This window comes from Lissotriton vulgaris, chromosome 8, assembly GCF_964263255.1.
Source record: "Lissotriton vulgaris chromosome 8, aLisVul1.2, whole genome shotgun sequence".
In the NCBI taxonomy this organism is placed as follows: Eukaryota; Metazoa; Chordata; class Amphibia; order Caudata; family Salamandridae; genus Lissotriton; species Lissotriton vulgaris.
Genome location: NC_141696.1, coordinates 1,574,650,675 through 1,574,794,853, shown reverse-complemented (window position 1 = coordinate 1,574,794,853; position 144,179 = coordinate 1,574,650,675).

The window sequence follows — 144,179 nt, the reverse complement described above, 5'->3', positions numbered from 1 at the left end:
CGATCAAGGCTGTTTCCGTCGAGTGCTGGGGGCGAAAGCCTGATTGTTGGGGGTGGAGGATATTGTTCGTTTCTAGATGGTTTTTGAGTTCCCTGTAGACTAATTGTTCCGTGATTTTTCCCAGAACTGGGAGAAGTGAGATTGGACGGAGATTGGTCAGGTCAGAAGGGGATTTGTTCGTTTTTTTCATTAAGGGCTTAACAATGCCTTGTTTCCATGCCCTGGGGACGATGCCAGTGCTGAGGGAGGTATTTACTATTTTGTTTATGATGGGATTAACAGTGTCAATCAGTTGGTGAAGGATTCTAGGAGGGCAGGAATCAGAGGGGGCTCCTGACTTGCATGCTAGAATGACTTCCCTGGTTTGGGCTAGGGTGACCTGTGAGAACGTTTTTAGGTTTCCAGTTAGTTTACCTGCTTGTTCCAGAGGGATGGGGGACTGGAGGCTTTGGTAAGGGGGAAAGTCTTTCTGAATGAGATTGATTTTCTCTTCAAAGAAGTCTGCTATTTGATCGCAGAGGTCTTGAGAGGGAGGTATTTCGGGCTGTAGGGCTTTTGGATGGGTGAAGGATTTAACTATTGCAAACAGGGTTTTTTGTTTTTGCTTGGCCTCATTAATGGCTTTGATGTAGAACTCTTTTTTGGCGCTTTTTATAATGGAATGGTAACTTTTCCTTAGTTGGACATAGGAGTTTCTGTCCGAACTATCGTATGTTTTTCTCCATTTGCGTTCGCCTTTTTTGCAGAGCATATGAGCCTTGGCTACTTCTGGCGTGAACCAGGGGGCATTGGGTTTTGCCTTTAATATCAGTTTTCCTGGTGCGTTTGGGTGGAGCACGTTCTCTAATTTCGTGTAGTATCCAATTGTGGAAGGATAGGGAGTCTTGTTCCACGTTGCCAGTCAGGCTAGGGTTCTGAGTCTCAAAGGTAGGCTTGAGTTTAAAGGTGTCTTCTACCTTTTTCCAGTTGACGTGGTTCTCTGGGGGTGAACAAGGTTTTGTTGAGTTTTTAGGCTGCGGGGTTCTAATGAGGAATAGGATCAGGTTATGGTCTGTCCAGATTTGTGGAACCGGGTATGGGTTTCTAGAGGGGGAAAGTTGGTGCAGACCCCGTCTGGAGTGTGTCCAGCTAGGTGGGTGGGTTGCTTAACCCTTTGCTGAAGGTTGAAGATTTCTAGAGTTTGGTGAAAGTTTAGTGTCTGAGCGTCCTCTGTGGAGTCGAGGTGCAGATTGAAGTCGCCCAGAAGAGTGACATGTGGGTATCTGGTTAGGAGCTGACCAAGGGTATCACTGAGAGTGTCTAGGAATTTAGTAGCGGTACCTGGGGGACGGTAGACAAGTCCTCCTGAAAAGGAGGCGGACTCATTAAGTTTAATGGAGAATCCGAGGGATTCGGCTCCTTTTAATGAGTCACGGGTGAAGGTATGGCATTTGAAGGAGTTGCGCAGCAGCAGGGCTACTCCTCCACCTCTCCCCTTCAGTCTGTCTTGCCTGAAAATGGAATAGCCTTGTGGAAGAGCAGTGGCTAAGTCAGGATTACTGTTGTCCGTGAGCCAGGTCTCTGTTATGAGAAGACAGTCAAGGTTTAATTCCTGGATGAGGTCTTTGATATCTTCGTTGTGGCAGCCCATGGAGCGTGCATTAATCAACCCTCCTTTAAAAAGTGGATTGTTGTCCCTAGAGTTTATTCGAGGGACTGTAGTATTGACAGGGGAGGAGGTCCATCTGCATAGCCTGCAGCTGAAAGGCCCCTTGATGGTATTAATGTCAACTCTGCAGGCACACTTTTTACCGCTGCGTAGGTTTGATAGACAGTTGGACTGGTAACTCATAATGGGGAGCCCGGGTCCAGAGTTTCCTGCGCCTGTCGCGGTCTTGGCGCGGACGGGCGCAGACGGGCTTGCCTTAGGCGCGCCTTCGGCGCGCAAGCAGCGCTCCCGCTGCGCTTGCGTGGGAGGCACATTTGTAGGGGGTGTGGGCGTGGCCTGTCAGGGGGCGTGGCCTCGCATCAACTGCGATGGCGGCCGTGAAGGAACGCTATCACTAAACAGCGCTAGTTTCCGCTGATTGTGATGTGCCTGCTTGGCGATTTCAGCCAGAAATGAGCTCTGGTGCAGATTAAAGTTTAAAAAAATGCAACAAACACAAAGTATACAATTTTTAAAAACGGCGAGTGCTTCCTCCGGCTTCCGCCTCAGAGGTAAATTCCAGTGGCCTGACCTGCCTGAGACTCACTGTGAGTAACCAATCCATGCCTGAGACTCACTGCAAGGCTCCATGGCTTAACCTGCAAGAGACTCACTGCGAGCATCAATCCATGCCTGAGACTCACTGCCAGGGTCCAGGGCCTGACCTGCCTGAGACTCACTGTGAGTAACCAATCCATGCCTGAGACTCACTGCAAGGCTCCATGGCCTGACCTGCCTGAGACTCACTGTGAGTAACCAATCCATGCCTGAGACTCACTGCAAGGCTCCATGGCCTGATCTGCCAGAGCCTCACTGCGAGTAACCAATCCATGCCTTATACTCACTGCGAGTAATCAATACATGGCTGAGGCTCACTGCAAGAAATCCATCTATGGCTGAGACTCACTGCCAGGATCATGGCCTGACGGCCAGAGACTCACTGCCAGGCGTCAATCTATGCCTGACATTCACTGTCAGACTCCACGGCCTCCGCCTGACCTGCCAGACTCACTGTGAGTAACCAATCCATGCCTGAGACTCACTGCAAGGCTCCATGTCCTAACCTGCAAGAGACTCACTGCGAGCATCAATCCATGCCTGAGACACACTGCCAGGGTCCATGGTCTGACCTGCCTGAGACTAACTGTGAGTAACCAATCCATGCCTTAGACTCACTGCGAGTAATAAATCCATGGTGGAGACTCACTGCCAGGCGTCAATCTATGCCTGACATTCACTGTCAGACTCCACGGCCTCCGCCTGACCTGCCAGACTCACTGTGAGTAACCAATCCATGCATGAGACTCACTGCAAGTAATAAATCCATGGCGGAGACTCACTGCCAGGCACCAATCAATGTTATTAATCTTATACAAAATGGATGATTGGGTCTTGTTTGTGGTTCTGGAATCAGGGGTGTGTGCTCAGTCGAGGTCTTTTTCAGGGACTATCGGGTGTGTGAGTCAGGAGATCGTGCAAGCTGCACAGAGCACTATGGGCTTGTTGGAACGGATGATATGACCTGGTATTGGGCGCCACCAACCTTGGTGAACCTGGCTCCAGTGTTTGCAACACTTGCTTGTGTGCTGCATTAATTGACTCTGGTATCCAGATATTTCAGAAGAAATACAGTTGTCGAATGCATCTTTTCCTGTATTCTGCAATGGAGACATGTGGGGGTAGTGATTAAGGGCTTGCGATCAGGTGACTTGGTTGGTACAATCCATGGGCTGTGGGGGGTCATAACCACAGCCACTGGCATTATGCGTCAGGGGAGAGTCAAATTATGCGGCAAGGTTGAGCAAATTATGTGGTATTATTCGACACATTTTGTAATAGTATTACTCCATTATTTTGCCATTTTTTAACTTGTTAACACTGTCTGGGCATTAGTTGTACCAGTTTAGCATACAAATAGATCAATAAGCTACAGATAGGTGACCACTCAACCTTTGCAAAGGGCCTTCCAATATGCTGCAACACTTGTTGCTGTGTTTTTACTAACTTTTGAACCGTTTGAGCTGGAAACATTTTTTTCTTTAAATCTGCAGTTTATGTGACAGATAATAGATCATGTCGCAAATCTACACATATGACAATCCCATAATTCCAGTGGCCCTGGTCATAACTGATTAATATATAAAAGGAGAGGTTGTGACCTTACAGCCAGAGCTGCCGACTTTGGAGCTGGCGAACCAGGTTCGAGCCTCGGTGTTGGCTCAGCTTCCAGTGATTCTAGGCAAATCACTTAATCTTCCCGCGCCTACCAAATGAATGTGTCCTTGTGTAACGTAACTGGTGCTCATGTAAAGCGCTCCAATACCTTCGGGTCGAGTTTGCGCTGTATAATTCTGCAACAACAACAAAAATAGGGCGAGAGTAAATTGGCCTAAGAGTGGATTGTCTTGGTGACAAGGGCCTTGTTGGTAAATGGCTGCATGTTGGGTACCAAGGTGTTCATGGTGAGTTTTATGGCAGTTAGGTCTTTGGCAGGCGGTATGACTAGGAGAGGGAGAAAGGCTTTGGTGGACGTGTTGTTGGCACTGAAGGGGGCGGAGAGGGAGGACGTCTTTGAGCCGGGCCCTGGACTAGGCCTGGGTACCTGGGAGGGTTCAGCCCCTGCAGAGAGTGATGTGGCTGCAGTTGAGCTGGCTCTCAGCCACAAGGTAAAGTTAAAAGGTGGAGAGTGCATTGGGGGGTTGTTAGAGGAGCAAAAAGGATATAGTGAGCAGGGGGCCCAGCGAGAGCTGATCGGCCCCAGAGGGATGGTAGGGTCTGATGCGGGACAGATAAGCCTGTAGGAGGCCACATGTGTCCGCTGATAGTAGTGTGGTCAGTGGAGGGCCTGTCATAAGATGGCGAGTGCCTCAGCCTCCCCACATGCTTGGTGAAGCAGGGCGAAGGCGGGCCAGGTAGCGGGGTGACGTCAGCATGCAGGTGAGCCCTGCAATGAGTAAACTTAGAGGAATGATGGCAAATGTTATGGAATGCAGCGCGTCTCGGACATGCACAGTCTTTGCTGAGGGATTTCAGTGAGGCCAGCGGGGCTGGCGGGAAAGGAAACAGTGGAGGAAAGGATAAAATGTTAAGGAGACAGGGGAAGCAGCTGGGAAAAGTCACAGAAGAGTGTGAAGGTAGTGCTGAGGGAAGAGAGTACAGAAGAGAAGTAATGAGAGTAGAAAGCAAAGCGCAATACGGCAAAAGGTAGCATGAAGGAAGTGGTACATGGGGGAATTGGAGCACAGGGGTGTGTGAGGCAGATTAGGCCATGGCAGGGAGAGGATAGATTTGGGTAGAGTGCGAGAAGAGGGGTGAGGGTTTGGAACTAAGGTGGGCAGGTGGGAGGGACTTCCTGAAAGCTGCTCAGAGCACCTGGGCTCGATGGAGCTGCTCATATGACCGGTAATCAGCTCCACCCTAATCTGGTGTATCAGCCTCCTGTGCGTGCTTAACTTGCTCACTGGTGCAATGATGACGTTGGGCGCCTGCCAGCATCTTAAAATGACAAAGAGGTAGATTTTGAAAATTGTTGGTGGTCGCTTTTGGCTCCAAGACGATCTTTTTGTGGCAAATGGCTCTAATTGTCTCAGCCCCAGCGTTTTCAAACGGATCTTAAGATGGCCGCCCTAACACTTCCCTTCTGGGCCATAGAGATTCATAGGGACTGACTGTATCCGAACTTGCAATGACTCGTACCACCTGCCTGAGTTCTAGATGGCCGACTCAGTAAGACCCTTTGCGATGCTCTTTCCTCCCCTGGTCTTTAATCATTTATCAATGTAGGGACCTCAACCAGCCTTCACCCGTCCCTGTCCCTGCCCACCCACCAGGACCTTTACCCTGCTAACTTCCCTAGACAGCTGAGACCTAGCTATTTTTGTCTGATGCCCGGTGGAGCTACCTCGCGGGCTAAAGGGGAGATGGACTTTGGACTCCCTCCTTGACCATCACCTACCCAGCCGGACTTTGGGCAAACTCTGCCGCGTCTCTCCTGACCTTATCTCCCTCTATCCCTTCCCCCATCCCTCTTACTCTTTCCAGCTTCTGTCCTCTGCCCTCACCTGCCCTTGCCCTTTGTCCCCACCCTGTTTTTCTGTGAACTTCTTCCCTCGCCACTTGAGGCCGAACTATTTCGTCTGATGCCCGATGGAGCTTCCTGGTTTAGCCAAAGGGGAAACGGGCCATGGATTCCCTCCTTGGACGTCACCTACCCAGTCGGTCTTTAGACAGACTTCCTTTCGTCTCTACTGTTGTGTCTTCCCTCATCCTCCCTTCCTCACCTCCCCTTCCCCCCTCCACTACTTTTCTCTCTCCTTTCTTAAAGTATTGCTCATTTTTTACGTAATGTGCAATTGTTGATCTTTTTCTGTTACATTGTTGAACCCTATGTAAAATGCTCTGATACCTTCGGGTCAAGCCAGCGCTATATAAAACTCTTTAAATAAATAAAATTAAATAAGTATAGTTTCCCCATTAACTTATATGGAAGCAAAGCAGTTTTAGATGGGAGGCAGCTAAAAATAAAGTAATGTTTTGCTTTAAAACTTAGCAGTCTCCTGTCTGATCTGTTGGAGTGTATGCTCTGGTCCTCAGTCCTGCAGTGGAAGTTTCTAGAGGCCTACAAGCAGACAACCGGGGGTTAAAAGCTTGGGTTTTCTGGTTCCTTCCTGTTCCCACATGCCTTCAAGCAGGGATAATAAGCATGGGTTTCCTGGTTCCTTCCTGTTCTCAGAGGCCTTCAAGCAGGGATTATAAATCTGGGTTTCCTGGTTCCTTCCTGTTCCCAGAGGTCTTCAACCAGGGGTTATAAGCCTGGGTTTCCTGTTCCCAGAGGCCTTCAAGCAGGGGTTATAAGTCTGGGTTTCCTGGTTCCTTCCTAGTCCCAGAGGCCTTCAAGCATGGGTTATAAGTCTGGGTTTCCTGTTCCCAGAGGCCTTCAAGCAGGGGTTATAAGTCTGGGTTTCCTGGTTCCTTCCTAGTCCCAGAGGCCTTCAAGCAGGGGTTATAAGGCTGGGTTTCCTGTTCCCAGAGGCCTTCAAGCAGGGGTTATAAGCCTGGGTTTCCTGTTCCCAGAGGCCTTCAAGCAGGGGTTATAAGCCTGGGTTTCCTGGTTCCTTCCTAGTCCCAGAGGCCTTCAAGCAGGGGTTATAAGGCTGGGTTTCCTGGTTCCTTCCTGGTCCTAGAGGCCTGCAAGCAGGGGTTATAAGTCTGGGTTTCCTGGTTCCTTCCTAGTCCCAGAGGCCTTCAATCAGGGGTTATAAGTCTGGGTTTCCTGGTTCCTTCCGGTTCTCAGAGGCCTTTAATCAGGAGTTATAAGTCTGGGTTTCCTGGTTCCTTCCTGTTCCCAGAGGCCTTCAATCAGGGGTTATAAGTCTGGGTTTCCTGGTTCCTTCCGGTTCTCAGAGGCGTTTAATCAGGAGTTATAAGTCTGGGTTTCCTGGTTCCTTCCCGTTCCCAGAGGCCTTCAATCAGGGGTTATAAGTCTGGGTTTCCTGGTTCCTTCCTGTTTCCAAAGGCCTTCAATCAGGGGTTATAAATCTGGGTTTCCTGGTTCCTTCCTGTTCCCAGAGGCCTTCAAGCAGGGATTATAAGTCTCGGTTTCCTGGTTCCTTCCTGTTCCCAGAGGCCTTCAATCAGGGGTTATAAGTCTGGGTTTCCTGGTTCCTTTGTTATAAGCCTGGGTTTCCTGGTTCCTTCCTGTTCCCAGAGGCCTTCAATCAGGGGTTATAAGTCTGGGTTTCCTGGTTCCTTCCTGTTCCCAGAGGCCTTCAATCAGGGGTTATAAATCTGGGTTTCCTGATTCCTTCCTGTTCCCAGAGGCCTTCAATCACGGGTTATAAGTCTGGGTTTCCTGGTTCCTTCCTGTTCCCAGAGGCCTTCAAGCAGGGATTATAAGTCTGGGTTTCCTGGTTCCTTCCTGTTCCCAGAGGCCTTCAAGCAAGGATTATCAGCCTGGGTTTCCAGGTTCCTTCCTGTTCCCAGAGGCCTTAAATCAGGGGTTATAGGTCTGGGTTTCCTGGTTCCTTCCTGTTCCCAGAGGCCTTCAAGCAGGGGTTATAAGGCTGGGTTTCCTGGTTCCTTCCTGGTCCCAGAGGCCTTCAAGCAGGGATTATAAGTCTGGGTTTCCTGGTTCCTTCCTCTTCCCAGAGGCCTTCAAGCAAGAATTATCAGCCTGGGTTTCCTGTTCCCAGAGGCCTTCAATCAGGGGTTTTAAGTCCGGGTTTCCTGGTTCCTTCCTGTTCCCAGAGGCCTTCAATCAGGGGTTATAAGTCTGGGTTTCCTGGTTCCTTCCTGTTGCCAGAGGCCTTCACGCAGGGGTTATAAACCTGGGTTTCCTGGTTCCTTCCTGTTCCCAGAGGCCTTCAATCAGGGGTTATAAGTCTGGGTTTCCTGGTTCCTTCCTGTTCCCAGAGGCCTTCAAGCAGGGATTATAAGTCTGGGTTTCCTGGTTCCTTCCTGTTCCCAGAGGCCTTCAATCAGGGGTTATAAGTCTGGGTTTCCTGGTTCCTTCCTGTTCCCAGAGGCCTTCGAGCAGGGGTTATAAGCCTGGGTTTCCTGGTTCCTTCCTGTTCCCAGAGGCCTTCAATCAGGGGTTATAAATCTGGGTTTCCTGGTTCCTTCCTGTTCCCAGAGGCCTTCAATCAGGGGTTATAAGTCTGGGTTTCCTGATTCCTTCCTGTTCCCAGAGGCCTTCAATCAGGGGTTATAAGTCTGGGTTTCCTGGTTCCTTCCTGTTCCCAGAGGCCTTCAAGCAGGGGTTATAAGGCTGGATTTCCTGGTTCCTTCCTGGTCCCAGAGGCCTTCAAGCAGGGATTATAAATCTGGGTTTCCTGGTTCCTTCCTGTTCCGAGAGGCCTTCAAGCAAGAATTATCAGCCTGGGTTTCCTGTTCCCAGAGGCCTTCAATCAGGGGTTATAAATCCGGGTTTCCTGGTTCCTTCCTGTTCCCAGAGGCTTTCAATCAGGGGTTATAAATCTGGGTTTCCTGGTTCCTTCCTGTTGCCAGAGGCTTTCACGCAGGAGTTATAAACCTGGGTTTCCTGGTTCCCTCCTGTTCCCAGAGGCCTTCAATCAGGGGTTATAAGTCTGGGTTTCCTGGTTCCTTCCTGTTCCCAGAGGCCTTCAAGCAGGGATTATAAGTCTGGGTTTCCTGGTTCCTTCCTGTTCCCAGAGGCCTTCAAGCAAGGATTATCAGCCTGGGTTTCCAGGTTCCTTCCTGTTCCCAGAGGCCTTAAATCAGGGGTTATAGGTCTGGGTTTCCTGGTTCCTTCCTGTTCCCAGAGGCCTTCAAGCAGGGGTTATAAGGCTGGGTTTCCTGGTTCCTTCCTGGTCCCAGAGGCCTTCAAGCAGGGATTATAAGTCTGGGTTTCCTGGTTCCTTCCTCTTCCCAGAGGCCTTCAAGCAAGAATTATCAGCCTGGGTTTCCTGTTCCCAGAGGCCTTCAATCAGGGGTTTTAAGTCCGGGTTTCCTGGTTCCTTCCTGTTCCCAGAGGCCTTCAATCAGGGGTTATAAGTCTGGGTTTCCTGGTTCCTTCCTGTTGCCAGAGGCCTTCACGCAGGGGTTATAAACCTGGGTTTCCTGGTTCCTTCCTGTTCCCAGAGGCCTTCAATCAGGGGTTATAAGTCTGGGTTTCCTGGTTCCTTCCTGTTCCCAGAGGCCTTCGAGCAGGGGTTATAAGGCTGGGTTTCCTGGTTCCTTCCTGGTCCCAGAGGCCTTCAAGCAGGGATTATAAGTCTGGGTTTCCTGGTTCCTTCCTGTTCCCAGAGGCCTTCAAGCAGGGGTTATAAGCCTGGGTTTCCTGTTTCCTTCCTGTCCCCAGAGGCCTTCAATCAGGGGTTATAAGTCTGGGTTTCCTGGTTCCTTCCTGTTCCCAGAGGCCTTCGAGCAGGGGTTATAAGGCTGGGTTTCCTGGTTCCTTCCTGGTCCCAGAGGCCTTCAAGCAGGGATTATAAGTCTGGGTTTCCTGGTTAATTCCTATTCCCAGAGGCCTTCAAGCAAGGATTATCAGCCTGGGTTTCCAGGTTCCTTCCTGTTCCCAGAGGCCTTCAATCAGGGGTTATAAGTCTGGGTTTCCAGGTTCCTTCCTGTTCCCAGAGGCCTTCAAGCAGGGGTTATAAGGCTGGGTTTCCTGGTTCCTTCCTGGTCCCAGAGGCCTTCAAGCAGGGATTATAAGTCTGGGTTTCCTGGTTCCTTCCTGTTCCCAGAGGCCTTCAAGCAGGGGTTATAAGGCTGGGTTTCCTGGTTCCTTCCTGTTCCCAGAGGCCTTCAATCAGGGGTTATAAGTCTGGGTTTCCTGGTTCCTTCCTGTTGCCAGAGGCCTTCAAGCAGGGGTTATAAGGCTGGCTTTCCCGGTTCCTTCATGTTCCCAGAGGCCTTCAAGCAGGGGTTATAAACCTGGGTTTCCTGGTTCCTTCCTGTTCCCAGAGGCCTTCGAGCAGGGGTTATAAGCCTGGGTTTCCCGGTTCCTTCCTGTCCCCAGAGGCCTTCAAGCAGGGGTTATAAGGCTGGCTTTCCCGGTTCCTTCATGTTCCCAGAGGCCTTCAAGCAGGGGTTATAAGCCTGGCTTTCCCGGTTCCTTCCTGTTCCCAGAGGCCTTCAAGCAGGGGTTATAAGCCTGGGTTTCCTGTTTCCTTCCTGTCCCCAGAGGCCTTCAAGCAGGGGTTATAAGCCTGGGTTTCCTGGTTCCTTCTTGTTCCCAGAGGCCTTCAAGCAGGGGTTATAAGCCTGGGTTCCCTGGTTCCTTCCTGTTCCCAGAGGCCTTCAAGTAGGGATTATAAGCCTGGGTTTCCTGTTTCCTTCTTGTTCCCAGAGGCATTCAAGTAGGGTTATAAGCCTGGGTTTCCTGGTTCCTTCCTGTACCCAGAGGCCTTCGAGCAGGGGTTATAAGCCTGGGTTTCCTGGTTCCTTCCAGTCCCCAGAGGCCTTCAATCAAGGGTTATAAGCCTGGGTTTCCTGGTTCCTTCCTGTTCCCAGAGGCCTTCGAGCAGGAGTTATAAACCTGGGTTTCCAGGTTCCTTCCTGTCCCCAGAGGCCTTCAAGCAGAGGTTATTAACTTGGGTTTCCCGGTTCCTTCATGTTCCCAGAGGCCTTCAAGCAGGGGTTATAAGCCTGGGTTTCTTGGTTCCTTCCTGTCCCCAGAGGCCTTCAAGCATAGGTTATTAACCTGGGTTTCCCGGTTCCTTCATGTTCCCAGAGGCCTTCAATCAGGGGTTATAAGCCTGGGTTTCCTGGTTCCTTCATGTTCCCAGAGGCCTTCAATCAGGGGTTATAAGCCTGGGTTTCCTGGTTCCTTCCTGTCCCCAGAGGCCTTCAAGCAGAGGTTATTAACTTCGGTTTCCCGGTTCCTTCATGTTCCCAGAGGCCTTCAAGCAGGGGTTATAAGCCTGAGTTTCTTGGTTCCTTCCTGTCCCCAGAGGCCTTCAAGCAGAGGTTATTAACCTGGGTTTCCCGGTTCCTTCATGTTCCCAGAGGCCTTCAATCAGGGGTTATAAGCCTGGGTTTCCTGGTTCCTTCATGTTCCCAGAGTCCTTCAATCAGGGGTTATAAGCCTGCATTTCCTGGTTCCTTCCTGTTCCCAGAGGCCTTCGAGCAGGGGTTATAAGCCTGGGTTTCCAGTTTCCTTCCTGTCCCCAGAGGCCTTCGAGCAGGGGTTATAAGCCTGGGTTTCCTGGTTCCATCCTGTTCCCAGAGGCCTTTAAGCAGAGGTTATTAACCTGGGTTTCCCGGTTCCTTCATGTTCCCAGAGGCCTTCAAGTAGGGGTTATAAGCCTGGGTTTCCCGGTTCCTTCCTGTTCCCAGAGGCCTTCAATCAGGAGTTATAAGCCTGGGTTTCCTGGTTCCTTCCTGTTCCTAGAGGCCTTTGAGCAGGAGTTATAAGCCTGGGTTTCCAGGTTCTTTCCTGTTCCCGGAGGCCTTCATGCAGGGGTTATAAGCCTGGGTTCCCCGGTTCCTTCCTGTTCCCAGAGGCCTTCAAGTAGGGATTATAAGCCTGGGTTTCCTGTTTCCTTCTTGTTCCCAGAGGCCTTCAAGTAGGGGTTATAAGCCTGGGTTTCCTGATCCTTCCTGTTCCCAGAGGCCTTCAAGAAGGGATTATAAGGCTGGCTTTCCCGGTTCCTTCCTGTTCCCAGAGGCCTTCAATCAAGGGTTATAAGCCTGGGTTTCCGGGTTCCTTCCTGTTCCCAGAGGCCTTCGAGCAGGAGTTATAAGCCTGGTTTTCCAGGTTCCTTCCTGTTCCCAGAGGCCTTCAAGCAGAGGTTATTAACTTGGGTTTCCCGGTTCCTTCATGTTCCCAGAGGCCTTCAAGCAGGGGTTATAAGCCTGGGTTTCCTGGTTCCTTCATGTTCCCAGAGGCCTTCAATCAGGGGTTATAAGCCTGGGTTTCCTGGTTCCTTCCTGTTCCCAGAGGCCTTCGAGCAGGGGTTATAAGCCTGGGTTTCCAGTTTCCTTCCTGTCCCCAGAGGCCTTCGAGCAGGGGTTATAAGCCTGGGTTTCCCGGTTCCTTCCTGTCCCCAGAGGCCTTCAAGCAGGGGTTATAAGCCTGGGTTTCCTGGTTCCTTCCTGTTCCCAGAGGCCTTCGAGCAGGAGTTATAAGTCTGGGTTTCCTGGTTCCTTCCTGTTCCCAGAGGCCTTCGAGCAGGAGTTATAAGCCTGGGTTTCCTGGTTCCTTCATGTTCCCAGAGGCCTTCAAGCAGGGGTTATAAGCCTGGGTTTCCTGGTTCCTTCATGTTCCCAGAGGCCTTCAATCAGGGGTTATCAGCCTGGGTTTCCTGGTTCCTTCCTGTTCCCAGAGGCCTTCAATCAGGGGTTATAAGCCTGGGTTTCCTGGTTCCTTCCTGTTCCCAGAGGCCTTCGAGCAGGGGTTATAAGCCTGGGTTTCCAGTTTCCTTCCTGTCCCCAGAGGCCTTCGAGCAGGGGTTATAAGCCTGGGTTTCCCGGTTCCTTCCTGTCCCCAGAGGCCTTCAAGCAGGGGTTATAAGCCTGGGTTTCCTGGTTCCTTGTTCCACGGCTGATCCCTCCACGGTTGATCCCCTGCCCACGCCTTGTTTACACTGCCCGGCATGTTGTACGACCCCTGCTTACCAGCACCTGTCTCCAGATTGCCTCATCCACTCTCAGGGTGCCTTTTCCCCCGTGGGAGGGGGCGCTCTGTCCCCACTCGACGGCTCTTGCGGCACTTCAAACACAAACATCTCCTTCCAGGGCAGGATCGTCCGAGTTGGAATGTCCACAACTCCCGGAAGCGCGGCGGCCTCAAGGGCACGAGGACACCGGAAGTGCACGAACCCGGAAGTAGCAGCGGCGCTGTCCAATCCGTGCGCCAGTCTATCTCCCTGGAGGCGGGACATTGGGGAGCCTTTTCCGGGTTCAAGGACGGACCCGCCCTTGTGGTTATGACGTACTTCCGGGTCTCCCAGCACCTGCTCAGCCTCACTCTGCCTGCAGGCCTTGGATGTGTAAACACTGCCTTGGAAAAGATCCTAGCCAGTGCCAATCAATCACATATATGTGTATTTGGTTCAGATTCACTTTGTACTCATTGGAAATCTGTTCTGAGAGGAAACCGCCTCTTGGCAGCCAGAGTGGATATCTCTGAGCTGCAAACACAGGCGAACGCTAGTGTGAGCGATAACATGCACAGGGGAATTATTAAAAACATATGCACATATTTGGCAAACAGTTTAGTATTTTAGATCGAGTCTGAGAGACTGTGCAAGTTTTTTGTTTCCAAAGTACTTATTGTGGGCTTACTACAAATGTACAGGGGCTTACAGCCCCCCATTTTATTACCGGCGGTTGCTGTATTGTCGCTCTCATTAGCTTACCTATTATTCAATGGGTTTCCTCGTCCATCTTGTGTTTGGCCCTCTCCTGCAGCATAGACTCTTCACCATCTCTCCGGCTGGTTTCTACCCTGCCTCTGCTGACCTTTAGGACACTCTTTTTTTCTTTTATCTTAAGCAATCCATGAGAATGCATGTGTTTTCCAGCTCTTCCTCGTGTGCTTCTCTCTCCCCAAATACCCTCCATCTTGTACTGCGTGATGCTGTCTCCCTCCAGTTGCAAGCTCTCTCTCACATTCTTTTCTCCCCACCAAACTCACTCCCTCCCCTGCACTCTGTGATGATGGCTTTCTCAGGTGCGTGTCCCCTGAGCACTATGTTGTGTCATCGTGTCATTTTTAGGTATTACCTAACAGCACGCGTGCGCTGTTGCTGCAAGCGAGATGCTATGTAGTAACGAGCTTCAGGCCCTGCCATCAATCAGCCTTTGCAGGCTTGAGTGTCAACGTAGCTGCATCCGGATTGGCCTCTGTACATCAGACGTCACTTCCTTTTACTCTTCTAGAGCAAGGACAAAGGGCTAATCAACTTCGTTTAATGTGTGTCCCTCCGCTACTGGCGCTGTACTTCTGCCTTTATTAACACTAGGGGGCTTATTACAAGCCCCCTGAACCCTCGGGCGTCACTTTTAATATGAGAACAAGTGAGGAACTGGCAGCGCAAGGAGTTTGTAAATACGCCCCTATGTTTTTATCTTTTCATTTTGCCAATTAAGACACTTTCTTTTTATCGTTTCAGATCAGCCTTTGCTCTTTTTTTTTCCACATGCATCGGCATTGCTTTTTACTTCGCCATTGTACCGCTGTACTTGTGCTTCAGAGAACTTATTTTAAGAAATAACTTTTTCAGGCAAAACCTTTTTTTCCGCATGCATCCGCATTGCTTCACTTTCTTTTTATCGGTTCGGATCGGCATTTATGTAGATTTTTTTCCACACTCATCACCATTGCTTTACCTTCTTTTTATCGTTTTAGATCTGCTTTTACTTATTTTTCCACTTGAATCGGTATTGCTTCACTTTCTTTTTATCGTTTAAGATCTACACTTTTTCCCTGCACACATTGACATAGGCAAAACACATTGCCAAAGTCAAATATGAGCCCTACTGTCTTTGGCAATGCTTGTTTTTCTTTTGGACATGCTGTACAGCATCTTCCCGATGCTGAACAGCATCCCAAAAGGCATCGGCAAAGCCCCTAAGTCCAAAGGGCTAGAACTGTTAGCATTGCAGATACTGATTTAGACTCTTGCCTAGCTCTATTCTATAACATGAGAGGACACTGGTTGCAGAGAAGTCACGAGGGAAGGGGGTGCAGTTCTGCTTCAGAAGTGTGAGAGCACCAGTCCAGTCCTGGTGGAGCAGAGGGCTAGGGAGTGCCTGTAGCTCGACTCAGGAGGACAGCATTAGGCCAGCAGGGCTGAGCTGCAAGACCGACCAAACAGTCAGAGCCCACAGCATGGGGCAAGCCACTCCTCCCCTGCCCTCCTGCAGACCCACCCACCCGACTGCCCCCAACCAAATCCTTCTGCTTTCTCGCGGTGCGAGAAAGCAGTGAGGCGCTGCTCCTCCGCCCTAGTGGAGGAGCCGCCCCTGGTCAGGCAGCTGATGCTGTACACACAGTGGGTGTCTGCAGGGGGTCTTGGGGGGTTGGAAGCAGTGGAGCATGTCCAGGTGAATGAGAGGCTGCTCTCTGGGTCTGAGAATTCTATGTCAGAACAGGAGGCTCCGATTATGCTTTCTCATTTCTTTAATGAAATGCTCAGCAGCCAATAAAACAAAAAACTACAAATCCCATGAACACTTGGGAATGACCATAGAGATTACACTATATAAGGTCCAAACACTAGTCCTTCTTCCTCTTTCTTTGCTGCTCTGCAGCCAGTTAAGTCTCTGCATTGTTTAATCTTGTGCGCGGTGCTTGTGCGTGTGTTGAGCACTCGGCTCCTCTTTCGTGCCGGTGTTGCTCAGGCGCCCGTTTGCGGCGTGTCTTCTTGGGAGCGTGTGTTCGCCTCCCTGCGCCTGGCCGCTTGTGCCCGGTTGCTTGAGTGGAGCGGGAGCAGGGGTCGTCGCTCATTCGGAGAGCGCGAGCGCTCTCGAGCCGGTGTATCAGCGGCAGCAGCGTCGCGCATGCGTGCTGCATTTATTTCCGGTTTAAGGCTGTTTTCCTCACGCCGGTTCACTGAAGGAACGCTTCCCCAGCGCTCACGCCCACAGCCCTGAACTTTCGACCCCGTTTTGACGCCGGAGCACAGGAAAGTGTTCTGGTTGTTATTTTGCGTGCATAGGCTCTGCCTAGAGTGAATTTTGGTTGGCAGGCTTGTCTCCCTCCACATTTTATTCTGTTTGCCTTGAGTTTGGTTATTCCAGCCTCGTTTAAGCCTGCTTTGGGGTGGTCACTCCCCCTTATTGGTATCTCTGATACTCCATATCTGTGTCAGTCATCTTGTGGGCTCTATATTCTGCATTTTGGTGCAATGGCTGATTATTATGATACAGATGATGACTGTTTCTATAATGATGAAGAGGATGACTCTCTTGAATACAATCTTGTGGAGGAATTAGATAAAGGTGTGCAACTTTCAGTGAATAAGGCGCTTGTTAGAGCTATTAATCCCCTGAAGCGCCATTTGAATCAATATGCGGTGCAACAGGGTTGGTTGCCTCCTTCCCAGAAGTCCACCAAATCTCCACTTAATCCCCATAAATCAGACTTTCAAAGACTGGCGAAGACTTTGTCTTCTGAAGCGCAAAAATCTTCTGCGTCTCATTGTATGGAAGAGTCTGACCATGCTCATGCCTCTTCTGGTCAGGATTCTCCCCCTCCCAAGAAGCGTCCTCGCAAGGAGCATTTTGTTGACGCCCCTGAGCGTCCTTCCCTACTAAATTTCGAGCCAGAGGACATTGTCCATCCGAACTCCTCATCGTGGTTTCCCGCTCCGGCCGTGGCCGCCTATATTGAGGCTCATGTTCGCCAACCTTTTGAGGCGTCTGTCCGGGCTAGGCTACGTTCCGAGTGCCCGAGACCAGACCTTGCGGACCACCTGGCGGAGACTCCGGAGGTGGACCCGATGATGGTTACCTACCTTAAAAAATATTTGAAGGATCCTAAGAAGGGCCTGGACCGTTCCTGGAGGTCTTGCCAGGATAAATTACTGGACATGCTCGCCCCACTTTCCAAGATCCTAGATTTAGGTTTCACAGCTAAGGAAGCTTCGGCGACTGTGAACCCAGATGAGCTCATCGAGTGGGCGGAATGGGCTGTCTGCATGTTGGGGAACGTTAATTGCGCAATTTCTGCGGAACGGCGTAGATCCATTCTCCTCAAGTTGGATCCCAAATTGGCAGAATTGGCATCCTCAGAGGCTGGTCCGGAGGCGCAGGGCCTTTTATTTGGTCAACCATTTCTAAAGGAGCTGACAAAATTTGTGTCCGCTTTCAGCGGAATTGATAAAGCACAGGCATCCTTACGCCGGGCCATGCGTCCGGTTTTTACAAAGGCCGGACGACAACAGGGACGCTTGTTCGGCCGTGGGTCGCAGCAGCAGTCCCAGAGAGGAGCCTCGCAGCAGCGTGGTGGGCAGTATGACGCTGGATACTCCACCCGTGCTAATTTCTACCCGTCCCGGAAAGGAAAAGGTCAATACGGCAAGATTCCGGCTCTACAGGTGAGCATCATTCAAGCATGCGATGTGATTTTGGGGGGCAGGGTGCAATTTTTCCTGCCCAATTGGCGTATGATCTCCGCCGATGCTTGGGTGCTAGAAACAGTTCAGGGTTTCAAGATAGAGTTCTATCACCCAATGCATCAGACCCATCTTCCCCCTCCTATGCTTTTTTCCCGTCACTCTCAGGATTGTCTATCAGAAGAAATCGAGGTTCTCCTCAAAAAAGGAGCGATTGTTCCTACCGAACGCCATCCGAAGGGCTTTGTCAGCTCAGTCTTTCTGGTCGAGAAAAAAGGAGGCGGGTCTCGCCTGGTTCTCAACCTGAAAGACTTCAACAGCGGGGTGGTCTACAGGCACTTCAAGATGGAGGGCATCCATCTGTTGCGGGATCTCCTTCGGGAGGGAGATTGGATGGTCCGTCTGGACCTGAAGGACGCATATCTGTCAATCCCGATTTACAGGCCCCATCGTCGTTTTCTCCAGTTCCAATGGCTGGGACGCTGGTACGAGTATCAGGTTCTCCCATTCGGCCTTTCGTCGGCACCATGGTGCTTCACGAAATTACTGAGACCAGTTGTAGAACATCTTCGTTCCAGGGGAGTCAGACTGATCATATATCTGGACGACATTCTTTTTATGGCGAATTGCCCTCTCCGGCTTCTGCAGCATCTGGAGTGGTCCATCACACTCTTGCAGTCTCTAGGTTTTCTGGTCAATGTTCCGAAATCGGTTTTGATTCCCACTCAATCTATCGATTTTCTGGGCTTTCAGATAGACTCGGTAACTTGCCAACTTCTCTTGCCCAATCAGAAGCTCCGTTACATCAGGAGGGAATTGACGTCTGTTATTTCCAAACAGACTGTGTTGTTGAGGTCGTTGGCACGTGTGGTAGGTCTTCTAGCGTCCTCCATTCAGGCGATCTTTCCGGGTCCTCTACATTACAGGGCGATGCAACGCCTGAAGATTCAGCATCTCCGGAAAGGCCTCCGCTATTCGGATCAAGTTCCTCTTTCGGAGGAAGTGCGGGGGGAGATGCAATGGTGGCTGGACCACATGGAGGCCTGGAACGGTCGAGCCCTGTTCGGTTCATCTCCGGAACTGGTGATCGAATCGGATGCCAGTCAGTGGGGTTGGGGAGCCCGTTGCGGGTCTGTCTCAACAGGGGGTCGTTGGTCACCCCAGGAGTTGTCTCTCCACATAAATTGTCTGGAACTCCTGGCGGGTTCCTTTGCGATACAGTGTTTTTCCCCCCTACAGACGAGTTGTTGCATTCTTCTCCGAATGGACAACGTGTCCGCAGTCCGCTATGTCAACAAGCTGGGCGGGACTCGGTCCAAGATCTTAGCAGAGATCGCCAAGGATTTTTGACATTTTTGCCTACACCGGAAGATCACGGTTATTGCAGAGTATCTTCCGGGCCGCAACAATCAGGTTGCGGATTGGCACTCCCGACATCTTCGGGATTTCAGCGACTGGAGACTTCATCCTCGATTCTTCCGTGCCATTCTTCGGCAGTGGGGCCAGTGTCACCTGGATCTGTTTGCCTCTCGCCTCAACGCGCAACTTCCCCAGTTTTACAGCTGGTGACCGGATCCCTTAGCTCTGGCCACAGACGCTTTTCTCCAACAGTGGCCATCGACTCTTTGTTACGCGTTTTCCCCGTTCATGATGCTTCCCAGAGTGCTTGCTTACACCAAGCGGTTTCGAGCGGAGCTGATTTTGATTGCTCCCTTATGGAAGGCTCAAGCGTGGTTCCCGGTTCTCCTGGAGATGTGTAGCGAACCTCCCCTCCTTCTTCCCCTGAAGCGAAATCTGTTGCAGGATCCTCTCGGAGATCCGCATCCCCTCATTCTTTCCGGCACTCTCCAGTTGCTGGCATGGCGAATCTCGGGGATCGTGGGTCGATCCCAGGCATTTCTAGCGACGCTGCCAAATTCATTAGTAACGCCTGGTCTCCCAATACCCACAAGCGGTATCGAGGAGCTTGGAAACGCTGGTGTGATTGGTGTGTTCAACGGGAATTTGATCCCGTTTCAGCGGATGTCAGTCTAATCATTAATTTTTTGACTTCCTTGGCCACTTCCGGTCTGGCTTATCGGACCGTTAATAGTTTTCGTTCTGCTATTTCTGCGGGCCATGTCCACATTGATGGTAAACCTGTTGGTGAACATCATTTGCTTTCCAAACTGCTTAAAGGGATTCGTCTTGCGAAACCCCCCACACCGAAATATGTGTCTTTGTGGGATGTTTCGGTTGTCCTGGGGTTTTTGGAGGCTTGGCCTTCTAATCTTTTGTTGTCCCGTAAACAGTTGTCTGCAAAACTGACCATGTTACTGTGTCTGGTATCTTGCAAGCGTGTTTTGGATATTCGCGCTTTAGACCTTGCGGGTCGCAGTTTCACCCCTGAGGGTGTTACTTTCACTCTCTCTAGGAGGACTAAATCCAACACTTCCTCCATAACATATCCTTCTTTTCCTGATCATCCCAATCTTTGTGTTGTCCAGTGTTTGAAGGATTATGAGGTGAGTACCGCTTCTTTGTGTACGGACATGCAAGGTCAGTTGTTGATTGCCTTGCAGAAGCCTTTCCTTCCTGTTGCACCGGCTACTCTGGCTCGCTGGGTACGCTGGCTCATGTCTGAGGCGGGCATTGATGTTTCTGTGTTTGGGGCACATTCTGCTAGAGGGGCAATGGCCTCAAAAGCTTATTCCATGGGTGTTACTCTATTTGACATTATGAAAGCTGCAGACTGGTCTTCAGACTCTGTTTTCAAACAGTTTTATTATAAACCAATTTGTTAGTGTTGCTTCTGTTGTGGTGGACGAGCTTTAAACAAGCATAATCGGAGCCTCCTATCCTGACATAGAATTCAAAATTTGCAAACATTCGTGACAAGAATTTTCAATTCTATTAAGGACTAGGAGGCGAGGATTATCCCACCCTTATTATGACTATGTTGCATTGTTATGTACTGTATAATATTTGCATATTGTTGCAGATCTATCTTTCCTTGTTCTTTTTCCCCCCCTGACTTGCTTTGATTTTTTTCTCCATTATTTGGATATTACGGCTCTGTATCTTTTTCAGGTTCAGACCAGAAATGATGTGGTTGATCTTCCTCGAGAGTCTCCTATGTCTCCTAGTTCTCGGGCCCAGGATTCCTCCATCCTCTGCTACAGGATCCTTTGGATTTCGGCAGCGTGCTTGGAACTGTTGTTGTTGCTCTACCTGGGATTGTTTTTCGATGTTGAACTGTTTCCCCAAAGAAAGAGGAAGAAGGACTAGTGTTTGGACCTTATATAGTGTAATCTCTATGGTCATTCCCAAGTGTTCATGGGATTTGTAGTTTTTTGTTTTATTGGCTGCTGAGCATTTCATTAAAGAAATGAGAAAGCATAATCCTCGCCTCCTAGTCCTTAATAGAATTGAAAATTCTTGTCACGAATGTTTGCAAATTTTGAATTCTACTGAGGCAACTCTGCTTATCGAGGGAGGGAAAGAAAAGCAGAACTTGTTGCACCGAGCGAGGAGGGCAGACAGCTTTCGTCCTGAGTAAATGCAGATTACGAGTTTATTATGGGACAAATTTTTCCATATCAATCTCTCCTCACTTAGTAATTACCTTGGCAATGTACCAGGTTGTTACCACGTGACCCCCTCTGAAGACTGTGAAATTGGCGGACAAGGTACTCCCCTAAGTCCGTAGAGGTGAACGTCCTGGAGCATCTGGACCTGCAGATGTTGGGGGCACTTGTCTCATGCTTTCATTGGCTATCAGCTCTGATCACGAGAGCCTGGTCACGTACAAAGAGCCAGGGTCATTAAATGTGTCCGGTTCAGGTTCATACACGAGGCTGCTCAAGATGCCAGGGGGCTGCTCGCTATGCCCAGGGGCAGTTTCTTATGCCAGATTTCATTTAACACTCCAGCCACAGTTAATATGTCAGATTAAGTTTACTATGCCAGTTTCCCTTGAATGTGCCAAGTGGAGCTGATTGTGCCTAGTCCAGTTTAATATGCATTCAACTAATGTCCGTTCTAGAGATGACAAGTTATGTAACCCGCTGCCATTCCTTTAAGATGCCTTCCTAGAGGTGAAAGGCTCTGTAACCCAGTGCCATTCCTCCCATATCTCTCCCCAGAGGTGACAGTTTCTTTAACCCGCTGCCATTCCTCTAAGATCCATTCGTAAAGGTGAAAGGCTCTATAACCCTCTGCCACTCCCCTGATATCCATTCCTAGAGGTGAAAGGCTCTGTAACCCTCTGAAATTCCCTGATATAATAATAATAAATTATAATAAAACCATTTGTAGAGCGCATGGTTACACTATAGCAGTGTGTCCCCGCGCTATGGAAGCAGACCGTCTTGCGAGCAAGACCTACTGTACCTGGAACCCCAAGGGGAAAAGGGGCATAGTGCGGGACTTAATTTCGAGGGAATAGGTAAGTTTTCAGTTTAAGTCGGAATCTTGCTTCCGCCGGTGCCATTCGGAGTTCAATAGGGAGCTCGTTCCATCTCTTACAGGCTAGATATCTGAACGAGCGACCTCCCATTCGTGATTTGAAAATACGGGGAACCTGAAACAGCATGCTCCCTAATGATCTCAAATTACGCCCTTGGGCAATGGATCGTTAGAAGCTTTTGAAGATAGCTTGGCCCTTTCCCCTGGGCTACACGATGTGTAATGCACATTGATTTGAACAGGATACGTTCCTGTATGGGCAACCAATGGAGGATCTTAAGGGCCTGTTTCCCTGAAGCTCTTCTGGACAAATTCAGGACCATTCTGGCAGCCGAATTTTGTACGCGTTGCAGCTGCTGTAATCCTTACTTACTTAGACCAATAAGCAAGGAGTTTCCATAATCTAGGTGGGGGGTGACTAGTGCATGTATTAAAGATTTCCTGATATCAATGGGTAAATAGTCAAGTACTTTGCGTATGGTTTTGAGGACTCCGTAACATTTACCCACCAGTCTTCCAATGTGCTGACTATAGGATAGGCTGGAGTCCAGAGAGACACCTTGGTTCTTCACTGTCTCTGAGGGGGAAGGTGCAGGCCCCAACTCCGATGGCCACCATGCTGATGACCAAATTGTGGGAGCTCTCCCGATCACCAATAGCTCAGTTTTATCGCCATTAAGGCGTAAACAGTTGTCATTCATCCACTCGGATACATCCTTGAGGTAGGATGAAAAGTTTGCTGCTGCCTCATTCTGGTCTTGAGCTAGGGTGATCATCAATTGCGTGTCATCTGCGTATGTTACGATGTCCACTCCATAAGGTGCCACAATTCTAGCCAGGGGTTCCATATATATGTTAAACAGCGTCGGGCTCAAACTGGAGCCCTGTGGGACGCCATGCCTTAACCACCTAAGGGAGGATATATCCATTCCTAGAGGTGAAAGGCTCTGTAACCCTCTGAGATTCCCTGATATCCATTCCTAGAGGTGAAAGGCTCTGTAACCCTCTGCTGGTGAAAGGCTCTGTAACCCTCTGCCATTTCCTGATATCCACTCCTAGAGGTGAAAGTCTCTAAACCCTCTGCCAGTGAAGGTCTCTGTAACCCTCTGACATTCCCTGATATCCTTTCCTAGAGGTGAAAGGCTCTGTAAAGCTCTGACATTCTCTGATATCCATTCCTAGAGGTGAAAGGCTCTGTAACCCCCTGACACTCCCGATATCCATTCCTAGAGGTGAAAGGCTCTGTAACCCTCTGCCATTCCCTGATATACATTCCTAAAGGTGAAAGGCTTTGTAACCCTCTGCCACTCCTGATATCCATTCCTAGAGGTGAAAGGCTCTGCAACCCTCTGCCATTCCCTGATATACATTCCTAGAGGTGAAAGGCTCTGTAACCCTCTGCCACTCATGATATCCATTCCTAGAGTGAAAGGTCTGTATCTCTCTGCCACTCCCCTGATATCCATTCCAAGAGGTGAAAGGCTCTGTAACCCTATGCCATCCCTGATATCAATTCCTAGAGGTGAAAGGCTCTGTAACCCTCTGCCACTCCTGATATCCATTCCTAGAGGTGAAAGGCTCTGTAACCCTCTGCCATTCCCTGAAATTCATTCCTAGTGGTGAAAGGCTCTGTAACCCTCTGCCACTTCCCTGATATCCATTCCTAGAGGTGAAAGGCTCTGTAACCCTCTGCCACTCCTAATATCCATTCCTAGAGGTGAAAGTCTCTGTAACCCTCTGCCTTTCCCTGATATCCATTCCTAAAGGTGAAAGGCTCTGTAACCCTCTGCCACTCCCCTGATATCCATTCCTAGAGGTGAAAGGCTCTGTAACCCTCTGCCACTCCCCTGATATCCATTCCTAGAGGTGAAAGGCTCTGTAACCCTCTGCCACTCCCTGATATCCATTCCTATAGGTGAAAGGCTCTGTAACCCTGTGACATTCTCTGATATCCATTCCTAGAGGTGAAAGGCTCTGTAACCATCTGACACTCCCGATATCCATTCCTAGAGGAGAAAGACTCTGTAACACTCTGACACTCCCTGATATCCATTCCTAGAGGTGAAAGGCTCTGTAACCCTCTGAGATTCTCTGATATCCATTCCTAGAGGTGAAAGGCTCTGTAACCCCCTGACACTCCCAATATCCATTCCTAGAGGTGAAAGGCTCTGTAACCCTCTGCCACTCCCTGATATTCATTCCTAGAGGTGAAAGGCTCTGTAACCCTCTGAGATACCCTGATATCCATTCCTAGAGGTGAAAGGCGCTGTAACCCTCTGCCATTCCCCTGATATACATTACTAGGGGTAACAGGCTCTGTCGCCTTCTGACATTTCTCTGATATCCATTCCTAGAGGTAATAGGCTCTGTCACCTTCTGACATGTCCCTGATATCCATTCCTAGAGGTAACGGGCTCTGTCACCTTCTGACATTTCTCTGATATCCACTCCTAGAGGTAACAGGCTCTGTCACCTTCTGACATTTCTCTGATACCCACTCCTAGAGGCAACAGGCTCTGTCACCTTCTGACATGTCTCTGATATCCATTCCTAGAGGTAACAGGCTCTGTCACCTTCTGACATTTCTCTGATATCCATTCATAGAGGCAACAGGCTCTGTCACCTTCTGACATTTCTCTGATATCCATTCCTAGAGGTAACAAGCTCTGTCACCTTCTGACATTTCTCTGATATCCATTCCTAGAGGCAACTGGCTCTGTCACCTTCTGACATTTCTCTGATATCCATTCCTAGAGGCAACAGGCTCTGTCACTAAGTTCTGGCATTTCTCTGATATCCATTCCTAGAGGTAACAGGCTCTTTCACCTTCTGACATTTCTCTGATATCCATTCCTAGAGGTAACAGGTTCTGTCACTAAGTTCTGGCATTTCTCTGATATCCATTCCTAGAGGCAACTGGCTCTGTCACCTTCTGACATTTCTCTGATATCCATTCCTAGAGGCAACAGGCTCTGTCACTAAGTTCTGGCATTTCTCTGATATCCATTCCTAGAGGTAACAGGCTCTGTCACCTTCTGACATTTCTCTGATATCCATTCCTAGAGGTAACAGGTTCTGTCACTAAGTTCTGGCATTTCTCTGATATCCATTCCTAGAGGTAACAGGCTCTGTCACCTTCTGACATTTCTCTGATACCCACTCCTAGAGGCAACAGGCTCTGTCACCTTCTGACATGTCTCTGATATCCATTCCTAGAGGTAACAGGCTCTGTCACCTTCTGACATTTCTCTGATATCCATTCCTAGAGGTAACAAGCTCTGTCACCTTCTGACATTTCTCTGATATCCATTCCTAGAGGCAACAGGCTCTGTCACTAAGTTCTGGCATTTCTCTGATATCCATTCCTAGAGGTAACAGGCTCTTTCACCTTCTGACATTTCTCTGATATCCATTCCTAGAGGTAACAGGTTCTGTCACTAAGTTCTGGCATTTCTCTGATATCCATTCCTAGAGGCAACTGGCTCTGTCACCTTCTGACATTTCTCTGATATCCATTCCTAGAGGCAACAGGCTCTGTCACTAAGTTCTGGCATTTCTCTGATATCCATTCCTAGAGGTAACAGGCTCTGTCACCTTCTGACATTTCTCTGATATCCATTCCTAGAGGTAACAGGTTCTGTCACTAAGTTCTGGCATTTCTCTGATATCCATTCCTAGAGGCAACTGGCTCTGTCACCTTCTGACATTTCTCTGATATCCATTCCTAGAGGTAACAGGTTCTGTCACTAAGTTCTGGCATTTCTCTGAATTCATTCCTAGTGGTGAAAGGCTCTGTAACCCTCTGCCACTTCCCTGATATCCATTCCTAGAGGTGAAAGGCTCTGTAACCCTCTGCCACTCCTAATATCCATTCCTAGAGGTGAAAGTCTCTGTAACCCTCTGCCTTTCCCTGATATCCATTCCTAAAGGTGAAAGGCTCTGTAACCCTCTGCCACTCCCCTGATATCCATTCCTAGAGGTGAAAGGCTCTGTAACCCTCTGCCACTCCCCTGATATCCATTCCTAGAGGTGAAAGGCTCTGTAACCCTCTGCCACTCCCTGATATCCATTCCTATAGGTGAAAGGCTCTGTAACCCTGTGACATTCTCTGATATCCATTCCTAGAGGTGAAAGGCTCTGTAACCATCTGACACTCCCGATATCCATTCCTAGAGGAGAAAGACTCTGTAACACTCTGACACTCCCTGATATCCATTCCTAGAGGTGAAAGGCTCTGTAACCCTCTGAGATTCTCTGATATCCATTCCTAGAGGTGAAAGGCTCTGTAACCCCCTGACACTCCCAATATCCATTCCTAGAGGTGAAAGGCTCTGTAACCCTCTGCCACTCCCTGATATTCATTCCTAGAGGTGAAAGGCTCTGTAACCCTCTGAGATACCCTGATATCCATTCCTAGAGGTGAAAGGCGCTGTAACCCTCTGCCATTCCCCTGATATCCATTACTAGGGGTAACAGGCTCTGTCGCCTTCTGACATTTCTCTGATATCCATTCCTAGAGGTAATAGGCTCTGTCACCTTCTGACATGTCCCTGATATCCATTCCTAGAGGTAACGGGCTCTGTCACCTTCTGACATTTCTCTGATATCCACTCCTAGAGGTAACAGGCTCTGTCACCTTCTGACATTTCTCTGATACCCACTCCTAGAGGCAACAGGCTCTGTCACCTTCTGACATGTCTCTGATATCCATTCCTAGAGGTAACAGGCTCTGTCACCTTCTGACATTTCTCTGATATCCATTCATAGAGGCAACAGGCTCTGTCACCTTCTGACATTTCTCTGATATCCATTCCTAGAGGTAACAAGCTCTGTCACCTTCTGACATTTCTCTGATATCCATTCCTAGAGGCAACTGGCTCTGTCACCTTCTGACATTTCTCTGATATCCATTCCTAGAGGCAACAGGCTCTGTCACTAAGTTCTGGCATTTCTCTGATATCCATTCCTAGAGGTAACAGGCTCTTTCACCTTCTGACATTTCTCTGATATCCATTCCTAGAGGTAACAGGTTCTGTCACTAAGTTCTGGCATTTCTCTGATATCCATTCCTAGAGGCAACTGGCTCTGTCACCTTCTGACATTTCTCTGATATCCATTCCTAGAGGCAACAGGCTCTGTCACTAAGTTCTGGCATTTCTCTGATATCCATTCCTAGAGGTAACAGGCTCTGTCACCTTCTGACATTTCTCTGATATCCATTCCTAGAGGTAACAGGTTCTGTCACTAAGTTCTGGCATTTCTCTGATATCCATTCCTAGAGGTAACAGGCTCTGTCACCTTCTGACATTTCTCTGATACCCACTCCTAGAGGCAACAGGCTCTGTCACCTTCTGACATGTCTCTGATATCCATTCCTAGAGGTAACAGGCTCTGTCACCTTCTGACATTTCTCTGATATCCATTCCTAGAGGTAACAAGCTCTGTCACCTTCTGACATTTCTCTGATATCCATTCCTAGAGGCAACAGGCTCTGTCACTAAGTTCTGGCATTTCTCTGATATCCATTCCTAGAGGTAACAGGCTCTTTCACCTTCTGACATTTCTCTGATATCCATTCCTAGAGGTAACAGGTTCTGTCACTAAGTTCTGGCATTTCTCTGATATCCATTCCTAGAGGCAACTGGCTCTGTCACCTTCTGACATTTCTCTGATATCCATTCCTAGAGGCAACAGGCTCTGTCACTAAGTTCTGGCATTTCTCTGATATCCATTCCTAGAGGTAACAGGCTCTGTCACCTTCTGACATTTCTCTGATATCCATTCCTAGAGGTAACAGGTTCTGTCACTAAGTTCTGGCATTTCTCTGATATCCATTCCTAGAGGTAACAGGCTCTGTCACCTTCTGACATTTCTCTGATACCCACTCCTAGAGGCAACAGGCTCTGTCACCTTCTGACATGTCTCTGATATCCATTCCTAGAGGTAACAGGCTCTGTCACCTTCTGACATTTCTCTGATATCCATTCCTAGAGGTAACAAGCTCTGTCACCTTCTGACATTTCTCTGATATCCATTCCTAGAGGCAACAGGCTCTGTCACTAAGTTCTGGCATTTCTCTGATATCCATTCCTAGAGGTAACAGGCTCTTTCACCTTCTGACATTTCTCTGATATCCATTCCTAGAGGTAACAGGTTCTGTCACTAAGTTCTGGCATTTCTCTGATATCCATTCCTAGAGGCAACTGGCTCTGTCACCTTCTGACATTTCTCTGATATCCATTCCTAGAGGCAACAGGCTCTGTCACTAAGTTCTGGCATTTCTCTGATATCCATTCCTAGAGGTAACAGGCTCTGTCACCTTCTGACATTTCTCTGATATCCATTCCTAGAGGTAACAGGTTCTGTCACTAAGTTCTGGCATTTCTCTGATATCCATTCCTAGAGGTAACAGGCTCTGTCACCTTCTGACATTTCTCTGATACCCACTCCTAGAGGCAACAGGCTCTGTCACCTTCTGACATGTCTCTGATATCCATTCCTAGAGGTAACAGGCTCTGTCACCTTCTGACATTTCTCTGATATCCATTCCTAGAGGCAACAGGCTCTGTCACCTTCTGACATTTCTCTGATATCCATTCCTAGAGGTAACAAGCTCTGTCACCTTCTGACATTTCTCTGATATCCATTCCTAGAGGTAACAAGCTCTGTCACCTTCTGACATTTCTCTGATATCTATTCCTAGAGGCAACAGGCTCTGTCACTAAGTTCTGGCATTTCTCTGATATCCATTCCTAGAGGTAACAGGCTCTGTCACCTTCTGACATTTCTCTGATATCCATTCCTAGAGGTAACAGGTTCTGTCACTAAGTTCTGGCATTTCTCTGATATCCATTCCTAGAGGTAACAGGCTCTGTCACCTTCTGACATTTCTCTGATACCCACTCCTAGAGGCAACAGGCTCTGTCACCTTCTGACATGTCTCTGATATCCATTCCTAGAGGTAACAGGCTCTGTCACCTTCTGACATTTCTCTGATATCCATTCCTAGAGGCAACAGGCTCTGTCACCTTCTGACATTTCTCTGATATCCATTCCTAGAGGTAACAAGCTCTGTCACCTTCTGACATTTCTCTGATATCCATTCCTAGAGGTAACAGGCTCTGTCACTAAGTTCTGGCATTTCTCTGATATCCATTCCTAGAGGTAACAGGCTCTGTCACCTTCTGACATTTCTCTGATATCCATTCCTAGAGGTAACAGGTTCTGTCACTAAGTTCTGGCATTTCTCTGATATCCATTCCTAGAGGTAACAGGCTCTGTCACCTTCTGACATTTCTCTGATACCCACTCCTAGAGGTAACAGGCTCTGTCACCTTCTGACATTTCTCTGATACCCACTCCTAGAGGCAACAGGCTCTGTCACCTTCTGACATGTCTCTGATATCCATTCCTAGAGGTAACAGGCTCTGTCACCTTCTGACATTTCTCTGATATCCATTCCTAGAGGCAACTGGCTCTGTCACCTTCTGACTCCATTCCTAGAGGTGACAGTTTCTATAACACTCTGTCGGTCTCCTGATACTGATTGCTAGAGGTGACAGGCTCTGTCACCCTCGGCCATTCCTGTGACAGCTGTATCTGAAGATAACAGGGGCTGCTCTGTACCATGTGGTCACAGATAGGCACCCCTGTGCTGCCGCCCTACAGGTGACAGGTTCAGTCTCCATGGAACATTCCCCTGGTTCTACCCCTGTGGAGGCAACAGACTCTACATTTATAAACTATCCCTCTGACACCTTCCTCCAGAGGGGTCTTTACATTCCCAAACCCTCTTTCTGAAGTGAGAGACTCCAGTGATATGTAGAGCTCGAGGTGGGTGTGAGGGTCTGTCTTGTCATTCATGCTACTGTAGTCCCTCCCCTCCCCCAGCTTCCCTCAGCTGCTCCTGAGATGATTAACCCTGCCTGGGAGGCATTGTGGGATCTGGTTTAGGCCTCTTCACGTGAGAGCAGGTTAACTCCCTGGTGGGGGAGGGGCTATGTGCTCACTTCCTGGGCTCTTACTATAGGGAACGAGATGGTTATTCTGAAATATTAACCCGGGGCTCAATGTCTGCAGGTTAATCTTTGGACTGGAGTTAAACATTCACTCCTCTCGCCAGGGGCTGACCTTCACCCCCGCGGCTCCTCGGAGTGATTGGAAGTGTGAAGAGTCCAGAGCAGTCTCCTGGGAGGGGGGTGTTTTTTTCCAGGACAAAGCTTTCAGGCCAGGCTGTTCACCTGCTGACCCTTGTGCCCCACAAATCTTAAAAAATGTTCTAAACAACTTCAGTGGCCAACCCTGTCAGAACACTGATCAACAACTCCTTAATGACAAGAGTTTTTCCAAAAGACTTAAAAAAAGCAAACATACACCTTCTACTAATGGAAACAAACCAGGACCCTCAAGACCCAACAATTACAAAGGAGTAGCAAGCAGACCGTACCAAGGCAAACTCATAGGGCCCGATTCACAGAACTTACTTTATGTTTAAAGTATTTTGTTCATGTAGTGACACACCAAAACAAGTACACAGCAGCGTAGAATCGGCAATTGGAAAAAGGCGAGAATCGGCATGACACAACATATTAATGCAAACACCCCTCCCCCCCACCCCAACATTCCACAGCCCCCCCCACCCACTGTCCAGTGCGCTGTAAACCAAGAACCAACACTTAAAAGCTCCAAGTGATTGGGGAGGAGGGCCTCACCCTACTCAGTGATCCGCCGCCAATGGGCTCGTAAGCCGCAGGAGACGTAGGTATCTCGGGCAAGTGAGCTCCTTGAACTCCGTAAGCAGCAGTGAGTGGAAAGGTTGCCATAGGTCATTAAATTGCGTTACATCCTCAGCCGCCACTAAAGACATTTTCTCCATACCCAGCACATGCCACAGTCTATGAAGCCAGCCCGTAACCGTGGGCGCCGTGTTAGTGCGCCAATATATCAAGATGTTCTGTACGGCAGAGCCAAGGGCGATGGCGATCTGCCTACCTCTTCTAGATTTAAGGGGGTACATTAGATCATTCGGAAGTCCTAGCAAGGTGTACGCCGGAAAGCGCGGGAGTTCTATGCCAAAAGTAGAATCAATGTCATCCAGTACTTCCTTCCAATAAGCAGTTAAAAGGGGACAATCCCAGAGAATGTGCGTGAGTGTACCCCGGTGTCCGCACCCTCGCCAGCATGCATCAGTCTTGCTGTGGTCAAACTCGTGGATTCGCTCAGGCGTATAGTACCAGTAAGTGGACACTTTAGTGAAGGTGTCAGTGAGGCCCATGTGATATCCAGAGTGGCGTGCCCTATACGATATGTGGTCCCACTCCTTGGGGCTCAGTGTCCTCCCAAGTTCCCGTTCCCATCTAGCCCTCCTGGGGTTATGAAAGTGTGTCGAGGGGAATTGTAAGAACTTATACAAGTCCGAGATTAATTTTGAATCTGATTTACGGGACAAAAGCCATCTTTCGCACAGCGAAAGCTTCCAATCCGCCACCTCTCGCACCTGGGGCTGGAGAGCCCAGTGTCGGGCCTGCATATAGCGATGTCGCTCTGTTTCAGGGAGAGAGAATTCCTGTCGAAATTGAGTGAACGGAATGACCCCCTCAGGGCCATACAAGTGACATAGCGCCCTGCATCCCGCCGGTCGCCAATGGGTGAAGGCCCCCCTCTCCATTCCGGGAGTGAAGGCAGGGTTATCCACCAGTGGCGAGAGTGGCGAAGGGAAAGTAGTGAGGTCATACCGGAGGCAGGTCGCCTCCCAAACCCGCAAAGGCACCCTGGTAATAAAGGAGGCATAGAGATTCTTGGGGCGGTGGATTCGGTGCAAGAACGGTATCTCCTGTAAGGGCCGCCCTGCCACTGCCTGATCCTGGAAGAGCCAGTGCTTATCCGACTCCCATCTGCACCACTCGACCAAATACCTCAATTGCGCCGCCTGAAAGTATTTACGGAAGTCCGGAATGCCCAGACCTCCGGCTTCAGGGGACAAGAGGGAGAGCGTCCTGCCTAATCTGGGTTTTTTCCCCTGCCAGATGAAGCGGGCCACATCTGACTGCAGCTGCTGAATCCAGCCCTTCGGTGGTTGAAGCGGCAGGGCCCTGAACAAGTAGAGCACCTGCGGCAGAATAGTCATCTTGACGGCAGCAATCCTACCCAGCCAGGAGAGGATACCGCGGTTCCATCGGCCTAGTTCGTGCTTGATCTTAGCACCCAGGGCCAGGTAGTTAGCCGAGACCATAGCTGGCAGCGTAGGGGCTATCTGAATCCCCAGATAAGGTATCGCTTCCGAGGACCAAAGTAATGGGAATCTAGTCTGCAAGTACGTTTTGATGTCAGGTGTCAGGGAGATGTCTAAGGCCATCGACTTTCCCATATTTACCTTGAAACCCGAGACCGCGCCGAATGATTCAAGTTCTTCCATACAGGCCGTTAGCGCTATCCGGGGGTTGGCTAGCGTAAAGATGACATCATCAGCGTAAAGACTGATTGTATGAGTAAATCCACCCATCCTAATCCCCTCCACCGCCGGTCGCGCCCGCACCCTTTGAGCGAACGGTTCCATATATAACGCGAAGAGCAAGGGCGAGAGTGGGCAACCCTGCCTGGTACCCCTCTCAATGGCGAAGGCCGCGGATGTGTGGCCGTTCACCCGTACCACCGCTGAAGGGTCCTTATAGCAATTGAGAATCATAGTGCGAAACTTTTCCCCAATACCCGCCTTCTCCAGCACCTGTTCCAGAAAGGGCCAATGCACGCGGTCAAATGCCTTCTCAGCGTCAACCGCGAGGAACATCCGTTCACCAGGGATCCGGGAGGCCTTTTCTAACAAATGGACCACCCGCTTTGTGTTGTCCACCGTCTGCCGACCCGGAACAAACCCCGCCTGATCCGGATCAATAAGCCCGGGCAGGTGAAGCGCTAGACGAGCGGCCAAAATCCCGGTTTAAAGCTTCAAATCAACATTCAAGAGGGATATCGGTCTATAGGACCCACAGTGTTTAGGATCCTTCCCCGGTTTGGGGATGACCGTGATAGAGGCCCTCAGCAGGTCCGGCGGGATGGCTCCCGGTTCCGCGAAAAAGTTGAAAAGGCGGGTGAGAATCGGTGCTAATGATCCGCAAAAGGTCTTATAAAAAAGGGCAGAGTAGCCATCCGGGCCTGGGGCCTTGCCGTGTTTGAGTCTGGCAATGGCCGACACCACCTCCTCTATGCTAATGTCCCTGTTCAAGTGGTCCGCCTGGACAGGCTCCAAGGAGGGCAGATCAACGGAGTCCAAGTAGGAGGTTATAGCCGGCACGTCTGATGGGTCACCGGCGTATAGGTTGCCATAAAACTGTCGGAAAACGGCCGAGATACAAGCGTCATCCGTTACTGCCGTGCCCGCAGGGTCGGAGAGCTCTTTCACCAACTGACTTTGACTCGAGGCTCGAAGTCTATTGGCCAAAAGTTTGCCACAGCGATCCCCCCCGGTATAATAGGCATGGCGCAGGCGGAGGGCCGCGTATTCCGCTCGGTCCATATCCAGGGCGGCAAGGAGTTTCCTTGCTTCCTTAAGCTGGCGCCAGATCCTTGGGGCCCCAGTCCTACTGTGGATCAACTCCAACTCCCGGACTCTGTCAGTGAGTTCCCCTCTCTTTATCTTGCGCTCCTTGTTTTCGGCCGCGGAAATCGATAGAAACTCTCCCCGAAGGACCGCCTTCAAGGCCGCCCACTGCGTGGCCCGGGTGGTATCCGCGTTATCATTGTGAGTCAAGTAGTCACGGAGCACCAGCTCAATACGGTCCATCACTGTTTTCCTATGCAGTAAAGTGTCTCTGAGGCGCCAAGTCCTGGCCTGGCTCGCCGTGGGCGGCATGCAGAAAGAGGCCTCAACTGGGGCGTGATCAGACAGGGAAATTACTCCCATGTCCACAGTTGACGCCAAAGCCCGCACCGGGGAGGTAACCAGAAGATGATCTAGCCTCGCGTAGGTTTTGTGCGCGTGGGAGTAGTAGGAGTAGGCCCTGTCTGCTGGATGCATATGACGCCAAAGATCTAGAAGGTCCACCTCCGCTAGCCTAGCCTTACAACTCGCAGAGAACGCCCCTACTTGCGGGGAACGCTGCGCCGATCTATCCACTGCGGAGTCAAAGACCAAATTAAAATCGCCTCCGAGGATAATATGCCTATTCGGTGAGGCGGTAATCTCTTCTATCGCAGACTGCAGGAACCGCTCCTGTTTATCGTTCGGGCTATAAAGGGAACCAACCGTGAATGTAGTGCTCCCTACCTTAAACCTGTGTGCCAACAATCTCCCTTTTATGTCCACAGTCTTGCGAATGTGTTCTCCTTTGAAGTGCCGAGCCACCAAAATCGCCACCCCTGCTGTCTTGGTAGTGCCAGAGGAAAAGAATTGCATCGGGAATTTACAGGAGCGCAGCCTATGTGTGTCTTGTGGTAACAAGTGTGTTTCCGGAAGAAGGCATATGTCTGCCCGGGTGTTTTCTAGCAAGGACAGCACTGCCCGCCGCTTAACGGGATTGTTCAGACCCCGCACGTTCAGGGTCACAACTTTAAATATGTGTGGAGGCATATCGGGTAAAGTAGATAAAGGCGGTAGCGGTCTGCATGGTGGTCACAGTGGGCAAGCAAACCCCCCACATCCCAAACAACAAAACATCCTGCCAAAAATCACAAGCAAAGCCGGTCTCCCTTGCGTCATGCAGACCAGCAGCCGCCCGGGCCCCTGATGCCACCCCTCCTCCCCCCCTGCCCCACCCATCCCCCAGCCCCACTGCCACTCTCCCCTCCCCCCCCCTACTAGGCAGGACCAGATAAAGAAAAACAAGCAAAGCAAAAAACCGTAGCACAGCGCACTGGACAACCTCCAGTCCCACTCCCAACTCCCTCGACCCCTCCCGGTTCCCCAACACCCCAACATTACCCCCTCAGTCCCAGAACTCCGTCCCCGACCCCCAGGAAATGGAGTCGAAGGGACCATTGTCCAAGCCTAGCCCAAACAGGCGAGTCTATGGAAAGTCTCAGAAGTGGACGTCCAGCCACCACACAACCCCCGCTCCCCCCCACGCCCCCCGGGCCCCCAAACCTGCAGCTCAGCAGAAAGCGATGGCGATCTCCCCCCGGAGAACTTTTAGGCTGTCAAGGCGACTTCTTCAGCCGCTGTCTCTCTGGCGACCTCTCGCACAGCGTTGTCCATTTCCGCCCGAGTCATAGGTGAGTCAGGCCGCGCCAAAGAGGTCGAGCTCCTACGGCCAGGGACCGACTGCCAGCCATCCCTAGTGATCCGTCGGCGGCGTGGCGTTGGTGCATCCTCGTCGGTCGCTGTGATGCCCAGCACAACACAGGCGTCCTGGAGGGAACGTAGCTGGTGCAATGTACCGTTCCATCGGAAGATAATACGAAAAGGGTGCCCCCGCGAGTATTGAGTATCATGTTCCCGCAAAAAGTCAGTCACAATTTTAAAGGACTTCCGCTTCTGTAGAGTGACCACAGAAATATCTTGATAGAGGGCCACTCTATCACCTCTGAATTCCAAAGAAGGCTTGGTGCGGGCCACTCGCTGAATTCTCTCTTTCAGAGGAAAGTCCGGCAAATAGGCTAGTAGATCGGGAGGGGGAGCCGGAGCCCTGCGGCGAGGGCCCACCCTGTGTGCCCTGTCGACCCTGATAGGAAAATCGGTCGGTTCATCCAAGATATACCGGAATAGGTCCTGCATGTAACCCGCTGCGTCCTCCCCTTCTTCTCCGAGAGGAACACCCCGAACCCTGACGTTGTTCCTCCGGGAACGGTTCTCGAGGTCCTCCACGTGGGACTGGAGATCAATCTGTTGGTCCCGGAGTCTGATCACTTCTTGCTGGAGCTGCGTGATCTCCTCATCGCGGGTGTGGCCCAACTCCTCGACCGAGGAGACCCTCTCTCCCAGGCCATCAACCTCTCTCCGGATCTCTCTTACTTCCCCCGCAACCTCCTGCTTGAGCGTCTGGAAGTCCTCTCGTAGGGAGCTAAAAAGCGACTCAAGGAACGACCTAGTGACCGGCGGCTCCCCTCCGCTCGCCCCTGTGAGTGGCTTGACTGACCTGGAGAGTTCGGACCGCGGTCCTGCCGTGCGGCGCCTCTGTTCAGCATTTCCGGTAGGGTACGGTCCCCCTTCCTGCTTCCTCTCTGGCCAGCCATTCCGGGCAGCGGGCGAGGGCCCAGTCACCACCAGCGCCAGCGGTGTACACTCCGTCTCCAAGCCGCTCAGTGGACGTCCGACCCCAGTGATCCGGGTCCGTCGTGTGTTCGCCCCGTCGGTTGCCAGCCGATGCCTGCAAATCCAAGCGGATGTAGAGGACCAGATGTTCGCGCCAGTCCCGGGCGTCGCAGAGCAGAAGTAGGACCAGATTCCCGCGATATAGCCCCTTGGACACAAAACTCCCAGCTGTCCCCAGCCTCCTCCAGGTCTCAGTAGGGCCGACAGCCAAACTCCTCAAGGTGCGGGCAGCTAAGGTTCAGGGGAAGACAGCGTCTGTCACGCAAACTCCGAGAGATCGTGAGCGCAACCCTAGATGTATGGGTCCATGCCGTGTCTCCCTCCGTTCCAAGGTCTTAACAATGAGGGACTGGGAGAGGTCAACCCCACCGCCGCGGCCGGGCGCCACGTAAACGGCAATCACTCAGGGCTCCCCAACCACGATCAGCATGCCCCACCGAGTCCTCGGCCTGTAGGCCCCCCGCAGTCAACGTTGCAGCTCACCGTACCATCGGGGGCCAGATCATGTGTCTCCGTTGTAGTAGTACCCCTCCAGGCAATGTACTCACAGGCCACTCGCCACACTGGTCGCCAGGGAGCGCCCTGGCCCCCGACCTCCACAGGCTCTCGACTTCCGGCCCCCAACAATACCAGTCCAGGTGTGGATATCAGCCTCGGGGCAGCACCTCCGGTTAGGAGCAGGTCGATTCACTCCCCCAGCGCAGCCAGGCTCCAGGCCCCCCCCCCCTCGACTCCAAACTGCGGGGCCTGCCGATCAACGGGGCCAGCCTCACCAGTAGCGTCTCAGGGAAATGCCAAGCCGTGTGCAACCGCCCCGCCGGGGATCAGCTACCGGCGCTGTGGCCCAAGGGGGCCGGGCGGTTCCGCTCTGCGCGGCGATCCAAGCACGCCTCCAGTCTCCGCCACACCACCGCAGTCCCACCTGAAGCCGCGGCTCAGTCCTCCTCCGTAGCGGTGTCCCGGCTCTTTCAACGCTCTGCGTGCATCGAGGTCTCCATGTAGTCCATCAACCTGCGCTGCAGCGATAACGGGTCGATCTCAGCCCCGTCTCCTCCGGCGCAGACACCACGGCCTCCACCTCGAGCCCCGGGCTAAAGTTGCGGAAGAGGGCGGGACAGGTAGCACTTCCGGCCGGGGTCGCTGCTTCCGTGGCTCCCGGAGTCGCCTTCAGGGATCGTCAGATATGCCCCCTGGCACTGCAAAAGACCTCCAAGCGGTGCCCACAGGATTCCCACCTCCTCCGCCGCCAATGACTAGCAGTGGTGGGGGGAGATCGGCGCTGGAAATGCAGGTGAAGGGCCCGGGTCGGAGGAGGTCGCCGAAGTCGCGTCCACCTACTCCGCCATCTTGGCCACGCCCCACAGAACTTACTTTAGACATAATCCTAAACTTACTATCATTTTGGTATTCACTGAAGGCATTTAGGAGTCCTAAAGTTAGGAGTCCTAACTTTACTACTCCTAAACTGAGAAAAATCCTAACTTTAAGACTTTCGGTATTCACAGAAGGCATTTAGGAGTCCTAAAGTTAGGACTCCTAACTTCTGTGAATACCGAAATGAGTAAGTGCCTTCTGTGAATACCAAAATGGTAGTAAGTTTAGGATTTTGTCTTAAGTTAGTTCTGTGAATTGGCCCCATAGAAAGAGTAGCCTTCGCCTAAGTGACAACATTTATTGATGATAACTCCACACTTTCTGACTTCCAAACCAAGGGGATTCCCTCTAGGACGATGCACCAAATCAGCCTTAATCTCCATCTAGGACAACCTTAAAAACACCGTAGACCAGAGCAGGGTCGCCGCAGTACATCTTTTGGACCTTTTGGCTTCCTTCGCCACAGTCGACCATGACACACAATCCTAAGACTCAAGGAAGCCGACATAGAGTGTACCGCTCTCACTCGTATCTCATATTACCTACACAATAGAACATCTCTCGGGCCAAATGTATTTTAAAAAGGTGTGGAGTGTGGGCCATCCCTCCCTGAGCCGATATCGGTCCCTGAAAACCCCATTTATTTATTTATTTAACGCAATTTTATATAGCGCGAACATTACCCAAAGGTGTCAGACCGCTTTACAAAAGAACCAGTCGCGTTACATAAGGACTTTGGATTACATGAGTTACATAAGAGATATAAACAGGAAAAAAATTGCAAATGTACAAGTGGAGCGAAAGGAGGTAAAAATTGCAAATGTACAACTTGTAAAGTCACTCAAGGAGGATATACAAACAGATAAACTCTAAAATTACATTGGAATGGTAGTAAGTACAAAGGTCCACTACATATACTAGTGGTTAGAGATATAAATATATACAAATTTCAAATTCACTCAGGATTACATTTTAACAGCGATTAGGCTTGGACACTTATATATTACATATTTACAGAGCAGGAAATTCTTGCCATCGTTCAGCCAGGTGTTCAGCTGGCGTTGCACTCAAGGGTGGTGGTCTTGGGTCTGGAGGGATCCCAGAGTTGGAGATGTCAATAGTGGTAGAGGGCTGGGTGGTGGTGGAGGAAGGAGCATGCTGGATCCCTGGGCTGATCTTGAGGTCATTCTGGGCTCCATCTTGAGGAGAGAGGAGGGCGCTCAAGGGCTGACAGGACTGTGCCACAAAGACAGGTCTCCCGCCTGGTAGCTCCTATCTAGCACAGCCAGATGCTGGGTGTTAACTCTGCCCCATTTTTCCTCCCAGGGCAAGACACCGCTTGTGTGGAACCCCTCACCCCAGCTGGCCAGTTCTCAGTTGCCACGTTCCCGGGGACTATCCCTGTATCCCGCTCTATGGTTCCACCTCACCCGCTGTGAGTGATGCCGAGGAGACCTCCACATGCACGGCTCCCACGTTGTTCGCAGCGCTCCTCGCCCAGCTTCCTGAAGTCAACTTGCCTCCAGCATGGTCAGAACTGGGAGTCCCCCCTCAACCCCCGGGAGGGAAGCTGGCAAGTCTGTTAGTCGGGAAGGGGGCAAGCGGTGATGAGAGCCTCATCTGCTGAAAGAATGTGGTTCAGCAACATCACAGTTTGATTCTCTCGGCCTCCGGGCGCCGTCATGCAGCTCCTCGGGTGCCATCTTAGTGCACTCGCCTACGGGGACGTCGCAATTCAGTTCTCGGTTAGGCAGGGTGGAAGAGAGGCAATGCTTAGCTTTATGTGAGCTGCTTGCATTCCGATTGCAGAAAATTGGTTTGCCAGTGGGAATTGAGCGTGGAAATGCACCGCTCTGGAAACTGGTGTGTTGGATCACAACGGAGCTACAGCTCCGAGCGGCCATCATGGTCCGCCACCCCCTCATCTCCCTGGGGCCTGAAAAGTAGCATTGTCCCAGGGAGCCTGTTGGACAGGCCTCATGAAGGGCTCGCTCCCTCCCCGCATGACAGGGCCCGGACATCTCTGTATCCTTGGCCCGGACCAGCCGCCATCTTGGACACTGCACCACGAGGCCGTGTGGCCTCAGCTCGACCCTAACCCTGGGCCTGGCCAGGCCCCGACATCCCGGCACCACCCTCCACCCAGGAGGTGAACAGCCCACTTGGCAGGTCAATGGGAGAAAGAAGTGTCGATGGCTCTCCCCCGCCAGGTGCCGATCGCCCCCAGCCTCCCCGGGCGCTGGCTCCACCCCCCTGCTGGGTGTCTGGACTCCCTCATCCCGGACCTCCCGACCTCCAAGTGCGAGAGTCCGGACATCAAAGGGCGCCAGACCTATAACTGAGGCAGCTCCAGAGCAGGAAGGCAGTTGTATCCTGGAGTCGAGAGACACCGTGAAGAACTCATCCTTGACGGACTACTGGTGCTGCCGTAGCCCTGCCTTGTGAACCGTCATCCTGCCTGCTGGCGCTGCCGCGGCCTTCTGCAACCTTCATCCTCGTGGGACCTGCCGGCGCTGCCGCGGCCCGTTGTAACCTTCATCCTCGTGGGACCTGCCGGCGCTGCCGCAGCCCGTTGTAACCTTCATCCTCGTGGGGACCTGCTGGCGCTGCCGCGGCCTCTTGCAACCACCATCTTCGTCGGGACCTGCTGGCGCTGCCGCGACCCGTTGCTATCTACGACCTTCTCGGGACCTGCTGGCGCTGCCGCGGCCCGACCTGTCGAACGCCGAGCTCGAGGATTGTGAGCTACCCAACGTCTCATCTCAACACCAGATTGGTAACAAGACTGTCCCGCTACCCCCTTTCCCTTCCAGAGACTAGATATTGAGAGGACCCTCGGGTCCTGACCGCATTGTACCGTACTACCTTAATTCAAGAAAGTGCATATAAAGAGTGGCAACCTCATCTACGTGTGGTGTCCATCTGTGGGGGGGAAGTTACTTGTCTGTACGACCGCTGGAGACGGCCCTCACCGGAGGCCTCTCCCCTTGTCCTTGGCCGACCCTCCAGGTCCCCGTCGAACATTGGTGGCCAGCGGCGCGATCCGAACCAACGCGTAACCGTATAGACAGTGACTCACCCTACGACTAAACCACAATGACGACCAAAGAGAGCGGATCTACTGAGAAATTCCAGATGGAAAAACTAGAGGAGTACAACCACCGAGAGCTAAAACATTTTTGTATAGAACTAGGCATTGCTACCACCGGTCTGAGCACAAAAGATGACTTCAAGCACGCCCTAGAATCCTGGGCAGAAACAAATGCCGCCGGTCCCCGGGACCAAAACATCGAAGCACCAGAGACAAACACCACTCCGACCGAAGAAATGAGAGCGGGTCTCTACCAGGAAGAGATCCAAGAAAGAGAAAAAAGCAGACTACACGAATTAGAGCTGGCACGGCTCAAGTTGGACAGAGAGCTGAAACTGGCGGAACAAAAGATACATTTAGAACACTTACGGCTCCGAGAAGAGCGGGAAGAAAAGCAAAGACAGAGAGAACTCGAAGAAAAAAGACTGGCATACGAACACGAACGCAAGCTAGCAGAGATCGAACTGCGGAAACAGAACAAAGAACTAGGGGTGCCCGAGCAACCGCGCACCCCAGGCGCTACCGAACCAAAGGTCCACATCCCCAAAGATGTGGTCCGTGAATACTATCGGAACGACGACATCCAGCAGTGGTTCAAGGCCTACGAGATCGCCATGACCTCCCACCGGATCGATCGAAGTGACTGGGGAGCCGGTCTACGGGGGAGGTTCGTCAATGAAGGCCGCAATGCCCTGCTACAGCTCCCGGACCACCAAATGACGACCTATGACCACATGAAGGCCGCCCTCCTCACTCGATATGGGCTCACGCCCGAGATGTACCGCCAGAGGTTCCGCGACTGCACCCGGATCCCGGGTACAACTTGGGTAGAATATGTGAACTATTTCAGCCGAGCCTTCGAGGGATGGATCAAGGGTAGCCACGTAACAACCTACGAGCAGCTCTTCAACCTCATTGTGTGGGAGCACCTCTCCAACAACTGCTTCGTCGAGCTCAGGCAGCACCTCCTGGACAGTAAATTGACTGAACCACGGCAGCTCGCCGCTGAGGCTGACCGATGGGAAAGCACCCGAGTGGCCCGGAGTGGGCCAACCGAGCAGAACAGAACCAACCCAGGCCATCATCGTCCCCGAGGAGGAGGAGGAGGCCAGGGCCGGGGCAGAGACGCCGTCCCGGCCGCTCCCGCTCACAACACCCCGCCCCCGGCCGGCCGGGGCAACCCCCCGATGCGCCCGGGGTTCCGAGCCAATGTTACTTGTCACAGATGCCAGCGAGTCGGCCACTATGCCAGTGACCCGAACTGCCCAAAGAATCAGACTCCCGGGCCCCGCCAGGTAGCTGCCGCCGCCCTAGGAGAAGAGCAAATCTCCGGAGAACATGAAGAATACGAGCAGGAACAGCCCGAGTGGGAACCCGCCGCCATGGTCCTGGCTTGCCTAGGGGGATGAGACATGGTCCCGCGGGCTCCCCTACCCGCCAACACCAGAAAATACAGCCAGTGGGTAAACATAAATGGGCGCAAGGCCGAAGCCCTGCGGGACACGGGGGCCAGTGTGACGGCCGTCCGCTGTCACCTGGTGACCCCAGAACAATTCCTGCCAAACGTTCTTTGCCCGTCCGAACGGCCGACAATTCTGAAAGCCTGTGTCGGATGGCCTGCGTCCCCTTCGAATGGGGAGGAGTGTCCGGTATGCTAAAAGTGACTGTCCGCGATGATGCCCCCGTGGACTGCCTCCTGGGAAACGATCTCGAGAGTTCCCCGTGGGTGACCGTTGAAAGAAGAGAACACCTGGGGATGTTGGGCCTCCCGGACTGGGCATGCGTGACAACCCGGTCCATGGCCGCCTGCACCATCCCCAGACCTGAAGAACCCGAATGGCCAGCCCCTCCTCCCCGATCGATCCAGAGGGAGACGCCCTCCGTACTGACCCCCCAGAACAAGCACCAGAAGGGCCCGCTCAGCCCCAAGGCCTTCCAGACCTGGCTCAGTGGCGTCAAGAAGGGGGGCCCACCCAGGAGCAATTCCGGCAAGAGCAAAAGACCTGTCCCTCCCTCGAGGGACTACGACAGCAAGCACTCGCCCAGAGCGCGGGAGACACCGCCGGGGCCCACTGGATCTATTGGGACAATGATCTGCTGTACAGCGAACAAAGAATCGCAGAGTTAGGGGCCAGTCGAGTGCTGGTGGTGCCCCGACGCTTCAGAGACTTCCTTTTGAACTTGGCTCATGATGTCCCCCTGGCTGGACACTTGGGGCAAGACAAGACATACAACCGCCTGGTAACCCACTTTTACTGGCCAAAAATGAGAAATGACGTTTCCAACCACTGCCGGTCCTGCCCCACCTGCCAGGCCAGCGGGAAGAGCGGCCGCAAGCTCAAGGCACCCCTGCAACCCTTTCCCGTGGTCACCAACCCGTTCGAACGGGTGGGAATAGACATTGTGGGGCCCCTGGACCCCCGAACAGCACAAGGGCATCGATTCATCCTGGTCTTGGTGGACCACGCCACCCGCTATCCCGAGGCCGTTCCCCTTCGAACTGTAACAGCACCAGTGGTAGGCCGAGCCTTAATGGGGATCTTCTCTCGAGTGGGCTTCCCCCGGGAGGTCGTCAGCGACAGAGGTACGAACTTTATTTCAAAGTATATGAAATCCCTCTGGCAGCAGTGCGGGGTCACCTACCGATTCACAACCCCCTATCACCCACAAGGAAACGGACTGGTCGAGCGGTTCAACTGCACTCTCAAGGGGATGATCATGGGGCTGGAAGAACCCCTACGCCGCCAGTGGGACGTGCTACTCCCGTGCCTCCTCTTCGCCTACCGAGAGGTCCCCCAGAAGTCCCTCGGCTTCAGCCCCTTCGAACTCCTGTACGGGTACCCCGTTCGAGGGCCCCTCAGCCTAGTAAAAGAAGAGTGGGAAATGGCCCCCCTGAAGACCCCTCCAGACGTCTACAAGTACCTCCTGACCCTCCGCAATCAGACCCGGCGATTCAGAGAGATCGCCAAAGCCAATCTTGAAGCCAGTCAGGAGGACATGAAGAAATGGTACGACCAACATGCCTCCTCCATCGAGTTCGAGCCCGGACAGCAGGTATGGGTGATGTCCCCCACCGAACCTTGTGCCTTGCAGGACAAATGGACGGGGCCCTTCAAGGTGGTCGAGCGCAAGAGCCCCGTCACCTATCTCATCGACATGGAATCCCCCCGGAACCCCCTCCGGGTCCTCCACGCCAACCGACTCAAACCACACTTTGTGCGCTCGGAGCTCAGCCTGCTGATGGCTACGGACAGTGGGGCGGAAGAGGACTCCGAGCCCCTCCCTGATCTACTGAGGACCCGTGAAAAAGATGGTTCGGTGGACGGGGTCCGACTCTCCGATGCCCTAACGCCGGAGCAGCACCAAGACTGTCGGGTCCTCCTACGGCAATTTGCAAACCTCTTTTCCCTCACCCCTGGGGTCACCCCCTGGTGCCTGCACGATGTAGACACTGGGGACAGTCCCCCTATCCGACACCGGGCGTACCGAGTGACAGATCGGGTGCGCGCCTGCATCCAAGAAGAAATCTCCAAGATGCTCGCACTCGGAGTCATCGAACCCTCGGACAGCCCCTGGGCCAGCCCAGTCGTACTGGTCCCCAAAGCTGCTCCCCCGGGCACCACCCCCGAGCTCCGGTTCTGCGTCGACTATCGGGGTCTGAACGCTGTCACCCGAACCGACGCTCACCCCATTCCTCGAGCAGATGAACTGGTTGACCGCATGGGGGCTGCCCGATACCTAAGCATCTTCGATCTGACAGCGGGCTACTGGCAGATCGGCCTCACTCCCAGAGCCCAAGAACGATCCGCTTTCTCCACCCCGGATGGACACTACCATTTCACGGTGATGCCATTCGGCATGAAAAACGCTCCAGCCACCTTTCAACGACTGGTGAACCAGGTATTGGCGGGCCTCGAAGAGTTTAGCGCCGCCTACCTGGACGATATCGCGGTGTACAGCCGCCACTGGACAGGCCACCTCCGAGAGGTCCTGCAGTCCCTCCAACAGGCCGGCCTCACAATCAAGGCCAGCAAGTGCCAAATTGATCAGGGGTCCGTGACCTACCTCGGACACCAAGTGGGAAGCGGTCTGGTGGCCCCCCTCCAGCTCAAGATCGCTGCCATCCAGTCCTGGCAGCCCCCCGTAACCCAAACCGAGGTCCGAGCCTTCTTGGGGCTCACCGGATACTACCGGCGGTTCGTGAAGGACTATGGCAGCCTTGTGGGGCCCCTCACGGAACTAACATCCAAGCACCACCCAAAAACAGTCAACTGGACTCCCGACTGTCAAGCGGCCTTCGAGAAGCTGAAGGCCGCCATGTGCACCGCCCCTGTGCTCCAGGCCCCCGACTACAGCCGCGAGTTCATCGTTCAGACGGATGCCTCGGACCATGGCATTGGGGCCGTCCTCTCCCAACTGAACTCCGAGGGAGTCGACCAACCAGTGGCCTTCATCAGCAGACGCCTACTGGCCCGAGAACAGCGCTGGAGCACCATCGAGCGGGAGGCCTTTGCAGTCGTATGGGCCCTTAAGAAGCTCCGGCCCTACCTCTTCGGTTTCCACTTTCGGGTGCAAACAGATCATCGCCCCCTGCAATGGTTGATGCAGATGCGGGGGGAAAATCCCAAACTATTGCGATGGTCCATCTCCCTGCAGGGGATGGACTTCACTGTGGAACATCGCCCTGGCCAAGACCACGCCAACGCGGATGGCCTGTCCCGCTTTTTCCGCCTCGACGAGGAGAGTCCCCAAGAGGATGGGTAACTCTCCCCGCCTTCAGCTGGGGGGGACGCATGTTGGACAGGCCCCATGAAGGGCTCGCTCCCTCCCCGCATGACAGGGCCCGGACATCTCTGTATCCTTGGCCCGGACCAGCCGCCATCTTGGACACTGCACCACGAGGCCGCGTGGCCTCAGCTCGACCCTAACCCTGGGCCTGGCCAGGCCCCGACATCCCGGCACCACCCTCCACCCAGGAGGTGAACAGCCCACTTGGCAGGTCAATGGGAGAAAGAAGTGTCGATGGCTCTCCCCCGCCAGGTACCGATCGCCCCCAGCCTCCCCGGGCGCTGGCTCCACCCCCCTGCTGGGTGTCTGGACTCCCTCATCCCGGACCTCCCGACCTCCAAGTGCGAGAGTCCGGACATCAAAGGGCGCCAGACCTATAACTGAGGCAGCTCCAGAGCAGGAAGGCAGTTGTATCCTGGAGTCGAGAGACACCGTGAAGAACTCATCCTTGACGGACAACTGGCGCTGCCGTAGCCCTGCCTTGTGAACCGTCATCCTGCCTGCTGGCGCTGCCGCGGCCTTCTGCAACCTTCATCCTCGTGGGACCTGCCGGCGCTGCCGCGGCCCGTTGTAACCTTCATCCTCGTGGGACCTGCCGGCGCTGCCGCGGCCCGTTGTAACCTTCATCCTCGTGGGGACCTGCTGGCGCTGCCGCGGCCTCTTGCAACCACCATCTTCGTCGGGACCTGCTGGCGCTGCCGCGGCCCGTTGCTATCTACGACCTTCTCGGGACCTGCTGGCGCTGCCGCGGCCCGACAATGCCGAACGCCGAGCTCGAGGATTGTGAGCTACCCAACGTCTCATCTCAACACCAGATTGGTAACAAGACTGTCCCGCTACCCCCTTTCCCTTCCAGAGACTAGATATTGAGAGGACCCTCGGGTCCTGACCGCATTGTACCGTACTACCTTAATTCAAGAATGTGCATATAAAGAGTGTCAACCTCATCTACGTGTGGTGTCCATCTGTGGGGGGGGGAGTTACTTGTCTGTACGACCGCTGGAGATGGCCCTCACCGGAGGCCTCTCCCCTTGTCCTCGGCCGACCCTCCAGGTCCCCGTCTAACAGAGCCCATCCCTGGGACATTGTGGTTCCCTGCCTGGGACTCGTGCCCTAAAGCAACTGAAGTTGCCTGACCCACCTCTGACAGTGGAGGCACTCGAGGCACAGTTCTAGTGTGGATGTGAGAGTGTATCTCACCCCCTTCTCTAGTGAGTTTAGGGGGACAGTCTCCTTGAGTACGGTCCCCACCGTCAGGGCCACTGCTCATCTCCTCTCGGAGCATGTCAGGATCTTCTGTTACATTAGTTGTTTCAAACTCTGCAAGGAGCTTCTGAAACTTTCTCTTGGTAGGTCTGAGCCAGTTTTAATGTTATAATCCTTACAGAGGAGTCGTAACTGCCTCGCCTTAAAATGCAGAGAAGGGTCCGGTCGAACTCTATCCCCTGAGCAAGAATTCTGAACACACTCTAAAGGCCTAACTGGCTAGTACACTTTTTAAATGTCAAATGCAAAGGGACCGAGGGACTTAAGACAAGGCCCCAACAATTCAGATTAAACATGTAGAAAAAATCGAAAACTTAGCAAAAATATTTTTGACTAAAGTTAATTCTAGATTTCTTAGTGGAATCACCTATTGACAGAGTGGTGTCATCAAATGCAAAGACTTGTATCCCACAGCGAAACCACCAATATAGGAAGCTGACCTTCTATGTACGTTTATGATTTTCTCCTAATTAAAACCGAATAAAGTAATTTTGAACGATTGATGTAGTGTACCAAAACAAGGTACAGTATGCAGAAGGTCCAGGGCACCCTTATTGGTTTATGGGGGCTCGCTTTAACAATCCCACAGCGCTCTATTAGCGGTAGTGTGGTCGAGGAGTTTGGCTTTTCGGAGGGGAGTGTTGTGCATTTGTTGAACACACAGAGTCACTAAATGAAGCACACACTCGATCGGAAATCCAACGCCAGAAAAATAACACAATATTTAATATAGTACTTAGGCAGCAGATATTCGGGATCAGGTCAGTACTTTAGTTCATTACCATTTTTACGCAGTAAAAGAGTTGAATAACAGAGCTGTCAGTTTTGAGGCATGAGCCTCGAACGCTGTAATGTTATCCTACGGAAGCATGGAAGAAACAGACATTTACTACATACAGGTATTTGCAAACATTTGTCGAGGGTACCTTTTAGGAATGAAGGTGTTTGGGGGGCCACCAGCTGTTCAGGTTTACCTGCCCTGGTACGTCCAGGTGCAGACGTGCTGGTCGCGATGGTAGCTTTGAGCGCAGTTAGCTGTCAAAGTTTAAAGGGACCTGTCAAAACAACAGAATCTTCAAAGAGGGACTTGGGGATAAGTCCGGTGGAACCCAAAGTGGAGCTCAGCTTGTGGGGACTCTAAGCCAAGGGGACACAGGCAGAACACGTGCACTAGGGCTTGGGTGCAGAGGTGTTGGCTCGAGTGACCTCTGTCCCTCCGGGCAGGTCACCCCCGAGCACACTCCCTGTGAGTGAGCCCGTCCTCTGGTGCCGCCTCTGCCCTGAGCTGTGCCCTCTGCCAGATCCGCTTTCCACGGATCTCCTGTGCCCCCTGCCACCTGCTTGCTTCGCCGCCGTTGTGCTTTTCTTTCCCCGCCATTTTTTCCCTAGCCCCCAGTGCTCCCCCCTCCTCGCCCAGCCCCGGCCGCGTTTCCCGCCACCTCCTCGCCGCTGCCCCCCTGCGGCCCGCCCCCTTCCCTCGCTCGCCATCCCCATTCGCCACCCCGCTCCCCCTCCCAGCGGCCCCTCCCTCCCACGAGACTACTTCTAGTCCTCTGTGGCCAGTGAGGTGCAGTGACCTCTGTCCGTCCGGGCAGGTCACCCCCCGAGCACACTCCACGTGCGTGAACACGTCCTCTGGTGCCGCCTCTGCCCTGAGCTGTGCCCTCTGCCAGATCCGCTTTCCACGGATCTCCTGTGCCCCCTGCCACCTGCTTGCTTCGCCGCCGTTGTGCTTTTCTTTCCCCGCCGTTTTTTCCCTAGCCCCCAGTGCTCCCCCCTCCTCGCCCAGCCCTGGCCGCGTTTCCCGCCACCTCCTCGCCGCTGCCCCCCTGCGGCCCCGCCCCCTTCCCTCGCTCGCCATCCCCATTCGCCACCCCGCTCCCCCTCCCAGCGGCCTCTCCCTCGCTCCGCCCCCCCCCTACTCTCCTCATATGGCAGAGTGGCCAACGCGCAGCGTGCACGCGCAGCGGGCGCGCCCTAAGCGCGCCGAAGGTGCGCCAAAGGTAAGCCCGTCTGCGCCCGTCCGCGCCTGGACCGCGCACATCGCTCGAACCCCTGGCCCCCGAGGACCCCAGCCCACCCGCCGGACGTACACGGCCGCCACCCTCAACGCGCTCAACACCGGCCGAGTCCCGGGATGCTACCGAGCCACCCCGAGACGCACCCACGGACCCTTCAGCTGCCACGCCTGCAAGTTCACCTGCATCCGGACCTGCCCCGCACCAGCACCCGCCAAGCCAAACACTAGCAGCAACCACCTCAAGTGCATCCTGCTCAACACCCGGTCCGTCCACAGACACGCCATCGAACTCTGGAACCTCCTCGACACCACAGCTCCTGACGTTGCCTTCCTCACGGAAACCTGGATGAACGACTCCTCAGCGCCCGACATCGCCATCGCCATCCCAGAGGGATACAAGATCATCCGGAGAGATCGCGACATCCAGACTGGAGGAGGCATCGCCATCATCCACAGGGACACCATCCACATCACTACCAACACCGACGATACCCTGACTACCGCCGAACACCTACACTTCCAGATCCGCACCGACCCGAAGACCACCCTCAGAGGCACCCTGATCTACCGACCCCCGGGAACACGCACACAATTCAGCGAGGACATCGCCGACTTCGTCAGCCCGCATGCCCTCCCCTCCGCTGACTACATCCTCCTGGGGACATCAACTTCCACCTGGAGAACAACAACGACCGCAACACCACCACCCTGCTCGACAACCTCGCCAACCTCGGACTCAAGCAGCTGGTGTCCACCCCCACCCACCTCGCCGGACACACACTCGACGCCGCCTTCTCATCCAGCAAAGACATCGCCTTCAGCCACGCCACTGGACTCCACTGGACGGACCACAGCTGCGTCCACTTCACCTTCAGAAGAACGACGATCCACCACCACCAGCAACAGGTTGCTCGAAGAAGCTGGAACAAGATCACCGCCGACCAGCTTGCCGCTTCCCTGAGCCAGCACCCTCCCGCCAGCTCAGCGAACCCCAGCCAGGCCGCCGACAACCTCACGAAGTGGATCAGCAACTGCGCGGACGAACTCGCCCCACTGAGGACCCCGCCCAGCAGACCCGGCAGCAAGAAGACCCCATGGTTCACCGACGAACTCAAGAGCTCCAAGAAGAACTGCCGAGCCCTCGAGAAAGCTTGGAGAAGGGAACCAACACCGGACAACATGACCACCCTCAAGCTTGCCACCCGGAAGCACCACCAACTGATCCGCGCCACCAAGAAAACTGCATTCAAGGACCGGCTGGACAACAACGCACACAACTGCAAGGAACTCTTCAACATCGTGAAAGAGCTCTCCAACCCCAACGCCGGAAACAACGACATCACCCCATCGCAAGACCTCTGCAACTCCCTCGCCTCCTACTTCCACAACAAGATCGTGGACATACACAACAGCTTCAGCACTCAACCGACGCACGCCACGACCGAACCACCGCCCCACACCACCACCCTCCGCGCCTGGACTCCGATCAGCACCGAAGACACCGTCCGCATGATGAACTCCATCCACTCCGGATCTCCGACCGACCCCTGCCCTCACCACGTCTTCAACAAGGCCGACGCTGTCATCGCACCCCACCTGCGGAACATCATCAACACCTCCTTCGACACCGCCACCTTCCCGGAGAGCTGGAAGCACGCCGAACTCAGCGCTCTACTAAAGAAACCAACAACGGACCCCACCGAACTCAAGAATTACCGCCCCATCTCGCTCCTCCCGTTTCCAGCCAAAGTCATCGAGAAGACCGTCAACAAACAGCTGGCCGCCTTCCTCGAGACGAATGGATCCCTCGACCCCTCACAGTCTGGCTTCCGAGCCAACCACAGCACCGAGACCGCCCTCATCGCTGCCACCGATGACATCCGAGCCCTGATGGACAACGGAGAAACAGCGGCCCTCATCCTCCTAGACCTCTCCGCGGCATTCAACACTGTCTGCCACCGCACCCTAGTGCAGCGCCTCAGCAACGTCGGAATCCAGGAGAAGGCACTGGAATGGATCATCTCCTTCCTCGACGGAAGAACACAGAGAGTCCGCCTACCACCGTACAAGTCAGAGGCCACCGAAGTCATCTGCGGCATCCCTCAAGGATCCTCGCTGAGCCCCACCCTGTTCAACGTCAACATGAGCCCCCTCGCGGCCATCGCACGCCAACACAACCTCAACATCATCTCCTACGCTGACGACACCCAGCTGATCCTCTCCCTGACCAACGACCCCGCCGCCGCCAGAGCCAACCTTCACGAAGGGATGAAAAACGTAGCCGAGTGGATGACGACCAGCCGCCTAAAACTGAACTCAGACAAGACGGAAGTCCTCATCCTGGGCTCCTCGCCCTCCGCCTGGGACGACTCCTGGTGGCCCCCCCGCCCTGGGCACCGCACCCAAACCGACAGACCACGCACGCAACCTGGGCTTCATCCTGGACTCCTCCCTCTCCATGACCAGACAAGTCAACGCCGTCTCCTCGTCGTGCTTCAACATCCTGCGCATGCTACGGAAGATCTTCCGGTGGATCCCCACCGAGACCAGGAAGACGGTCACCCTGGCCCTCGTCACCAGCCGACTGGACTACGGCAACGCCCTCTACGCCGGAACCGCCGCCAAGCTCCAGAAGAGACTCCAGCGGATCCAGAACACCTCAGCCAGACTCATCCTCGACATCCCACGACACAGCCACATCTCCGGACATCTGAGAGACCTGCATTGGCTCCCCGTCAACAAAAGAATCACCTTCCGCCTCCTCACCCACGCACACAAATCCCTACGCAACCAAGGCCCAGGATACCTCAACAACCGCCTCAACTTCTACGCTCCCAAACGCCATCTCCGATCAACCAGCCACGCCCTCGCCGCCGTCCCCCGCATCCGAAGAACGACAACAGGAGGAAGGTCCTTCTCCTACCTGGCCGCCAAGACCTGGAACTCCCTCCCTCCCGACCTGCGCCTGACCCAAGACCACCTCTCCTTCAGGAAGAAGCTCAAGACCTGGCTGTTCGAGCAGTAGCAGCACCCCCCCCCCCCCCCCCAAGCGCCTTGAGACCCTCCGGGTAAGTAGTGCGCTCTATAAATGTCTTTGATTGATTGATTGAGAACCACTTTAGCGTTGGAGGCTCTCACAGGTCTCAGTATACCTGCAGAAACTGGAAAGAAACATAGCATAGCCACTCTCTGTGTGGAGCTGGCTCTTGAAGTCCCACGATGTTCAGATAAGTCTTTGCAGTGGTGGTGTGGGGACCGGACACAAACAAGCCTTGGTAGGCGCAAGTGCCCCAGTAGACAGTGTATTAGTGCAGGGGGGCTCCTGGAGGACGCATCCCGAAACTCAGCAGAGAGATAGGGCTGACCTCCTAGAGCCTCAGGGGCCATATCCTATTATGCTGCTCTTTTGGTGGTTCCGATGGCCAACAGCACGGGTTATCAGACAGAAGCTTTTGATGCCTGTAGATGCAGGGGATGGCTCCTCTACCCCAAGGGAGATGCTGCTTCGTTGTTGGAGTTGCTGGGCAGTCCTCCACAGCTTTGGGAGGTGTTCAGCTGTTGGACAGTCGGCCAGTGCAGTTATTGAGGTTCTAGTAGCGAGGCAGAGTTTGGCACAAAGTAGATGTAAAGTCATCGGTTCCTATGGTGAATGCTCTTCTTTGTCCTACCTTCGGGTCCCGGTAGACAAGTCTGAGTTCCTGATGTCTGGTGGAACCCTAAATTCTGAATTTAGCATAGAATAGTAGCTAATGGGCTATATACCTCTCGGTGATTACACCCTCTATATGACCACTTCCTGGGGAGAGTGAGCATAAACCTGACCCAGAGTTCCTAGTTTTGCCAAACCCAAGACGATGAAGCCCTCTGTTGTTCACTTCAGTTAGACCACCTTAGGGGTGTGGCCTGCCTTTAAATGAACCTGCCTACTGACTGCCTAATTTTCCCAAGCACTCTGGTGCCGAATGAGCCCCAGGGCAGGGGGTGGCATTCCCTGGTCTAGGGGCAAGGCAGGGTTGCATATCACAGGCCACATGGGCTCTGAAGCCTCTCACCTTGAGGTGCTAAACTTGCTAGCCATCCCTTTCTAGGAGGCGTGATCACATTTCTCTGGAGCAGGTGTTGTTTCTGACCTCAGAGGTCATGGGCTCCCACCTGCAGGGAGTCAGAAACCTGTCTGCAGTGACAGACTGGAGGTACCAGTCTGCCAGCACACTAAGAAACAGTTATGATTCAAGGGGCACCTCTAAAGTGCCCTCTGGGTGCATGTCACCATAAATCTTGTACTGGAAAAAGAATGGATTTATTAACCCCTTCGCAGCGGGGGTAATTCCCCCGCTGTGCTGAGGGGCGAGGGGCGCAGCACGGAGGCGCTGTGCTCATGACGAGCTGAGCTCGTCATGACCGTGCCCGTTTAATGGAACGCTCAGCACAGCGGGGGAATTAGCCCCGCGTGTGAGCGTTCCACGGCTCATGACGAACTCAGCTCGTCATGAGCCCCCGAGAACCGTGTCTCATGACGAGCTGAGCTCGTCATGAGCACGGAAGGGGTTAAGATGAGGTGTTTGAGACCAAACACCATTATTTTCAGTGAAGCCGTTATGTATCCGTGTAACTTGTAATTACCAGCGCCCATGACATATGCTTAAAAGGGCTTTCTGATCACTTGCAATGTCGGGGTAATGGAACCAAACATCACAGGGGAATATCTGCTCATGCAGCTACATCCTTGCGTATAATAGAATACATCAGGCCTTAGAACTCTAAGGCCTGCTCTAGGGGCGACTTGTATTTATTTATTTATTTTACTTGTATATGGTGCACCAGTGCAGCCTCTAGGCTCTAGGGTCAGTGCTCATCAGTGCAGCATTAGTTCAAGGCCCCAGTGCGCCTCAGTGTCAGTGCACACCGGTGCAGCCTCAGTGCAGCATCAGTTGGAGGCCCCAGTGTGCTCCATTGTCAGTGCACACCCGTGCAGCCTCTGTGCACCATCACTTGCAGGCCCCAGTGCACTCCAGTGCCCGTGCACACCGGTGCAGCCTCTGTGCACCATCATGCTGCCTCGTCCCCCGTGCACACTGGTGCAGCCTCTGTGCACCATCACTTGCAGGCCCCAGTGCACTCCAGTGCCCGTGCACACTGGTGCAGCCTCTGTGCTCCATCATGCTGCCTCGTCCCCCGTGCACACTGGTGCAGCCTCTGTGCACCATCATGCTGCCTCGTCCCCCGTGCACACCGTTGCAGCCTCTGTGCACCATCATGCTGCCTCGTCCCCCATGCATACCCGTGCAGCCTCTGTGCACCATCACTTGCAGGCCCCAGTGCACTCCAGTGCCCGTGCACACCGGTGCAGCCTCTGTGCACCATCATGCTGCCTCGTCCCCCGTGCACACCGGTGCAGCCTCTGTGCACCATCATGCTTTCTCGTCCCCCGTGCATACCGGTGCAGCCTCAGTGCAGCATCAGTTGGAGGCCCCAGTGTGCTCCATTGTCAGTGCACACCGGTGCAGCCTCCATGCACCATCACTTGCAGGCCCCAGTGTCCATGCACATCGGTGCAGCCTCTGTGCACCATCACTTGTAGGCCCCAGTGTCCGTGCACACCGGTGCAGCCTATGTACACCATCAGTTGCAGGCTCCAGTGTCAGTGCACACCGGTGCAGCCTCTGTGCACCATCACTTGCAGGTCCCAGTGCACTCCAGGGTCAGTGCACACCTGTGCAGCCTCTGTGCACTATCACTTGCAGGCCCCAGTGCACTCCAGTGTCCGTGCACACTGATGCAGCCTCTGTGCACCATCAGTTGCAGGCTCCAGTGTCAGTGCACACCGGTGCAGCCTCTGTGCACCATCACTTGCAGGTCCCAGTGCACTCCAGTGTCAGTGCACACTGGTGCAGCCTCTGTGCACCATCACTTTCAGGCCCCAGTGTCCATGCACACCGATGCAGCCTCTGTGCAACATCACTTGCAAACCCTAGTGCACTCCAGTGTCCGTGCACACCGGTGCAGCCTCTGTGCACCATCAGTTGCAGGCTCCAGTGTCAGTGCACACCGGTGCAGCCTCTGTGCACCATCACTTGCAAACCCTAGTGCACTCCAGTGTCCATGCACACCGGTGCAGCCTCTGTGCACCATCAGTTGCAGGCTCCAGTGTCAGTGCACACCGGTGCAGCCTTTGTGCACCATCACTTGCAGGCCCCAGTGTCTGTGCACACCGGTGCAGCCTCTGTGCACCATCAGTTGCAGGCTCCAGTGTCAGTGCACACCGGTGCAGCCTCTGTGCACCATCATGCTGCCTCGTCCCCCTTGCACACCGGTGCAGCCTCTGTGCACCATCATGCTGCCTCGTCCCCCGTGCACACCGCTGCAGCCTCTGTGCACCATCAGTTGCAGGCCCCAGTGCACTCCAGTGTCCACGCACACCGGTGCAGCCTCTGTTCACCGTCACTTGCAGGCCCCAGGGCACTCCAGTGTCCGTGCACACCGGTGCAGCCTCTGTGCACCATCAGTTGCAGGCTCCAGTGTCAGTGCACACCGGTGCAGCCTCTGTGCACCATCACTTGCAGGTCCCAGTGCACTCCAGTGTCAGTGCACACCGGTGCAGCCTCTGTGCACCATCACTTGCAGGCCCCAGTGTCTGTGCACACTGGTGCAGGTTCTGTGCACCATCAGTTGCAGGCTCCAGTGTCTGTGTACACCAGTGCAGCCTCTGTGCACCATCATGCTGCCTTGTCCCCCGTGCACACCGGTGCAGCCTCTGTGCACCATCATGCTGCCTCGCCCCCCGTGCACACCGCTGCAGCCTCTGTGCACCATCAATTGCAGGCACCAGTGCACTCCAGTGTCTATGCACACCGGTGCAGCCTCTGATCACCATCACTTGCAGGCCCCAGTGCACTTCAGTGTCCGTACACACCGGTGCAGACTCTGTGCACCATCAGTTGTAGGCTCCAGTGTCAGTGCACACCGCTGCAGCCTCTGTGCACCATCAGTTGCAGGCTCCAGTGTCAGTGCACACCGGTGCAGCCTCTGTGCACCATCACTTGCAGGCCCCAGTGCACCCCATTGCCCGTGCACACCGGTGCAGCCTCTGTGCACCATCACTTGCAGGCCCCAGTGCACTTCATTGCCCGTGCACACCGGTGCAGCCTCTGTGCACCATCATGCTGCCTCGTCCCCCGTGCACACCGGTGCAGCCTCTGTGCACCATCATGCTGCCTCGTCCCCCATGCACACCGGTGCAGCCTCTGTGCACCATCATGCTGCCTCGTCCCCCGTGCATACCGGTGCAGCCTCTGTGCACCATCACTTGCAGGCCCCAGTGCACTCCATTGCCCGGGCACACCGGTGCAGCCTCTGTGCACCATAATGCTGCCTCGTCCCCCGTGCACACCAGTGCAGCCTCTGTGCACCATCACTTGCATGCCCCAGTGCACTTCATTGCCCGTGCACACCGGTGCAGCCTCTGTGCACCATCATGCTGCCTCGTCCCCCGTGCACACCGGTGCAGCCTCTGTGCACCATCACTTGCAAACCCTAGTGCACTCCAGTGTCCGTGCACGCCGGTGCAGCCTCTGTGCACCATCAGTTGCAGGCTCCAGTGTCAGTGCACACCAGTGCAGCCTTTGTGCACCATCACTTGCAGGCCCCAGTGTCTGTGCACACCGGTGCAGCCTCTGTGCACCATCAGTTGCAGGCTTCAGTGTCAGTGCACACCGGTGCAGCCTCTGTGCACCATCATGCTGCCTCGTCCCCCTTGCACACCGGTGCAGCCTCTGTGCACCATCATGCTGCCTCGTCCCCCGTGCACACCGCTGCAACCTCTGTGCACCATCAGTTGCAGGCCCCAGTGCACTCCAGTGTCCACGCACACTGGTGCAGCCTCTGTTCACCATCACTTGCAGGCCCCAGTGCACTCCAGTGTCCGTGCACACCGGTGCAGCCTCTGTGCACCATCAGTTAAAGGCTCCAGTGTCAGTGCACACCGGTGCAGCCTCTGTGCACCATCACTTGCAGGTCCCAGTGCACTCCAGTGTCAGTGCACACCGGTGCAGCCTCTGTGCACCATCACTTGCAGGCCCCAGTGCCCGGACACACCGGTGCAGCCTCTGTGCACCATAATGCTGCCTCGTCCCCCGTGCACACCAGTGCAGCCTCTGTGCACCATCACTTGCATGCCCCAGTGCACTTCATTGCCCGTGCACACCGGTGCAGCCTCTGTGCACCATCATGCTGCCTCGTCCCCCGTGCACACCGGTGCAGCCTCTGTGCACCATCACTTGCAAACCCTAGTGCACTCCAGTGTCCGTGCACGCCGGTGCAGCCTCTGTGCACCATCAGTTGCAGGCTCCAGTGTCAGTGCACACCAGTGCAGCCTTTGTGCACCATCACTTGCAGGCCCCAGTGTCTGTGCACACCGGTGCAGCCTCTGTGCACCATCAGTTGCAGGCTTCAGTGTCAGTGCACACCGGTGCAGCCTCTGTGCACCATCATGCTGCCTCGTCCCCCTTGCACACCGGTGCAGCCTCTGTGCACCATCATGCTGCCTCGTCCCCCGTGCACACCGCTGCAACCTCTGTGCACCATCAGTTGCAGGCCCCAGTGCACTCCAGTGTCCACGCACACCGGTGCAGCCTCTGTTCACCATCACTTGCAGGCCCCAGTGCACTCCAGTGTCCGTGCACACCGGTGCAGCCTCTGTGCACCATCAGTTAAAGGCTCCAGTGTCAGTGCACACCGGTGCAGCCTCTGTGCACCATCACTTGCAGGTCCCAGTGCACTCCAGTGTCAGTGCACACCGGTGCAGCCTCTGTGCACCATCACTTGCAGGCCCCAGTGTCTGTGCACACTGGTGCAGCCTCTGTGCACCATCAGTTGCAGGCTCCAGTGTCTGTGCACACCAGTGCAGCCTCTGTGCACCATCATGCTGCCTCGTCCCCCGTGCACACCGGTGCAGCCTCTGTGCACCATCATGCTGCCTCGCCCCCTGTGCACACCGCTGCAGCCTCTGTGCACCATCAATTGCAGGCACCAGTGCACTCCAGTGTCTATGCACACCGGTGCAGCCTCTGATCACCATCACTTGCAGGCCCCAGTGCACTTCAGTGTCCGTACACACCGGTGCAGACTCTGTGCACCATCAGTTGCAGGCTCCAGTGTCAGTGCACACCTGTGCAGCCTCTGTGCACCATCACTTGCAGGCCCCAGTGCACTCCATTGCCCGTGCACACCGGTGCAGCCTCTGTGCACCATCACTTGCAGGCCCCAGTGCACTCCATTGCCCGTGCACACCGGTGCAGCCTCTGTGCACCATCATGCTGCCTCGTCCCCCGTGCACACCGGTGCAGCCTCTGTGCACCATCACTTGGATGCCCCAGTGCACTCCATTGCCCGTGCACACCGGTGCAGCCTCTGTGCACCATCATGCTGCCTCGTCCCCCGTGCACACCGCTGCAGCCTCTGTGCACCATCAGTTGCAGGCCCCAGTGCACTCCAGTGTCCACGCACACAGGTGCAGCCTCTGTTCACCATCACTTGCAGGCCCCAGTGCACTCCAGTGTCCGTGCACACTGGTGCAGCCTCTGTGCACCATCAGTTGCAGGCTCCAGTGTCAGTGCACACCGGTGCAGCCTCTGTGCACCATCACTTGCAGGTCCCAGTGCACTCCAGTGTCAGTGCACACCGGTGCAGCCTCTGTGCACCATCAGTTGCAGGCTCCAGTGTCCGTGCACACCGGTGCAGCCTCTGTGCACCATCAGTTGCAGGCCCCAGCGCACTCCAGTGTCCGTGCACACCGGTGCAGCCTCTGTGCACCATCATGCTGCCTCGTACCCTGTGCACACCTGTGCAGCCTCTGTGCACCATCATTTGCAGGCCCCAGTGCACTCCATTGCCCGTGCACACGGGTGCAGCCTCTGTGCACCATCATGCTGCCTCGTCCCCCGTGCACACCGCTGCAGCCTCTGTGCACCATCAGTTGCAGGCCCCAGTGCACTCCAGTGTCCACGCACACCGGTGCAGCCTCTGTTCACCATCACTTGCAGGCCCCATTGCACTCCAGTGTCCGTGCACACTGGTGCAGCCTCTGTGCACCATCAGTTGCAGGCTCCAGTGTCAGTGCACACCGGTGCAGCCTCTGTGCACCATCACTTGCAGGTCCCAGTGCACTCCAGTGTCAGTGCACACCGGTGCAGCCTCTGTGCACCATTAGTTGCAGGCTCCAGTGTCCGTGCACACCGGTGCAGCCTCTGTGCACCATCAGTTGCAGGCCCCAGTGCACTCCAGTGTCCGTGCACACCGGTGCAGCCTCTGTGCACCATCATGCTGCCTCGTCTCCCGTGCACACTGGTGCAGCCTCTGTGCACCATCACTTGCAGGCCCCAGTGTCCATGCACACTGGTGCAGCCTCTGTGCACCATCACTTGCAAACCCTAGTGCACTCCAGTGTCCGTGCACACCGGTGCAGCCTCTGTGCACCATCACTTGCAGGCCCCAGTGTCCATGCACACTGGTGCAGCCTCTGTACACCATCACTTGCAAACCCTAGTGCACTCCAGTGTCCGTGCACACCGGTGCAGCCTCTGTGCACCATCAGTTGCAGGCTCCAGTGTCAGTGCACACCGGTTCAGCCTCTGTGCACCATCACTTGCAAACCCTAGTGCACTCCAGTGTCTGTGCAAACCGGTGCAGCCTTTGTGCACCATCAATTGCAGGCCCCAGTGTCTGTGCACACCGGTGCAGCCTCTGTGCACCATCAGTTGAAGGCTCCAGTGTCAGTGCACACCGGTGCAGCCTCTGTGAACCATCATGCTGCCTCGTCCCCCTTGCACACCGGTGCAGCCTCTGTGCACCATCATGCTGCCTCGTTCCCCGTGCACACCGCTGCAGCCTCTGTGCACCATCAGTTGCAGGCCCCAGTGCACTCCAGTGTCCACGCACACCGGTGCAGCCTCTGTTCACCATCACTTGCAGGCCCCAGTGCACTCCAGTGTCCGTGCACACCGGTGCAGCCTCTGTGCACCATCAGTTGCAGGCTCCAGTGTCAGTGCACACCGGTGCAGTCTCTGTGCACCATCACTTGCAGGCCCCAGTGCACTCAAGTGCCCGTGCACACCGGTGCAGCCTCTGTGCACCATCACTTGCAGTCCCCATTGCCCTCCAGTGCCCGTGCACACCGGTGCAGCCTCTGTGCACCATCACTTGCAGTCCCCATTGCACTCCAGTGCCCGTGCACACCGGTGCAGCCTCTGTGCACCATCAGTTGCAGGCTCCAGTGTCAGTGCACACCGGTGCAGTCTCTGTGCACCATCACTTGCAGGCCCCAGTGCACTCAAGTGCCCGTGCACACCGGTGCAGCCTCTGTGCACCATCACTTGCAGTCCCCATTGCACTCCAGTGCCCGTGCACACCGGTGCAGCCTCTGTGCACCATCACTTGCAGTCCCCATTGCACTCCAGTGCCCGTGCACACCGGTGCAGCCTCTGTGCACCATCACTTGCAGGCCCCAGTGCACTCCAGTGTCCGTGCACACCGGTGCAGCCTCTGTGCACCATAAGTTGCAGGCTCCAGTGTCAGTGCATACCGGTGCAGCCTCTGTTCACCATCACTTGCAGGCCCCAGTGCACTCCAGTGTCCGTGCACACCGGTGCAGCCTCTGTGCACCATCACTTGCAGTCCCCATTGCACTCCAGTGCCCGTGCACACCGGTGCAGCCTCTGTGCACCATCACTTGCAGGCCCCAGTGCACTCCAGTGCCCGTGCACACCGGTGCAGCCTCTGTGCACCATCACTTGCAGACCACAGTGCACTTCAGTGTCCGTGCACACCGGTGCAGCCTCTGTGCACCATCAGTTGCAGGCTCCTGTGTCAGTGCACACTGGTGCAGCCTCTGTGCACCATCAGTTGCAGGCTCCTGTGTCAGTGCACACCGGTGCAGCCTCTGTGCACCATCAGTTGCAGGCTCCTGTGTCAGTGCACACCGGTGCAGCCTCTGTGCACCATCAGTTGCAGGCCCCAGCGCACTCCAGTGTCCGTGCACACCGGTGCAGCCTCTGTGCACCATCACTTGCAGTCCCCATTGCACTCCAGTGCCCGTGCACACCGGTGCAGCCTCTGTGCACCATCACTTGCAGTCCCCATTGCACTCCAGTGCCCGTGCACACCGGTGCAGCCTCTGTGCACCATCACTTGCAGGCCCCAGTGCACTCCAGTGCCCGTGCACACCGGTGCAGCCTCTGTGCACCATCACTTGCAGGCCCCAGTGCACTCCAGTGTCCGTGCACACCGGTGCAGCCTCTGTGCACCATCAGTTGCAGGCTCCAGTGTCAGTGCATACCGGTGCAGCCTCTGATCACCATCACTTGCAGGCCCCAGTGCACTCCAGTGTCCGTGCACACCGGTGCAGCCTCTGTGCACCATCACTTGCAGTCCCCATTGCACTCCAGTGCCCGTGCACACCGGTGCAGCCTCTGTGCACCATCACTTGCAGGCCCCAGTGCACTCCAGTGCCCGTGCACACCGGTGCAGCCTCTGTGCACCATCACTTGCAGGCCCCAGTGCATTCCAGTGCCCGTGCACACCGGTGCAGCCTCTGTGCACCATCAGTTGCAGGCTCCTGTGTCAGTGCACACTGGTGCAGCCTCTGTGCACCATCAGTTGCAGGCTCCTGTGTCAGTGCACACTGGTGCAGCCTCTGTGCACCATCAGTTGCAGGCCCCAGTGCACTCCAGTGTCCACGCACACCGGTGCAGCCTCTGTTCACCATCACTTGCAGGCCCCATTGCACTCCAGTGTCCGTGCACACTGGTGCAGCCTCTGTGCACCATCAGTTGCAGGCTCCAGTGTCCATGCACACCGGTGCAGCCTCTGTTCACCATCACTTGCAGGCCCCAGTGCACTCCAGTGTCCGTGCACACCGCTGTAGCCTCTGTTCACCATCACTTGCAGGCCCCAGTGCACTCCAGTGTCAGTGCACACCGCTGCAGCCTCAGTGCACACCGGTGCAGCCTCTGTTCACCATCACTTGCAGGCCCCAGTGCACTCCAGTGTCAGTGCACACCGCTGCAGCCTCAGTGCACCATCAGTTGCAGGCTCCAGTGTCCATGCACACCGGTGCAGCCTCTGTTCACCATCACTTGCAGGCCCCAGTGCACTCCAGTGTCCGTGCACACCGCTGTAGCCTCTGTTCACCATCACTTGCAGGCCCCAGTGCACTCCAGTGTCAGTGCACACCGCTGCAGCCTCAGTGCACCATCAGTTGCAGGCTCCAGTGTCCATGCACACCGGTGCAGCCTCTGTGCACCATCACTTGCAGGCCCCATTGCACTCCAGTGTCCGTGTACACTGGTGCAGCCTCTGTGCACCATCAGTTGCAGGCTCCAGTGTCCATGCACACCGGTGCAGCCTCTGTTCACCATCACTTGCAGGCCCCAGTGCACTCCAGTGTCCGTGCACACCGCTGTAGCCTCTGTTCACCATCACTTGCAGGCCCCAGTGCACTCCAGTGTCAGTGCACACCGCTGCAGCCTCAGTGCACACCGGTGCAGCCTCTGTTCACCATCACTTGCAGGCCCCAGTGCACCCCAGTGTCCGTGCACACCGGTGCAGCCTCTGTGCACCATCACTTGCAGTCCCCAGTGCACTCCAGTGTCCGTGCACACCGCTGTAGCCTCAGTGCACCATCAGTTGCAGGCTCCAGTGTCCATGCACACCGGTGCAGCCTCTGTTCACCATCACTTGCAGGCCCCAGTGCACTCCAGTGTCCGTGCACACCGCTGTAGCCTCTGTTCACCATCACTTGCAGGCCCCAGTGCACTCCAGTGTCAGTGCACACCGCTGCAGCCTCAGTGCACACCGGTGCAGCCTCTGTTCACCATCACTTGCAGGCCCCAGTGCACTCCAGTGTCAGTGCACACCGCTGCAGCCTCAGTGCACCATCAGTTGCAGGCTCCAGTGTCCGTGCACACCGCTGTAGCCTCTGTTCACCATCACTTGCAGGCCCCAGTGCACTCCATTGTCCGTGCACACCGCTGTAGCCTCTGTTCACCATCACTTGCAGGCCCCAGTGCACTCCAGTGTCAGTGCACACCGCTGCAGCCTCAGTGCACACCGCTGTAGCCTCTGTTCACCATCACTTGCAGGCCCCAGTGCACTCCAGTGTCCGTGCACACCGCTGCAGCCTCAGTGCACACCGGTTCAGCCTCTGTGCACCATCACTTGCAGGCCCCAGTGCACTCCAGTGTCCGTGCACACCGCTGCAGCCTCAGTGCACACCGGTTCAGCCTCTGTGCACCATCACTTGCAGGCCCCAGTGCATGCCAGTGTCCGTGCACACCGCTGCAGCCTCTGTGCACCATCAGTTGCAGGCTCCAGTGTCAGTGCACACCGGTGCAGCCTCTGTGCACCATCATGCTGCCTCGTCCCCCGTGCACACTGCTGCAGCCTCTGTGCACCATCACTTGCAGGCCCCAGTGCACTCCAGTGTCCGTGCACACCGCTGCAGCCTCAGTGCACACCGGTTCAGCCTCTGTGCACCATCACTTGCAGGCCCCAGTGCACTCCAGTGTCCGTGCACACCGCTGCAGCCTCAGTGCACACCGGTTCAGCCTCTGTGCACCATCACTTGCAGGCCCCAGTGCACTCCAGTGTCCGTGCACACCGCTGCAGCCTCTGTGCACCATCAGTTGCAGGCTCCAGTGTCCGTGCACACCGGTGCAGCCTCTGTGCACCATCATGCTGCCTCGTCCCCCGTGCACACTGCTGCAGCCTCAGTGCACACCGGTTCAGCCTCTGTGCACCATCACTTGCAGGCCCCAGTGCACTCCAGTGTCCGTGCACACCGCTGCAGCCTCAGTGCACACCGGTTCAGCCTCTGTGCACCATCACTTGCAGGCCCCAGTGCACTCCAGTGCCCGTGCACACCGGTGCAGCCTCTGTGCACCATCATGCTGCCTCGTCCCCCGTGCACACCGCTGCAGCCTCTGTGCACCATCAGTTGCAGGCCCCAGTGCACTCCAGTGTCCACGCACACCGGTGCAGCCTCTGTTCACCGTCACTTGCAGGCCCCAGTGCACTCCAGTGTCCGTGCACACCGCTGCAGCCTCTGTGCACCATCAGTTGCAGGCTCCAGTGTCAGTGCACACCGGTGCAGCCTCTGTGCACCATCATGCTGCCTCGTCCCCCGTGCACACTGCTGCAGCCTCTGTGCACCATCACTTGCAGGCCCCAGTGCACTCCAGTGTCCGTGCACACCGCTGCAGCCTCAGTGCACACCGGTTCAGCCTCTGTGCACCATCACTTGCAGGCCCCAGTGCACTCCAGTGTCCGTGCACACCGCTGCAGCCTCAGTGCACACCGGTTCAGCCTCTGTGCACCATCACTTGCAGGCCCCAGTGCACTCCAGTGTCCGTGCACACCGCTGCAGCCTCTGTGCACCATCAGTTGCAGGCTCCAGTGTCCGTGCACACCGGTGCAGCCTCTGTGCACCATCATGCTGCCTCGTCCCCCGTGCACACTGCTGCAGCCTCTGTGCACCATCACTTGCAGGCCCCAGTGCACTCCAGTGTCCGTGCACACCGCTGCAGCCTCAGTGCACACCGGTTCAGCCTCTGTGCACCATCACTTGCAGGCCCCAGTGCACTCCAGTGTCCGTGCACACCGCTGCAGCCTCAGTGCACACCGGTTCAGCCTCTGTGCACCATCACTTGCAGGCCCCAGTGCACTCCAGTGTCCGTGCACACCGCTGCAGCCTCTGTGCACCATCAGTTGCAGGCTCCAGTGTCCGTGCACACCGGTGCAGCCTCTGTGCACCATCATGCTGCCTCGTCCCCCGTGCACACTGCTGCAGCCTCAGTGCACACCGGTTCAGCCTCTGTGCACCATCACTTGCAGGCCCCAGTGCACTCCAGTGTCCGTGCACACCGCTGCAGCCTCAGTGCACACCGGTTCAGCCTCTGTGCACCATCACTTGCAGGCCCCAGTGCACTCCAGTGCCCGTGCACACCGGTGCAGCCTCTGTGCACCATCATGCTGCCTCGTCCCCCGTGCACACCGCTGCAGCCTCTGTGCACCATCAGTTGCAGGCCCCAGTGCACTCCAGTGTCCACGCACACCGGTGCAGCCTCTGTTCACCGTCACTTGCAGGCCCCAGTGCACTCCAGTGTCCGTGCACACCGCTGCAGCCTCTGTGCACCATCAGTTGCAGGCTCCAGTGTCAGTGCACACCGGTGCAGCCTCTGTGCACCATCATGCTGCCTCGTCCCCCGTGCACACTGCTGCAGCCTCTGTGCACCATCACTTGCAGGCCCCAGTGCACTCCAGTGTCCGTGCACACCGCTGCAGCCTCAGTGCACACCGGTTCAGCCTCTGTGCACCATCACTTGCAGGCCCCAGTGCACTCCAGTGTCCGTGCACACCGCTGCAGCCTCAGTGCACACCGGTTCAGCCTCTGTGCACCATCACTTGCAGGCCCCAGTGCACTCCAGTGTCCGTGCACACCGCTGCAGCCTCTGTGCACCATCAGTTGCAGGCTCCAGTGTCCGTGCACACCGGTGCAGCCTCTGTGCACCATCATGCTGCCTCGTCCCCCGTGCACACCGGTGCTGGCTCTGTGCACCATCACGCTGCCTCGTACCCCGTGCACACCGGTGCTGGCTCTGTGCACCATCACGCTGCCTCGTCCCCCGTGCTCGTCACCCTCCACTCGAGAGTTTATTTCCATTTCCTGGACAGGATTTGTGGAGCTGTCACATGAGCCCTGAAGCTCAGCAGATTATTCCGGCCGAGCGGGGTTCAAACACAGCAGAGACTGCACGGTGCAGTTAATCTCCGCCATGAAGTGGCGCCAGGTGTGCGGGGACGTGAAGCAGCAGTTATTACATTATTACTTAAGGTAATGGCGCGGGACGGGCGGGACGGGCCATACGTCCGGGGGTGCTGAGGCGTCTCTGCTCTCTCGGGCTCTGTGCGGCTCTCTGGCACTCCCTGGAAGAGATGCTCACCTTGGGCCCGATTCACAAAACAAACTTAAGACACAATCCTAAACCTACTACTTTTGGTATTCACAGAAGGTATTTAGTAGTAGTAAAGTTAGGATTTTGTCTTAAGTTTGTTTTGTGAATCGGCCCCATTGCCTCGGCGCCCCGACACTCAGGAGCTAACGAGCTCCCTCTAAAGTCTGTGGACCCGATTCACAGAACTAACTTAAGACAAAATCCTAAACTTACTACCATTTCGGTATTCACAGAAGATAGGACTCCTAACTTTAGGACTCCTAAATGCCTTCTGTGAATACCGAAAGTCTTAAAGTTAGGATTTCTCTCAGTTTAGGAGTCCTAATTTTAAGACTTTCGGTATTCACAGAAGGCATTTAGTAGTAGTAAAGTTAGGAGTCCTATCTTCTGTGAATACCGAAATGGTAGTAAGTTTAGGATTTTTTCTTAAGTTAGTTCTGTGAATCGGGCCCTGTAACATCTGCTTCTACAAGCCACTGAGTGTTTTTAAACAAGAATATAGTCTTCTAAATGCATGTTCTCAGCGCTTAATTTATAAAAGTGTTATGGTACTTTGTTTTGTTCAGATGCCCGGGGCTGGCGCTATGGATGGTTGGGGTGCTGAATGCCAAGGCTGTGAAGTCTTAAATGTACCTCACACCTCTTTCATCCACCACCAGACACTCCCTGTCCCTTCATCTCACTCCTGCAAGGTTCTTTTCCACCCCTCCTCTCTCCCTCTGCCATAATTTTTCCATCTTTCTCTTCCTCCTTCTTTCCCCTATTTGTGTTTTCTCTTTTAATCTTCTTGATCAAAGACTGAGAAGGGAAAGCACGTCTAGCTCCCAAAGATGAGTGTTGTCGGACCCCACCTGCACCCACCTGCTCACATTAAGCGCTGCATATTTTGTGTAATTTCCTTGAAATCAACATGAGGCCCAATACTTTCATTCTCCACCTGCAGGGGCCTTTAATTTGACCAGCACGAAAGTGACGGGTGCCAGCTATGGGGCTTGGGGAGATGCAGGCAAACTGTTGCTGCCAGTGTCATGATGTCTGAGCGGAGAGGGGGAGGGATGGAGGTAGAGGGCAGGAGGAAAAGAAAAAAGAAAAATAATTCACTTACCTGGCTTGCACGTCCTCGCTCCACCCGACCTCCCTCTCCACTCCAGCATGGGCCCAGCAAACTCCCATAACCGATCCTGGCGCTGTGAGATCAGCACCAGGATTGGATGGGGTGCCCTGGCTGGACGCTCCTTCAGGCCCTGTAGGCCTGAGATTGGTCTAGACCCAGCTGTTGGAGAGCTTCAAAGTGCGCATGTCACTTTGGCTGGTGCAAGACAGCCGACCAAATTGACATGCGCACTTTGGAGCATTGAACCAGCCACTGCTTTTGGACTCTACTGCCAATCAGCAGCAGAGGACACACCCCGCATGTCTCTGGGCTCAGAATTCGTTTCATTGCCATCTTTTTTTTCCTGCAAGGCTTGCAGCGGGTAGAGGGGCGATGCTCCAGTGCCCAAGTAAAGAAACCCCGCAGCAGCACAACATGGAACACCAACGACTGGGCTAGATCTTACACTGCCCTTTGTGGCCAATCGAAGGACTGCAAATTCTCCCCCACATCTCAGCCACTGCAGTACATTCAAGAGCCACCAGGGGTCATTATTGCTTTCATTTAAGCAACCCCGCCTGCGGGGCTCTGAAACCTACTATAGGCTGGATCATCAATTCCGTATCCTGCAGGAGGAGGCTGTTGGAACTGCATTGTCCCTGCATGGACCGGCTCCTGCGAGCTCAATTCCTCTAGGGACTGGGTTTGTTAACAGTGAGTAAACACGGCCAAGGTCCTTTCTGATTCAGTCTAACACCGGAGCAGGTACATAAACACCAGAAACTCTCTCTACACTTTTACTGCATCTCTCTTGCTATTATTAGCACAATAGGGCTCTCCTCTTGACAATAAAGAAGGCTCGAAATGCACGTGTATTATATTCAACCACCAGAGGGAGCACTATCATGTTCCGGTCACTAGAGGAAGCTAATCACACAGATACAATTTTCCAACCACTAGAGGGAGCCCACTGCACTGATATCACATTTCTGTCACAAGAGGGCGCTCATTACATACTGAGAGCAAACAGGATTTATAAAGCATGGCTGACCACCCCTGAGGGTATCTCGGTGTGGGAAGCCAAGTGGTCTTAAGTCCTTTCCTGAATTCCAGAAGAGAGGATGAGGTCCAGAGGTGCAGGCGGAGGTCATTGCTTCAACCAATGCAGGGGAGGGGTGCGAGGGAGAGGGGGCGGAGCGCAGGAGGGTGGGTGGAAGTTCAGGCCGTGGTTGATGTATGCTGGCCCTTGATTGTGAAGGGCTCTGTAGGTGTGAATCAGCATCTTGAATTGACATCTGTTCTGAGTGGGGAGCCAGTGGAGCTTCTTGAAGTGTGTGTGGGGGGGGGGGGTTCCTTTGAGGGGGTGGAGGATGTCAGGCCAGTGAATTCTGTATGGTCTGCAGAATCATCAGCAGGTGCGTGGTGATTCCTACTTAGAGTACGTTTCCATACTCCAGCCGGCTGGTGATATCACATTCCGCCCAGTAGAGGGCGCTCATTGCACAATGATATCACATTCCAGCTGCTGGAGGGTGCTCATTACACACTAATATCATATTCCCGTCACTGGAGGCATGTAATCATACACTTATATTCTGTTCAGGCCCCAGAGACTTCAGGACACACAGATATCACATTATAACCGCTGATCTCCTCGCACACAACCGTATCCCAGCCACCTCTAGGAGCTCGCCACGCTATAGTATATTTCAGCCACTAAAGGGAGGACGTCAGCGGATGATATTCTAATCCAGCCACCAGAGAGAGCTCATCGTAAATCAACGCCATCTTTCTGCTGTTAAATGGAGCACAAAACACACTTGTTGCAATGGGTGGAACACCAATAAATGCAATGTCAACATATGTCACAACATGTGTCTGCATAAGCATGTCATTGCCCATAAATGCAATGCCAACGTATGCCGCAAACTATGCCTGCACAACGGTGTTGATACCGGCAGTGTCAATGTCAGTGTATGCCATAATCCATGACCAAATGACAGTGTTGTTACCACTAGAATCAATGTTGATGTATGCTATGATCTAAGCTGGCATAACTATGCCAACATCAATTAAGACAATATTGATGTATGTTATGACAACTGTACACACAATATTGAGAATGCCGATAAAAATGATACCAGTGACTGCCATATTATTTTCAGAATGCCGGATGAACTTGCATCATTGCTTTCTGATTCACCCAATGTGACCTCACCATCAACCCGAGTCAGAGATAAGTGGTCAGAAAAGCACTGCGACCCCAACCCACGCCTATCAAGTGACTGGTAATTGGTATGGTCTTGATCGGCCCACGGACAAATGTGCACCCAGCAAAAACCCTGATTGATTCCACAGATAGATAGTTGCACCACAAAAAGGTCGGAGGATATTGACCCCAATAAAAAATCGCTTGGCCACGTTCCCCAAAATTCCACCAAGCTAGTGCCACATGTAGGTAGAACCACTCAGCCAATCAGGACACCATTCACCCCACACATAGTGATCACTCGCTCCCCACACAGGACATCTGGACACGTACACACTGGCCCGCACCAGCTCTCCCCAAGGACAAGAGCCATGTGTGTCCCTTATTTATTTATTTATTTATTTTACGCAACTTTTATAGCGCGACAAATACCCGAAGGTGTCTCGGCGCTGTGGAGCAGCAAAGGTTCATCATCCTACCGTCTTCTCACTGGTTGAACAACCATGTTTTCAGAAGCCTACGGAAACTAATCAGATTCGGAGCGACTTTTATGGCAGTTGGCAAGAGATTCCAAAGTTTTGGAGTGGCCACAAGAAAGCGCCTATCGCCCCAGGTGACTGATCTTGTACGTGGCACCGGCAGAAGACTGGTATTGGCCGAGCTTAGTTGCCTTCTGGGGGTATAGAGCTGAAAAGCTTCGATCAAGAATCTGGGTCCTGTGCCATGTATGGCCTTATAAGCAATGCAGAGGGCCTTGAATTTAACGCGGCTCTCGACTCTCAGCCAGTGAAGCTGACGAATACCAGAGGTGGTAGATTTGCGGTGAGGGATGTTGAGGAGAATCCTCGCAGCCGCGTTCTGAATAGATTGCAGCTTCATGATGACACGCTTCTGAGTGTGGAGGAAGAGAGCGTTCCCATAATCTATTTTTGAGAAGACTAAGGTAGAGACCAGAGTCTTCCCAGCTGACGGAGGGAGATAAGGTAGCAGCTTCTTGATCTTTTTCAAGATGTAGAATGAAGATGACACAACCTTATTGACATGGAGGTCAAAGACCAGCTTGTTGTCGAAAATCACTCCCAGGTTTCTGGCTTTTTCCACTGGGACAGGTGGATGGCCAAGCTTATCTGGCCACCAGCCGAGGGACCATTCAGGGGAGAGTTTTCCGAAGGTCAAGATCTCGGTCTTGTCCGAGTTGAGCCTGAGGCAATTCAAGGCCATCCAAGTGCTGACCTCGAGCATAGCTTTCTGGAAGTTGGCTGCTACAGTAAGGCCATCCTTATGGATACCCAGCACCAGCTGGGTATCATCTGCATACGATGTTAACTGTATCCCATAGGCCTTTATTATCCTCGCTAAGTCCGCTACATAGATGTTAAACAGCATGGGACTTAGCGAGGAGCCTTGTGGGACTCCACAAGGGAGTGCAGAGATGGGAGAATAAAAGTCTCCGAGCCTTACTGTCTGGGTACGGTTTGCCAGGAAGGATGAAATAAGATCCTTGGCCCGACCATTTATCCCCAGAGTTGTGACACGGTCGACAAGAGTGACATGGTCGACCGTGTCAAAGGCTGCTGACAAAGCCAAAAGGATAAGAACAGCCGCCCCTCCCTGATCCATGATCGTCCTGATCTCATCAGAGGCCTTTATCAAGGCAGTCTCTGTTCCATGCCCTCTCCTGAATCCAAACTGCGTTTCGTCGAGCAGTTGGTGAGTCCCGACGAACTCTGAGAGCTGCTGATTCATCAGATATTCGCATACTTTGGCAGGAAAGGGCAGGCACGCAATCGGTCTATAACTTGCGACAGCAGTAGGATCTAAGGACGGTTTTTTAGGAGGGGTTTGATGACAGCCTTCTTCCATATACTAGGAAATTGGCCTGTTAGGAATATGTTATTGCAGATTTCCATCAATGGGAGTGAGATCACTTCTGTGAGTTTCTGCATCACGGACGGGGGACAGGGGTCCAAGGGAGAGCCAGATTTAATGGTGGAGATGATTTTGATCACATCCTGATGTGAAACAGATGAAAAACAAGAGAAGGAGTTGGGATTAGGGTGTGACAGTATTTCTTTCCTGCTGTCACCTCTATGTTCAGTTCTGATGTCATTTCCAAATGAAGCGTAAATATCTGCAACCTTAGTAGTAAAGAAGATGGCCAGTTCATTGCAGAAAGTCTGTGAGGGCTCCACTCCAGGTCCAGTGGAGGGGGTGGACAGGGTAGTGACGACGGTGAAAAGTTCTCTGGCAGAGTTAGCAGCAGTCTCGATTTGTGCTGAGTATAAGACTGTTTTTCGGGCCAGGATCGCCTTTTTATAGATCATAAGAGCGTCTTTATAAGTTTGTCTAGCTGTGGCACAGTAAGCTTTCCTCCAGCGCCTTTCTAAATTCCTACAATGTTGGCGATGTAGACGGAGATCTTCATTATACCAGGGGGCCGAAGGAGATACTCTATTTGGTTGCATAAATTTCTCTGGGGCCACTAGATCAGCGGCACTTCTGATCCAGTCCTGGAACTCTGAAGCTGATGGTGACAAGCTATTTCCTCCCTGAGGACAGGAGGAGGCCAAGGAATGCAACATCTGAGGGAGATCTGCAGTTTTCCAGGCCCGGGTACCTATCTTGGTGCGAGGTCTGGGGTGCGGAAAGGCAGAAAGTCGTGTATCTAATTGAAAAATAATAGCCATATGATCTGACCATGAAATTGGAATAATGTCTGATACAGTAATGTCAGAATCATTAGTAAATAGCCCGTCTAATGAGTGTCCGGCTTGATGTGTAGTACCCTTGACTAGTTGGTGCAGTCCGAGATTGGCAAAATCAGTCATAAGTTGGGCAGTGTCTGGGTTGTCCTGATCTTCCAAATAGAAGTTAAAATCTCCCAGTATAGTAAATTTATCAGAGCAGATGACATTATCACTCAGGTCAGAGAGGGTAGAGAGAAAAGAGTTACGGGGGCCAGGGGGTCGATAAAGTATTATACCCTTTAGTGCCCGCTTGGGATTAATACTGATAGCAAAATCGCTGATTCACAGTTAGCCGAGTTTATAGGATCGAGTGTGGTGCGATATTTGTCCTTGTAAATAATTGCAAGGCCCCCACCTCGTCCTATAGGCCTGTCATGTCTAGCGACACTATATCCAGCCGGAGTAGCGTTGCAGAAATCAGGGCCTGACCCGGCATCTGCCCAGGTCTCGGTAACAAATAATAAATCCAAGTCATGGGTGACAATAAACTCACTAATGTAGAAACTGTGACATGGGAGCGAGCGCGCATTGATAAGCGCAGCTCGGCAACCATGTGAAGTTATATTCTCTCTAATATATGGTATGCCATGGTTTAGATCAGAGTAGGCTGATAGACAAGTTGTAGTAAATTGATAGCTACAGCCTGGACATATGAAAGGGCGAGTGGGTATCGCAGCGGTCAGGACAGCACTGGTACAGGCCTGACATGGCTTACCGGGATTTAGCTCTAGTAGATGCCGGGGAGAGTACAGCAGTCGGGAACCAGGGGTTGTGGCCCTGGGCCGGGTCCGGCCGCGGACGGACGCAGACGGGCTTGGCTTTGGCGCGGCTTCGGCGCGCGCCCGCTGCGCCAGCCCGCTGCGCCGTCTGGCCATGGTTCCAATATATGGGGCGTGAGGAGGGTGGGAGGCCGGCGCGACTGGAGCGCAGCCCCAGCCCACACCCAAGATGGCGCCCGCCGCCGCCTTTCACGCAAACAAGCAGCTAGGTGAGGCAGGAAGAAAATAGATCGAGCGTGGAAGGTGTCAGTGTGCCTAACCTCAATTCCCGCTACAGAACAAACTAATTAGAAGCCCCCAAGAAATTTTCAGAACATAAAAATTTAACACGTTTAAAATCAGTATTTCGATTTGTTAAAACAAGCGGAGATGCCCAAACTTGTAATTTAAGAATAGGATGCTTTTTCAACAATACAGAATTGGTTTATTGTACCTCTCGAGATGTATACATTGTCAGCCAAAACTTGTACAAAGTGAGACTTTCCTTAGATACACTCTGTTGAGACTCTCCCGGCCGCTGCATTTAATTAAGCCAACTTGTTCCTGTTTTGCCAAACGCCTCTTGTCTTTCCATTTATTTAAGGTAAAATCATATCTGAGCATCATTTTTGCAAGCCAGATAGGAGAGATTGGTTTATCGAGCCACACTGCTGCCAAAGGACTAGGACCTCTACCCGAATGGATTCACATTTGCACAAACAAGACCGGTGAGCAGACTCCATAATTGATTAGAAGTTCTGCTGAATCCGTGGGGCGGAGGTCTGTCCAGAAACAGCTATTACAGGGTAAGAGACTAGATCTGATCCTTGGTCCCAGTAGGTGGCGAGTGGCCACCTTTGCTTTTACTCTAGTCAGCAAGCTAAAGAGGGTTCAGGTAACTGCAGGTTTGGGATCACTGTGGGGAACACAGGGTACACTCCATCTCTGGGTGTCAGTTAGCGGCTGCCTGGTTTGGGCGTGTACAAATGAACGCTCTGTTTCTGGGTGTCAGTTAGGGATCGCTTGGACCACTGAGCATGGTACAGAGGTACGCATGGACCCGAGTGTCATACAGGGCTACCAGCTTGATCTTATTTTTTAGTCAAATTGGGTTTTTGGGGACTGCCTGTTTCTCAACACTGGTAGTATCTAAAAGAAGTGAGAGGTGTTTTTTTCTTTTTTTCACTTGGGCCGCTAGGTGTTGAGCAGTTGGTACGCACTACCCTTGGGTGTGATGTGGGTGTAATTTGGACGTTAGGAAAACAACGTTGCTTTGAAAAGAACATCCCGGGTATAAACTAAGCTGTAGGTGACATAAAAAGTCTGCTCAGCTGCCTCATCGGGGATCAGACGGACAGAGTTCTCCAAAGCTCGCATCCTCACAGTCACAGTTATCAACAACGAGCATGACAGGGCTGCATTTAACTCATTTAGACATCTGATGTGGATGGCCCTGAGGGAGAGAGTCGCCGACCCTCCAGACGTAGAAGGACTGATGGCAGAGAGCATGATGCCTGGGGAGACCGTGATTGAATTTCTATACAGAATAAGAGTGCAGTGGGGGCAGGAGAAGGGACAGCCCTGGACTGACATGGGTCCCCAGGTTGCATACTTCTACCGCATCCTGAAGAAGGGACTAACCACTAAGATCCAGACTGGATTAGACAGTGTAGTAGAGCTAGACGCTAAACCTGGGTGGGAAATACAGGTCTACATATTACACTATTATCGGAAGAGACAGGAGAAGGACAGGGACAACAGGAGCAGACCTAGGGAGACACAGATCTGGGTTTAATCCATCACCTTTCTTTAGCCCACTCTGCCACCCCAGTTCAGACATAGCAATATGCAAATCAGTCTGACCCTGTGCCTCATGGGAACAGTCCAGCCCGAACTGCCAAGCCATGCCTTCCCTGGACCGGAAATAAGCCTCCTAGGACTGGTTTCTGGCATTATAGGCGTGCCAGGACATTTGGGAGGAATACCAAGATTAATATATACACATAGTTGTATTGTATTGTAATTGCATTTATATAGCGCTTACTACCCCTGACGAGGCGTCAAATCGATTTTTCGGCGAGTAGCACGCTACTCCGGGACCCATAGAGGATTAGTGTTGAATTAGTATAGTGAAACATGCAAGTACATTTTAAGTGGTGGATAGGTTAGTCAGTTATTTGGATGTGGAATGATAGCAGAAGGATAGAGGAGGACAAAGGTTTGTATTTATATAGCGCTTGTTGACACACGCTATTCAGGAAGCCTACAAAGGATTAGTGGTGAATTAGTATGGTGGAATATGAAGTAATTTCAGTGGTGGATATTAGTCAGTTGCTTGGAGTGAGAAAGATAGCAGAGGGATAAAAGGGGAAGAACGATTTGCATTCATATAGCACTTGTTACCCCTGATGGGTGTTGAATCGCTTTTCTGGTGAGTAGCACGCCACTCCGGAACCCATAAAGGATTACTTTTGAAAATTAGTATAGTAAAAAAATATGAAGTAATTTCAATCAATCATGACACTTGTATAGCGAGCTACTCACCCGGAAGGGTCTCAAGGCGCTGGGGGGGGAGGGATCCGTTACTGCTCGAAAAGCCAGGTCTTCCTGAAGGAGAGGCGGTTCTGGGTTAGTCGAAGGTGGGTGGGGAGGGAGTTCCATGTCTTGGCTGCCAGGTAGGAGAAGGATCTTCCTCTGGTGGTGGCTCTGCGGATGCGTGGGACAGCGGCGAGGGCGAGGCTGGTTGACCGTAGCTGGCGGGTGGGCATGTAGAAGGTCAGGTGGTTGTTGAGGTACTTGGGGCCTTAGTCGTGGAGAGCCTTGTGTGCGTGGGTGAGGAGTCTGAACGTGATCCTCTTGCTGACGGGGAGCCAGTGCAAGTCTCTCAGGTGGCCGGGATGTGGCTGTGTCAGGAGATGTCCAGGGCGAGTCGTGCGGAGGCGTTCTGGATTCGTTGGAGTCTTTTCTGAAGTTTGGCTGTGGTTCCGGCGTAGAGGGTGTTTCCGTAGTCCAGTCGGCTGGTGACGAGTGCCTGAGGGACCGTCTTCCTGGTTTCGGTGGGGATCCATCGGAAGATATTTCGGAGCATGCGCAGGGTGTTGGAGCACGATGATGAGACAGCGTTGACTTGTCTGGTCATTGAGAGGGAGGAGTCCAGGATGAAGCCCAGGTTACGTGCGTGGTCCGTTGGCTTGGGAGTGGTGCCCAGGGCTGGGGGCCACCAGGAGTCGTCCCATGCGGAGGGCGATGATCACAAGATGAGGACTTCCGTCTTGTCTGAGTTCAGTTTCAGGCGGCTGTTCTTCATCCACTCGGCAACGTCTTTCATCCCTTTGTGTAGGCTTGTTCTGGCGGTGGCTGGGTCATTGGTGAGGGAGAGGATCAGCTGGGTGTCATCGGCGTAGGAGATGATGTTGAGGTTGTGTTGGCGTGCGCTGGCTGCGAGGGGGCTCATGTAGACGTTGAAGAGGGTGGGGCTGAGCGAAAATCCCTGTGGTATGCCGTAGATGACTTCGGTGGCCTCGGATCTGAACGGGGGGAGGCGGACTCTCTGGGTTCGTCCGGCGAGGAACGAGATGATCCACTTCAGTGCCTTCTCTTGGGTTCCGATGTTGGTGAGGCGCTGCACCGGGGTGCGGTGGCAGACAGTGTCGAACGCTGCGTAGAGGTCCAGGAGGATGAGGGCCGCTGTTTCCCCACTGTCGAGCAGGGATCTGATGTCGTCAGTGGCTGCGATGAGGGCGGTCTCAGTGCTGTGGTTGGCTCAGAAGCCGGACTGCGAGTGGTCGAGGGATCCGTTCGTCTCGAGGAAGGCGGCAAGCTGTCTGTTGACGGTCTTCTCGATGACTTTGGCAGGAAAAGGGAGGAGCGAGATGGGGCGGAAGTTCTTGAGGTTGGAGGGGTCCGCTGTTGGTTTCTTCAGGAGGGCGCTGATCTCGGCGTGCTTCCAGCTTTCCGGGAAGGTGGCGGTGTTCAAGGAGGTGTTGATGATGTCCTGGAGTTGGAGTGTGATGATGGAGTCGGCCTTGTTGAAGACGTGGTGGGGGCAGGGGTCGGTTGGGGATCCGGAGTGGATGGTGTTCATCGTGCGGGTGGTGTCTTCGGTGCTGACCGGGGTCCAGGCGCAGAGGGTGGTGGTGGGGGGCATTGGTTCGGTGGTTGGGTGCGAGGTTGTTGCGCCGAAGCTGTTGTGTATTTCGCCGATCTTGCGGTGGAAGAACGAGGCGAGTGAGTCGCAGAGGTCTTGGGAGGGTGTGATGTCGTTGTTTCCGGCGCTGGGGTTGGAGAGCTCTTTGACGATGCTGACGAGTTCCTTGCTGTTGCGGGCGTTGTTGTCCAGGCGTTCTTTGAATGCTGTCTTCTTGGTGGTGCGGATCAGATGGTGGTGTTTGCGGGTGGCGTGCTTGAGGGCAGTCATGTTGTCTGTGGTCTGGTCGTTGCGCCATGTTTTCTCGAGGGTGCAGCAGTTCTTCTTGGAGTTCTTAAGTTCGTCGGTGAACCAGGAGGCTTTCTTGCTGGTGAGTCAGCAGGGAGGGGTCTTCAGAAGTGCGAGGTCGTCTGCGCTGTTGGTGATCCACTGTGTGAGGTTGCTGGCTGCTTCGTTGGGGTTCGTTGTGCTGGCGGGAGGGTTCTGGCTGAGGGAGGTGGTGAGCTGGTCGGCGGTGATCTTGTTCCGGTTCCTGCGAGGGACCTGTTGCGGGTGGTGGTGGGTCGTGGTTCTTCTGAAGCAGGAATGGACGCAGCTGTGGTCATTCCAATGTAGTCCGGTGGAGTGGCTGAAGGAGATGTGCTTGCTGGAAGAGAAGACTGGGTCAAGAGTGTGGCCGGCGTAGTGGGTGGGGGTGTTCACCAGTTGCTTGAGACCAAGGTTGGCGAGGTTGTCCAGCAGGGTGGTGGTGTTGCTGTCCTTGTCGTTCTCCAGGTGGAAGTTGAGGTCCCCTAGGAGAATGTAGTCAGCGGAGGGGAGGGCGTGCGGGCTGATGAAGTCTGTGATGTCTTCGCTGAATTGTGTGCGTGGTCCCGGGGGTCTGTACATGAGAGTGCCTCTGAGTGTGGTCTTGGGGTCGGTGTGTATCTGGAAGTGGAGGTGTTCGGCGGCGGTGAAGGTGTCGTCGGAGCTGGTCATGATGCGGATGGTGTTCTTGTGTATAATGGCGATGCCTCCTCCAGTCTGGTTGACGTGGTCCCTCCGGGTTGTATCCGTCCGGGATGGCGATGACGATGTCGGGCGCTGAGGAGGCGTTCATCCAGGTTTCCGTCAGGAAGGCCACGTCTGGTGATGTTGTGTCGAGCAGGTTCCAGAGTTCGATGGCGTGTCTGTGGACGGAGCGGGAGTTGAGCAGGATGCACTTGAGGTGGTTGCTGCTGGTGCTCGGCTTGGCGGGTTTGGTGTAGGTCCGGAGGCAGGTGAAATTGCAGACTTGGCAGCTGAAGGGTCTGTGGGTGCGTTTCAGGGTGGCTCGGTAGCAGGCGGGGTTCCGGCTGGCGTTGAGTGCGTGGAGGGTGGCGGCGTTGTAGGTCCGTTGTGTGGTCTGGCGTCGGTGGGGACCAGGGGTCCTGGTGCTGGGCGCGGTCCAGGCGTGGACGGGCACAGACGGGCTTGCCTTTGGTGCACCTTCGCCGCACAATCGGTGCGCCCGCTGCACGTGGCCGCTGCGCGTACGCGTGGTCTCCATTTAAGGCGAAGTGGGAGGGAGGAGCAGCTGGGAGGCGGGAGCGGGGAGGACACAGAAAGAAAAGGGGGCGGGGGCGCGATGTCATGGCGGCGGGAAGTGGGGAGCGGAGGGGGGGTCACACCAGGGTAGCTAATGTCCCAAAGAAAACAGAGATACAGTGCAAAAACCAAGTAACAATCAGAGGCACAGGAGGGCAAAAAAAACGGCACAACGAGCAGAAAATAGGGAGCACAGACAAGAACAATCAGAGGCACAGGAAGGCAAAAAACGGCACTACGAGCAGCAGCGAGGGGGCACAGACACGCCTACAGCTGGAGGGCCGTGCGGCGTGGGGGTGTCCTGAGGTAATTTGAGTAGTGGATATGTTATTCAGTTATTTGGGTAGTATATTAGTATAGCTTAATATGGAATATGAGAAGTGAACATGTTAGTCTGTTAATTTCGATTGAAAAGGATAGTGGAGGGATAGAAGAGTGAAAAATTGTTTTTTAGGTCTTAGCAATAGGAGGAGGCTTCTGGATGAGTAAAAAGGAGTTTTGGAGGGGGGACTCAGAGGAAAGAGTTTAAAAAGGTATGTTTTAGGGGATCAGTATAGTAAAAGAGGTGTCAGATGATGCAAGGAGGGGTAGAGTAGGGGAGAGTCTAGAAAGGGTTATTTTGGCAATCATAGTAGTGGTATGGGGTTTGGGATAAATGAGAGAGTGGATGTAGAGGATATATTGATAGATGTATAGGATGAGAGATAGGGTAGTGCATTGAAAGGAGTAGTAGAAGAAGTTTGAGATGAGTCAGAAGGTTGGGCTAGAAGATATATTGAGTGAAGTATAGGCTGAGAAATAGGGTAGTGCATTGGAAATGCTGAATTAGAAGAAAGTGATAAATATATAGATCCATAATTGCATTGAAAGTATATAGATACATAAAGGAGGTAACAATATGTAGATTAAAGATATTGATAGAGGCACAGGATGAGAAATAGGGTAGTGCATTGGATATGCTTTTTCAGGAGAAAGTAACAGACACACAGATCCAAGTACATTGAAGGTACATAGATGCACAATGGAAGTATGTACATGTAGACCAAAGATGATTTTTATTTATTTATTATTATTATTTTTTCTCTCAACAACATAATTATTTTACATGTTTATACAAAGTAATACACAAAGATATGTACATATCCATAATGAAAAAAAATGCTTGTATACAGACGGATATGCTGTAAATTTCTGTTTGCGTATGGTGCTTATGTAGGGAAGAGTCAAATCGTGAGATAAGGTGGTTGCTGGTGGACCTTATGTTGGGGGGTAAAGAGTTCCATAGTTTGGCTGCTTGAACAGAGAAGGATGTGCCACCCATGGTGTTTTTCTTGTATCGGGATTTTGAGGCGAGATGCTCCTTTAGAGCGGAGGTTCCTTTGTTGAATGTGTTTGTTGATTTTATTCCTGATGAAGAGCGGTCCCATTCCACGTTTTGCTTTGTGGGTGATGCAAGGCAGCTTGAATGTGGATCTTCTGGCAACCGGTAACCAATGCAGGGCTTTCAAGGCAGGGGAGATGTGGTCTCGCGGTTTGATATGCAAGAGTAGTCTGGCAGCCGAGTTCTGAATCCGTTGTAGTCTTTTCATGGTCGTTAAAGGTGATCCGTGGTAGAGGCTATTGGCGTAATCGAGTTTGGACAGAACAAGGGAGATGGTAGCTTGGACCTTGTGTGGAAATCCCAAATGAGGGAAAATTTGTTGCAGCGTTTTTATAGTAGCAAAGCTTGATCTTGCTAGTTTATCCACATGGGCATTCATCAACAGCTTGGAGTCCATGGTCATTCCGAGGTTTCTTTCTTCCTTCGATACTTTAGGCAGTGATCCCAGTTCATCAGGCCATGCGGCAAGCGGGTTGTAATGTTTCCAATCGCCACACGTGAGTATTTCAGTTTTTGAAGCATTCAATTTGAGATGGCTCCAAGTCATCCACTGATCCACGGCTCTGAGACAGCTGAAAATTGGTGATTTTCCAATGTCTTTGGGGCATTCCAGTTGAAGGAGTATTTGCGTGCCATCTGCATAGTTATAGCACGTGAGGTGACATTTATTGATATGTACTGGTAATGACTTCATGTAGATTTTGAAAAGCATGGGCGAGATGATAGAACCTTGAGGGATCCCTGCTTTTGTGGAGTATGGTTTGGACGAGAAAGGTGGGGTATGGACGACATTAGTTCTGTTTCGAAGGTAAGACGCTATCCAGTCTAAAGAAGTTCCCTCTATGCCGGCTTCATAGAGTATTTGTTCCAGAGTGTCATGGTCAACCGTGTCAAAGACAGCTGAGAGGTCCAAGAGGAGTAGTGCAGCAAGCTCGTTGCAGTCAACTGTATTCTTCAGGTCATCTCAGATGGCAAGGAGGGCAGATTCTGTGCCTCTTCCCGGACGGAATCCTGTTTGGAAGTCTGAAAGTATGTCATTCTCTTCAATGAATTGTGACATCTGGGCGAACTCTGCTCTTTCTATCAGTTTGCCCAGGAACGGTTCATTTGTAATGGGTCTGTAGTTTTTTTTTTTTTTTTTGTGTAAGACCTTTATTGACCTTTGAGAAATATACACTGCCATGAGCCTACAACCCTGGGGCCCGCTGCGAGGTATAACGTTGATTGATGTTGGAGTCACACAGCCCTTTAGCCGACAACGCTAGGTCCGGCGGCGTAATGCAGTATATGAAGTCTTACATTTTATGATATTTGTAGGTGACAACAACAAACAGAGGACCAAAACTTAGAGACCAGAGATATATATCATTACATTTAGCAATTCTAACAGCCCAAACCTACGGTTCCTGTCTTGCATTCCTGACCGGGCACTACGGCACACTCCCTCCCAATAGCAGCCCACATCTCTCAGTGAGTATAGTCAGATCAGTCATCCATGTCCGTTTGCAATGCACTCATATAGTCTGTGAAGTAACTCCAAATGTTCTTGGATCTAGATTTCGCTGGGAGCTCTTCCTCATATGTTAATAACTTATCTCTACAATCGGACATGTCCTTCAGCCATCTGGATGTCTGTGGCACGTTCCTACTGTGCCAGCATTGCGCAATCTGTCTTTTGGCCAACAATAAGGATATCACACAAAATTTGCGTTTGGTGGCTTTTAGTTGCGGTACGATTCCCAGTAGACATGATCTTATTGTGCATTCCACTTCCAGCTCTATCATAGTAGAGATCGTATTGGTGATATCCACCCAATATTCCTGTACCTTAAGACAAGACCAGGCCAAGTGTCCGAAATCTGCGCCCTCTCTACCACATCTCTTACACCTGTCGTCCTCCTGGAGGCCAAATTTAAGCATACGCGCAGGTGTGTAGTATGCCTGGTGTATAAACTTATAGTGTATGATTCTAAGGTTGCCATTGGGTGTGAGTATTTGTGTTAATGCGCACGTTTGCTGCCATTCTATATCTGTCAATGGATTAACCAGGACCATGTCCCACCTTGCTTTAGCTTTTTCGGTGGTGCGTGATATTTCGGCCTGTGCTGTGGAGTATAGTCTTGACACTAAGTGCGATAGATCCTGGGTGGTAATGACCATCTGTAGTGTGCACAGACTTTCTGGTTCGTCGGGAAATGTAGGATAGAGTTCTTTCAGCGCCCGCTTCAACCTGTAGTACGTGAAGTGGAACATGGGCGATTTATTTTGAATATATGTTAGATTCGCAATGTCTAAGAATGTGCCCTCATGGAATAGGTCCACCAACTTGTCTATAGTGTCATGCCCACTTTCTCGCCTGTTACCGATAGCGCTTGATGGTAATGCAATGGCATTGCAGGTGCGTATAGCGGGGTTTTATGTGCAAGTTGCCCCAGTTTCTGCCAGGCTTTGACTGTGGTGTCTATAGTGTTGATGTCCTGAGCATGAAGGGGCTGTCTGACATGAGACATGATTGCCGTCAATGGGACGGGTTCCCCATCTCCCTCTTCGATGGCAGTATGTGTGAGATACGGTATCTCATGGTACCAATAAGCAGCGTATTGTGCCTGAGCACACAAATAATACAATAGAAAATCTGGCACTCCGAAACCTCCACGTATATGGAAGAGTCAGTGTTTGAAGATCTACGCGAGCCTGTTTGCCTGCCCATATGAGCTTCAGTACAACCGACTTTATGCGGCGGAAGACCTCACCAGGGGACGTAATAGGGATGTTATTAAAAAGGTACAACAGTTTAGGTAAGACGTTCATTTTTACGATCGCTATGCGATCTGCCAAAGACAATGGCGGTTGTATCCAACGGTGTACTTTGTCTTCCAATTTGGAGATGGCTGATCCATAGTTCGATCTTATCATCACCGCAGGGTCTCAATGGTACATCACGCCCAGGTATCGTATGGGATCATGCTGCCATTCCAGTGAATACTCAAGGGCAACGGGAGTCGTCGCATCCGTTAGAGTAATAATGGAGGATTTGGACCAGTTAATGGCCAATCCCAAGTGACCCCCAAATTTAATGTATTCCCTGAGCAGACTGTTGAGGTGTGTGTCTGGGTCGCGAACATACAGTAACATGTCGTCTGCGTATAACGAGATATGCAGCGGTCTGGAATTGAATCGCAGAGCTGAGGCTTTGTAGTTTTGTCTTATGAGGCAGGCCAATGGTTCTAGCGCCAGTGCGAAAAGCAAGGGCGACATCAGGCACCCCTGCCTTGTGCCTCGCTCTATATCAAAGACGTCGGACACATATCCATTTACACGAACCCGGGCGCATGGTTTGGTGTATATCAGCGACACCCATTGTACGAAACGTTTAGGGAAACCCATTCTATTCAAGATGGTAATTAGATAGCTCCATTCAATGGAGTCAAAAGCCTTGGCGGCATCAAGCATGACTGCCGCCGCCTTCATGGAGGGCTGGAGATAGTGCGATAGAGCAAATAGTGATCTAGTGTTGTGTGATGTTGTCCTAGTAGGGATAATTAAATGAAAGGGTAGAGAGGCCTTCAAGGGATATATTTCATAGAAGAGATGAGTTGTTCAATATGCTTGTGGGATAAAGTTAAATACCCAATAAATCAATCAAGTAATTCAATACATACAATCAGTTTTGGAAAACACATAAAGACATGTAGACATAAAAGCAACAAAGCAACAAAGCACAAGGGTGTATTAAAAAAAGAATTTTATCAAGGATTTCATTAGGTCAGCAGTAAATCAGAAAAGCAGGTCAGGAGATGCTGATAAGAATAGCATAGTGGCAAATAATCAATAATGCAGCAAAACCTAGAAAAGACATCTATCTCAAAACAAGAAGTGAGTCAAACACTGTAGAGATAAGATGTAGGTCGACGTTTCGGTCTCTCTACAACATAATTATCGAGACCATCTTCAGGACTGTAGTCATTAAAACACTGCTGTAAGCTGTGCTGTAATCTAGATTAAATGGATTACCACAATGTTGGTCTCAAGTTGAAATTGCGCGTAGGACACCAAACGGATGCTAGAGGAATTGCGTCCAACTGAAAAACGCGGCTCAAAGATAATTCGATTCTGGATGACAGGTGACTCAGCAAATGAAGTCTCTATAACATGGAAGGTGTGGACCGTGGATCCTTTTTAGCGTTTAAAATATGTGCACATCGAGATTCAATCTTGTGAGTAGACGCAAATATCCAGTTGTCATTACTGGGCGATTTTACAGTCTCTTTGCGTGGTTTTCTGGAATTTGAAAACACGGGTCAAAATCTATTCGACAGGAAACACGGGGAAAGCCGAGACAGGAAACTCGGCTTTCCCCGTGTTTCCTGTCGAATAGATTTTGACCCGTGTTTTCAAATTCCAGAAAACCACGCAAAGAGACTGTAAAATCGCCCAGTAATGACAACTGGATATTTGCGTCTACTCACAAGATTGAATCTCGATGTGCACATATTTTAAACGCTAAAAAGGATCCACGGTCCACACCTTCCATGTTATAGAGACTTCATTTGCTGAGTCACCTGTCATCCAGAATCGAATTATCTTTGAGCCGCGTTTTTCAGTTGGACGCAATTCCTCTAGCATCCGTTTGGTGTCCTACGCGCAATTTCAACTTGAGACCAACATTGTGGTAATCCATTTAATCTAGATTACAGCACAGCTTACAGCAGTGTTTTAATGACTACAGTCCTGAAGATGGTCTCGATAATTATGTTGTAGAGAGACCGAAACGTCGACCTACATCTTATCTCTACAGTGTTTGACTCACTTCTTGTTTTGAGATAGATGTCTTTTCTAGGTTTTGCTGCATTATTGATTATTTGCCACTATGCTATTCTTATCAGCATCTCCTGACCTGCTTTTCTGATTTACTGCTGACCTAATGAAATCCTTGATAAAATTCTTTTTTTGATACACCCTTGTGCTTTGTTGCTTTGTTGCTTTTATGTCTACATGTCTTTATGTGTTTTCCAAAACTGATTGTATGTATTGAATTACTTGATTGATTTATTGGGTATTTAACTTTATCCCACAAGCATATTGAACAACTCATCTCTTCTATGAAATATATCCCTTGAAGGCCTCTCTACCCTTTCATTTAACTACCCAAGCCCTCAAGGGTCTAACTGGGTTCCTCACCCCCTGCTAACCACTAGTAGGGATAAAGCCTGCCTGGTCTGGGAGGACCAGTTTCGTCATCAGTGGAGTCAGCCGCACCGCCAGCAGTTTGGTGAGTATTTTGGAATCCGCGTTTATAAGTGATAACGGTCTGTAAGAGTCACACATCTCCGGGTCTTTGGAGGGTTTCAAAAGGGCGATTATCACAGCCTCTCTGAGTGTGGGGCGAAGTTCTGATTGTTCGAAAGATGCACCGTACATTTCTACCATATAAGTTGCAAGGGCATCCACGTATTGTTTATAAAATTTGTTTGTGTACCCATCGGGCCGAGGTGCCTTCCCATTAGGAAGCGATTTGATCACGTCAGTCACCTCCTCCACCGTAATAGGCAGTGCCAACCATTCTCTCTGGCCATCCGATAGCCAGCCTATTGCCACATCATTCAAATATCTGAGTATCTCCTCATCTGACTGTATTGACTGTGATTTGTATAATGTCCCATACGTGTCAACAAAGCTATCCAGAATGTCTGTAGCATGTGTCTGTAGTGTACCATCTTGTGACTTGATGCGCAGTATAGCAGTGTGTCCCTTACCCTCGCAAATTTTGTTTGCAAGTACGCCGCCAGGTCGACCTCCCTCACCGAATGATCTGGCCGTGTGTTTCCTATCTAGGTATTTTATTTCATCGTCGACAAATGCTTGATTTTCTGTGTTTATGTGGCGCAATTCCCCCAGTAATGCAACATCCTGAGTGGACTCATAGGCCACCTCCAGTTCTGTCATGCGTGTTTCGCAACGTTGTATTTGCTGTCTAATGTCCTTTAATACGCCTAATGTGGTGCTTATGCACACGCCCCTTATCATGGCCTTAAAGGCCTCCCACAGTAGGCCTGGGTCCTGGATCACTGGCGCATTTATCTGAAAGTATTCTTTAACTGCTGTATGGATGGTATCCGCGTAAACAGTGTCAGTTAAAGCACGGGAATTGAATCTCCAGTGAAACGGGGGTGGTGTGTAGTTCGGTATCGCGAGTTTGAGTAATACAGGGTTATGATCTGACAGTGTCCTTGACAGGACGCACAGATCCCGTGTCAATAATGTGATGCTATCTGTGCCTAGCCAGTAGTCTAGGCGCGACCAACTATTGTGGATCGCAGAAACGTGAGTGGCTCCTGGTGTGTGAGTGTGTCTATGTCTCCATATATCTGTTAACCGACAGGTCCGTCAGCATATGATCTAATTTCGCCCTTGCCTGCTTGTGGTGCTCTGATGAGTGTAGGGAGCGATCTACCCCATCCACCCTAGTCACGTTCCAGTCTCCCCCACATATGATGTGTGTGTCAGTGAATGTCTGTAAATGCCCCCATACTTCTTGAAAGAATTCTGGCGCATCCACATTCAGACCGTACACGTTGAGAAGCGTTATCCGTTGTCCATGTAATACACCAGACACTATAACATATCTCCGATTAGGGTCCTGGAGTACACTGTGTACCGTGAAATTCACGCCCTTTCGGATCAGTGTGATCACTCCCCTCGAATAAGAGGAGTACGTAGCTGTGTAAGACGATTCCGCCCAGCGTTTGCCTATATGCTGATGTGTGTTAGGTGCAATGTGAGTCTCCTGCAGTATAGCTACATCTACATTCCATCTGTTTAGATAAGCAAACACTTGTCTTATTTTTTTAGGCTGTGTAAAGCCTCTGATATTCCACGTTAGGAAATTTAAATGTGTTCTGCCTGTAGTTCTATCTGCCGGAGTCATTGAAAAGGCCATACAGTACATGTCAGGAGCAGATAATTAACAGGATCAGAGTCCAAACACATTGCAGTGTATGAGGTCATTTGTGGCCGATTAGCCCTTTGCCAAACAATGCACAGGATCGTAGCATTTTTCCAAATTCTTGGTCTCTTAACATGAACAATAACCCTGCCCCCCCCCCCCCCCCCCTTCCACCCACTCCAGCAACCCAAACCTGCCGAAGCCATATTCCCTTTTGAGACATACCCTTCAAACTAACAAACTTCAGGACATTACCTATCATAACCAAAACTTATTTGGGGAATACCCTTGTGGAGGTCCGCTTGGGGCACAACTCAGCACCCAACTTAATGGATGCGGACGACTCGTTGTCGAACTATGCATAAACGTTTGGTGTTTTAGGCTGCCCTTACCCCCTACACCGCCAAAACGAAACCTGAATCAAGTCTGTGAGCCTCAGCACCAGTACTCATGTGAGCATGGCACTCCTGCCGGAGAGTTGCCAGCGGGTTAGGAATGTCCGCACCCCGGCGGTGCTCACCAAGCGCCCCGACCTGCATGTCAAACTGGTAATAAATTGTAAAGCTTACAGTCACATGCAACATTTGCACCTGTAATATTGCAGTTTTAAGCATGTCAGTGATAGTACAGATGTCATAAACTGCGCAAATCAGCGTCCCAAACCTGTCCAAAAACAAGGCACTGGTTACATGCGTCGATAGCCCGGATGCTATGACATATTGTTCTACTCTCCTAATGCAGTACATCACAATAAGTGGCCTCTGAAAGGTCTGGGACCAATGAGTTAATGACTCACAGGACGGGACCTTAAATGCAAAAGAGAAGTCAGGCCACGTTGTGGGTCGATACCATGTTCAATTACTTAAGCGCAATATCAGTTCTAGGTAATCAAAGTAACAGTGGGCTTATTTGGTGGGCATAGTACCTACACAATGTTCCTTGCAGTACATGGGTCTCCATCCTGGTGTGGGAGGCAGCATGATCCATTTGTAAATGCAACTTGCAAGAACATCACCAAACCTTAACAGCAAGCATGTAAGCTCTTACCGCATTTCACCAGGGGTCCTCACCTGTACCGTTATTCTGAGTCTTGATGTTGTTCCTCACGAGCATTAGTCTTGTTGTGTTTCAACACTTTTTTTACAAATTCCTGCGCCGCTTTGGGAGACGACAGTAGCACCGCCCTGCTTTCCCATGTTACCCGCAATCTGGCCGGGTATAGCATGGAATAAGTGATGTTAAGATCCCTGAGTTTGGCCTTCACGGATGCAAATTCCTTCCTCGCCTGTTGCACTGCTACCGTGTGGTCCGGGTAGAATTCTAGAGTATTTCCCTGGTAGGTGATCTTTCCTTTCTCACGTGCAAGTCGCAAGATGGTATCTCTGTCGCGATAATTTAGTATTCTCGCCACAATTGGTCTAGGCGCAGCTCCAGGTGGTGGGCAAGGCGCAAGAGACCTGTGTGCACGTTCTACTATGAAGATCTGAGAGAGCGCTTCTTCTCCGAAGAGGTCCCTGCATAGCTTCTCGACGTATACTTCCATACGCCCGGTGTTTGTCGATTCCGGAAGGCCCGTGATGCGCACATTATTGCGTCTCGAACGCGTATCCAACTCCTCCTCCTTCGCTTTTATCACCTCAGGACGCGTTCCATGCCGGCGCATTTGGTGGTTGTCATGCGCGACTCATCCTCTACGGCTGAGATGCAAGTTTCGGCCGTGTCCAGTCTCTCGCCATGTTTTTCCTGCTTGGCAGCCATACTGTCCATCCTACATATCAAATTATCCAACTTGCCGTTAATGTCCTGCAGGTTCCCCTGGATAGATAGCAGTATCTTTTCCATGTTGCTGCTCGGCACTGGGTCTGCCGGACCCTCGCTTTCCGCCATTTTTTCCGAGGGTTTGGGTGTTTTTTTACTCTCGAAGGATATCTTTTGCTGCTGCTTGTCAGGTCTCACCATCGTGACTGGCAGCGACGTTGGTGGTTTCGCAGTTTGGACTGAGGATCTGGTGGCCCTGGTTGATGTCGCCGTCTTGATTCTCGGGTTGGGATGTACTTCCGGATGCTACGTGTGTGACAGTGGGCGAGATGTCCCTCTTGCTATGGCCCGGTTACAGCACCCTGCGAGTAGTTGTGCGCCACCATCCGGTTGATCTTCGAACCTGGTTCCGGGGTCCTTCGCGCAGCGCCTGGACTCTCCAGTTTCACGATGTATGTATAGGGGAGATCGTTGTTCAGCCTCAGCAGAAAATGAGGAGCCCCAGAAGGGTGTTTTAGCGCCCGGTACGATGCCCGTAGTGACCCCCTTTTCTCCGACCCTTAGCAGTGTGCATGCGCTTCCCTCTTCTCAATCAGGGCGCTCCACCAGACCCGCCACGCAGAAGTTGCGGTTCTGTCGACAGACGCGGCATATGGTTTCACGCCGTTTGCCAGCCTCTCACCAGAAACAGCAATATCCTTTGTACCACGATGTCACCTTTGCTTGAGCAGACCCACTGCACACCATCCATGTCGTTGGTGGCTGTTAGAAAGGATATTTATATCTGCTGGGCATCGGCTACTCGGGCGCCGCCATCTTGTCCCTTCGCATATGCCGGTGCCTAGAGGACATCACAGTTCTGCACCCGTGAAGCGATACGCGGTTTTAAAACACTGAACGTGGCCCAGCAAATGCGACTTTTCTGCCCCTCCAGCGTCCACAGTGTTCCTGTGCTCCGTCTTACTCAATGTTTCGCCGTGGTGGAGCTCGAGCGGCAGCCGCGTCCTCCGCCATCTTAGTCACCGGGCAGCCGCTCTCACAGAACCAGGCTGATTTCACCCTGTTTGCGTGCAGTGTTTCATTTCATCTCTGGCCCGCACATGCACGGCGTGTTCACACACCCCAGGGAGCGGACATCTAGCGATCTAACGGAGCCTGAGGCAGGTACAAGCCATAACGCTGTCGGTCGTCCGGCGGAGCTGCGGATCACACAGTCATTCCGCTGTGCGCCCCCTAGCGCCCTCCATGGGTCTGTAGTTGTCAGGGTTCAGGGTGTCCAAGTTTGTTTTCTTCAGTAAAGGGCGTATGTATGACTTTTTGAGTTCTTCTGGAAATATTCCAGTAGTTAAGGATTTGCTGATGATTCTTCTTACTGGAGTGGCAGCAGAGGTTGTTAAAGGAATTGTCTTGAAAGTTTGTGGTGGACAGGGGTCAGAGGGCTGCCGGCAGGCCTGCTTACTTTGACCAGGTCCATAAATTCATTGTGTGAGATGTGTCGGAAGGAACGGAGAGGCTTGATTAGAGCATTCTTGGAATGTTGTTTTGTACAAGGGTTAGTGCTGGTGCTTTGTTTCTGTTTTAAGTGAGATTCCAATGTGTGTCTGCTTTGTCCGGAATATGAAAGCAGTGGGGCTGTAAATTGTATCGAAGTATAGCGAGCGAGCGAGCTGAACTGCAAAAGTAGAGTTCGGGGGGATTTCCTCTCGCAAGAAAATTTTGGAAAGAATGGATTAAAATGGTGGCTTTTTACACCACATATTTACAGCAAATTGCTGCAAAAGGGGATCTAAATATAGCATTTTAAAGCACAAGTGTGAAGAAGACCTTAGAAACAAATCAAAAAGGTCCCCCATACTCGAACTGGTCTGCTTGCAAAATGACCCCCAAGCCAAGCACACACAACCAATGGAAACAGAGCCTCCAAGTATCTTCTACCTGTAACACATCTCTGCCTCTTTACTGTATTGGTTGATGAAGTCATCAAGTCTCGTATCATTGGTAACACCGGACATGAACCTGCGTGTCTCTGCTTGATTAAAAAGCATTTTAACTCAGGACACTCTGTGGAGACCTCCTAGAGATCTCTCCCCCCTCCCCTCGCCACCGGGCCACTCTCAGCCGAGTACTGACGCTGAGAGCTGGTCTCGGGCAGCCGATCCCAAATTAGCGGCCATATTGGGTGTGGGCGAGCGCGGTGACGCGTTCCAGCTGCAGATAAAAGGCCACGGTCATGCCTCCGCGCAGCGGACGTGGTCAGCGGATGCGCCAGACCTGTGCCGGAGTCATGCCAGAGTCCTGCCCGTCTGCGCCCGTCTGCGGCCGGACAGGGCAAGGAGCCATTACCCCTAGTCCTTTAGACAAAAACTCTATGAGTTATGATAACACTACATTATATCGGTTAAGACCTACTGAGATGGCGAAATGTAAACATACATTGGACCCTGCTAAGTCTCTTTTATTATGCCAACACTGTCATAGGCACTTTAAAAAGCACGACCACCGGGACAGAGACCAAACGTCCACTACACTTTACAATCTAGCACTTCTAAATTGTATATCCTTGCCAAAACACTGCACAGAAATAGGACTTTTAAATTGGAATTGGATGCCATATTCCTGACCGAAACCTGGCTCCAAACAGGAAATGAACCAGACATCGTTCGCGCTTTACCTCCAGGGTACAATATCTGCAGAATAGATTGTAGCACAGGAAGAGGTGGAGGGCTAGCCATTATTTTTAAGGACAAGTATAGCTGTCGCCTCCTGCCTTCAACCTTTACAGAAGGAGAAAACCTCATTTTTTCTCTAGAGCTATCTTCTACAGACTGTCTATCGGGCACTCTGATATATTGCCCCCCAGAGGCGCTCAAGGATTTCATTCCAAAATTGATTCATCTAGCCTCAGAACAAGGGATAGCCATGGCCAATTACACCACTTTAGGAGACTTTAATATTCACCTAGGTGATGTCTCTCTGTCCACCACCAATAATCTCCTATCTGGCCTTCAGGCCTTAGGTCTTGACCTAAAATGTCCACTTCCTACTCACGGGAAAGGCCACTTACTGTATCCTGTATTTAGTAACCTGCAAAATCTTACTTCAGGAGACCCTATCCCTCTACCCTGGACCGACCATTTTTTAGTTCACCTGTTCTGGGTCACTAAAAATACGCGAGAGGCTCCTCCCCTCATATGACCGAAAGTGGGGTAAGCTACCTTTGGAAAAATGGCAAACCTCTTTAAAAGCCACTCAACCTGTAATAGGAACCAACATTGAAGAGGCAAATACCAACTTTAATATCTGGATCCAAAATACGTTGGACTCCATTCTCCCGAAAGTTATCACACAGAAATGTGACAGGAAAAACACCGCACCATGGTATAGTCCTCAACTAAGATTGTTAAAACAAACATGCCGTAGACTTGAAAGAACCTGGAGAGCTTCTCCCTCGAAAGACACAAAAGATACATATAGACAAGCTATCAGGAGCTACAAAAAGGAGATAAAAGAAACACAGGCTAAATTTTATGAGGAAAAAATAGCCACTGCCGCTAATTCTCCCAAAGAGATCTTTCGAATAGCGAAAACTCTGATTAATCAGACACAAACACCCCCTGCCAAAGAAGGAGCCCTGGAACGCTGTAACAAACTCGCAGCGTTCTTTAAAGAAAAAATAGAGACGATATATAACACCTTTCCCTCCAACCAAAATGATACAGATAGTCAGCACCTTACTAATTCAATCGGAGTGCCCATCTTAGACCATCTGGACCCTCTAACGCCAGAGACACTCAATACAATCATTGGTAAAGTAGTCTCAGGTTCTCCGACAGATGCTGCATTGCCCAAACAGCTAAAAGCAATATTTAATTCTGTCCAAACTACTATAATGGACATATTAAATCTTTCCTTATCGAGCGGTATAGTCCTCTCATCATGGAAGTGTGCAATTGTGAAAGCATTGATCAAAAAGCCTAGTCTGGACCCCTCTATTCTATCCAATTATCGGCCAATTTCCCTCCTGCCATGGCTCAGTAAATTGGTGGAGAAACATGTAAACAACATTCTCACCAATCATCTCGAATCAAACAGTCTGTTGGATGACACCCATACTGGGCTTTCGACCTAACCATGGTACGGAGATTACACTGTTGCTAGTAACAGAAGAGGCAAGGAAATTGGTAGACGAAGGAGGAAGGACAGCTATCATCCTGTTGGACCTCAGTGCAGCGTTCGACACTGTCAAACATTCCATCTTGACCAACCGCCTCAGAATGAGCGGGGTGCCGGGCGCTGCACTGAATTGGATCGCCTCCTTCCTTAGTGATCGCCATTTCCAAGTCTTTGAGGGAGATATAGTTTCATCTATTCAGCTGTTGGAATGTGGGGTTCCACAGGGTTCGGCATTGAGCCCAACACTATTTAATATTTACATGAAGTCGTTGGCAGCTGTGGTACATCCATTCGGCATTAAGATCGTCAGCTACGCAGACGATACCCAACTAGTGGTATCGCTGGGCCAAGATGCGGGTTCGTCTGATAGGCTGACACCCTGTCTTGAAGCAGTAGCCGGATGGATGGAGGACTCCTGCCTCCGTCTTAACGGAGAAAAAACTGAAATCATGTTGTTGGGCAATGCCGCCCCTGCTTCCACCATGCCCTCATGGCCCACATGTTTGGGTCCAGCTCCACTACCCAAACCGCACATAAAGAGTTTTGGAGTGTGGCTTGATGACAAATTGACCTTTAATCACCAAGCCACAATACTATCATCAACATGCTACAGCCTGTTAAGGATGATACAAAACATTCTCCCTCTCCTCCGTTTTGTAGCACAAAGAATCATGATTCAGGCCTTAATTCTTTCCCGGCTGGATTATGGGAACTCTCTATACCTGGGAGCTCCTCTGCCCACCATTAACAAATTACAGGTGGTACAAAACAGTGCAGCCAGACTACTCCGCCAAGTCCCTAGGAGACAATCGGCCAAACAAGCTCTTCGTCAGCTACATTGGCTGCCAATGAATGCCAGAATTCAATTTAAAACACTGTGCATAGCCTATAAAGCCATTTGGAAAACAGGCCCTAAAATTCTCCACCCATTAATGCCACTTTATTTACCATCTAGGCCGCTTCGATCCAGCAACCAATTTTTAGCCTCCACTAGAAAGATAAAGAAAGCAAGATGGGGGGGCCGCTCCTTTTCACACCTAGCGGCTAAATTGTGGAACGCCCTTCCCCAGTCTTTAAGAGAGACATGTAGCCTGACTGTCTTCCGCAAACATCTGAAGACACATCTCTTCAACTAGTGTCTTCACTGAATTGTCACTCTTGGTTCTGAAGCGCTACGAGGCCTCCGGGTAGTCTGGCGCTACATAAATACTCTTTCAATTCAATGGCATATATTTTAAAAATTAATTGGTGAAAGAGATCCATCCCAGGATTGCAGTACATCCTGATTTGTTTAGTATTAGCCAGGCAAACAGAAATTATATTTCAGCAAACTGTGGATTTTTAGATAATAACTCTCTCCACGTGTACCTCAGCACACTAGCACAGGCACAGCGAGCGCATGTTCTCACAAGGGTCAGAGCCAAGAAAGGACGATCCCACCAGGACCTCTTGACTTGAGGCAGTCCAGTTTGGCCATGGTTATGTCTGTGCCACTGTCTGTACAAGTCCCCAGCACAGTCGGGGACTAGTATTCCTGTCTGTGTGGTTACACAGATCGTATTTCCTATGCACTTTTCCTGATTAGCATTCCTTTTTTAAAATGTCTATTTACCTCTTAGTACTGAAGGAATATACTGCTTCGAGGCAATTTTCTTGGAGCAGATACAGGACATGAGAGTGTGGGACCAGGACTGCACTATTATAATTCCCAACATCCCTGCTTCTCAGACACTCAAACATATACCAATAGAAGCTTTGTTAATCAAAACTGTTTCAGTGTGTGCCTTAGAGTTCACAGCCCGAGAGTGAACTCAGGTGCCTCTCAGTTCTCTGATATTTGTAAACACACCCAGCTCAGCCGCGTCCGTGCGGAACTCATGTGCAGAAGATCACACCTGTATACTGTGTGCAAACATTGACAGTAGGGATCTACCTTTCAGACCATAGACCGGACACCCTGTGCCCTTTAATGCTTGTAGAACTATAACATTGAGCCACAAGTTCACCTGCAGCAAACAAAATGTGCTTAATCAACCCCTATCCGGCCACATACATCGAAAAACCACCTCGTGCAGATAAGCATATTCTCTGGCCTCTGTCATCACAACTGTGTTTATCTTTAAAGCACATATACTACAAAATCAACACTTGTAGAGAACCACAAATGCAAACAACTATGTGAGATACCTGAGTTGATTTCTTTGGGTTATATTTAAAATGCCAACCAAACGCCCCTCTTTCGCTTGCCTGTGCTTTTTTAAATGCTTATCCCCCTCCTCACCCACTTTAATGCAGAAACACTAGCAGTGGCACAGGAAGGAAAATACATTCTCCCAGAATCACACATTGTTGTACAAGTGGGAAACAAAATACTAGACTTGTGGGTCAGATAAATTCATTGACATCCTTTGCCTCTGCCAATAGGAGTATGGGATTCTTTAAAAATACATTATTTAAGTGTTGTCACTCATATAATGATAGTATGCCTCAGCCCTTACACCCCCCTCAAACAACCCCCCTGAGTTCAATCACAATTATTACTCCTCTTTGTTTTAAAGCGCACTTGTGTACTAAATGTCAGGTGGTGTGTTCACCAAGGGAGGATTTGGGCTGTAAGAGGAATAGCGCCAGCCGAGTACTGCTGTCGTGACAGCTACACACGGGCAGTGTCTCATAGAGGCCAGCACTTGAATGCATCGTCAGTGAGTGCAGCTATGTGCACCAAGAACTGCAAGTGAACTAACTGCACCCCTATGCCTATGTTACAGTGGAGTGGCCATGCGTGGGAGTGTCCATATTGATTCACACATGCATAGTGCTGCCTATATTCGTAGCACATGCCACACAAGCACACATGTCATTCAACTGGTGTTACAAGTAACAGAATGCACAGGTATTTGTGGAAGTCACTGTTAGGTGCCCGCAATTCCTCCCTGTTAGGTGCCCGCAATCCCTCCCTGTTAGGTGCCCGCAATTCCTCCCTGTTAGGTGCCCGCAATTCCTCCCTGTTAGGTGCCCAGAATTCCTCCCTGTAAGTGCCCGCAATTCCTCCCTGTTAGATGCCTGCAATTCCTCCCTGTAGGTGCCCGCAATTCCTCCCTGTAAGTGCCCGCAATTCCTCCCTGTTAGGTGCCCGCAGTTCCTCCCTGTTAGGTGCCCGCAATTCCTCCCTGTTAGGTGCCCGTAATTCCTCCCTGTTAGGTGCCCAGAATTCCTCCCTGTAAGTGCCCGCAATTCCTCCCTGTAAGTGCCCGCAATTCCTCCCTGTAGGTGCCCGCAATTCCTCCCTGTAGGTGCCTGCAATTGCTGTGAACAGATAGTCGAAATCTAAGATCACACTAGGAAGGACGCATTGCATCTGATTAGCAGAGAGTCACCAGCGTGGTCAATCAAGCCATTACAGATACGATTGTAAATGAAACAACAAGCAAAAATGCAGAAAGAAGGAACATGCACGGGCCCTCAGTGGTGCACGCATTTAAAAAACACGAAGGCTCTGAAATCAAGTACATTACTTAACTTGGGCGTAAATTGCTTAGACGACACATCTAGAAATTAATAAAGTTCAAAAAAATGATGTGCTTTAGCGGTCCATTTACATTCTGGGATGGAGTGCACAGTGAAACGTATGTTATCACGTGACTTTTGGCATAGTAAAAATTGAAAAATAAGTACATGTTTGTGTGCAATCATAAAATTCATTATGCATTATATGGCACACATATGGAGTCAAGTTGTATCAAAATGGTTTGTAATGCCATTGTTATCTACCCCATCTCGAAGAGATTTCCCTTACCGGAGGTGCGAGGAATCATGGCGCAGCTTCTTTCTTTAACTTTAACCCACCCTTTTCACAGTCAGGGTAGGGTGGGGTGGGGTTAACAGTGAGGCGTGCTCATACGTGATTGATGTGCAGCCCTGTCCTTGCAGAGCTGAAGCCGAGAGCACCTAGGGCTAACTTTATTGGCAGGGGAGGTCCTTCAGCAAGGACTTCAATGGCTTTGCCGAGCTGGCCACGTCACTAACCTCAGGACTGTGAGCTCCTCAGCCGGCAGATCTAGGCTTGCTGGCGCATGCTCACAATGCATGATTTGCGCCTGCCATAAACCTGACTTGCGAACGCTGTCTGAAGTCACCAGACAGACTGAGTCAGTTTACTGGCACAATGTTGTTTTGACTTGTAATTTTAAATAAAAGCATAAATTAGGGGGCAGAAAAAGGACGAGGATGAGGGCGTAGCCCCTCCACCCATATAAAAGAACTGCCACTGGTAATGAAAACTGTGGTGTGATACCAGACCTGAAAGGGGGAACCTCCACATTGAAAGATATGTACTGGTAATTTGGTGACCTTGCCTACACCCAGCTGGTACCCAGATGGTGAGGCCTCTGCACCCTCATGACCATACACACCTCAGCACTGGCCATCCCTGAAGAAGATCTGTCTGAGTTGTCTCAACATCTGTAACAGAAGAAAAGAACTCTTTTGCATCAGGCTGAAGGAGAATAACTGCTGATTATTTTGGCTAGGATCAGTACAAGGACAATCCAGAAAAATGTAGACTGTTCACAGAGACTCATGTAAATGCCAGAGGGTCAATACCCTTTTTCACCATGCAAACAAAGGCAAACACCCGCTGGTAACCAGGTGGGAATTGTTGAAGAGGATAAATGATACTGAGCTTGGCCTATACTCTATCAAGGCACAACTGAGAGCCATCTGACTTATGGTGATGTAACATCAGTACGTGTTGGACCTGATGACTGTGATGGAGGGTGGGGTGTGTGCCAAGATTGGTGCTTCCTGTTGTACTTTTATCCCTTGAAATGATATGTGCAGGAAAGTGGGTTTCTGTTGCAGTACCTCTCCCCCTACTTTTTGCCTGGCTTGTTACTACGAGGTCTACAGCTCTATAATGGCTTCATTGTAATCAAACTTGTTTGGTATCAAACATCTCAGATTACTAAACCCACATTGATGCCAGTGTTGCATTTATTAAGAAATGCATGCAGAGGGCACCTCAGAGGTGCCCCCTGAAAGCTTACCAACCTATTAGTGTGTGTCTGACTGGTCTGCACCAGCCTGCCACCTCTAGGAATGTTTTTGACTCCCTGAGGTGTGAGACTTTTGCTCTTGTGGGTCAAAGACAAAGCCTGATTTGTGTGGAGGTGCTTCACAACTACTCCCAAGCAGGAATCGTTTTTGAAGGCTTTGAGCCTCAAAGGCTTCCTGCCCTTTGTGATGCTAACAAGAGCTTCTCCAGCAAGTGGAGATATCTGCCCCCCGACTAAGCCACACTTTTGGCAGCAAAACCTGCCCTCCCAGCCAGGACCACCCCTACAGTGTCCTGAGCTGAAGTGACACCCTCTTTTGAGAATCCTCCATATTGGTTTGGAGGATTCTAGCCAATAGGGTTAGGGGTATGTCCCATCCCCAAAGGGAGTAGACATTCAAAGGGTGTAGTCACCCTATGTAGCCCTTTGGCTACTACATTCTAATCCCTGTGATGCACCTAAATTGAGTATTTAGGAGCACCCCTGAGCCTCCATCCTCAGACCTCCAAAATAGAGGACAAAGAAGAGCCATGCAGCAGCAAAGACTGAAGACATCAACTGACTTTGCCCCAGTGCTACTGGCCTGTCTGCAGCCCTCAAAGAGCCTGGTAAAGAAGAGTGATTTATCCCGCAGACCACCGCCTTACAGAACCCCGGGTGGACTGCCTGTCTTCTAAAAAGACTCCTGATCTCCTGTGGACAGCGGACCTGTCCAAAAGAAAACCAAGTTCCAAAACCAAAGATTGTAGCAAATGGGAAGGTGCACCAGAGAATAGTGAAGATCCGATATGCATTCAAAACATGTCCTTAATTGTATTTCTTCAGTGAACAAAGGGTAAAATCCAGCCAATGCGTTTTATTCCAATTACTCCTCGAACTTCATCAGGGCTTAAAATCATATCAGGCTAATATTTTCTTGGATCATCTAGCATGACGGTCCATCTACAACATATAAATTGAAAGTCCTCCACAATGATTCATAGGTAGAATGAATAGCTTTCGGTTAGTTTCTCATGTGCTCATAGGAGTTGAGAAAAACAAGAACAATTTTTGGTTTTTTTTCAACTCATATGGGCACACAAGATACCTATTTTGGTATCAACCAAAGTGTTTTACTAACTTCCTTGTTACTAACCCGGCCGCCTCAGTGACGCTGGTGGTGTCCTGAGGTCACTTACCTCAGCCTTACCTGGTACTGATTCTTCATCCAAAAGCACAATACTGTAAATTGTTTACTTACCCTCATATTGCTGATTGAATTTCCTCCCATGGGATAACATTGTACTGATGGAAAAATCTCGTATTTTACTGCAACAAAGTATCTTTGATTCTAAAAAATAAAAATACAAAAAGTTATAGTTTTACAAACCATTTGTCTCGGATTTAGTCATCGAGTGTGTGTAATCATTTCTTGCCTGTGTGTGTACAACAAATGCTTAGCACAGCCCTCTGATAATTTTAACTGCTCGCCCACACTACGATAGAAAGCGCATTATTGTTATCTACTTTAGCCTCTGTGAAGCCTCTTGGGATCCACTGGACTCTCTGCACACGATACCTTACTTTGGTATAGTGTATACAGAGCCAGCTTCCTACAATATGAACATTGGGACATTAGCTCCTGCCATCTAAGAACTGCATCGTTTGAAAGAAGGAGGACGGTGCCCCAGTGCAGGACTGGTTTCATAGTATCTTTTCGTTGATCCCCCCTATGGGTGTCCAAACTATTCACGTCACTTATCCAGTTGTTGTTGTTGTACTTCTGTTCTGTAGTTTCCTGCAAGTGGTGGTTTCCTGCTGTAAAAGCACAGTCCTCAAATTTGTTAGTATGCACATAGCTAGGTGAAGAGTAACAGAGTAGACACTGCACACACACACACACACACACATTCTCAAATAATATAATGGTCATGGCATATGAGGTGGAGAGAGCAGTTGAAAATTGAACTAAAGGTGGGAACGTTGGAATGGTTGAATACAATGTCAATGAATACCATGATATTTGCAGGCCCGACAACGGCAATGCCAATACATGCGAACTCTATGTATGCCATAACATGTGCCCGCATAACACTGTCAATACCCATACATGCAATATCAATGCATGCCATGCTCCATGCTCACACAACAGTGTCGATACCGGCAGTAACAATGTCAATGTATGTCATAATCCAGTCACGCATAACAATGTTGTTACCAGTAGAATCAATATCCACGTACGCTATGATCTAGGCATGCAGTACTATGTCAATATCAGTGAATACAATATCGATGTATGCTATGACAACCGAATGTCAATAAAAATTATATCAATCACTGCCATAATATTTTCATGAGTTCTAATGAACTCGCATTATTGCTGTTGGATTCACCCAAGCTGGCCTCCGGATCAACCCCAAGTCAGAGATATATGGTCAGGAGGTCTTGCAACCCAGACCCACGCCTATTGAGTGACAGGTCACAAATGGAGTCTCACTGAGCCCAGAGACAAACACGCACCCAGGGAAACCCCTGATCGTTACCACAGATAGATAGTTGAACCACAAACAAGTCCAAGGAGATTCGCCCCAATAAAACATGTATGGCCAAAGGCGAGCGTTCCCTAAAATACAATAAGGCTAGATGTTACATGGAGGTTGGAACACTGAACCAATCAGGACATGACATGCACCCCACATGTAGTGATCATGTGATCCCCACACTGGACATCAGGACACATACATACTGGCCCACATCCAGCAATCCCCGGAGCCATCTGTGTCCTTATCAAATGTCCAAACTTGTTAATTTATGCCTGGGATACTTTTTCAAGAATACAGAATTGGTTTATTGTACCTCTTGAGATGTATATATTGTCACTTGAAACTTGTACCACGTGAGACTTTCCTCAGATGCACTCTGTCGAGACTCTCCTGACTGCTGCGTTTAATTAAACCAACTTGTTCCTGTTTTGCCAAATGCATCTTGTCTTTTCATTTATTGAGGTAAAATCATATCCGAGCAGCACAGTGATACCTTAGTCCAGGCAGTGGTATCCAGTTTCAAAAAGGAACTGTTCATATTCCTTTCCACATGGATTTCAGAGAGCTCTAAGCATGAGGAATAGACTTCTTAAAAAAAATTGTATTCCACGCCTGCTATTATTGGAAACATGACACAGTGAGTGGCAGCAGTGATCCAACAACAAGTGAGGCGCCACCCTGTGCGGCTTCATGGTGCTAAGCCCGGAGCATTCCTATGTGTTTCTGCCACTTTCCTTACACTGCGGAAAGCACTCGGGCAGCTTTACGTCCTTCACCGTCAGTAGGTGGTCATGATTATGGTAATATCACAAAGGACAATGGTAAACAATAGGTGTTTCATCCTGAAATATACACAACAATTATCGGAGAAGTGTGTTTTCTGGAGCTGTTCAGGAAGGAGAAAACTTTACAAGAAGAAGAGTAGAAAAACTGTGTGACATCCTAGGAGACCACACAGAGACAACAGTAGTAGCTGCAAGACATGTGACATCCTGTCATCAGAGAAACCTGAAATGTGCGAACTGTAGTGTCTTGTGAGTTAGAGATGGCTGGACCCTTTTGGTTCCTGACGGACTCAGTAGAACAGTGACATAAGTGCGTGAATGTGGGTGATAGGATTCCTGATGAAGAATGTTCAGTTAATAGTTACACGCTGATAAATAAAGACCAATAAATATACCAAGATCCATGTGTGGCGTGATCATTTGCATGTACACAAGCTGGAGAGGATGCTACAACTGGCGACGAGACAGGGGATAGCTTAAATCCCGTGACCTGAAGAACTAAGAGTGCTCTCCTGGAGAATTTACCATGGTCCTGCAAACTGCTCATGCGTGCCTGAGTTGAAGTGAAAATTGACGGTTGGCGTACGTGGAGTCAAAGAACCACTCCAGTCGGTGCTTCGCCTGTGAAGAAAGGGAAGGTCTTACAAAAAGTTTTAAGACAACAGAGACCTAACAATGGTACCTTCTTCTATACAGCACCTAACAAACAATAACTCCACGTATGTATCTACCCCTGAACATCAGATGGGGGGTCGTGTGCACACTGATTAGCACCCACCGCAACAGTGCCTATTCCCTAGGGAACTCAATGCAAAATTCACAACAGCAAAGGTGCACCACAACATATAGTATGCGATATATATTATACAATGAATCGCGAACAATGGTATTCCTTGATTTTCGAATCTTTTATTTCAAGAGTAGAAATGAAGCACCATACAGCCGACGCGTTTCCTCCCAAACAGGGGACTTCTTCAGGGAATCCATGTATGGTCCAACTGATCCCGTGAAAGGAATCCGCCATACTTCAAGCTAACGAATGGTCAATTCAGTTGAAAAATTCCAAAAAGGGATACCCCGTAACGACCACGATACGTCCACGGGCTGCCGGAGGACGTATTTTGGTCGTTACGGGGCATCCCTTTTTGGAATTTTGAAGGACGGTCCTATTAAAGACCGACTTGGCATTGAACCAATTCATCTGTAATGTCCGGACTTTGCAAAGAATTGGAGTCACTGTTTATTATTGGATTATAGATAGACCATCTTATCTATTGTAAACCACCCCATTATTGGTTGGAAGTCCCCTGTTTGGGACGAAACGCATTGGCTGTATGGAGCTTCATTTATACTCTTGAAATAATAGATTCGAAAATCAAGGAATACCATTGTTCGCGATTCATTGTATAATATATATCGCATACTATATGTTGTGGTGCACCTTTGCTGTTGTGAATCTTACAAAAAGTTTGTTTGTTTTTATTGGCTAGAAATTTACGGCGTTACTACACCCTAAGCCCAGCTCTCTCCATGCTGCTGCATCGCTCTTGCTCTTGTCTTCTCCTTGCTTTTTCCCCACATTTTTTGAGTGCCTTCTTCTTGCTTCTCTCTTGTTTTCACTGTTTTCTTCTTGCTTTTTCTCCTGTTTGTTTGAGGGCCTTCTCTTTGCTTTTCCCTCGTTTTCACAGTTTTTTCCATGTTTCTCCCTCATTGAGACTGAATGAATAGATCACCATGAAGCAGTTAGCAACTCCAGCACCTTGAGACCTTCACAGGTACATTGCCACTCTTTATAAATCCTTGATTGATTGACTGAACGGGAAACAGAGCCGCCATTCATACAGTGCTACAACCCTAAAAGCAGTGACAACCAGGTGCAGAGAAGCTACAAATGCAGTGATAGCTGAGTGCAAGAAAGCTCTAAAAGCGCAAACATTTCTGATGCAAAGAAACATTAAAGGTAGTACAAACCAGGTATAATGCAAAGAGGTAAGAAGGGTGAAGAACCCACAGAAGAAGCAATGCCGCTACTCACTGCCAAAGAAGAAGACAGCGCCTCACAACCAGAGCGGGCACGACAACCACAATGTCAGCACGAGTCTGGTGCGTGATGAAGGTGCTGGGCCAAGCGGCAGCCGACGCTGCTGGAAGATCTCCGCTCCTGGTAGCAGCAAGTTCCACAGGTTATAATGCTGCTGCATTCCTTGTAGAACAACCACTTCCCTTTGACACTGGTAAAAGCAAAATATTGGTGACAGATCGATCGCCTTGGTCGAAACATTTGATCATTTCATTGATGCGCTGGAAGAAGCAAATGACAAACAGATCATTAAATATCTAAAGTATTTAGCTAGAGAAGGAGTAAAAGAAATGATAAAGAAAATACCACAAGGTGATAAAGTGACGTACCGTCAAATCAAGGAAGTGTTAAACACCAAGTTCCATCCAGTGCCGAATGTCGACTATGAAAGGTTCATTTTAAGTCAGGAAAGGCAGAGAGCTGGTGAAACGAAGGATGAGTTTGTAGAAAGACTTGATTCACTCATAAAGCACTGAAAGTTCCATGAGTTTGCAACGATGAAGAGGATATGCGTCTCAGAGTAATCAATGGTTGCCTCTCCGATTACGTCAGGTGGTGAATGTTGAAAGAGACACTCAGCTTGGAGCGGGTACTCCTGGCAGCTAAAGTGGAGGAAAGAGCTGACAGACAACCAACAAACATGGAGGTCAGAATGGCCCAAAATGAATTTTCCCTGAGTGTGAAAAGTAAGTTAAATATAAGGTGGAAGGCCATAAATTAATGTCCTTAAAAAATAGAAGTTGTGTTTTCAATATGGAGTTTCCTTTCCACATGAAGGTAAATCTCCTGCCAGTGGACAAATATGCAAAGGCTGTGGGAAGGAAAACTATTTGTTAACAGTTTGCAGAGAAAGGGAAAGTCAAGTATGCCATGTCGAGAAAACAAAATGGAGGAGAGATCAGGTGCGTCATATCGGTAAATAAAATGGATGCTAGAACTTTCCAGATGCTCTATGTGCGCCCACAAGGCCAAGCAACAACATCAGTTGAGGCAAGTAGAAACTGAACCACATCGATTGTCATCAAATTCTTCGTCTTAGTGCTCGTCACCTTCATTGTCAAGCAACAGTGAGGAAAATGGGTGCGTAATGTCAATGTTGACTGCTGAACGACATGCGCATGTAGGATTAGCTCCGTACAAGGAAGAATGCAGGTCGAATCTTGGTTGACAAGTGAAAGTGTGAAATTCATTTGGACACTGTCCCAAGATCACACTGAAAGAGAATGGGTGCTCCATACCTTTCATCATAAACAGGGGCGCGCCAATAAATATTATGCCTGAAGAAAAGTACAATGAACTGCCCCCGGTGCATCGTTTAACCCCGTTGAATACCAAAGTGTATGCGTGGGCTGCTTCTACGCCACTGCAAAGTCAAGGTTCCTTCATAGTAACTCTGAAGCATAAAAAGATGAAAGCACACGTGCCAATACCTTGCCAGGTACTTCATCAATTGCATGTTTACTCAGTTTCAGTACCCCTGCTGACATGGGCTAATTTCTGTAAACTACGACGTTAATGTTCCCAGTTCTGCTCACAGGTAGAGTGCAGTGGAGTGCAAATCTGTCCCAGACTCTGCCCACGGGTATAGGGCAGTGACGTGCACCTCTGTCCCAGAGTCTGCCCAAAGGTACAGTACAGTACAGTGAAATGTGCGCCTGTCCCCGGCTCTACTTGCAGGTACAGTGCAGTGACATGCACGCCTGTCCCTGGCTCTGCTCACAGGTAGAGTGCGGTGAAGTGCACATCTGTCCCAGACTCTGCTCACAGGTAGAGTGCAGTGAAGTGCACGTCTGTCCCCTGCTCTGCCCACAGCTAGAGTTTAGTGAGGTACACATCTGTTCCTGGCCCTGCTCACAGGTGCAGCTGTAGTGCAGTAAAATGCACATCTGCCCCGACTCTGCTCACAGGTAGAGTGCAGTCGAGTACACACCTGTTCCCAGGTCTTCCCACAGGTAGAGTACAGTGAAGTGTATGCCGGTCCCCGGATCTGCCCGCGGGTAGAATGCAGTGAAGTGCACGTCTTTCCTGGCTGTGCCCACAGGAAGAGTGCAGGGAAGGGTGCTTCTGTCCCTGGCTCTGCCCACATGTAGAGTGCAGTGAAGTGCGCACCACTCCCTGCCTCTGCCTAAAGGTAGAGTACAGTGACGTAAACCTTTATCCCAGCTCTGCCCACAGGTAGAGTGCAGTGAAGTGCCCGTGTACGATCAGAGATAGATTGCAGTGAATTGCATCTCTGTCCCAGACTCTGCCAACAGGTAGAATGCAGTGAAGTGCAGCCCTGTCCCCTACAGCTCTGCCCACAGGTAGAGTGCAGTGAACTGTGAGTCTGTCCCTGGTTCGGCCTACAGGTAAAGTGCTGTGAAGAGCGCGTCAGCCCCAGACTCTTCTCTTAGGTGGAGTGCAATGAAGTGCCTGTGCACGCTCAGAGGTAGAGTGCGGTGAAGTGCACCTCTGTCCCAGACTCTGCTCACAGATAGAGTGCAGTGAAGTGCACGTTGGTCCCCTGCTCTGCCCACAGCTAGAGTTTAGTGAAGTACACATCTGTCCCTGGCCCTGCTCACAGGTGCAGCTGTAGTGCAGTAAAATGCACATCTGCCCCGACTCTGCTCACAGGTAGAGAGCAGTGAAGTGCACATCTGTCCCCTGCTCTGCCCACAGCTAGAGTTTAGTGAAGTACACATCTGTCCCTGACCCTGCTCACAGGTGCAGCTGTAGTGCAGTAAAATGCACATCTGCCCCGACTCTGCTCACAGGTAGAGAGCAGTCGAGTACACGCCTGTTCTCAGGTCTGCCCACAGGTAGAGTACAGTGAAGTGTATGCCGGACCCCGGATCTGCCCGCAGGTAGAGTGCAGTGAAGTGCCCGCCTGTCCTGACTGTGCCCACAGGAAGAGTGCAGCAAAGTGTGCCTCTGTCCCTGGCTCTGTCCACACGTAGAGTGCAGTGAAGTGCTCGCATGTCCCAGACGATGCCCACAGGTCCTGTTAAAAATGGCGATTTCTGGTTGGCTGAGGCTCGCGACAAAGCCAGGCAGAAACCACCACTCTAGTCAGGGCAAGGAAGTCACCCGCCAAAGATAACCCCAGCTCACCCCCTTGGTAGCTAGGCACGAGCAGTCAGGTTTATCCCGGAGGCGATGTGTAAAGCGTTTGCGCGCGCACCCAGCAACAACACCCAAGGCCCACCACAAAGGAAACTCCACACAAGGTTATATATAAAAATAGCCTTTGTATTACACCAAACAAATTAGATAATAAACACACAATTTACACTGTGCCACTGGCACGTGCGGAATTTACAGGGGGTTATGTACATAGGACAGGGCCACATGGACCAATTCTCAGGAATAAGCACTTGGTAGAACTAGCACTTAGAACATAGAACAATTGTAGCACCAAATAGCAAATGTAGCACACAACCAGTAACCACTGGTAGAAGGTAAGTACATCATACGCAATCCTAACCACCTTAGGCATATATCACGCAGGGAACCATGAACTCACTAGCATAACTATACTAGGTAAAACAACCTTCCAAGCATGAACACATTTAGAGGTATCAGAATACAGGGTGCGCAAATCATACTACACACAGTACATTTCCTAACACCCAAAGCATCAGCACATAAATCAGCATAGCACATAAATCACATTAGGGTCGAGGTTGCGCCACTGCGCCAAAACCTAAACGTAGCAGCTGCCCACTACTTGCTGGGCAGCTGAGGACAATAGCAAGGGGCCGAAACGCTGCAGCAGGCACTAAGTGCTGCGCAGCTGTGGAAGACCAAAGTAGGGGCGAAGGAGTGCGCCTCACTCCTGAGTCCAGAGACATGTCCCTAGACAGAAAAATCTAAATGGTGCAGCTGCCCACTACTTGCTGGGCAGCTGGGAAGCAAACTGCAACAGGGGCCCTTACTGGCCCTTAGGACAGAACTGCGCCAACACGTTGGAGCCCTCTAGGCTCTAGAAATAGCAGGTGTCCCCTAAAGAACTGTGGGGTACATGACAACATGGGCCCTGGCACGACTGTGCCCTCTGGGAGCCATCTGGGTTCTGGAAATCACTGGGGGCCCTCAGGGGCAAGAACACGGGGCCCCTGGCCCTCGGGACCCCCACTGGGATCTCCTCGATCATTGTGGCCATCGCTGGAGTCACACATGGCTCCGTAAAATGCGGGGGCGGCCCACTGCCATCCGGGGCCGCCCTAACTCTGAGTTCCACTGGGAAGCGGCCCGCTGCAAGACGGGGCCGCTCGGGAGATCCCTCCTCAGGTGCTGTGGAACAGGGAGCCCCACTTCCCAGGGCTCCGCGAACAAGGTTCTCGTTGGGGCAGCCCTCTAGCAAGCACGGCTGCCCTGGAGGGAGGCACCGGCGTGGTGCTTCCCCACTACCCTCCCCCTTGCAGGCTTCACTCACCGGCTTGGTGTGGGGGAGGCTCTCTCTTCCTAAGGCGGCAGTAGCGCTTTGCGGGGCTCTCTCTCCTCATGGGATCCCCGCCTTCACAATGCGCCCACTTCATCCGGTCTTCACCCGGTCCCCCATCTCGGGACCAGGAATTAGTGTGTGAAACCTTCGTGGCTCCGGGGCAGCAGTCTCCTCTTCCGGCCGGGTGCCGGCCAATCCCAGCGCAGTGGCGGGCGGGACTTCCTTTGACAACCCGGAAGTCAAGCCTACCGCCAGGCGCAATGCTGCCTGACTTCCGGTTTCGCCCGCGACTGCGGCTGTGATTTCTCGGGGGCAATAACGAGGGGTGGGCCCCCTCGAAGTCCAAAATAAAAGTAGAGACGGGGTGGGCACCCGTTAAGGCTCACAAATATGCGGGGTGGGCACCTGCTCTCGGATTAATAAAATAAGCGGGGTGGGCACCCGCAAGGGCCACAAAAGGGCAGAAGCGCTTCCCCCCGAGAGAACACGACAGCGCTCTGCCTATAAATGTAAAATAAAGCACCTACCAGGCGCTGGGGCACAACAGCTACAAAAGCCCCAAAAGAAGGATCCCCCTAGAGCAAAATGGGGTCCCAGAGGTCCTGGGCATCAGGAGGGGCAATGCAGGGCCCAGGGGCCAGCACACAGGGCACTCCCTCAAGGAGACAGCCCCCATGGGGGTCACTCCTGGGCCCCACTAGCAGCAAGCCCCCTCCTGTTAGGAACCAAGCAAGAACTCCAGGTATCCAGGCATCCAGGGGCTGGGCAGGGCCCAGGGAGACAAGCCTTCCCCTGGGCCCCAGCAGCAGCATGCCCCTGGTATATTTAAGTCAGGAAACAAGAACATTTAACATGAGTTCACAGCCTCTTTTTACACACAAAAATTCCTTGTCTCCAAAGGTACAGGCAAGGGGCGAACCAGATGCAACTGGTTCCTGAGCACTTTGTTTTGCTCAGCCCCTCTCTCTATTCACAGGACAGGCCAGGGACATCAGACACACCACAGGGGGTGGAGCCAGCATTGTTGAGGGAAGGCCCAGCCCTATTCAGGTCCCAGGAGCTCTCCTCCCTCCCATCAACATGCAGATCCCTCCATTCACCACCAGGGCAGACCCATCCTGACTCCAGGAGCCAGGCACACCATCCAGCTCCAGCCAATCACAAGCCAGACAGTCAATTCACATTTACTGCACAGGCAGGACAACTTCTAGAAGTGGCACTTTCACACAAGACACAATAAATCCACGCACATCATCTCGCAGCATTTAATTATACAAGTCCGCACATACCAAACTCGACCTTGCACTCCTGACGCATCAGGAACTACCATTGACACACATATTCCCCATGCATTCCTATGGGAGGGCAGGCCACTCTCACCGCACGCACTCAGGGAGCGCGCACACTTTACACTGGAACACAGTGTCAAAGTGCGCTAAGACCAGAAATCACTATAATTATGTAATATCAAAAGGCAAACAGTTCAGGGGTGAACCTGCCAGAAGGGCCAAGTCTAACAGGTACAGTACAGTGAAGTGCGTGCCTCTCCCTGCCTCTGCCCAAAGGTAGAGTGCAGTGAAGTGCCTGTGCACGATCAGAGATGGAGTGCAGTGACTTGCATCTCTGTCCCAGACTCTGCCCACAGGTAGAGTGCAGTGACTTGCACCTCTCTCCCTGACTCTGCCCACAGGTAGAATGCAGTGAAGTGTACCCCTGTCCCCAACAGCTCTGCCCACAGGTAGAGTGCAGTGAATTGCACGCCTATCCACGGCTCTGCCCACAGGTAGAGTGCAGTGAACTGTGAGTCTGTCCCTGGTTCGGCCCCCAGGTAAAGTGCCGCGAAGAGCGCGTCAGTCCCAGACTCTTCTCTTAGGTGGAGTGCAGTGAAGTGCCTGTGTACGCTCAGAGGTAGAGTTCAGCGATGTACACCTCTGTCCCAGACTCTGCTCAAAGGTAGTGTGCAGTGATGTGCACCTCTGTCTCAGACTCTGCACACAGGTGGTGTGCAGTGACGTGCAACTCTTTACCAGACTCTGCACACAGGTGGTGTGCAGTGACGTGCACCTCTGTCCCAGACTCTGCTCACAAGTAGAATGCAGTGAAGTGCACCTCTGTCTCAGACTCTGCCCACAGGTAGAGTGCAGGGTTATGCACCTCTGTTCCCTGCTCTGCTCATAGGTAGAGTGCAGTGAAGTGTGCGCCTGTACTGCGGCTCTACTTAACAGGTAGAGTGCAGTGAAGTGAGCGTCTGTCTTCAACTCTGCCCCGAAACAGAGTGCAGTGAAGTCTGTCTCTGTTCAATGCTGTGCCCACAGGTAGAGTGTAGTGAATTGTGCCACTGTCCATGGGTCTGCCCACAGGTAGAATGCAGTGACGTGCACCTCTGTCTCTAGCTCACTGCTGTTCCCGGCTCTGCCCACAGGTAGAGTGCAGTGAAGTGCCTGTGCACGCTCGGAGGTAGAGTTCAGTGATCTACACCTCTGTCCCAGACTCTGCACACAGGTAGAGTGCAGTGACGTGCTCCTCTGTCCCAGACTCTGCACACAGGTAGAGGTCAGTGATGTGCACCTCTGTCCCAGCCTCTCCACACCAGTAGAGTGAAATGATGTGCACCACTGTCCCAGAACCTGCCACAGTTAGAGTGCAGTGAAGTGCGTGCCTGACCCCAGGTCTGTCCTGAGATGTAGAGCAGTGACATGCACACCTGTCCCAGACTTTGCTCACAGGTAGTGTTAGACGGGACCTGGAGGGTCGGCCGAGGCCAGGGGGAGAGGTCTCCGGGGAGAGCCTCTCCAGCGATCGTACAGACAAGTAACTTCCCCCCCACAGATGGACACCACACAAAGATAAGGTTTAACGTTTTTTATAAGCAAATCTTGAAGTACGGTAGTATGGTACAAGGAGGTCTGGGCACAGGGGTCCCCTCGGTTCTAGTCTCTTGGAAGAAAAAGGGGGTAGCGGGACAGTCTTGTTACCAACTGGTAGTGGATGAAATGATGGTTAGCTCACAAACCTCGAGCTCGGCGTTCTAGGAGGTCGGGCCGCGGCAGCACCAGCAGGTCCAGAGGAGATCGTAGATGGTAACGGGCCGCGGCAGCGCCAGCAGGTACCGACGAAGATGGTGGTTGCAACGGGCCGCGGCAGCGCCAGCAGGTCCCGACGAGGATGAAGGTTGCAGAAGGCCGCGGCAGTGCCAGCAGGCAGGACGACAGTTCACAAGGCAGGGCTGCGGCAGCGCCAGCAGTCCGTCAAGGATGAGTTCTTCTAGGTGTCTCTCGACTCCAGGATGCAACTGCCTTCCTGCTCTGGAGCTGCCCCAGTTATAGGTTTGGCGCCCTTTGATGTCCGGACCCTCGCACTTGGAGGTCTGGAGGTCCGGGATGAGGGAGTCCAGACACCCAGCAGGGGGGTGGAGCCAGCGCCCGGGGAGGCTGGGGGCGATCGGCACCTGGCAGGGGAGAGCCATCGACACTCCTTTCTCCCATTGACCTGCCAAGTGGTCCGTTCACCTCCTGGGTGGATGGTGGTGCCGGGATGTCGGGGCCTGGCCAGGCCCAGGGTTAGGGTCGAGCTGAGGCCACGCGGCCTCGTGGTGCAGTGTCCAAGATGGCGGCTGGGCCCGGGCAATGGTGCTGGCGGTGGCCCGGGCCAGTGATACAGAGATGTTCGGGGCAGGCGTCCCGTGTGGGACGGGTCACGGGTGACTTCTGTGGGTAGCTTCTGGAGGGTCGGTGCCCTGGCTCTGTCATGCGGGGAGGGAGCGAGCCCGTTTCTGGGGCCTGTCCAACAGGTAGCATGCAGTGACGTGCACCTCTGTCCCAGACTCTGCTCTCATGTAGAGTGCAGTGACGTGCACCTCTGTCCCAGACTCTGCTCACATGTAGAGTGCAGTGACGTGTACACCTGTGCCTAACACTGGGCGTAGTTCGCAAAGTAGCGCTACGCGTAGCTACGCGAAGTGCACTTTGCACTACATGAGCTATGCGTAGCACTACGCGAACTGTGTAGTACCCTGTTTGCGATGATTGCACAGAGCCGAATGCTTGTCCACACTATGCAATCATTGAAAACGGCATCTTGCACAGTGCGAGCTGTCTTTTACTTCTGCTCGAGTAGATTTTTACTCGAGCGGCAGCTTTCTCAATGCAGACTGATAGTTTCTCATTGTGAGCCGTCGCGAGCATACGCGACCACTCGCAATGAGAAACCTGACCTCCCCACTTTGAGAATCTCACTGGGAGGTTTATTTTCCACGCTCGCTATCGGCAACTTGATGTTGCTGATCGCGAACAAGGAGAAAGTCTCGCCGGGATGTCCTTTTGCTTGCTTGGGGTTGCCAACTTGACTTTGAGGACCGCGAGTGTTGGAAAGGGGATCTTAGGGCTAGCCGAGCGAAGTCGAGAGGCCTCCTGGCGAGGTTCCTCTCCTAGGATCGTACAGACGAGCAATCACCCCCCTACAGATGGACACCACACAAAGATAGGTTCTCAACGTTTTTATCAATACTTTAGGGCAGGTTATCGTAACGATACAGGTGTAACGGGATCCAGGGATCCTTTCAGGTTTAGTCTCTGAGGGAAGGGGGTAGCGGGACAGTCTTGGTACCAGCCTGGTACAGGGATACCCTGCGCTCAGCTCTCAATCCTCGAGTTGGGGGGTCCTTCGGTATGGGCCGCGGCAGCGCCAGCAGGGCTCAAAAGATGGTCTCACAAAGATGGGCCGCGGCAGCGCCAGCAGGGCTCCTAAGATGGTTTCACGAAGATGGGCCGCGGCAGCGCCAGCAGGGCTCCAGAGATGGTTTCACGAAGATGGGCCGCGGCAGCGCCAGCAGGGCTCCAGAGATGGTTTCACGAAGATGGGCCGCGGCAGCGCCAGCAGGGCTCCAGAGATGGTTTCACGGAGATGGGCCGCGGCAGTGCCAGCAGGGCTCCAGAGATGGGTTCACGAAGATGGGCCGCGGCAGCGCCAGCAGGGCTCCAAAGTGGTTACGGGTTCCATGCGGATGAGTTCATCTCGGTGTCTCTCGACTCCAGGATACAACTGCCGACCTGCTCCGGAGCTGCCCCAGTTATAGGTCTGGCGTCCTTTGATGTCCGGACCCTCTCACCTGGAGGTCGGAGGGGCCGGGATGTGTGTGTCCAGACACCCAGCAGGGGGGTGGAGCCAGCGCCTAGGGAGGCTGGGGGCGATCGAAACCAGGCGTCGGGGGACGGTTGGAGGACCATCGAAACTCTTTCCCCCATTGATCCGTCAAGTGGCCTCTTTACCCCCTGGCCGGATCGTGGTGCCTCGATGTCGGGGCTTTGCTGGGTCTGCGGCTGGGGTCAGGCCGAGGCCACGAGGCCTGGTTGTGGAGGGCCCAAGATGGAGTCTGGGTTTGAGATGGTGGTCCGGGATAGGGTTCGGACCAGCCGAGGGTGTTGAGGAGGGTGGGCCGAGTTCCATCGGGGGAGAGCTGGTGGCTGCCCGGAGGGGCGGTTCTCGTGTCGGGTGGAAGGTGCTGCTCTCGGCCGGGGAACAGGGTTCGAGGTAGTCCGGGGCCCGCCATGCGGGAGGAGTGGGACCACGCCACGAGGCCGGGTCCAACGCACGTCCCCCCCAGCTGAAGGCAGGGAGAGTCACCCATCTTCTTGGGTATTCTCCTCGCCGAGGCGGAAGAAGGGGGACAGGCCGTTTGCGTTGGCGTGGTCGTTGCCTGGGCGATGTTCTACAGTGAAGTCCATCCCTTGTAGGGAGATGGACCAACGCAGCAACTTCGGGTTCTCCCCTCGCATCTGCATCAGCCACCGCAAAGGTTGGTGGTCAGTTTGTACCCGGAAGTGGGTGCCGAAGAGATAGGGCCGGAGCTTCTTGAGGGCCCACACCACTGCGAAGGCCTCCCGCTCAATGGTGCTCCAGCGCTGTTCTCAGGCCAGCAGACGTCGGCTAATGAAGGCCACCGGCTGATCAATTCCCTCGGTGTTGACTTGTGAGAGAACCGCCCGACGCCGTGATCGGAGGCGCCCGTTTGCACTATGTATTCTCGGCTGTAATCAGGGGCTTGGAGCACGGGGCAGTGCACACCGCTGTCTTGAGGGTCTCAAAGGCGGTCTGGCACTCGGGTGTCCAGTGCACCTTCTGTAGTTGTCTTTTGGAAGTGAGCTCCGTGAGGGGGCCCACAATACTACCATAGTCTTTTATGAAGCGCCGATAATACCCAGTGAGCCCCAGGAAGGCTCGGACCTCTGACTGGGTGATCGGGGGCTCCCAGGCCATGATGGCGTCGATCTTGGGTTGGAGGGGGGCCACCTGGCCGCTTCCCACTTGGTGCCCCAGGTAGGTCACGGAACCTTGGCCGATCTGGCATTTGCTGGCCTTTATAGTTAATCCGGCCCGGCGGAGGGCGGCCAAAACTTCCTGGAGGTGTTGGAGGTGCTCAGCCCAGTGGAGGTTGTACACCGCAATATCGTCCAGGTAGGCGGCACTGAACTCCTCAAGTCCCGCCTGCACCTTATTCACCAGTCTCTGGAACGTGGCAGGGACGTTTTTCATTCCGAAAGGCATTACCCTGAAGTGGTAGTGGCCATCGGGGGTGGAGAAAGCGGATCGCGCCTGGCGTGAGTCCGATCTGCCAGTAGCCCGCGGTCAGGTCAAAGGTGCTCAGGTAACGGGCCGCCTCCAGGCGGTCGATCAGTTCATCAGCCCGGGGGATGGGATGAGCGTCTGTTCGGGTGACGGCGTTCAGGCCCCGGTAGTCCACCCAAAACCTGAGTTCGGGGGCGACACCAGGGGCGGCGGCTTTGGGGACCAGGACAACAGGACTGGCCCATGGACTGTCGGAGGGCTCGACCACCCCTAGAGCCAGCATTTTTGACACTTCTGACTGGATGCAGGCTCGCACTCGATCGGGAACTCTGTAGGCCCAGTGTCGCACAGGTGGGCTATCCCCTGTGTCGACATCGTGGACGCACCATGGGGTGACCCCGGGGGTAAAAGAGAATAGATCAGCAAATTGTTCCAATAGCTCTTGGCAATCTCGGCGTTGTTGGGGTCAGGGTGAAAGAGAGGTGGACTCCCTCTACGGAGCCGTCTTTTTCGAGGGCATTCAGGAGGTCTGGTAGGGGCTCGGAGTCATCTTCAGCCCCGCCGTCGGTAGCCATTAGGAGGCTAAGTTCTGAGCGGACAAAGTGAGGCTTGAGTCGGTTGGCGTGAAGGACCCGGAGGGGGTTCCTGGGGGACTCCATGTCCACTAGGTAGGTGGCGGGGCTCTTGCGTTCCACCACCTTGAAGGGCCCGGTCCATTTGTCCTGGAGGGCACATGGTTCGACCGGGGACATGACCCAGACCTGTTGTCCCGGCTCGAACTCGATAGATGATGCGTTTTGATCGTACCAGCGTTTCATGTCTTCTTGGCTGGCTTCGAGGTTGGCTTTGGCAGTTCCCGGAACTGCTGAGTCTGGTTCCGGAGGGTTAGGAGATACCGGTACACGTCGGGAGGGGCGTCTTGGGCGGTCACCTCCCATCCTTCTTTGACCAAGCTTAGGGGACCCCGGACCGGGTGCCCGTACAATAGTTCGAAGGGGCTGAATCCCAGGGACTTCTGGGGGACATCCCGATAGGCGAAGAGGAGGCAGGGTAGCAACACGTCCCATTGGCGTCGTAAGGGCTCCTCTAGGCCCATGATTATCCCCTTGAGGTGCGATTGAAGCGTTGCACCAGCCCATTCCCTTGGGGGTGGTAGGGGGTCGTGAATTTGTACGTGACCCCGCATTGCTGCCATAGGGTCTTCATGTAGCGTGAGATGAAGTTCGTGCCCCGATCACTGACGACTTCTCGGGGGAAGCCCACCCGGGAGAAGATCCCCATCAGGGCCTGGCCCACCACAGGGGCCGTTACGGTCCAGAGAGGGACAGCCTCAGGATAGCGGGTGGCATGGTCCACCAGGACGAGGATGAACCGGTGACCTTGGGATGTCCGGGATTCCAGGAAAAGGTTGCAGGGGGACTTTTAGTTTTCCGCCGCTCTTCCCGCTGGCTTGGCAGGTGGGGCAAGCCCGGCAGTGGTTGATCACATCGTTCCTCATCTTGGGCCAGTAGAAGTGGGTCACCAAGCGGCTGTAAGTTTTGTCCTGCCCCATGTGCCCGGCAAGGGGCACATCATGTGCCAGGTTCAGGAGGAAGTCTCTGAATCGGAGGGGGACCATCAGTACCCGGCTGGCCCCTAGTTCGGCAATTTTCTGCTCGCTGTAGAGGAGCTCTTGGTCCCAATAGACCCAGTGGGCCCCTGAGGCATCCCCTGTGCTCTGGGCTGCGGCTTGCTGCCGGATCCCCTTGAGGGAGGGACACATTTTTTGTTCTTGACGGAACTGTTCTCGAGTGGGGCCACCTTCTTGGTGCCACTGGGCCAGTTCTGGTAGGTCGCTGAGCGGGGCAACTTCTTCAAAGTTGGGCCCCGGTGGACCGGGTTCTGGGTCGGTGTCTACGGCGACGACGGGCGGCGGAGGCTCGGGCCATTCTGGTTCTTCGGTGGAGGTGATGGCTCGGGCGGCCATGGATTGGGTCGTCGCACAGACCCACTCGGGGAGGCCAAGCATCCCCAGGTGCTCTCTCCGCTCGACGTCAGCCCAGGGGGAGCTCTCAAGGTCGTTCCCAAGGAGGCAGTCTACGGGGGCATCGTCTCGGACAGTCACTTTCAGCATACCTGACACCCCTCCCCACTCAAAGGGGACGCGGGCCATCTGGCACAGGCTCTCGGAATTATCCGCGGACCGGACTGGGCACAGTACATTGGGCAAAATTTGATCTGGGGTCACCAGATGGCAACAGACGGCCATCACGCTGGCTCCTGTGTCGCGGAGGGCTTCGGCCCGGTGTCCATTAATGGTGACCCACTGGCTGTACTTCTGAATGTTGGCCGGGATCGGGGCCCGGGGAACCATGTCTCTTTCGCCTAGACATACCAGGGACATGACTGTGGGCTCCCACTCGGTCTGAGATTGTTCATAGTCTCCTTCTTCTTCTGCGCCTTGCTCCTCCCCCAGGGAGGCGGCGGCGATCTGGCGGTTTTGCGGATGGCTGGTTTCTGGGACAGTTGGGGTCATTGGCGTAATGACCGGGTCACTGGCATCTGTGGCAGATAACGTTCGAGCGGGGCCCCGGTCGTGCAGGGGGGGCTCCTCTTCCGGCCAGGGGAGGGGAAGTGTTGATGGGGGGCACCGTGGCAGTGTCCTTGCCCCGGCCCTGGCCTCCTCCTCCTCCTCGCTTATGGTGGGATCGCTGGTGAACTCGGCCTTGGTCTCCCATCCAGTTCCGGGGGACCCGGGTGCTTTCCCAGTGATCTGCTTCGATGGCGAGTTTACGGGGCTCAGTCAGTTTGCTGTCGAGGAGATGCTGCCAGAGCTCGACGAAACAGTTGTTGGAGAGGTGTTCCCATACAATGAGGTTGAACAATTTTTCGTAGGTGGTGACTTGGCTGCCCTTGATCCACCCCTCTAAGGCTCTACTATAGAAGTTCACATATTCCACCCAGGTGGTACCGGGAATCCTCTTGCAGTCTCGGAATCGCTGCTGGTACATTTCGGGGGTGAGCCCATAGCGAGTGAGGAGGGCGGCTTTCATGTGCTCGTACGAGGTCATCTCGGCGTCGGGGAGCTGTAGCAGGGCGTCTCTCCCCTCGTTGACGAACCTCGGCCACAACCCGGCACCCCAGTCTTTTTGTGGTACTCGGTGTGAGGTCATGGCTGCCTCATAGGCCTTAAACCATTGCTGGGTGTCGTCGTTTTTATAGTACTCTCGGACGACATCTTTGGGGATGTGGACCTTGGTGTCTGTGGAGGGAGGGGGGCTCCGGTTCCCGGAGACGCCGGTGTCCCCGTTTTTCGCCTTAATCTCCAGCTCCTTTAAACCGCGCTCGTGCTCGTACGCGAGCTTCTTCTCTTCCAAATCCCTCTGCCTTCTTTTCACTTCCAGGTCTCCCTGTAGCCGTAGCTGCTCAAGAGCTATCTTCTTTTCGGCCAGTTGCAGTTCCCCATCTAAGCGGAGTCTAGCCAGGTCTAATTCGTGGAGCAGGCTCCTTTCTTGTTCTCGGGCATCCTTGTGGGAGAGGCCCGGGTTTCTCTCCTCCGCAGGGGTTGCGATATTCTCTGGGACTGTGATGTTCTCTGGGACTGTGATGCCTTCGTTCTGGGGTGGCGTCGCTCCTGTCTCCACCCAGGTCTGCAGAGCCTGCTTGAGATCGTCTTTGGTGCTTAGTCCTGTGGTAGCGATAACCAAGTCTTTGCAGAATTGCTTCAATTCTTTGTGGCTATAATCTTCTAGTCGTTCCATCTGGAACTCCGAGGTTGGTCCGGTTTCTTTAGTCGTCATGGTTGCCGTGTGTTTCTGTTCGTAGTGGGGCGAGTCACTCTCTGTACGATCTGCGTCGGCTCGGATCACACCGCCTGCCACCAATGTTGGAAAGGGGATCCTAGGGCTAGCCGAGCGAAGTCGAGAGGCCTCCTGGCGAGGTTCCTCTCCTAGGATCGTACAGACGAGCAATCACCCCCTAAAGATGGACACCACACAAAGATAGGTTCTCAACATTTTTATCAATACTTTAGGGTAGGTTATCGTAATGATACAGGTGTAACGGGATCCAGGGATCCTTTCAGGTTTAGTCTCTGAGGGAAGGGGGTAGCGGGACAGTCTTGGTACCAGCCTGGTACAGGGATACCCTGCGCTCAGCTCTCATTCCTCGAGCTGGGGGGTCCTTCGGTATGGGCCGCAGCAGCGCCAGCAGGGCTCAAAAGATGGTCTCACGAATATTGGTCGCGGCAGCGCCAGCAGGGCTCCAAACATGGTTTCACGAAGATGGGCCGCGGCAGCGCCAGCAGGGCTCCAGAGATGGTTTCACGAAGATGGGCCGCGGCAGCGCCAGCAGGGCTCCAGAGATGGTTTCACGAAGATGGGCCGCGGCAGCGCCAGCAGGGCTCCAGAGATGGTTCCACGAAGATGGGCCGCGGCAACGCCAGCAGGGCTCCAGAGATGGTTTCACGAAGATGGGCCGCGGCAGCGCCAGCAGGGCTCCAGAGATGGTTTCATGAAGATGGGCCGCGGCAGCGCCAGCAGGGCTCCAAAGTGGTTACGGGTTCCACGCGGATGAGTTCGTCTCGGTGTCTCTCGACTCCAGGATACAACTGGCGACCTGCTCCGGAGCTGCCCCAGTTATAGGTCTGGCGTCCTTTGATGTCCGGACCCTCTCACCTGGAGGTCAGAGGGGCCGGGATGTGTGTGTCCAGACACCCAGCAGGGGGGTGGAGCCAGCGCCCAGGGAGGCTGGGGGCGATCGAAACCAGGCGTCGGGGGACGGTTGGAGGACCATCGAAACTCTTTCCCCATTGATCCGTCAAGTGGCCTCTTTACCCCCTGGCCGGATCGTGGTGCCTCGATGTCGGGGCTTTGCTGGGTCTGCGGCTGGGGTCGGGCCGAGGCCACTTGGACTGGTTATGGAGGGCCCAAGATGGAGTCTGGGTTTGAGATGGTGGTCTGGGATAGGGTTCGGACCAGCCGAGGGTGTTGAGGAGGGTGGGCCGAGTTCCATCGGGGGAGAGCTGGTGGCTGCCCGGAGGGGCGGCTCTCGTGTCGGGTGAAAGGTGCTGCTCTCGGCCGGGGAACAGGGTTCGAGGTAGTCCGGGGCCCGCCATGCGGGAGGAGTGGGACCACGCCACAAGGCCGGGTCCAACAGCGAGCCAGCAAAAAATGACCGCTGCACCGCACTAGGCGTGTTTGCACTGTGCTACGTGCAGTTCGCAAAGTGCGAAGTAGCGCAAACTTCGCAAACTACGCGAGCATAGCGTAGTGCTTTGCCCCAGGGTTTTTTTTTTTTTAGTTTCAACCTTTTATTTTTGGTATTTTGAGATGACAATATATATAAAACATTACATGCGTCACATGGGAATTTCATGGAGATATAGACATCAGGTGCTGAGACATCTGCAAAAGGATAACAATCAGTACAGATGGATAATAATACTTCCATGACGATGTTCCAAATGACAAATATTGGCCCATTGCAATCTAAGACACAGGCATGGCATATACAGACATAGTAGAATGGCATATCATGTCTCCGTATCATAGGTTGTTAAAGAAATGCTCTAGATTAATTAGCATTTGGTTACAAATAATTGTCCAAGCACATATCTACGAATGGCGAACATATTACTCCTTGTCCTCCATACTCTGAGCATTGATTTGGGACTCTTGGTCAGTGTTCCCTGTACCCGTGCGTAGTATAAAGTCCTCTAGGGGTCCCCAGATGTCCTTGGGTCTGGATGTTATTGGTTGAGTCTCTGCATATATATCAGTCTGTTCCTGACAATATATCATATCTGTCATCCATTCTTTAAATTTCGGAGCCCTCCCTCTCCCCCAACGACATGCCAATCTCTGCTTAGCCAACAGCATAGCAATGTCTAAAAACTTCCTACTTCCCTTGGGTATGTGTGCAGTATATCTCAATACCATAATAATGGGGTCTCTATCAAATGTGATATCCATCATATCCTCCAGGGCCCCGCGAACCTCTACCCAATATTGCCATATACTTGGGCATTCCCACGCTAAGTGCATAAAACCAGCACCCGGCCGTTTACATCTTTCACAACAATCAGTATCTGCGAGTTGAAACCTATGTTTCTTTGCAGGGTTGTAAAATATCCGCTGTAAAAATTTATAATGAATAACTTTAAATATGCAGCTAGTTGAAATGTTACCCGTAAGCGCACAACAATATCGCCATTGCTCATCAGTGATTTCTTTCCCCAAATCTGTGCTCCAGTGTCCACGAGCCGAACCTTCCACCCCCTGACTTTGTGCCCAAAGACTACTATATATACTAGACACCAAGTGCGTTCCATCTGTGGTGCATAAAATAGTGTTCAAAGGAGCCAGGCTGTCAGGTTCTCTTTGGAAGTCCGGAAGAGCGCCCCTCATACCTTGTCTTAAGTGGGCATAATAAAAAATCTCCAAGGGTGTGGGAGTGCTATCTTGAAAAAAAAGCGCCACAGTACCAAATTCCCCCTCTAGAAACAGGTCCCCCCAGGTAGCGATGTGTAGGCGCCGGCACATGTTCTTGTAAAAGCACTAGCCGTGGGTGATATGTAAGGGGCATGCGCGGTGCATATAGTAATGTACCCTGTAACATTCGTGCTATGCGCTGCCACACGTCAATCGTGCATGACACCGTTGTAGGTGGCGTCTCCAATATACTAACCGGGCCATGTATAATACCGCTTAAGGGGTATGGTCTAGCAAGCCAGTCTCCCACAGCAAGTTGCGGCATGAACGGTGGGGGAGCCATCCAATGATAAGCATAATGCACTTGTGCACTGATATAATACGTTTTGAGATCAGGGATATCAAATCCTCCCTTGTCATATGGTTGCGCCATGACAGCCTATCTGAGCCGTGGTTGACGCCCGCCCCATACTAATCGAATCAGTTCTGAACGCAGCATTTTTTTAAAAAAGGCTCCCGGATAGTACGGAATATTAAGAAAAAGATATAAGAAACGGGGCAATATAACCATTTTGATAAGCTAGACTCTGCCGGCCAACGACAGGGGTAAGGATATCCACTTCGTAACTGTCTCAGTCAATTTTGTAATAGCAATGCCATAATTTAGCATAGCGTCTCTCCCCTATCCTTGGATATCTGAATTCCCAAATACCGTAAATCAGAATGACACCATTCCAAGGGGAAATCTAGTGGAAACTCTGAGACTGCAGACGTAATCGGAAAGAATTGTGATTATCCCCAATTTATGGCAACACCTGACAATCTACCAAAGACCACGAACTCCCATAACAGAGCATTTAAGTTGTGTTGAGGGTCCGTAACATATAGCGTTACGTCATCAGCATAAAGAGATATAGAGATTTGACGCTGGAAGCATTTGAACGTGCCATCTTGATGCAGTTGCCTTAGTCTACACGCTAGTGGCTCTATTGCAATGGCATAAAGGAGTGGGGATAGTGGACACCCCTGCCGAGTGCCACGCGTTAACGAAAAGACGAAGAGAGATGGCCGTTTATAAGTATTTTAGCGCTAGGTTTGGTGTATGACAATTGTATCCAGGACAAGAAAATCTTAGGGAATCCCATTTTTTGAGGCACAGTAAATAAATATCGCCATTCCACAGAATCGAACACCTTTGAGGCATCAGGAAACACAGTAGCAACCAGAAATTCCAGTGCCACTGTTTATATAAGAGAGAAGAGAGTGCGCAGATTATGGGTAGTTGCCCTTCCCGGAACAAATCCGGATTGGTCCGGCAGTATTATTTTTGTCATCAACAGGGATAGTCGATTCGCCAGCACCTTAGCTAAAATCTTCACATCACAGTTCATCAATGATAATGGTCGGTAAGAATTCCATACCTTAGGATCCTTGCCTGGCTTCAACAAAGATGTTATCACTACTTCGCGCATAGATTGAGGGAGTGTCCCCACCTCTAGCGATTCCTCGAAGACTTCCCGCAATACCGGGGCCATTATGTCTATATATCCTTTATAAAACTCCGCAGGCATCCCGTCTAGTCCAGGCACCTTACCATTCTTCAGACATTATCGCTTCTCGTATCTCGTCAAGCTCCAAGGGTGCACTCAAAAACGTCCTATGAACATCACTCAGCCAGCATCATGCAATCTCACCCAAGAATCCGTCCAAATCTATTTCACCATTGTTTTTCGTGGTATACAGGCGCGTGCAGTGTGCTGTGAAAGCATCCAAGATGCCAGTATTATCCCGGCATGTCTCACCTTCCGGATTGATAATTTCCAATATACTGGTGTTACATCTGGCATTCCGAGTGATCTCAGAAAGAGCCTTCCCAGGCCTCTCCCCTTCACCATACTTCTGCGCTACCCAGTATCGCCCCCGGAATTTGGTTTCACGCGCAGCTTCCTCCTCATATTCTGATAACTTAGCTCTAAAGTCCTTCTGTGCATGCCCCATGTCTCCAAATTGCATGTTTCTTTCTAGCCCCTTTAAATCCCTTTCCAAAGGGTTGTAACCTTTGTTGTATGTCCCTCAGCACCCCGAAACTCTTGGCCATACAACACCCACGGAAGGTGACCTTAAAGGCCTCCCACACCATTTTGACACTGTCCACTGACCCCTTATTACGAGGAAAAAAATCCCTGATCTCTTCTCCGAGTTCCTCTTGAAAAACTGTGCCTTGTAGGGCGGCCGGCTGAAGACGCCAGGCAGGCCTCGGTTTATCATACCCAGGTATCTGCAGCTTAATCAATACAGGACAATGGTCATAATACGTTCTGGCCAAGTGTGTTGCAGCAATCAACCCATTAGTCAGGCCCTTGGACATCAGCCAATAATCAAGCCGCGCCCATGTGCCCGTGTAGGAGGTGAAATGTGTGCCTTCCTTTCGCATAGGATAATGTGTCTCCAGCTATCTACAAGTCCCCCCTCCTCCCCAATGCCCTGCAGCGCCTCCCTCGCCTTACTATTGTAGTGGGCTAGGCCATCCGCCCTATCTTGTGCAGGGATTAGTGCCACGTTGAAATTGCCCCCCCCCCCCCTCCATATAATGTGTAGGGAACCAATTTGCACTATTTTGCCCCACAATGTTGTAAAAAATCTGGCGTGTCTACATTTCGAGCATAGCAATTGGCAATGGTGACAGTTTCATCATCCAGCCTCCCCCATAAAATAACATATCTCCCGCCTGGGTCTAGTATCTGTCCAAGGAGCGTAAATGGAAAGTTCTTCTTGATTAATAGAGCAGTCCCCCTAGCATAGGACGAGAGGGAGGAGAACAATCTAATAGCCGCCCATCTACTAGCAAATGTACTACCAGAGTGGGGAGGTAGATGTATTTCTTGTAATTGTGCCATTTGCACCTGGTGTCTGTCCAAATATGCCAACACCTGTCTACATTTTCTAGCATCATTAAGTCCTCTGATATTCCAGGAGAGTATCGTAAAGGTCGAGTCAGTCCCCTCACCAGACATTATAATACAAGGATCTTATAGAGCAGATCTGCACATTAGAAAAGAAACTCATCTTGTTCCTCAAGACGTTGCTCTGTGTCTCCGCACATCGCATACCCTCGTGCTGCGTACCATAAACAATTCTTTCCCCCTTCCCCCCACCCCCACCCACATACTGACATCCCAAACATGCCAGTATGTCCCCATCCCACCTATCCCTCCCCAAGAAATCAAACATTGCAAAATAAAGTAGGGGTATTCCCACTGGGGTTATCTCACCAGATAGCACACTCGAACCTTGCCCCTGAACTGGAAACTGACTAAAACCGTCAGTGACCATAAAGCGACAAGGGTGTCCGGTTCAAAATATAAACGTGTTACCCAACCCATTAATTTAACTGGTAATCAATCAAACAAGGCCTTGCGTCTCTATGCAAAGTAGTGTTAGCATAGCAAGTAGACAGTCATTCAACCTATAGACAGAAACAGCACATCCTCGTCAAGCAGTCAATATCTCATGTTTGATACCGCCCTGCTGCGCCAGTACACATTTCATCACTCCACATCAGAAAGTGGCGCTCCTTCTGCATCCTCTTGTGCTGTATCCTGTGCTTTTCAGCGTCGCAGTGTTTTCAGGAATTTTTGCACAGATTGAGGCGTCTTATGTATGGTCTGCTTCCCTTGGTGTGTCACTCTAAGCCGTGCAGGATATAGTAGGGCGTAGTCCACCTGCTCTCGTCTGAGCTTCTGCTTCACAGGGTTAAATTTCCTCCTCTCCTCCTGCACCCACATAGTAAAGTCAGGGAAAAGGGTGAATTGTACTCCTTCGTAGGTGAGTTGTTTCTTCTCACAAGCCACTTTCAAGACCACATCCCTATCCCGAAAATTTAATAATCGGGCGACAATGGGCCAAGGATTGGCCCCAGGAGGCGGTTGCGGGCCCAGGGACCTGTGCGCCCTTTTAACTATGAATTGGGGTGAGAGCAGTCCCTCGCCAGCAATCGCAGTCAACATCCTCTCTACATAGTGCTCCAGACGGCCTGTGTTGGTACTCTCCGGTACACCTATAATTTGCATATTGTTCCGTCTGCTATGAGCCTCAATATCCTCATTCTTGGCATCTATGATACGCATTAGTTTATCCATTTGCGTCATAGCTGTTTTGAGCAGTTCCGTGAAATCTTCTGCGTCGGATATTCTTTTTTCCGCCTCCTTAAGTCTATCGTCATGTGCATCTATCTTGCGGGCAATAGAATCCATACGAGTGGTAAGGGTATCTACCTTATCGGCTATTCTTGCCCATGTTGTAGTATCCTAACCCAATGATAAGGTTCTTGAGGCCCACGTGGAGACTATGTTGATGTCGCTCTATAAGCAGCAGCACGCAAGCCTACCTGCCAAAGCCGCCCCGCCTAAACAAGGATATTATGGCAAGTCCTCTGCAATAGACTCCAAGACAGTAAACCTATAGTATTTTGTCCAAAGATCACCACAGCTGGTAATATGCCAGTGTCTACAGTATGGGGTCCGGCAATGTCGCACACCCTGATGTAGGAACAGGAGAACCACCGACTCAGCGTGCAAGGGGCGCCGTACAGTTCGTCCACACCAGTTTTAGGTCCTGCGTCGTGTCAAAATGTCTGTCTCATTTCACCTTTCCTCCTCAGTAGTCGCGCTCAGGGGCGACGGAGCAGCTAATCCGGCTGTTCCCCCCAGCCGGGCACCCTCACACTGCACAGACCGGTGAGAAAAAGAAGCGTTCCGCGCCGTACTATTCCTCAGGCCAGGGCCAGTAAGCGGCTCCAAAAGGGGGAAGGTGCCTCCGCTTTCGCCACACAGGCAGGTGAACTGATGCCAGCCGCACACCTGGACCCAAACAGCCCGCAGCAGTATGTACAATACCACACTGGCAATGCACTTCAGGCCCGTATCGCCATCGCCGCCATCTTGCCACCCAGTGAGGGAGAGTTAGATAGGGTCGCTCCATGCCTGCCAAGCTGTCCGCTGCCAAAGGATCCTGAAATCGCTGCTTAAGACAGCCGAAATATCGACAGTCCACCACTCAGTGCCCCCGATGTACTCACACTACGCCGTTCCTCAACTGTGCAATCGTGCACCGCCACAGGGCCCGTCCGCCACGTGGGAACCACGGTGCTGGCGTAGGTCTCACAGCCGCCTTCAGGCTCCACACATCGGGACAGCGCACCCCGCAGAAAGCCTCCAGCCGCCAGCCAGCCCGTGGCGCGATCGAGAACAAGAAAGTTAGCGCTTCGGTACTGCCACCAGTTTTTCTCCAGTCAGCAGAAACACTTTAGGGCTTAAATTCGGGCTGGAAACACAGGATAAATGCCGGATCTATCCCCGGACTGCGGGAGCCTCACGTTGCCGCGGCCATTTTGCGTGTGCGCCACATAGCGCTCCAGTGCTTTGCCCAGGGTTACCTGTGCCCGCCCCCATTCTGCTCTCAGGTAGAGTAGACATGTACCTCTGTCCCTGGCTCAGCCCACAGATAGAGTGCAGTGAAATGTGCCTCTGCCTCATACTCTGCTCACATGTAGAGTGCAGTGACATGTACGCCTGTCCTCAGCTCGACCCACAGGTAGAGTCCAGTGAAGTGAGCCGCTGTAGAGTGCAGTGAAGTGCCTGTGCAGGCTCAGAGTACAATGCAGTGAAGTGCACACCTGTCCCCAGATGCAGGAAGAGGGTGCACTGAGAAAATCAGAGTAAAGAAATCACTAAACAGAAACCCAGAATCCAATGTGGAACCCATGACTCCAAGCGATACTGCCTAACATGCACGGGTCGACCTTTGACCCCGACAGAGTATCCTGGCATAAATGCTCGAGCAGAGTATCCTGCATGCAGGTCACGACCTATGACCCCAGCTGCTGACCCTGGCTTACATTCTGCAGGCAGGGCGTGACCTAGCCTAAGCTGCTAGGCGTGATCTGTGACCCCAGCTGCTGACCCTGGCTAACATACTGGCCAGACTTCCTGCCGTGACAAGTATACAGGGTGTGTGTGACCAGTGAGCCCTGCACATGTCAGTGTGTGACATGCAGGCCCTGGCTGGTGACCCACAGAGGTCACCAGGAATCTGGTCTGCAGGCCCTGCAAGGGATCATGCAAACACAGGGCTTGGCCTTTGACCCAGAAGTACATCCTGTAAACACCAGGCCTTTATCTTGGACCTAACAAGATATTTATAGCCATGAGCCCAAGACACCTTGTTTTCCATATGTAAACAAACACGTCTCATTTGATTTGCATGAAGTGATTCTGAATGTGTGAGCCATCAAGCTGATTTACATAGAGGGTGTGTCCAAGAGCTGGGGCTTCTCCCTGCTCAGCCAGCGGTCTCCAGCCATCATCTGCCCTGCTTCTCCCCTGGCTGCCATTCTGGACAAGTACTACCTAGGACACTTTTCATACCATGTACTTCCGGTGCAAGCATTACAGGTGCGGCTGGTGAACTTAGAAACGTGCGAGGTGTGCTTACAGGCCACAGACGGGGCCAACTGAGAGCTCCAAGCTTCCAGAGAACATGTGAGGACAGACCTGTTCCAGTCACCAAGGAAACCCAGGTCTACACCTGCGAACAGTCCTGAAAGACTGTTACCTTAGGAGCATTAACCGCTGTCCTCAGAAGAGTAAGCAACACTCCTGGCATCAGATCCGTGCTCAGAGATCACACTGAAATAATATGTGGAGGAATCAATACTTTCTTTCTGCGTGTGGGTGTGTATATACATATATATTTATACTACTGGTAGTTGCCAGTAGTTAGTTATAGTTAGGACCTTGTTTGTATTCAAAAAACGTTTTTTCTTTTACCAATATCTTTGGTGTCGTTTGATGAATCTTCGAGAAATATTAAAAACTAATGGGGCGGTCAGGTCAGCTCCTGTGTTGAAAGATTTGGGGTGATTCGTCGGACAGCGGCCGAGAAAAAGGGGGTCCCAAAATGCTTTTTCTCCATATCATTGTCATTTGAGATGTCATCAGTGATGTCACTGACCACATATGTGATATAGTGATGTAATATGTGACCTCATCAGCAGTGCATTGGGGAAGCGCAAGTTATAGTTAGCTCAATAAACTTTAATGGCTGAATTTCTCTGGATTTGTACGAGTGAAATGCCAGACTAACTATAACGTTCCTGTAACCTGTGGTTTTTTTCAGTGAATATCTAAGGTTTTTTTTTTAAAATGCTAATTTCTAACTATAGCGTCCCTGAAACCTGTGTTTTTTTCAGTGTATTATTATAATTATATAATTTTTATTGCAAATGTTACAGTGATATTATGAATTATGTCATACAAGATGTCGTTACTGATGTACTATGTGGGGTAAGTAGCAGTGCATGGCAAGACATGAGTTTTAGTTTCTTGAGATAAGAAAAACTATAACTGCCGTGGGGAGAGGATGTATCCTTAAGGCTAGAGTGTGCAACCTCGAAACTGGGGAACCGGGTTCAAGTCTCGTCAAAGACGCTCAACATCCTGTGATTCTGGGCAAATCACTTAATCTCCCCATGGTTAACAAAAAATGAATGTGTCCATCTGTATCAAAACTGGTGCTCATGTTTAATGCTCTGATACCTGATATCTTCGGGTCTAGTTTGTGCTATATAAAACTCTAAAAAAAAAAGCAAAGAAAAACCTGTTGAATTTCTATAGTTTGTGTGTGTAAAATATGAACCTAACTATAATGTCCCTCCAACCTTTGTATTTTTGTGAATTTCTAAGGATTTGAAAAATTCTGTTTCCCAACTATAACATCCCTGTAATCTTTGTATTTTTCTGTGAATTTCTAGGGTTTCTTAAACATTAAGTAATATTTAATTACCTTATGTTAATCCAACCCTTTAGGCTGTGCGCAGAGGGGGTTGACTGCAGTGCCTGGCCTACAGCCGCGCTCTGTGCCCTACCCCACGTAGGCACCCGACCCAACCCCATGCCAGGCACGACCTTAAGCCTTGCTAAGTGAGGGTTGGCCCGTGGCACCAAACAATGCTCCAAGCACGGCCTTCCACCAGGCCCGTGGCCCACCTCCATATATAGGCAACCTGGGAGGGGGCACGCAGCCTCCCTGCCAGGGCCAGTTATGGCCCCTGGGTAGCCCAACCTGTGTTGGCTATTCAATTGATAAAAGGGGAGGGGGTAACGTGAACCCCCTCCCCAGGCTGATTTCGGCCCAAGTGGCCAATCCCCCCGGGCTGGTCAATTAGTGGAAGGGGAGCTATGCGGCCTCCATCCCTACGCCGATTTGGGCCCCTTGGACCCCGTTCCTAGGGGCACAGCAAATTAGTGGAAGGAGAGGGGTGCCACGCGACCCCCATCCCAGGGCTGATTTTGGCCCCGGGGACTCCATCCCCTGGGGTGCAGCCACTTGGAACTGGGTGCGCTGGCCCCACTCAGCGATACCAGAGGGTAAATGGACGGAGCACTTCAGCAAATCAAACACTCACCCCCAGTCAAGTGATCTGGGTTTAATCCATCACCATTCTTTAGTGGACCCCACCACCCCAGTTCAGTCATGGCCATATGCAAATCAGTCTGACCCTGTGCCTCACTCAGGGCACCAAGGGTGCACTGTTGGGGACAGCGAGGGAACCTCAATGCCCCTCCAGTCCCTGCAGGCTCCATGCCTCTAGCGGGTACCAGCATTGTTCCTGCACACAGGGAGCAGCATAAATTCTGCTCCCTGCATGCAGGAGCAATTATTTCATCTGTTTTCCTAACCGCTTGACAGTGGCAGAAAAACAGATGACAAGTCCACTCTCAGCGGGCGGGAGCAGTTTCCCTGTCCCTGCCCGCCGGAAGCAGACTTACTGTATGCTCTCACTTGGTGGGAACTATCAAAGCTCCCACCCAGTGAAAACACAAATGTATGTTCTGAGCATGGTCACCTCGGGACATGGAGAGCTGACCCTACGGGGTGGTGGTCCCCATGGCCCTTAATGGCTCCAGGAGGGCGGCTGTACGGCCCCCCTACTTTGTAGAGCCTGCCCCGGGAAGGTGGTAGTACCCAGGTCTAAAAGTGGCCCAGAAGGGGGACCATACAGCTCCCCTCCTCAAAATTAAAAATCACATTTGCCCCCAGGACCTGGCCCATTCGGAGGGTCCTCTATAAACAAGTGCGGGAGACCACGCTTGTGTTTTTAAAATACATTTACAGAGATTTGTGAATCCGCCGCAATTTTCATGGGAAACATTAAAAACATGCTTTATGGCCCTGGCAGGGTCGCTGAGGGACCCCTCCACCAGGCCTAGGGGGTGAGGGTATCCGTACCCTGCCCGTCTCTCTTTTAAAAAAAATTGCTGGGACTCAACCGAGTCTGAGTCTGAGTCCGAGTCCCAAAATTGCTGCTAAAACTTCCTGGTAGAAGTGTTAGCAGCCAATAAGATCTCAGCATGAGCTCTGCCAGATTCGCGCAGGATCTGCATCCCTAGGTATACACATTTCTTTTTCCTTTAATATTTCAAAAACTACTGAATGGATTTGCACCAAATCACAAAAAGAGATCTTTCTGGACCAAGATCTAGCGTTCTGCCAAATTTGGTGTTAATCTGTCCAGTAGTTTGGGCAGTAGTCCTGTAGAAAACCTTCATGGGAATTAACACTGGGAACGTACTTTTTCTGCCCCCCCCCCCTTTTTCTCGGCCCCGCTTGAGGAATCACCATGAAACGTTCAATGCACAGCAAGATACAAGAGGACACTTTTTTGGGGGAATATTTTGCCAAGATTCATCAAACTATGCTAAAGTTTTAAGTAAACCAAAAAACGCATTCTCTATGAAAGCTAGGTCCTAACTATAACTACCTACTGGCAATGGCCAGTAGGTATATATTTATCTAATATGCATAGACATATACATAGACATATATATACATACACACTCACGTATCTTACCTAGTGGCAGTCGCCACTGGGTAGATATAGTTGGGTCAGCTGTTCCATAGAAAGCAATTTTTTTGCTGTTTAAAAAAACGTGATGCAAGAACTGCAGGGGCCTGGGGTTAAAGAGATCAAAGGGGAAAGTTCACAAGACACCTATACCTTCGGAGCTCAGGGAAGTCTCCCAGATGCACTTAAATTGGTCGATGACAGTTCTTCTAAAGAAACCACAGCTCGAAAGTGGCATCTTCATCTATGAGTGCCCGGTTGGCGGACTTTCCGGGTGTGAAAACTGTTAGAAAGAAGCCTCACCATCAAACTGGCCAGAGCCCATGGGCCAATGATGCTTTTGACAGGTCTGCAGCACTGAGACACCATGCCGTGACATCCACCTCAGCCTCGACATTGGTGACTGTCTCCTCCTCCGTGGGAGACTGAGTCAGACCTGGAACTCACTCATGTAGCTCTGGGTCAGCCCTAGAACAGCTTGTCTTACTCCTGGCATCATATTCCAGCTACATGCACTCTGCCCTAAAAATGAAGAACAGTTTTTGTAAAACACTGTCATAGTTAACACTTTGGTAAGTTGACTACCACTTAATGGAAAGTGTTATACATTCGCACAAAGTTCAGTTGTAGTATGCGGGAATGCAGGCTCCCTGCCTCCCCTTCGGTCAGCTGCTGCTGCCTCTGGGCTTTACACCTGGCTTTCCTCAGCTAGGATTGCTCTGAATTGCTCTGAGTTCTTCCTTGCTTGTCTTGTTCTCCAAGACCCTGTTATTCAACGTGTTTCCTGCTCCTCGGCACATCTTCTCTGCACCACATCTTATTGGAGTTCAGATGGCAATCTGAGGTCTTTAAATTCACCTACAATGTGTCTCAGGTCCTTTCTTTGCTCTCATGGTCTGCAGAAGTAATCGGGTCTCCTTCAAATAAGGAATGTTGAGAGAGAGACCATCTATCCTGGTCCTGGAGTCAGTGGGTCAAAAAGAATTGTAATCAATGCAAAAATGTGAATACCGATTTGTCCTGCCAGTCACAGGGCATGATTCAGGGTAAAGTGGGCATAGGGAATCTTCCAGAATCAATGAAAAATGTAACCCATCTGTGGAATTTCCTCAACCTATGAGGGTGAGTTCAGTGTGGGAAAGGCACCACGATTAGAGCTTCCTCCAGATGTTTGAGGAGTTTCATTGCAGTCCAACTCTACAGCCGACCCATGGTATCAAAATGTTTGATAATCAAACCATTTCAATGACAAAATCGACACCACAACAACCCCATACTACAATATCAAGTCATAAATATAGATGTCAAAAAAATTGACATCCTATATTTATACAGGTAAGTACAAAAATATCGATGACATCTTATCTTATCTTATCTTATCAAGGTTTTATAAAGCGCTCGCACACCCAAGGGTTTCATTGCGCTGACCAACAGGGCATTGACTTTACAAGGAGACCTCAAGCACTAGGCCGCAGCCTGGATAAACAGCCATGTCTTTAAAAACTTCCTGAATGGAAGGAGATCAGTGCAGAAACGAATCTCCAAGGGGAGAGAGTTCCACAACTTAGGAGCAAGGATGGCAAACCTGCGGCCTCCCTTGCGCGACAGCTTGTGACGAGGAACAGTCAGGAGAATTTGGGAAGCAGATCGAAGGCTGCGAGAGGGGGTGTATCTAAGAAGAAGTTTCTGAATGAACTGAGGGCCACGAGTGTGAAGGGATTTAAAGATTATATAGGCCGATTTAAAGGTGACACGATGTTGAATCGGGAGCCAGTGGAGTTGCCTCAGAAGAGGTCTGGCTGACTGCCATCGTGGGGGCGATATATCAGTCGCGCCGCCTGGTTTTGTGCCATCTGCAGACGTCTACTAAGGGTGACAGGCAGACCGAGGTAGATGGCATTTGCGTAGTCTAAATGGGACAACACTAACGCTCTTACAACCTGCGTCAAAGCTGATCGAGTGAGCATCCGACTGATCTTCTTTATTTTCCGCAATTGAAAAAAGCAGGTAGACACGACTGAGTTGACCTGGGGTTTTAGGGAAAGCTCACCATCAATAACTACCCCCAAGCTTTTGACTGATTTAGACGGCACAGGTGGGGGCTCTAATTTAGATGGCCAGTAATGAGGGCCCCAGAGAAGATGACTATTGCCAAACAAAACCAGTTCCGTCTTGTCCGGATTTAACTTGAGTTGGTTCTCATCCAACCACTGACAGATATGGAGCATTGTGTTCTGAAATTGATGGATCGAGTCAGGGGAGTTGTCAATTGTAAAGGTAAGTTGCAGATCATCTGCGTAGTTGAAGGTGGTGACTTTAAAAGAGTGAAGGGACTGAAGCAGAGGAAGCATATAGATGTTAAACAGCAAAGGTGATAGGGATGAACCCTGGGGGACTCCACAAGTGGTAAGAAGTTTGTGAGAGGAGAAAAGGGGAAGACCGACCGCCTGAGTGCGGTCGCAGAGAAAAGATCTGATCCAGTCAAGAGCCCGCCCGCAGATGCCCACAGATCTGACACGGTCGAGAAGGATGTTGTGGTCGACCGTGTCAGACGCGGCCGACAGATCAAGCAGGACCAGCACCTGAGGTATTCCCAAATCTGCACAGAGGCGCAGGGAATCCAAGACAGCTATGATAACTGACTCGGTTGAATGGGCTGGTCGAAAACCAGCCTGAGAGGGATGTAACACACCCGACTGTTCAATGAAAAGTGAAAGGTGAGAGGTGATGTGCGCTTCCACTACTTTGGCCAAATACGGAAGCAAGGATATGGGCCTGTAGTTCGAAAGAGTAGTAGGGTCCACTCCTGGTTTTTTCAAGAGGGGCAATAGAACTGCATCCTTAAAAAATTCAGGTACAATTCCTTGGAGCAAAGAGGTGTTAAGAAGACTCAACGCCGGAGTAGGAAAGGCGGTAAAAACCGTTTTTAATATATGAGGGGGGCAGCAGTCGTGGGGAGAGCCTGATTTTACCCTATTCAATAAGGATGTTAGGGTTGGTATATCCAGGAGGGGAAAGCAATCCAAAGTTGAAGGGTTAGATGAATAGGCCAAGGCAGACAAATCCGGAATAGTGACAGGGATACTGGATTTGATTATGGCAATTTTATCCATAAAGTATTGATTCAAGGTGTTGCAAAAGTCTTGATTGGCAACAGGTTTAAACTCAGTTCTGCTAGGATTCGAGAGTTTTTTAACAATGGAGAAGATCTCCTTAGGATTGTTGTTCGACTGTTCAACTAGGTTGCAAAAGAACTTAGATTTGGCTGACAGAATAGTTTTCATATAGTCTGCACGAGCGGCCAGATAACTGGTCCTATCAAGAGTATTATAAGTTCTTCTCCAAGCACGCTCCTTTTGCCGAACAATACGTTTTTTTTTCTCTCAGATCCGACGAGAACCATTTGTGAGCATTAGAATGACGAATGGTGTTGCATTTTTTCAGCGGAGCGTGGATGTCACTGGCAGCCTTAAGCCAATTAAAGACATCCGACTCGGCAGAATTAAGATCAGAGTTTTGGGCCGGTTGAGAGTCAATTAGACTTTCCAAGAAGGCAGGGGTGTCCAAGGTGCCCCATTTCCTAATAAGTCCCTGTTCGGTGACTGCCTTAGTAATGGGTTCAGAAATAGAGATGTTAAACTGGATCAAAAAATGATCTGACCAGATACACGGAGAAACAATGGGAGGGGAAATGTCGACATGAGTGCTCCAGATTTGGTCCAAAATATGCCCTTTGACATGAGTAGCAGTATTAATGTGATTAAACAAAAAATGGTTCTGTTGGGTGGCTTAACGAATTACTTTGAGTAACGGCAATGTAAGCTCATAAAGTATTGAAAATGAATGATAATCAATTACATTCAATTACACCTCTCTGAGAACAGATTTAGTTCAAGGTTCTTATGTATGAAAAAGTCACAATTGAAATACACTGGAATTTCTTTATTCCATTTCAGATTCAATAACTGTTTAAAACCATGTGAAAAGTGACTGTTGGTGAACAAAGTGAATAGTGAAACAAATTCAGTGACACTTATTTACAAATTTATACAATATTGTACATGGGTAAAAGGGGGGGGGGGGGGGATGGAAAGTTTTTGGAGGCCAGAATTCTGAATGAATGCTCCAAGGACACAGATGGTTATTGCGCCTGTTCCCGGAGGTTTCTTGACCAATGTTATGCGTCGACGTTTCGACCCTTGAGTGCCCCAGTTGGTGGTCACGGCGGGTCTTTATCAAGACTGGAGGGGGGGGAAACAAGGGGTCTGGAATCACAGGAGGGAAAATATCACACCCTGGAGGGAAGCCTGAGGTCAATCCCGTTATGGAGAAGAGTTGTGCTTTCTCTTGTGGAGCCGAGCACCGTCTGTCATCGTATGCAGTAGTTCGAACGATGTGAGGCAGAAAGTTAAGCCCAGCAAGAAGCTCCATGAGCCCGGAGGCTGCAGGGCCCCCGTCCACACTGTTGAGCCAATAATTAAAATCGCCAATAAGCAATATGTTGGTATAGTCTGTAACCAAAGAGGAAAGTTGATTGCACAAGGAAAAAGGGAAAGAAGGCATGTTTTGGGGGGGTCTGAATAGCAATATGCATACAAGAGGTCCCGAACTTGAGTCAAGCTTGACGACCAAATTATCAACTTCGGCAAGATCAAGGGGTGTCATCTTAGTGAAGACGAGATCCTTATTAATGATAGCGGCGACTCCACCTGCTGCTTTCCCTGTGGCTCGGTCTGCCTGAAGAATATAATAATTGTCAGGTAAGGCAGCTAAGGCATCAGGGGAAGAGCCGGTGTTGAGCCAAGTTTCCGTTAGAAAGAAGATATCCGGTTTGTGGCAGGTAAGAAAGAGGAAAATGTCCAGGTGGTGTTTAACAAGTGACCTCGTATTAAGATAGGCAATATTTAAATGCTGAATTTTGGCAGGAGTGGGCTTCGATAATAGGGGATGCTGACACTGCGAGGATGAAGATGGCTGGGTGCTGGCAGAGGGGGATAAAATACCCAATGAGTTCAGCATCCCTTGAGTTGCACGGGACAGGCAGCAAGCAGACCCACGGAGGTTCAACAAACACTCGGCAGAGTAGGTAGTTCAAAGAGCCGAAGGCCTGGACCCTGGGCACGACCCGGCGCGGACGGGTGCAGACGGGCTTGCCTTAGGCGCGCCTTCGGCGCACCAGCGGCACGCCCGCTGCGCGTGTTCGCTGCGCGGCCGGGATGGGGGGCACATTATATGCAGTCAGGCGAGCGAGTTGCTAAACAACTACAGCGGCGACCCTGGGCTACTCCCAAGATGGCGGTTGCCCTCCCAGTCCCTGTAACAGCGTCAAATCGGCTGCAACGAGGAAAAGATGGTGAGAGAGGAGGGAAAGGCGGGGAAGGCGGGTAAATCCGCGGAGGTAGATGACATAAACATAGATGTCAAAAATAGTGTTTTTCCATATAGAAATACAATAATAAATATTAAATAATAAACTTAATTAAATAAAATAATAGATTTAATATGCATTTTAACAAAAATAACAAATGAACTTAACCTAAAAAATGTAAACACTCATACATAATAATTATTATATATATTTACTGTTAAACAATTCATAAACTATTAATTTACATTTATTTTATCATTTTAAATATATATCAAATTACCAAATACATACATATATACATACCAATAACATAAAATGAATGTTAAAAAATTATATTATTAATTAAAACATTCAACTATTTAAAAATATTTCAACTTAAATGTCCCACTCTAATCAATGCAACAGTAGGGAAAGTGTGGAATAGCGCAGGGGTAAAAATTACTATTCCCACTCCAGTCAGTACAACAGTAGGGAAAGTGTTGGATAGCGGAGGGGTAAAATGTACTAGTCCAACTCCAGAGAGTGCAACAGTACGGAAAGTGTTGGATAGCAGAGGGGTAAAAATTACTATTCCTACTACAGTCAATTAAAAATTAAAAAAAAACAAAATATCAACAACAACAAAAAATGTTTGAAAAACAAAATGAATTAAAATATATATATATAAATATGTAAATATGTAAATACAAATATATTTATTATTATACATTTAAAAAAAATAAAAAACATATAATGGTAAATACATATCACTTTTAACTACAAATATTATATTAAATAAATATAAAATATTTTTCAATCAAAAAAATATTTTTAGTTACAAATTATTTATAAACAAAAACATTATTACTTACATTCATTTTATTTGCATCCTACCCTATAATACCACACAATTCACAACTCACATCAAATTAAAAATAAAATGTACTTCCATAATTAATTATCAATTAAATAAATATTATTAATTAAAAAACAAATTAAAACACACAAAAATGAATTACGGTCTATATTTTACCCCTATAAACAACACAACCTGCACCTAAAATAATTACACAATTTCCATATTTAATTTTCAATTAAATAATTAATATTGATTAACAACTAATTGTCAACTCATTAAAAATAAATTGCATCCCACCCTTATCCCTATAACTACCACAAAGCACACCTAAAATTAATTAAACAATGTTCATATTTAATTTTCAATTAATTAATTAATATTGATTAACAACTAATTATTAATTATTTAAAAATGAATTACTTCTCACCCTTTACCCCTATAAACCCCAAAATCTGCACCTATAATTTATTACACAATTTCCATATTTAGGGGTCATTAGGATGACGGGTGGACTTAGTCCGCCCGCCACCCTATCGGATAATGGGACCGTCCGCCATAAGGGTGGGGGGTATCAGTATGCGCCCACCACAGTGGCGGGCTCATCCTGCATTTTTAACATTGTGGCGGGAGGCTCTCTCAGCACAGCCCGCCAAAATGCTAAAAATGCATGTATGCATTTGCATACACAAAGCATCAGGCACCGTGCGGTGCCTGCCGCAATGCATATGCAAATGAAGGGAGGTATCACAGGTACCCCCCTTGTGCACCCCCCACCTCGCCTTCACCATGGGGGCCCGCAGGGGGCCCCTGAAGTGAAGACCGCCTGCCTTTCCGTGGTGGTGTTGCCGCCACGGAAAGGCATCTGTTTTGGCTCATGCAAATATGGCTGCCGGTGTCTGATAGACACCGCCACCATATTAAACCTTTTCCGCCCCGGTCGCAACGCGCCCGGGTGGAAAAGAGGCGAATGGTCTTTCCGTCCGCTGGGGCCCCCCCCGCCATAGTAATATGGCGGGGGGTAAATGGGTAGCAGCCGGATTAGGATGTCTGGCGGACGGTGGCGAACCGCCAGACATCCTAATGGGCCCCTTAGTCTTTAATTAATTAATATTAACAACAAATTCATAATTAATTTAAAATACATTATTTCCCACAATTAAAAAAAAATATTCAGTAATTATTTTTTTAATTACTTCCCACCCTATTCCCCTGTAAACTCACGACCCGCTACAGAACTAAAAAATGCAACATTTATTTAAAATAAAATGTATAACTACTTAAAATATAACACATATATTAAAAAATATAAACAATACTTATACAAAAAATAAATCACATACATTTAATACATGCTAAAATACATAACACTATTAAAAAAATCAATATTTTAAACAACTATATTTTTGCAAACGATATTATTGATTTCTATATTTTTAAAAACTATATTTCTTACATTAAATTAGATATTCTTGACCACGATATTCTTGTTGTGGATATTTCTCATTGAGGATATGACTCGATATTCCTGTAGTTCGGCATTTCCAACTCGTACCTGGAGAGTGAATGTCTGTGGTGATGTGATGTTATCTTCCCTGTAACCTTGGAATGTGAAATGTGGAAGGATGGAATATGTAATGTGTTCTATGTGGGGCAGCTGCTGCCTCTAGCTGGTCAAGACTACGGCCAATGAAGATGTGTCTTGAACGCAACCTCAAATGTTAGAGGTATTGAGAATTATGGTCTACCACAATGTCTAATGGGGTAAAAGATGCTGATTACACACTTTGTGGCAGCTGGGTCTGGTGGCTCAGTGGACTAATGTATCCACTGTAGGGTCCTGTGTTCAAATTCATGGTCGCAGGTTCAAATCCTGCTGGGTCCACTCAGCCCTTCATCCTTCTGAGATCGTTCAAATGGGTGTAACGACCGGATTCTCGGACCAGATGGAATCAGCTCATGAGAGCACCACCAACCCAGCCGGAACGTAATCACCTCCCTCCTTAGGACCTATTTACAACAGGTATCTATGTCTCCTACCTAAGGATGAAGAATTAGCAATGTACATGCATAAGTTTTCTACAATATCACACTCACGCCAGCTAGTCTCGCGGCAGCCCGGGCCCAGACTAGTCTACCCTAGGGCAGTTCTGATTAGTTACCATTACACACTGACCACAATCTGTGCCCACTTAAGCCACAATCCTGTGGGTATAAACTTACATCTCAAGCCGCAATCTTGCGGGTATATGCACCAGTGTCCCTCCTGGTGTTCTCTTACTTACATTCCAACCCGCAATCTTGCGGGTATACGCACCAGTATCCCTCCTGGTGTTCTCTTACCTACATTCCAAGCCGCAATCTTGCAGGTATACACACCAGTGTCCCCCCTGGTGTTCTCATTAACGCCGCTTACCAACGACGATCACTTTCCTATAAATACCATTAGGAGGAATCTTTCGTTATCTACTAGGGATATGATACTACAATATTATAGATCACACAACGGTTTACCGAATTAGATGATGTACAACTTATTCTTCACCTCAAGGGCCCCTCTCTCCCTCATTGCTCAGCCACCCTTTACCTGATCGGGAATCACGTCCGTTCACGAAAACAATGTCTGACTAGAAGAACAGGTTACCCTGATTGTACAAGAAAAAAAGGCACATGCTGGTTCACTAAGAACTGGGGTACTTTATTACAATAATCATAACAACATAATACTATACTATAACATATAGCCTGCAAAGGAAAATGAAAGGTTAGAATGTGCACACTAGGAGGAAAAAGGTCGACGTCACCTGAAGTCTGGATTCAGCAGTCATCTAGGTTCCCTTCTCGTCTGTGCCTTGGCTCGTCTTAAGGTCACACTTCTGCAGTCACGGATACACGTCTGCACCGCTATGCTCTGTCTTCTCTGCTTCCCTCCAAGTCACTGGAACCTTCCTCTCATCAGCTGCTTTCTCTCTGGCTGTTCTGCACTACTCCTCTCTCCTCTCAATCACGGACCATCTTCACTTCTCGGCTTCGATCTTATAACTCAGTTTCAGCCACTCTGGTATTCGTTCTCTTGACAAACTGCTTCATTCGGAATGCTCTGATCTTAAAAGTCAAAGCTCGCCAGCTGCTCCAGCTAAAATAACTTCAATCTTTCTAAGAGAGTATCAGCTTCTCGGTCTTTTTCGGACTTCAAAATGGCGACTGTCTGCCTGGAAATAATTAATGGCATTGATGCTAACGGCTAGCTGCCGCCTACGGACTGACTCACTAACTGCCTCATGCTTTCACTAATATGGAAGGGCGTTCCTTCATGGAAAGTTACGGCCAGTAACCTGCCGCCCACCAAATTCTTGTACCTCCCCGTACCAAGGACACGTTCCCAGCCGGCCGGCATGATGTTGTGTCTCTGGAGTGGAGAAAAATACAGTCTTTCGATAAGAGCCAGCCTGAGCCGGTTCTCTCCAAGCGAACAACACCTCGTAACTAAAACATTACATTTGACCTAAAAGCATCTCAAGCTGCCGGGGCAGAAAGAAAGATGGAGTCTCTCCCGTTTGAGGCCTACAAGGCCCGAAATAAGCATAACTCCATAGAAGGTATACTAACACTCTTGCAAAAGGACGGATAATCACTAATACTAATGAATCTATCCCCTAACATAAGTTTATAAGCCCTGATCTAAGGAAAAGGGTACGGAACTATATTAATACGCCTTGTGAATAGGCCCTGTCTACGGTTCTAATCCTATAGAACCTCCGGGTAAGTAGAGCGCTCTATAAATGCCTATGATTGATTGATTGATTGATATGTTGTTATGATTATTGTAATAAAGTACCCCAGTTCTTAGTGAACAAGCATGTGCCTTTTATTCTTGTACAATCAGGGTAACCTGTTCTTCTAGTCAGACATTGTTTTCGTGAACGGACGTGATTCCCGATCAGGTAAAGGGTGGCTGAGCAATGAGGGAGAGAGGGGCCCTTGAGGTGAAGAATAAGTTGTACATCATCTAATTCGGTAAACCGTTGTGTGATCTATAATATTGTAGTATCATATCCCTAGTAGATAACGAAAGATTCCTCCTAATGGTATTTATAGGAAAGTGATTGTCGTTGGTAAGCGGCGTTAATGAGAACACCAGGGGGGACACTGGTGCGTATACCCGCAAGATTGCGGCTTGGAATGTAAGTAAGAGAACACCAGGAGGGACACTGGTGCATATACCCGCAAGATTGCGGCTTGAGATGTAAGTTTATACCCACAGGATTGTGGCTTAAGTGGGCACAGATTGTGGTCAGTGTGTAATGGTAACTAATCAGAACTGCCCTAGGGTAGACTAGTCTGGGCCCGGGCTGCCGCGAGACTAGCTGGCGTGAGTGTGATATTGTAGAAAACTTATGCATGTACATTGCTAATTCCCCATCCTTAGGTAGGAGACATAGATACCTGTTGTAAATAGGTCCTAAGGAGGGAGGTGATTACGTTCCGGCTGGGTTGGTGGTGCTCTGATGAGCTGATTCTATCTGGTCCGAGAATCCGGTCGTTACAATGGGTAACAATAAACATCTGTTATTCAGCACCAAGATACCCTTCTGGGGGAACGTGCGCTTACACATACGCATGTTGTGTAGCTCCGGTGAGTTAGATCAGTTAGCCATTTGTGTCACAGTCCGTGAGGCCTTACCTTCATCTGGCACTCTCTTTATGCCTATCTTCTCTGAACAGAACGTATCATTGGCGGCACGGCAGGACCGAGTAACCAAACCAGCCCTGGCAATTAAGTTGGACTGGTCCCTGGGGTGAGGGGAGGTGCTGCTGGGTAACACTACTGCAGCTATTGTTACAGGGGGCAAATACTACAGCAGTGCTGCAAAGCCAGCCCTTGGTAACAAATAAGGCCCCCATAGCTCCAAAACCAGTCCCCACCCTTCCGGCCCACCAGGGAAATTCCTGGTGCCCACTACGGCCAACCCAGCCCTGATTGGCGGTACTTGTGGGGTCATTTACAGCTCGTCAGCCTGCCCACTCAACTGATTAAGTGGCAAAGGCAGGTGCCTCACCAATACCAACAACAGACTGAACAGCAGATGTAAAGCGGGCTGGTGGAAGAAGTGTAGGTGACCCACACCCAAAAAGAAATAAGCCCCACCCTCTTTCAAATGTGCCACCAGTGTTATATGTAAACTCGGCAGACCTGTCAAGCAGGATTTGACATTTAAGTGCCAAAGGGAATGCCGACAGTCCAGATGCTAACCAAGTGGCCTGTCGTCTCCCCGGAAGAAACAGCCACCACCAGGAAGTTCATTCCCTCAGGGGCCCCATCGGACCCCTCCCCCACCACGCCTACTCCAGAGGAGTGCAACTTATCAGTGTCATGCTCACACCCATTCTGAATGCTGCCATCTCTTCTGCTGTCCTCTCAGATGCTTGGAAACACACAGTTGTCCTCGCTTTGTTGAAGAAACCCTCTGCGGACCCTTCAACACTCACCTACTGCACACTGATCTCTCTGCTACCATTCCCGGCCAAGGCCTTAGAGAAAATCATCAACAGATACCTCACCAAATAACTAAACGACAACCACTCAATACCACTCAGTCTGGTTTTGGAACGAACCACAGCAGAGAAACTGCCCTCATCACTGTCACAGATAACATCTGCAAGACTCTGGCGGAGGAGACACAGCGGCCTTATCATCCCATGATGGTCATTTACACAAACTCGACATACCCACCCAAGTCAACGCCTCTCCCCCTCATGCTTCTATACCCTGAAGATGCTGAGGAAGATGTTAAAATGTCTCCCAATCAGCATGCAGAGAACGGTCCCGCACGCCCTAGTCAAAAGCAAGATGGACGACGGGAACACCCTCTATGCTGAAATTAACTTAAAATTCACCAGAAGGCTGCAGAACATTCAGAGCCGGGAGGACAAAATCACTCGCAGCCTCCTGTGCTGCACTGGCTCCCCAGTCACAAACAAGCACAATTCAGACTCTTCACCCCCGCTTTCAAGGCGCTACAGAACACTGGCCCAGCACACCTCAACAACCACATCTCCTTTCACAAACCTTAAAGACAACTCCGCTCATCCGCACTCTTACTTGCACACATCCCACACATACAGAAATCCAGACCTCGCAGTCAAGCCTTCTCCTACATCAGTCCTAAAGTGATGATCGACCAGCGGCTACACATTAGAGCTCCCCCACCCCCTTCTTCAATTCTGCAAGAAACTGAAGAAGCAGGCGTTTTGAGTATTCCCAGTAGGCCCTAGGTTTGGTTAGACACACATCTGCTCAGCGCCAGAACACCCTACTGGGGGATGTACGCCTTACAAACACACCAACATAACATAACAGACCCCACCCTGCCGTATCTGTGGGGTTCAGAGGAGTCATCTCTGCCCATTTCAATCTGCTCATTGTTTACTGCTCAGCGGCATTTCACACCCATTCATACTTATTTGAATGTTAATTACTAGCTGACAGTAGTGGCAAATGAGGCCCAAGAAGATTTAGGCAATGAAAAGGTAACTTTCAAAAAAATGTATTTCCATAATATTTGGTAAAAATTTGACTTCACCATTGAATTATATTTTTAAGAACTATTAAAATAGATGTTTGATCATTTTTCAAGCTGCTCCCATTCCTTAGATACAGTATTAGCTTTTTATCTTCATTATGTTTTTCTACACATGACAGCTAGGCCTGCCACAGTGAAAATAGCTTTTGGGTGTTCATGAAAGTCCATGGGTCGCACATTACTCCACCCACCAGCGGGTATACCCCAAGAGCATCACGGTAAATGCAGTTCTTCAAAGCGTGTGCGCTTTTCGTAGATTCTGAAGTGTAAAAGCAAAGTTGCAGCACCAACTCTGGACACCGGTGTTTCAGGATTATTTGGGTTTGGGTGTTCATCACTGTAAGGACATGTTAACATTGTATTGCTGTGTGTCCTTTTAAAAAGAATGCACCCTGCCTTATGGGCCACTAAGCCTTCAGAGGGGTGACTTTTTAATATTTACAAGGGAGGGTTTGGCCTGTCAAATAAGTTTATCCTGGCAGGTTGAATTGCAGTTTTTACACTGCTACAGTGAGGCTACACCTGTAGGCCTGAAGCCATGTTTGCATGTTTACTCTAGTGGAGAGCCCAGTAGTGGCTGCAGGCCACCGCTGACATTTAACTTACAGACCATGTTCACATTTTGTATCATATGCTAGGGCCTTGTAGGTAAGTTAAATATGCCAATTAGGAATATGCTAATTCAACCATGTTTAAACGCTGAGCAGAGACCCTTTATCACAGGTTAGTAGGGTTAAAGTGCTAAAGCCTGGGGTAAACGTGCTACAACAGGTTTAAGTGCTAAAGTTAACAATAATATAGGGTCCAGCAAAAGGTGCCCTCTCGTCAGCCCGCACCTCAAAGCGCTCCACTGACTCACAGTCCACAATCGAGTTTCAAGCTCCTCACGCACACATGCAAAGCCTTAAAGAACACTGGCCCAACACGTCAACAAGGTAAACTTCCACAAACCCACTAGACACCTCCGCTCAGCCAGACTCCTTCTCGAACACACCTGCAAAGGCAGAACCAGATCTGGCGGCCGGGCCTTGTCCTACTCTATCGAAAAGCTGGGAACGGCCTGCCCCGCACATCAGAGCCTCCTGCTCTGCAAGAAGCTGAACCCCCATTTCTTCACCGAGCCCTGACCCTGGCTCGGCCGGTACCCCTCCGGATTCAGCGCCAGGGTACCCCTCTAGGTGAGTCCTGTGCTATACAAATACACTTAACAATACAAGGTCACCGCACAGAAAAGCCATATTTCCTTCACACAGATACTCATATTTATAGGGCCTTATTTATGAAGGTCTTGCGCTGCAGTGCATCACTTTTAAAATGGGAAAAAGTGACGTACCAGTGGCGCAAGGCCTTCACAAATGAGGCCCACAGTTTTTAGATACAAGGAGATGGTTGATTGGGCCAGAATCACACCATTTCCAGCCAAAC